The 107953-nt window shown below is 45.8% G+C and overlaps 6 protein-coding genes and 5 long non-coding RNA genes across 12 annotated transcripts; 5 read left to right on the top strand and 6 right to left on the bottom strand.

The window, feature by feature from the left end:
* Window positions 1-19193: 19193 nt before the first annotated feature.
* On the top strand, window positions 19194-19714 carry LOC115404599 (kinetochore protein Nuf2-like). Its single transcript, XM_030114008.1, has 3 exons — window positions 19194-19319; window positions 19396-19531; window positions 19607-19714. The coding sequence occupies exons 1-3, from the start codon at window positions 19255-19257 to the stop codon at window positions 19712-19714; spliced, it is 309 nt and encodes a 102-aa protein (XP_029969868.1). The 5' UTR covers window positions 19194-19254.
* Window positions 19715-26126: 6412 nt separating this feature from the next.
* On the bottom strand, window positions 26127-27205 carry LOC115404139 (lysozyme C-like). Its single transcript, XM_030113342.1, has 4 exons — window positions 27004-27205; window positions 26573-26728; window positions 26387-26465; window positions 26127-26298 (listed from the first exon to the last, which is right to left on the bottom strand). Exons 1-4 carry the CDS (start codon window positions 27134-27136, stop codon window positions 26232-26234), a joined length of 435 nt encoding a protein of 144 aa, XP_029969202.1. The 5' UTR covers window positions 27137-27205; the 3' UTR covers window positions 26127-26231.
* Window positions 27206-30469: 3264 nt separating this feature from the next.
* On the bottom strand, window positions 30470-30920 carry LOC115404600 (uncharacterized). The gene is made up of 3 exons (XR_003933369.1): window positions 30870-30920; window positions 30658-30793; window positions 30470-30582 (listed from the first exon to the last, which is right to left on the bottom strand). It is a non-coding gene; the product is annotated as an uncharacterized LOC115404600 (long non-coding RNA).
* Window positions 30921-46982: 16062 nt separating this feature from the next.
* Window positions 46983-48753, top strand: LOC115404731 (heparan sulfate 2-O-sulfotransferase 1-like; the record flags this gene model as incomplete). Its single annotated transcript, XM_030114121.1, has 3 exons — window positions 46983-47076; window positions 47484-47710; window positions 48664-48753. Coding segments are annotated over 3 exons (411 nt in total), but the record flags the coding sequence as incomplete, so codon positions are not given.
* Window positions 48754-51021: 2268 nt separating this feature from the next.
* Window positions 51022-51472, top strand: LOC115404717 (uncharacterized). Its single transcript, XR_003933370.1, has 3 exons — window positions 51022-51072; window positions 51149-51284; window positions 51360-51472. It is a non-coding gene; the product is annotated as an uncharacterized LOC115404717 (long non-coding RNA).
* A 17441-nt stretch (window positions 51473-68913) lies between these two features.
* LOC115404735 (uncharacterized) lies at window positions 68914-69364 on the top strand. Its single transcript, XR_003933373.1, has 3 exons — window positions 68914-68964; window positions 69041-69176; window positions 69252-69364. It is a non-coding gene; the product is annotated as an uncharacterized LOC115404735 (long non-coding RNA).
* A 2488-nt stretch (window positions 69365-71852) lies between these two features.
* Window positions 71853-72361, bottom strand: LOC115404584 (uncharacterized). Its single transcript, XR_003933363.1, has 3 exons — window positions 72241-72361; window positions 72100-72161; window positions 71853-71888 (listed from the first exon to the last, which is right to left on the bottom strand). It is a non-coding gene; the product is annotated as an uncharacterized LOC115404584 (long non-coding RNA).
* Window positions 72362-75796: 3435 nt separating this feature from the next.
* LOC115404377 (lysozyme C-like) lies at window positions 75797-87835 on the bottom strand. 2 transcript variants are annotated; one of them, XM_030113678.1, is made up of 5 exons: window positions 87793-87835; window positions 76654-76802; window positions 76223-76378; window positions 76037-76115; window positions 75797-75948 (listed from the first exon to the last, which is right to left on the bottom strand). In XM_030113678.1, exons 2-5 carry the CDS (start codon window positions 76784-76786, stop codon window positions 75882-75884), a joined length of 435 nt encoding a protein of 144 aa, XP_029969538.1. In that variant the 5' UTR covers window positions 76787-76802; window positions 87793-87835; the 3' UTR covers window positions 75797-75881. The 2 variants fall into 2 exon arrangements, with proteins under 2 accessions (XP_029969538.1, XP_029969536.1); XM_030113676.1 differs by lacking the exon at window positions 87793-87835 and having other exon boundaries at window positions 76654-76852.
* Window positions 87836-91299: 3464 nt separating this feature from the next.
* Window positions 91300-92327, top strand: LOC115404142 (lysozyme C-like). Its single transcript, XM_030113351.1, has 4 exons — window positions 91300-91450; window positions 91726-91881; window positions 91989-92067; window positions 92156-92327. The coding sequence occupies exons 1-4, from the start codon at window positions 91315-91317 to the stop codon at window positions 92220-92222; spliced, it is 438 nt and encodes a 145-aa protein (XP_029969211.1). The 5' UTR covers window positions 91300-91314; the 3' UTR covers window positions 92223-92327.
* A 6409-nt stretch (window positions 92328-98736) lies between these two features.
* On the bottom strand, window positions 98737-99101 carry LOC115404590 (uncharacterized). The gene is made up of 3 exons (XR_003933367.1): window positions 99051-99101; window positions 98839-98974; window positions 98737-98763 (listed from the first exon to the last, which is right to left on the bottom strand). It is a non-coding gene; the product is annotated as an uncharacterized LOC115404590 (long non-coding RNA).
* Window positions 99102-101412: 2311 nt separating this feature from the next.
* On the bottom strand, window positions 101413-104215 carry LOC115404730 (heparan sulfate 2-O-sulfotransferase 1-like). Its single transcript, XM_030114119.1, has 4 exons — window positions 104127-104215; window positions 103095-103177; window positions 102461-102687; window positions 101413-101502 (listed from the first exon to the last, which is right to left on the bottom strand). The coding sequence occupies exons 1-4, from the start codon at window positions 104213-104215 to the stop codon at window positions 101413-101415; spliced, it is 489 nt and encodes a 162-aa protein (XP_029969979.1).
* Between the last annotated feature and the right edge of the window lie 3738 nt (window positions 104216-107953).

Here is a 107953-nt window from a genome sequence, read left to right as displayed (position 1 = left end):
ATCCACTAACATGGAGTAGTTAGCATCTCCCATCCACTAACATGGAGCTGTTAGCATCTCCCATCCACTAACATGGAGCTGTTAGCATCTCCCATCCACTAACATGGAGTAGTTAGCATGTCCCATCCACTAACATGGAGCTGTAAGCATCTGTCATCCATTAACATGGAGCTGTTAGCATCTCCCATCCACGAACATTGAGTAGTTAGCATCTCCCATCCACTAACATTGAGTAGTTAGCATCTCCCATCCACTAACATGGAGTTGTTATCATCTCCCATCCACTAACATGGTGTAGTTAGCATCTCCCATCCACTAACATGGAGCTGTTAGCATCTCCCATCCACTAACATGAAGTAGTTAGCATCTCCCATCCACTAACATGTAGGTGTTAGCATCTCCCATCCACTAACATGGAGTAGTTAGCATCTCCCATCCACTAACATGGAGTAGTTAGCTTCTCCCATCCAATAACATGGAGTAGTTAGCATGTCCCATCCACTAACATGGAGTAGTTAGCATCTCCCATCCACTAACATGGAGTAGTTAGCATCTCCCATCCACTAACATGGAGCTGTTAGCATCTCCCATCCACTAACATGGAGTTCTTAGCATGTTCCTTCCATTAACATGGAGCTGGTGGCATCAGTCATCCACTAACATGGAGTTGTTAGCATGTTCCATCCACTAACATGGAGTTGTTAGCTTCTCCCATCTGGCAATCAGTGGCAGAGTTTGATTGACAGCTGCTGTCAGCTGTGTAACTGCAATGCATGCCCATATATGGTAATGTGAGTTAGAGTGGAGAGAGGAGAAAATAAAAGTCTTTTTTGGGGAAACAACTGCTCCTTGTTCCTTTGTTGTTTGGCAAAACTGAACAAAAAATATCACGTTTGATAGGAAAATTTGTTTTCTTTCAGTTGGTGAGGCTTTCAGAGCAGTCAGACGTTTAGTTTGGACCCCAGAGGCCTCAGCTTGTGAGAAGCGCGAGATTTTTCCCCATCCGGCTCCATTATAACTGAGAGCACAAAAAATGCAGAGCGCACACCTTTTCTTACCTGTGAAAACATACATATAACATGATAAATTTCCCCACTTATGTTACATCATCTTGTTCGGGAGAACCTGCTGGAACTTTACGTGTGCTTGGTTTGTTGATAGGAGTCACGGTTTAGCCACAGTCGCCACTTGTTCGAGGTGCTGAAAAAAGGCGACTTTTTTCCTTTTTTCCCCATTATAACGGATGAGGGCCGGAGAAAGGCAGGATTTCAGAATTCCAACTTTGTACGCTAATAAAATCCACACCGTTAGACTTTTGACAAAGTTGTTCACAACTTTTGTAGAGAAATTTGTCCTCTTTCACGTCGTGTGACTCTTATGTCTGTACGACAAACGGTCTCGGAGGAGATAATTTTTTCGTGAGGAGTGATTTTGAGCAAAATTTTACTTTGAAAGGGAAATAGCGGACTTCCTGTTGGATTTAGGTCAGGGGTGTCAGCGCGTGAAATGTAGATCTCGATGAGACGAACGCGTCAACGTTGGTTTGATCTCTCTGCGACATTCCTGCGGGCCGTGGCGCCTATTTTACTGTTTCTAGGTGGCGCTAGAGAGCAGATGGGGTCAATTTTTCCATTTTATAAAATTTTTTGCCGGTCATGACGTGCGTGCCAAATTTGGTGAGTTTTCGTGCATGTTTAGGGGGTCAAATTGGCGTTTATTTGGGCGTTAGTATAATAATAGAGAACGACGACGACAATAAACGAACGAATAACAATAGAGACCTTGCCCTACGGGCATGGTGGCCTGCGGCCACCATGCCCTCCGGGGCTCGGTCCCTAATTAAAGCCGCAAGCGGCATTGGACGGGACCTCGCCCTCTGGCAAGGTGGCCCGACTGAGGTCGTCCTTGTACCTTGATGACCGAAGTCCAACTCACTGGGAACCTTGCTCCTCCATAGACTTCCAGCACCCTCTCACCCACTAACATGGAGTTGTTAGCATCCCCCATCCACTGACGTGGAGCTGTTAGCATCTGTCATCCGCTAACATGTAGCTGTTAGCATCCCCCATCTGCTAACAGGTAGCTGTTAGCATCTCTCATCCGCTAGCAAGTAGCTGTTAGCATCTCTCATCCGCTAGCATGTAGCTGTTAGCATCTCCCATCCGCTAACATGTAGCTGTTAGCATCTCCCATCCGCTAACATGTAGCTGTTAGCATCTGTCATCCGCTAACATGTAGCTGTTAGCATCTCGTATCTCTCACCCGCTAGCATGTAGCTGTTAGCATCTCCCATCCGCTAACATGTAGCTGTTAGCATCTCTCACCCGCTAGCATGTAGCTGTTAGCATCTCTCACCCGCTAGCATGTAGCTGTTAGCATCTCTCACCCGCTAGCATGTAGCTGTTAGCATCTTCCATCCGCTAACATGTAGCTGTTAGCATCTCCCATCCGCTAGCATGTAGCTGTTAGCATCTTCCATCCGCTAACATGTAGCTGTTAGCATCTCTCACCCGCTAGCATGTAGCTGTTAGCATCTCCCATCCGCTAACATGTAGCTGTTAGCATCTTCCATCCGCTAGCATGTAGCTGTTAGCATCTCTCACCCGCTAGCATGTAGCTGTTAGCATCTTCCATCCGCTAACATGTAGCTGTTAGCATCTCCCATCCGCTAGCATGTAGCTGTTAGCATCTTCCATCCGCTAACATGTAGCTGTTAGCATCTCTCATCCGCTAGCATGTAGCTGTTAGCATCTCCCATCCGCTAGCATGTAGCTGTTAGCATCTTCCATCCGCTAACATGTAGCTGTTAGCATCTCCCATCCGCTAACATGTAGTTGTTAGCATCTCCCATCCGCTAGCATGTAGCTGTTAGCATCTTCCATCCGCTAACATGTAGTTGTTAGCATCTCCCATCCGCTAGCATGTAGCTGTTAGCATCTTCCATCCGCTAACATGTAGCTGTTAGCATCTCTCATCCGCTAGCATGTAGCTGTTAGCATCTCCCATCCACTAACATGTAGCTGTTAGCATCTATCATCTGATTCAGCAGGGGCCACGGCAATGGATTGCAGTGCGGGAAGCTCCATTGCCGTGGCCCCCACTGAATCGGTTGGATTTAAATAACTTCTGAAGGAATCCAAGCTGCACCATGTTTGTCTGAGTGAGTATATGAGCAGGCACACACCTATAAATAAGGCCCAGGTATCAAAAAAACCGGAGTTGCCCTTTAACACTGTTGAATTTGAAATTATCCCTGTGCTTTGTTAAAAATGTCATATTTTGCAAAAATATGGGGTGTGAGGCTCTTATTTTGATAGTCATGTCTGCTCCACTATGTCAAACACCAATATATCCATTTGAGTGTCAGAGTAGCGTTATTCCATACATCCCATTGTCTGTCTGTGCATCCACGTATCCAGCCATCCATCATTTATCCACCAACTTAAAGACTGATTTCAGGTGTATGGTGTGTGTCAGGTGATATTTCTGCAGGGTGACATCTGTTTAGATGATTCCAATGCGTTTCAAGTGTTGCTTCCTCAGTGGCTTGCTGCTGCAGGGGCACTGTTGCTTCAGTCATGTGTGATTTGTGGTCACGGTGCGCCATCTACTGTGGAAAGCAGGTACAACATGCAGAATGTTTTACAGCTGGTCCCAGATCAGTCGGGCCAGCTGCTATGCCCATATATGGCTTAAGTAGGTCACATGATGTTAGAGTGTGACTCGGCAGACACACAGTTTCTCTTTGGTAAAAACAGCTGGTTATAGGCATTCCCGTTGCCCAAAATGAAAAAAACACCCTCAAGTTTGATAGGCATTTTAGTTGTCTTTACAATTGTCAAGTTTTCAGAGCATTCAGACTTATAATTTTGACCATGGAAGCCTTAATTGGTGAAGAAGGCGAGAGTTTTTGAGCAAAAATGTACAATAAAAGTGTGAATGATGGACTTCCTGTTTGATTTAGGCCATAGGCACGAGTGAGAAAGTTGTAGATCTCGATGAGACGAACGCGTGCATATGTTTCTTTTCTCTGTACCACACTGTGACGGGTGAAACAGTCCATATTAGTGGTTTTTGAGTGAAAAGTGTTTTGAGGCACATTTGATTTGACAGGGAATAACGGACTTCCTGTTGGATTTAGGTATAGGTATGTCTCTTGGTAAATTGTAGAGCTCGATGAGACGAACTCATCCATGTTGATTTTATTTCTCTGCGACATTCGTGCGGGTCGCACTGTCCATTGTAGTGTTGCAAGTGCGTTTTCAGACTTCAAACTTTAAGGGTTAATAAAATCCACACCCTGAGACTTTTGAAAAAGTTTTGAACAACTTTGTGAGAGACACTTGTCCTCTTTTATTTGGCACCACCCTGACATCTCCACGACAAGCAGTCTCGGAGCAGATAATTTTTAAAGGAGGAGTCATTTTCGGCTGATTTTCATCAAAATTTGACATATAACTTGAAATAGCGGACTTCCTGTTGGATTTAGCATAAAAATATCAGATCCTTTTTTGTAGATCTCAAGGAGACGAACGCATGATAGTTGGTTTGATCTCTCTGCGACATTCCTGCGAGTTACGGTGGGCTTTTTTCACATTTCTAGGTGGCGCTAGAGAACGGATGGAGTTAAGGGGTTAATTTTTCAATTGGATAAAATTTTTTGCCAGTCTGCATGTGCCTGGCAATTTTGGTGAGTTTTTGAGCATGTTTAGGGGGTCAAATTTGCCGTCAAACATGCGGGATGTATAATAATAATAATAATAAGAAACGAACGAAGAACAATAGAGGCCTTGCCCTCAGGCAAGGTGGCCTCAGTTTTGAGGCCACCTCGCCCTCGGGCTCGGTCCCTAATTAAAGCCGCAAGCGGCATTGGTCGGGACCGAGCCTCCCTGCCGGCCAGCGATTGAGACGTCCACCCACTAACATGAAGCTTTTAGAATCTGTCTTCCATTAACACAGAGTTGTTAGCATGTCCCATCCACTAACATGGAGTAGTTAGCATCTCCCATCCACTAACATGGAGTAGTTAGCATCTCCCATCCACTAACATGGAGTAGTTAGCATCTCCCATCCACTAACATGGAGTAGTTAGCATCTCCCATCCACTAACATGGAGTAGTTAGCATCTCCCATCCACTAACATGGAGTAGTTAGCATTTCCCATCCACTAACATGGAGTAGTTAGCATCTCCCATCCACTAACATGTAGCTGTTAGCATCTACCACCCACTAACATGGAGCTGTTAGCATCTCCCATCCACTAACATGGAGTAGTTAGCATGTCCCATCCACTAACATGGAGTAGTTAGCATCTCCCATCCACTAACATGGAGTAGTTAGCATCTCCCATCTACGAACATGAAATTGTTAGCATCTCCCATCCACTCACATGGAGTAGTTAGCATCTCCCATCCACTAACATCAAGCTATTAGCATCTCCCATCCACTAACATGGAGTACTTAGCATCCCCCATCCACTAACATGGAGTAGTTAGCATCCCCCATCCACTAACATGGAGTAGTTAGCATCTCCCATCCACTAACATGGAGTAGTTAGCATCTTGCATCCAATAACATGGAGTAGTTAGCATCTCCCATCCACTAACATGGAGTAGTTAGCATCTCCCATCCACTAACATGGAGTAGTTAGCATCTTCCATCCACTAACATGGAGTAGCTCGCATCTTCCCTCCACTAACATGGAGTTCTTAGCATGTCCCATCCACTAACATGGAGTAGTTAGCTTCTCCAATCCACTAACATGGAGTAGTTAGCACCTCCCATCCACTAACAAGGAGTAGTTAGCTTTTGCCATCTGCTTTCCAGAGTCACTGAATGAAGTCATTGAGTGTCAGAGTTTGATTGACAGCTGGTGTCAGCTGTGTAACTGCTCTGCATGCCCATATATGGTAATGTGAGTTAGAGTGGAGAGAGGAGAAAATAAAAGTCTTTTTTGGGGAAACAACTGCTCCTTGTTCCTTTGCTGTTTGGCATAACTCAACAAAAAATATCATGTTTGATACGAAAATTTGCTGTCTTTCAGTTGGTGAGGCTTTCAGAGCAGTCAGACTTTTCGTTTGGACCTCAGAGGCTTCAGTTTGTGAGAAGCGCGAGATTTTTCCCCATCCGGCTCCATTATAACTGACAGGGAAAAAAATGCAGATCGCACACCAAATTATACCTGTGAAAACGTACATAAATCATGACATTTTCCCCACTTATGTTACATCATCTTGTTCGGGAGAATCTGGTGAGACTTTACGTGTGCTCGGTTTGTTGATAGGAGTCACGGTTTAGTCGCAGTCGCCACTTGTTCGAGGTGCTGAAAAAAGGCGACTTTTTTTCTTTTTTCCCCATTATAACGGATGAGGGCCGGAGCAAGGCAGGATTTCAGACTTCCAACTTTGAACGTTAATAAAATCCACACCGTTAGACTTTTGACAAAGTTGTTCACAACTTTTGTAGAGAAATTTCTCCTCTTTCACGTCGCGTGACTCTTATGTCTGTACGACAAACGGTCTCGGAGGAGATAATTTTTTCGTGAGGAGTGATTTTGATCAAAATTTTACTTTGAAAGGGAAATAGCGGACTTCCTGTTGGATTTAGGTCAGGGGTGTCAGCGCGTGAAATGTAGATCTCGATGAGACGAACGCGTCAACATAGGTTTGATCTCTCTGCGACATTCCTGCGGGCCGTGGCGCCTATTTTACTGTTTCTAGGTGGCGCTAGAGAGCAGATGGGGTCAATTTTTCCATTTTATAAAATTTTTCGCCGGTCATGATGTGCGTGCCAAATTTGGTGAGTTTTCGTGCATGTTTAGGGGGTCAAATTTGCGTTTACTTGGTAGGTCAGTATAATAATAATAATTAAAGCCGCAAGCGGCATTGGTCGGGACCGAGCCTCCCCGCCGGCCTGCGACTGAGACGTCCACCGAGGAACATGCAAGTTGTTAGCATCTCCCTTTGTCTAAGATGTAGCTGTTAGCGTCTGTCATCCACTAACATGTAGCTGTTAGTATCTCCCATCCACTAACATGTAGCTGTTAGCATCTACTATCCACTAACATGGAGCTGTTAGCATCTCCCATCCGCTAACATGGAGCTGTTAGCATCTCCCATCCACTAACATTGAGTTGTTAGCATCTCCCATCCACTAACATGGAGTCGTTAGCATCTCCCATCCACTAACATGGAGTAGTTAGCATCTCCCATCCACTAACATGGAGTAGCTAGCATCTCCCATCCACTAACATGGAGTAGTTAGCATCTCCCATCCACTAACATGGAGTAGCTAGCATCTCCCATCCACTAACATGGAGTAGTTAGCATCTCCCATCCACTAACATGGAGTAGCTCGCATCTCCCATCCACTAACATGGAGTAGTTAGCATCTCCCATCCACTAACATGGAGTAGCTAGCATCTCCCATCCACTAACATGGAGTAGCTCGCATCTCCCATCCACTAACATGGAGTAGTTAGCATCTCCCATCCACTAACATGGAGTAGCTAGCATCTGTCATCCACTAACAAGCAGGAGTTAGCATCTCCCATCCACTAACATGGAGTAGCTAGCATCTCCCATCCACTAACATGGAGTAGTTAGCATCTCCCATCCACTAACATGGAGTAGTTAGCATCTCCCATCCACTAACATGGAGTAGTTAGCATCTCCCATCCACTAACATGGAGTAGCTAGCATCTCCCATCCACTAACATGGAGTACTTAGCATCTCCCATCCACTAACATGGAGTAGTTAGCATCTCCCATCCACTAACATGGAGTAGTTAGCATCTCCCATCCACTAACATGGAGTAGTTAGCATCTCCCATCCACTAACATGGAGTAGCTCGCATCTCCCATCCACTAACATGGAGTAGCTCGCATCTCCCATCCACTAACATGGAGTAGTTAGCATCTCCCATCCACTAACATGGAGTTCTTAGCATGTTCCATCCATTAACATGGAGCTGGTGGCTTCAGTCATCCACTAACATGGAGTTGTTAGCATGTTCCATCCACTAACATGGAGTCGTTAGCATCTCCCATCCATTAACAAGGAGTAGTTAGCTTTTGCCATCTGCTTTCCTGAGTCACTGAATGAAGTCATTGAGTGTCAGAGTTTGATTGACAGCTGCTGTCAGCTGTGTAACTGCTCTGCATGTCCATATATGGTCATTTCAGTTAGAGTGGAGAGAGGAGAAAATTACAGTTTCCTTCTGCGAAACAACTGCTCCTTGTACCTTTCCTGTTTGGCAAAACTGAACAAAAAATATCACGTTTGATAGGAAAATTAGTTGTCTTTCAGTTGGTGAGGCTTTCAGAGCATTGAGACTTTTAGTTTGGACCCCAGAGGCCTCAGTTTGTGAGAAGCGCGAGATTTTTCCCCATCCGGCTCCATTATAACTGAGAGCAAAAGAAATGCAGAGCGCACCCCAATTCTTACCTGTGTCAACATGCATATATCATCATATTTCCCCACTTATGTTACATCATCTTGTTCAGGAGAACCTGCTGGAACTTTACGTGTGCTCGGTTTGTTGATAGCAGTCACGGTTTAGCCGCAGTCGCCACTTGTTTGAGGTGCTGAAAAAAGGCGACTTTTTTCCTTTTTTCCCCATTATAACGGATGAGGGCCGGAGCAAGGCAGGATTTCAGACTTCCAACTTTGAACGCTAATAAAATCCACACCGTTAGACTTTTGACAAAGTTGTTCACAACTTTTGTAGAGAAATTTGTCCTCTTTCACGTCGCGTGACTCTTATGTGTGTGCGACAAACGGTCTCGGAGGAGATAATTTTTTCGTGAGGAGTGATTTTGATCAAAATTTTACTTTGAAAGGGAAATAGCGGACTTCCTGTTGGATTTAGGTCAGGGGTGTGAGCGCGTGAAATGTAGATCTTGAAGAGACGAACGCATGAGTGTTGGTTTGATCTCTCTCCGACATTCCTGCGGGCCGTAGCGACTGTTTTAGACGTTTTTTGGGATCTAGGTGGCGCTAGAGAGCAGATGGGGCCAATTTTTCCATTTTATAAAATTTTTCGCCGGTCATGATTTGCGTGCCAAATTTGGTGAGTTTTCGTGCATGTTTAGGGGGTCAAATTCGCGTTTATTTGGGCGTTAGTATAATAATAGAGAACGAGGAGGAGGAGGAGGAGGAGGAGAACGACAAACGAACGAAGAACAATAGAGACCTTGCCCTCCGGGCATGGTGGCCTGCGGCCACCATGCCCTCCGGGCTCGGTCCCTAATAATAGTGAAGAAACGAACGAATAACAATAGAGACCTTGCCCTCCGGGCAAGGTGGCCTGCGGCCACCTTGCCCTCCGGGGCTCGGTCCCTAATAATATAGAACGACGACAATAAACGAACGAATAACAATAGAGACCTTGCCCTACGGGCAAGGTGGCCTGCGGCCACCTTGCCCTCCGGGGCTCGGTCCCTAATAACAACAACAATAACAACAACAACAATAAGTATGCTATGTGACAGTGGTTTGCTGTGGGTCATGACTGCAGAAAGTTCATGAATGTTTGCCAGATGGGGTTGTGGGGGATATCAGAGGAGTTTGTATTTTCTAGAGAGATGTAGTCAATGAGGAGGTTTTTCCAGTCTGTAATATGTATGGAGTTCCGTGATTTCCAGTTCATGAGGAGAGTTTTCTTGGCAACAGCTAGCGCCACGAGAAGTCAACGGTTTGGTGTATGATCAAGTTTTGATGTCGATAGGTCTCCTAATAAACAGAGGGTGGGGGAAAGTGGGATGTGGCAGCCCATGATTTGTGACAGGATGTCTGTAATGTTTCTCCAGAAGTGGTGGACAGGTGTGCAGTGCCAGGTTGCATGAATGTAGGTATCTGTGCAGTTTTCTGTGCAGTGTGAACAGTTATCGGATGATGAGAAGCCCATTTTTCGCATTTTTTGTCCAGTCAGATGTGTTCTATGAATGATTTTGTATTGGATGAGTTGTAAGTTGGCATTTGTTGCCATGAAGAAAATGTTCTTGCAGATCTGGGGCCAGAAGTCGGCATCGGGAGCAATTGTGAGACCTGTTTGCCATTTTTCTGAAGGTATGGATGATATTGTATCGGTCTGTGAAATTAACTTGGATATTTTAGATCAGAGTTTTTTTGAAGAGGAGATATTAATGAGGGTAGAAGCTGAAGGGGGGAGGTCCAGGTTTATGTTTCTGTTTTTCATTGCTGATTGGATGGATGATGAAACCTGTAGGTATTGTAAAAACTGTTGGCTCCTGATGCCGAACTTCTGGACCAGGAGCGGGAATGGGACCAGGGTGTTATTGTTGAAGATGTGTTTGAGGTGAGTGATCCCGTGAATAGTTCGTGAATAGTGGTGAAAATGTGGTGCATTGAGTCCGCCTAATGTTTTTGTTTTCTGAAGTGTGGTCAGTTTTATTCTTGGGGGTTTATTTTTCCAATACAATTTATTGATGGATGAATCAAGAGAGTGAAACCAGATGAGAGGTGGGTGAGTGGGGATCACTGAAAGGAGATAGTTACTTTTTGGGAGGATTGTCATCTTTATTGTTGCTATTCTGCCTAATAGTGATAGTGGTATGTTCATCCATCGTTGGAGATCATCGTTTATTGTTTTGAGTAATGGAGTGAAATTTCAAGTCATCAACTCTGACAGCCTGGGAGAAATATGGATTCCTAAGTAAGTGATGTGACTTACCAGCACCACGCCAGAAAAAGTGGCATGATCTTTATGTCAAGGTACGTTGGACATAATAACCAGCATTCAGTGTGCACTTATTAAGAATAAATTTAATTTAAAAAAGTGTGAGGCATTAAGATATATTCAGATTGTATTGTAGATTGAGAAATGCCCAATGCAGCGGAGGGGACAATCGTCTTTATTTGGCCAGACGCAAACTTGTAGCTGCGGTTTCCATGCAAATAAGGTATGTTGGTATCTCGAGAAATGAATGTGTGCAGGTGTTTTATTGTGTATGAATGAATTCCTTTTCCTTCCCGGTGCTCTTGCAGCCTTCCAGCAGTGTCCCGGTCACATCCCCCAGCGCTCCAGATCATCCAGGTCCATCAGCAGCAGCATCTGGACAGACTGCTCCCAGAGCCCCTTTGACTTTGGCATCGGTAAATATTAATGATGTTACAGGTGTTGGTAATTGCAAAAATATTTAGAGAAAACATGTTGAAGGAAACACTATCAAAACTTTTTCTGCAGTTTACAAAGTCAAGGTTTGCCACGTCTCATGGTGCTGCCTTTACACCAAACCTGAGTTTGGCGAGAAAACATGTCAGCGAGGTAATGTAGCAGCAGCACGGTGTTGTCCGGCTCATTTCAATGGATGATGTTTTTAGCTGTTCTCTCTCCCTCTCTCATCAGGCCTCCAGCTCTTCTGTGTCCTCCAGCACCCCTGCAAGTGCCACGACAAGCAGAGCACAGTCACCTGCCCGCAGTCCCAGGACATTTATTCAGACGGTCTCTCCTCTGTCTCTTCCTCCCTCACCTGTGGCAAAGCGGCCCTCTGCCACCTCCATCCCACCAGCGACTGAGAGAGCGCTGAGGAAGTTTTCGCTCCAGTTATTTTCTTTCCATTGATGTTTTACAAAAGTCCTGTCCTCACCTGATGTGTCCAGCCCCAAGAGAGAAGACACAGCACCCAGAGCTATTTACCACATCACCAAATACAAAAATGGTTCAACGCTAACAAACTATCTTTGAACATCAGTAAGACCAAATATATGATTTTCAGTTACAGAAGGACAGACGTTGACACAACACTGACAGTGGAAGGTATAGAGATCGAGAGAACAAACGAAATTAAGTTTTTAGGTGTACTGCTGGATGAACAACTAACATGGAAATCCCATATAGAGTACGTTAAAACTAAGATTTCTCAAACCATTGCTGTTCTGTACAAATTGAAAGAGTCACTTCACAATAATTCTTTGTTTCTGTTGTACAATTCATTGATTATACCATATCTGACCTACTGTGTTGAAGTCTGGGGAAATGCTTGTAAGACCTACATTGAACCACTCTTCCTCTTACAGAAACGAGCGATTCGTGTGGTGAATGGAAGTGGTTACAGAGACCACACTAACCCAATATTTATAAAATTGAAATCCTTAAAATGAAAGAATTGGTAGAACTCAACCTTCTTAAAACAATGTATAAAGCTCACCGGAAAAAATTACCATTTAATTTACAGAATAGATTTGCAAAGCGAGACAGTCAATATAGATTAAGAGGCACTGAAGTTTTCAAACGACCGGAATCAAGAACCAAATTGAAAGAAAGATGCATCACAACAAAAGGAATCAATTTATGGAATAAACTTGACAGTGAAATTAAGAGGTCTCAGTCCATTCACATCTTCAAGAAATGTTTAAAAGCACAGTTATTGGGAGGGTACGACTCTGTTTTAAAGAATGGTCAAACTTAGAATGATTGTTTCTTTTGAAAATATTTCATTAAGGTTTTTTTTTTTTTTCTTTTGTATTTACACTTGGGAAATGGTTGTATTTGATCTGCAATTATTTGTGAAATTTTTGTATTTATATTTTGATTAAGTGAAATGGTTGTATTGAATTTTGCTTTTTTTTTGTGATATGTTAACAAATCTTGACAAATTGTCATTTATTTTATGTTGATAGGGGCAGACATCATAAGTCTCACTTCTTTCTGTTCCTTTTCATTTCTTTCTTTTAAAAAAGAATGAAACAAATAAAATCAATCAATCAATCAAAAAATACATGGCATCATTTGACATGCTTTTTCTTTTTCCTGTCAATAATGATAACTTTTCATCAATAAGATTTGTGCGTATTCTTTTATTCAGACCACAATCCCCTGTTGTCTCGTCCGCAGCCCTGCCTTCCATCGCTGGATGGGAAGTTGATGAAGAGGAGGACCCAGAGCTGGAGTTTCTTCAATAGAAAAATCAATCACAATGCACACCAGCAACCAGGAACGTTTAAAAAGGAAACTCTGTAGCCGATGTATCCCCATGATGATCCACCATGGACATGTCACAAAATAAATACCGTGTTGGCCCAAATGTAGGCATTGTTTTTCTCCAAAAATTGAATTCTCCAAAATGGGGTCTCACTATCATCGAGGACCAGATTGTTGTTACACATCAGCGCCGCTAGATGGAGCCAAAGTACCAGTGAGCAGGAAGCAAATGGAGAGTTCTCCAGTGATCTGATGAAAAATGGAGGAAGGTGACCATCTGGAACGAAGGGGCTGGAACGCTGGACAAGTGAGCAAACAACAGAGAAGTTTAAACTGATGGTTCAACACAGCAGAGTCAACAAACAACTGCCAAGCAGCCAAGATATATTAGACTGAATTATTAATGCTCATGAAGTTGAATAGAACTTGAATTTGATGCTTATAAAGTTTTTTACATCATTAATGCAGTTGTTGAACCTTTGAGGAACTTATTTGTTGCTTATTCACTGAGTCACAGCCTCAGATTTTGAGAAAGGGAATGTAGTTTATTTAATACTGCAGAAATATTTCTTGATCTTTTGTTAAATTGATTGATAGACAGATGAAGGAAGGAGAGTCTGTGACTCTTGGCCAAGAACTTGAAATTGATGCAGGCGAACAAATGTTTGTTTTTCACCTCATTTATTGCAACACGTTCTCCATTGGTTGTCCACACACACACACACACACACACACACACACACACACACACACACACACACACACACACACACACACACACACACACACACACACAAAGCAGCACATTGTGCTTTCTTCTGACCAAATATGAGAAATGTAGAAATGCTTTCGGGTGACTGGGAGACTTCCCTCTTTCCATGTGGAGAATAAACACAGCTCTCCCCCGGTCTCAGATCAGCGTGACTTGTGGTCTGGTGGCGCCCCCTTGTGGGAAAAGGGAAGACGTGTCAATTGATTGAAACTCACACAGTCCAAACTGTACAAATGAGGATTGTTGTTAATGTAACAGATGATCAATGATCCACCTCAATATCTGAGGCCCTTACACCAACTTTGAAAACACCATGTTGTTTGTAGGTCACTTCAAATGCCATTTGAATTTCAGAGCAACATCAGAAAGTTAAAGTAATCATGGCATCCTCATTATTTTGTCTTTACATTGCTGTCTTGAAACAATGAGGAAGCATCAGCCTCATCCTCAGCTCCTCCAATCCCACTGTCCTCTGCTACGACCTCTGCGTGTGTCCCATCTGCTCCACCTCCGACTGCTCCACCTCCGACTGCTCCCTCTGAGCTCTCCACATCCGACCCTGTTCACGCTCCAGCAGGAGAAGCACAGACAGCTCCAGGTTCTGAGCTTTACTGGCTGCCAGCGGAGATGAAAAAAAAGATACCAGCTCAGGATCAGAGATGGATTTCAGCCGCCATCTGGAAAAACCAGCGACTGCGAGTAGACCTGGAGTTGTGGTCCGCACCACCAGAGCCTGCTCTTATTTACCATCAGGCTCCTACTCCAGAGCGGTTTTTCACCCACAAGCTCCTCCTGTGGATGCCGCATCACTTGTGGAAAGTGAGGCTGCACTGCCCTGTGTGCAGAAAGCAGCTCACAGGTGCTGGTGTCCACAAGAGAGCGCGCAAAGTCTTGGATATTGACAGTTATTACATTTTAATCACAGAGACTCTGAGATGCAAGTCAGTTGGGTGCAAAACAAATGACATCTCCTCCAGCAAGACCATCCTTGACCAGCTGGATATGGCTCACAGGCTGGAGTTCAGGCTGATCCTGACGCAGAAGTGAGTAAACCAGATTGATAAATGTTTGGAATCAAAGCAGATTGATCACTAGCTGTGTTTATTAATTCTGTGTGTCTCTTTTGTTTATCTTTCTCTTTCTTTTAACAGATTTGCATGTGACATCCGTGTCATTAGGTTTTTGAGGGAGAGGACGCTGGGAAACAGCCCCACACGTTTGGTTAAACAGCTGAAAGAAAACCACAGCGAGGAGTGGCTGAAGCGCCTCTGCCGATATCTTGGGGCATGCTCTGACTTTGCAGCTCGGCCCAGCTTGCTCCCCGTCACATTCCAGGAGCCGCTGAGCCAGTAGCAGTACCAAGTCACCGCTGGATGTTGGCTCTGTATGGGCCAGACATTTTGAGCAGGCTGGACCACATTAAAACCACAATAACGTCCACATTTGGCACCATCCTGAAAATGGACTCCACCAAAAAGGTAGATCACTTCGATGGACATCCTTCGATATGAAATTATTATTTTCAGTCATATATGACAACACTACATCACAACCTGAACTCTGAATGCTGTGGTTTTTATGAAGATGAAATGTGATACTAATGTGCTTCGTCCCATCTGAAATCACAACACTGTATGTGGGCTTTTGTGTCATTATAGATCACCACAAAACTGTCTGGCGTTGCCAGAGGGACTGGTCTGTGGCTCTCATCAGTGAGTAATGAGGTGGGCCAAATCCTCATCAGTGTCTTGACTGCTCAGGAGGGTCCTGGGCTCCACATGATGGCTGCTGGGCTCATCCGGCACTACAGTGATGCTGGAGTGGCTCCTCCTCACTCCTCTATGTTGACACTGACTGCTGCACACAGCAAGGAGAACAGACAAAGCTGAAAGAGAGGTTTGGTGGGTGGCCAGATGTGGTTGTAAAACTTGACATCTACCACTTCGTGCGGCGGCTGGCGTCTGGATGCACAAATGAGGCACATCCCCTGTACCCCACCTTCATGGCCAAGCTGTCCTGCTGCATCTTTGAGTGGGACAGCGGTGATGTTTCCTTGCTGCGGAGGGCCAAGAGGGAGCAGCTGAGGAGAGAAGGTGTTCCTCACTGATAAATTGGTGGACCAGCAGATCACCAAAGAGGACCTGGCCCTGCACTGCAGAAGACGGACAAGAGGAGAGCCACAGACCATCATCATGATTGAGGGGCTGCTTAACGAGCTGATGGGTGTGAAGGGCAGAGACCTTCTTGGTGTGCCTCTCTTAGACCAGGAGAGGATGCAGAACATTTGGAGAGTCCAGAAAAGGCACATAAAATGCATTCAGGACCAACCAGGTGTGCTCCTGTACACCCAGACTGGAAGTACCACCACCAAGGAGGGCATCATTCTCCCAAAATACCGATGTGCCAGGGGGTCGTCGTCACTGGAATCTTTCCACTGTCGTCTACAGAGGTTCATTCCAGGTTTGTATTAATCCCTTATTCATCAGCAAGGTAAATGTGATAAGCTTTACATTATTGCAATGGAGACACAGCGTCTGTATTGCAAACTCAAATAAATAAATAAATAAATAAAGAAATCAACTGCTTACAGTGTTTATTTGTTTTAATGTATTTTTAGGAACGAGTGCCAACAGTGTGAATTTCCAGCTGTACCTCCTGGATGGCCTCAACAGACGGAACCAGGACAGAGAAGCTGCCTCTCTGGCAGTCCAGACCTCGTCACTGCGAAGCTACTCAGGTGACCTTGTTCCCTGTGTCAACACCTACAGTACCAAGGTGCTTGGAAGGAAACTCGTCCCTTCTTTCCAACCTCCGTCTGTGTACACGGGTGAGTTCAGAATTTCCCCTCAAGTGCCCTTAAATACATAAAGAACAACATGATTAATTAGTTGCCATTGTTTTTTTTTTTTATCAATTTTCTTTTCTACTTTCTATCCCAGGAGAGCTGATAGGTATCGATTACCTGTTCAGGCAGACAGGAAGGGCCATGCAGAACACAGAGCCTGACACCGAGGAGACCGACCAGCTGCTGGAGGACATTGGCACAGAGGGGGAGTTTGAAGACGAAGGCTTTGAAGATGCAGACGTAGACCCCACCGTAGGATCCTTGGACACCACAAGCCCATCTTCTCAGCCACCACCAACCATCACCTCCCCAGTCTGTGTTGTGGAAAGCCCCACCTTTCCCCAACCTCCTGCATCTGATCCCATCTCGTCTGCCCCATGCCTCCCTGCTCCCACCCACCTTCCAGCTGCTCTGCTGACCTCTACAGTTGCTGTGAGTATTGGTGATAGTCTTATCTGGAACACCTGCTATTTATGATATTCTAAAATGACTTTTAACGTGTTTTATTTTTGCTTGAGTATAAAGTTTTATTTGTGTTACAATCTTTTTCAGACTGTGGATTTGAGTACCACCAGCTCAGACTCTGCTCCTCTCCCTCCCACTGTCACCACTGCTGTTGCCACTGCCACAGATCCACCTGCTGCTCTCTCTCTCTGCTCCACCTGCTGCTCTCTCTCTCTGCTCCACCTGCTGCTCTCTCTCTCTGCTCCACCTGCTGCTCTCTCTCTCTGCTCCACCTGCTGCTCTCTCTGCTCCATCTGCAAAGAGCCGGGCACACTCTCACAGACAGGTGGGATGTTCTTGTTAATCCTTGGATACCATATTTTTTTTATTACAACGGTCTATTACTAATGGTCATCTTATCTTCTGTAACAGTCCACTGGTGCATCATGTTCCACCTCCAGCAAAGCCTCTGCTGCTCCTCTTCCCACCACCATCACCACCTCTGTCTCCACTGCTTCAGCTGATGTTCCTTGCAGGCCACCAGCTATGAGCCCAGCAGCACCTGAACAGGAGGTAATATCAGGTTATATTGCACTTAAATGTTATGTTTTTGCTTGTAATAGGATTGTTTTTAATTGTTCATTTACTGTTACATTGTCAGGCTGAGGATGAGCATAATATTCCAGGGATGGACCGAGTGAACAGCCTGGCAGAGTACTTGGTGGCACTGCGGACTGAAAATGCACAGACCCTTTCTAATCAGCAGGCCAGCACCATCATTGCTCTGTGGCAAAATTTACTGCCACATGATCAGCAGCGTGTGGCCTACGCCGCTCGGCACCAAGTGCGCCTGACCACCGGGCGGTATAAACAACCCAGGTCCAAAGCAGAATTTACACCAGGGGTGGAGAGCAGGACCCGCTGTGTCCTCGGTTCCTCGGGATCTCCTGCCCAGTGGCCAGACTGTTGTCGCCTGGTGGAATCAGTCTTCATAAAGCTCTGCACCTAGAGAATTAAAGCCAAGGCACACAGATTCATAACCTTACTGAGAGGCGGAGACGAGTTGGTTAAGTTTGGACAGGTTTTATTTACAAAAAGAAATTGAATTAAAACAATTCTTTATTACCACAGTATTTTTAAAAATAAGGCCAAGAATTGCTAAAATAGTGAAGCAAGTTTTCTTATTTCTCTTGCTCTCACCCACACGCACATGCACACACACAAACACACTTACAGTGAAAAAGGGGACTAGGAGCTGGGGCTTAACCGTGACTGGGGAGGGGGAGAACCAGAGGGGGTAGAAACCTTAAACTCAGGGAAAACACAAAAACTCAACACAGCCAACCAAAAAAAGGAAGTGCACCACAAACTAAACGGAGACGACCACCACCAGGGGAATCCACCACCACCACCACTTGACTCCACCACCAGCTCCTAGAACAGAACAAAACAAATATTACAATTTATAAAAAAAATGAATTTCAGTTTTCCCACGCAAGCAAGCACTAAAATAAAATGTAAGATTTCCCAAAAGATTGGCCAAAAACAGATTTTAGGACCACAAAATTAACATTCCTGCAAAACATACATTTCTGCATGGTCTCAAGCATGTCTCCAAGTACATAAATAAATAAGTACATCAATTAATGAATAAATAAAGCAATGTTCAGACAAGCAACAGTTTAAAACAAAATGGTGAGATGAGTGTTGATACTCAACTGCCTCGGTGGACAACTGACTTCCCACAGTCCTCTCTTCAGGTTAGGAGGCCGGTGTGTCCTCTCCTCCAGGTATGGAGCTCTTCAACCTAGAGAGGCGAGTGTGACAGATGTGATACCACTTGGCTGCTTTCTCCTTCAGTCAGACAGCATGGGTCGTCCGGGCTGTCACTTGGAACGGTCCGTCCCAACATGCCTCTGTCCACCCCCTCTTGGGTCAGCGCAGGTCCACAAATCCTAGATTCACGTCCTACTCCAGGTGTTCATTGCCATCAGGACCAACCTCCTGGTCCTGGAAATGGTCTCCCGGTCTCTGGTTCCAACAGGGTTAGGAAGGATAGTTAAACTGAAACACACACGCAGGCGTGTGAGCGTGGCTCTTTTCTCAGCTTTCTTTGAAGGAAATGAGTTTCTTGTGTTTATCAGTTGTGTGTGTGTGCGTGCGTGCGTGCGTGCGTGCGTGCGTGCGAAGCTGCAGAAGGAGCTGAAGAACCTGTGTGTGGAGGAGGGCCAGCTGAAGCGAGCTCTGGACATGAAGCTGAACATCCGGCGGCAGAAGAAGGAGGTGAAGGAGCAGCACGTGAAGGAGGTGCTCGGTTACGGGCCTGCGCTCCTCTGCGCCGCACGCCGTCCACCGCGCTCACACCCCCGCTGACCCGAGCCGCTCTTTCAGCCAGTGCACCCACATCCACCAGAGGCGCGAGGAGATGGCCGACAAGATCCAGAAGATCTCCGGCCAGACGCAGCAGCTGAGGGCCGAGATCAAGAGCCTGAGGGACGTCTGCGGCGAGGAGACGGAGAAAGCCCAGGTACCGGCGGCCTCCCGCAGCAGCGGCAGGCCACTTCCTGTTCCCACGCTGACGCCTTCCTCCTGTCCCCTCCAGGCCATCTACAACACCCTGTCCGCCGCCGTGGACAAGCTCCACCAGCGCATCCAGGCTCACTCCAGAGACCTGAAGCTCGCCGCCGCCAAGATGTCTGCAAACATCTGAGCCTGTTTACTGTTCTCATATCTTCTCACTTTCAGAGCCTGATCAGACCAGGGGGGTTCCACAGTCTGACAGCTCATCTGTTTAATGCTGTTTTGTCTTCTGTTTAATGATTCATAAAGACAAACCAAGTCAACCATGTGTTTGGAAAAATTCTTTATCACTTGTCTTCATATTTTTCTCATGAAAAGTTTGACGACATGCCGACTCTTCTGTTTTCCTGATCAGCCCCGCCTCTTTGGACTTCAATCTAGAAACACATTTCCACTCTGATTTCACTGTAAAGCTGATGCTGCTGCATGACGACGAAGAGAAAAGAACTGAGGCTGGTTCTTCAGCCGATCCCCGAGCTGACGGGGTCAGAGGTCGTCCTCCTTCGGCCCTAGCCTCCTCTGTTATACAGGCGCTCAGCTCCACAGCTGCTCAGAGAATGCTAGGTAGCTATGCTAAGCAACCCCGATGGACAATAAATGCATGACTTGGACTACATCCGGCCAAATGTCCAGGTAAGAGGCGATTTTTTTTTATCACAGTTTGAAAAAGCGATCTTGCTGTTGGCTGTTCTGTGGCATTTTGTGGCGGATTCTGTGGTTTTAGAGGGCTTTGAGTGCTATGGTTGTAATCAGCGGAGTCTCAGCTCTCATATGAGAGGCTGTTTGTGTGAATTGTATCAGGTTAAATTGCGCTATTATCAATATTTCGGCGAGTGGGTTGACACGGTCACGAATATAGTTCATAATTCATTTAGTTCGTGTTTGAGCTGTGTTTGGGGTGTGTAATAATGGCTGAAATGTTCGGTTAGCCCAGGTTTTGCTGTTTAATTTGAGGATAAGCATCATGACATTCTGTCAGAAATAATGCATATTATTAGACAATCTCTGAAATGTTTGCTGTCAGGCCCCCAATTGGGGGGCGCTCGGGCTTAAGGGGTTTTAAAGGGGATATTTCTGTGTACATTTAGGTGAAAGCATTAGCAAGTGCAGTATTGAGCTTTTTGTGAGTTGGGACTGTCTGTTTTCTCCCTTGAATCCATGTTTGGAGCTGAGCAGAAGGCTGAAAAGACTGTAGAAGCAGTTTGAAAGTTCCTTCACTCGTCTGGACTTGATGTGAAAATATGAAGCAATGAATGATCTGTGCCTGTAGAGGGCAGCAGTACGCTTCGATGAGAAGAAGAAGAAGAAGAAGCGGACACAGGACAGAGCATCAGGGTGAAGCGACAATCGGCTGTGATGAGGTTTTTTTTTAATTGTCTTGGATGTAAGTTGTGTGAAAATGAGTGTAAAAGAGGTGAGGCTGTGATTTGTGAGAATGCAGCAGTTGTACATCAGTGTATAAAGAGCGTGAGTGAAGGTGGTTGAATGTGTTTAGTTTTGAAAAGTAAAAACCTAACTAAGCTATTGGGCGATCTGGCAAGTAACTAGCTAACTGATGGCCATCTGGCATCTGTCCCCCCCAGAAACAGACAGTGGGACGACCATCGTGCTTCAGGCACATATTGAGAAGCGGGTCCCTGTGGGACTCGAACCCTAGTTGCTCGCTGTTTCCAGCTCACAGGCGCGGTGACACTTTAACGTAGCCACGCGCACAGGGCGGTTATACAGGCGACGAATGTCCTGTTTAAAGCTGACGTCATCATCTGTGAGCGACGCAGCCAGCCTGCTGGGATGGACGCTGTTAAGTCTGGCCACTAGGGGGCGACGCGACTGTGTGTGCACAACCTCATCTCACCCTGCCCTTCACCTGAAAGGCAACTAACAAAAAATGTTTTGTTTTGTTTTGTTTTTTCATCACCTCTTCAGGTACACACGCTCCGCTCGCACCGCCAGCTCTGTGTTAGCTCGCAGCAAAATGTTGCACAAACATATTTCACCACTAAAAATTAAAACACCAAGTCAACCTTCATTTATTTGCCACAAAGCAAAAGCTACATCTGGATGTGTGGATGTCTCTTTGTCACGGCACATTTCCAAAAATATCATCAAGGAATTCAATAAAATACCATATGATTATATTTGGAGAAGAAAAAAATGTTCTTCTGAGTCAAGGAAACGTGAAAGAGTGATTTATACTGAATTCTGCCATATCTTTCATTTCTTACATTTTTTCTTTGTCAAACATTTGGAGTCCTTTCAATAAAGATATTTATCAAAGAACTAAGATAGCCTGAAGTTAAACTGCCCACGGTAAAAACACTGCTTTGGCAGCTCAAGCAAACATTAGAAAATGAGCTGAAAACATGTCAACAATTCAACTCCTCGTCGTCTGGTCTGAGATCAGATTTTCACTCCCCACCAGTCCTACCTGGACCCCTGCTGGGGATGATGATGGTTGATGGAGAAGAGCTTCCATGTGTGTTTCTGGCTCTGACCGTCACCATGTGCTCCTCCCCGGGGTTCAGGCTCAGAGTCACACTCTCACTGCTGTTTGCCACTTCGCTCCTGATCTGCCACTCTTCCTCTCTGCTTTTAGTCCAGGTCACTTCGTAGTCCAGGATTTCTCCTTGGCTCTGATTGGCCAGCAGCTTCTGCACACAAAACACACTTCACCACTCAGAACTCAGTCTGAGATTCAGATCTTGACACTAAAACTGTAATACTGCAGTAACAAGATAACTTTTTTCTATTTCTCCTGTTATGAATTGAAGTCTGTAAAGCCACACTTCTTTTCCAGACTATTATCATTGTATGAATCTGACCATTAAAAACATGAAGGTGTGTGAGTGTCATGTGACTCACTTTCCACATAACCAGTGTGTGGTTTTCCTTCATCTGCATCCACACATTGAGAGCCTCTGGAACTGTGGGACCAACAGATCATCACTTCCTGTTAAACTCTCGTTGACGTAAAGCACTCCTGTCTCTCTGTGCAGCACTCACCATCACCTCTGGTGTGAAAGACCAAGTCTCTGCTCCAGTCCCCCCACCTCCAGAAGTGCTGAGCTGTTCCACATCGTACCCTCACACTGTACCTCCAGTGAGGGATCAGCTCCTTTAAAACCGCAACCTTAAGGCCCATTCCAACGCTTTCAACCTTGAGACACAATGCAGAAAATCATAAAGATATTCAGGTTCAAACAGGAGCTTCACAGAGGAGCCTTCCATCATCCACTCACTGTTTCAGCGTGATTGATGAGTGTTTGGCATGTTATATTGAGGTCTTTGTACTGCTCCACAGTCCAGGTCCATGTCAAGCTGGCGTTCCTGGAGTTCACAGCTGAAGCTGTCAGAGCATCTGGAGCGAACATGTGGACTGAAGAACAGACCGAATCCGTCATACTCACAGCCGATATAAGTACAAGCTCCGTAGGAAGTGGTGTTTGTTTGGCACTTGACGTCGACGCAGACCTCTGACGGCTGCTTCAGCAGCAGAGTCAGGCCGTACGTCTGATCGCTGATCTCAGAGGAGTTCATCTCAGCTCCTCCGTAGCCGCTCAGATACATTTGGTCAAAACTCTGAGCCGCCGGCACCACGCAGCAAAATGTGGCCTTGCTTCCCGCCTGAAGCACTCGGTCCCGAGGGAAGACGCGCTTCCTCTTCAGGGCTCTAGTTCCTGCAGGGAAACAACATGATGACGTGAGATCAGCTGTTCTTCTGTGGTCTCAGCTCTGAAGCCCTCTCTCCTGAAACATCTGGACCTGAGTAACAACAAGCTGCAGGATTCAGGAGCTGAGCAGCTGTGTGGTTTTCTGGAGAGTCCACTCTGTAGTCTGCAGACTCTGAGGTGAGGGTGGGGTATTAGGGATGGCTTGATACCACCTTTTCATGTCTTCATGTCCCATGCCAGTAGCATGAAATTGAGTATTAGCCAATTCCAATACCAATCTGATACTGATACCAATCCAGTACTGATACCAGTCCAACCTCCTTTAGTGATCAATAATGGTAGCCTTCATCATAATTTTCTGAATACAGACATCTAAAAATCGCACATTCACCATGCAACAAATATTCTGCTCTCCTGAAGGACGAAATAAAATAACTGACAAAATAACTGAAGTAATGCAATACTGCCATGTTAGGGGTTTTTTTTAAATCAAGACTCCAGATTTAACGGCTTTTGATGTTGGTAAAAAAAAAGAATGCAACAATGGTTGTATTAATTCCGGATGACTGCCAAAAGGAGATGCTGAAAGCTCTGAATGTTCCCTTCACACATGTGAAGTTCTAGTATGTGTACCCACAACGTCACTGGTGACCTTGTGCATGACCCTAGAAAGGTTATAAGCTCCAGTGTCACCTCAGGTTCGGTTCCTACAGAATCACCTTGACTGATCATGAAGATTCTGAGTGACAGAGTGCTCTGGCGGTCATCCGGGATTCATAGAACCATAGTTACATTAGTAACTTTCATTCTATGTGACACGTTCTGAAAGCCAGAAGGCGGTGCTGAAATCCCTGAATGTCTACAGTACACTCCAGTAAACTAAATCTGAGCTGCAGTGAAGCTGTGAGTCTAAATTGAAAATGTAAAAAGTGACACATTCCGTAAGCTTCATGTATGACTCAATGAAAGTAGTTCAAAGCAGATTGTTTGGTGCTGAGTTCCTGTCATTATACACACCTGTTCTCACAACCAAATTCTGGAAAAATTACATTCACAGTGGTTCTTCCAACGTTTGCCCGCATCCTTCCATCAGCCTCGGCCATCATGAGGCCGTGATGCACAGCATGATCCACAAGTGGAGCCCTAATTTCACCAGGGATGTACTGACAATCTCCTTCCTCTGTTTGGTCCTCTTCCCCATCCTCAGCCCTTTTCCATGCGGCTGACCTTCCATTTCTGTGTTAGTGTTGGAGAAATGATCCACACTGTCCTGCTTGGGTCTGACACGCTTGTCAAGTGAAGGTTGATGGGATTCAGCTGAGTGACAATGGAAAAGTGACTTGTTACAACTGATAAGAAAATGCTTCTCACACCTGATCAATGAAGCTGAAGTTCACCTGAGAATAGCTTGATTTAAGAGACACTCAGGAAAAACATTCAAAATGTCAGATTTGCTTGACCGATTTTGACTAGTACATTTTCTAGCATCTAACAACTCAAGCAATGAAATGACTGTCAGTTTTATAGAGAATGACTCCAGCATTCCCAAGTATAGTTCATTTTGACTGACATGAGCAAATGACCACATTACATGCCAGAGTTGTATGAAAAGCATGTGATGCATGTCCAGAAGTATCTGATTTGTTAGAATGACAAACTGCGACCACGATGTGTGTAAATGGCTGAATGTTGTGGAGGTTGAACTGTTGTGCAAAAGTGAAATGCGATGTGACAAAGGCACCAGAGTGACTGAGAAAAACTAAACACAGGGCAAATTCTGAGACTCGAATCCCACCTGGCCCCCAGCAGCTCCGAGTGCATAGTCAAGGCTAACCATGAATGGGATGGTTCAAGTGTCAAGTAGTACCTAAACCATGGATCAATGAAGTACTTTCAAGGTCACAAACACATTTGACAGAAACCTCATTCTGAAGCCTCGGGTCCAACTGGCTTGATAAAGTTTGGATCCATTGGCCAAATCAGACAACAGCAGCTTTAACATGCATTTGGAGTTCTGCAGCTCAGTATTTTTTTTTTCACCCATTTAAGTCATTCATGTAACCAGTAAACTAAGGCCCAATCCCATTTCTCCTTCTAGCCCTACCCCTTTGAAACGGAGTGCGCAGGGGTGGGCCCAAAGTAAACCCCTCCGAAAATCGCGTACGTCATCAGTAGTCGCCGCTGCCGATAACGTAGGCAGGTGCGACAATTATTTGCCGAAGAAGAATGTTTTTACCTTTCAAAACTTTATCGACAAAACACTGACATTCATGAACTTCTTTCGTTGCGGACGCTGCCATCTTGCCAATCTTGGAAGGCTTTCTGTGAAATCTGTGGAGAGGGGCGCTTGTTTTGTCTGCCTATACCATCAGTGGCGGGTGTGGTTAGTTCACTTCCGCATTGGCGGGAGCGATGGTTTCCCACCCGCGCATTCCAGGCGGGCAGTGTTGAAGAAACCAGTTTATTGAAAATAATTGTCTGTTGCCTTTGGAATGCACGGGTGTGGAAATGATCACTCCTGCCAATGCGGAAGTGAACTAACCCCGCCCGCCACTGACAGTGCAGGCTGATGAAACAAGCGCCCCTCGCCACCAGATCATACCCCTCCGTTTGAAGTGTGCCTCTCGAGAACCTCCTTTTGGAGGGAGGACTGGCCCTCCTTCTTGGCCCTACCCCTACGTCATGACAATTGGGACACTCCTACCCCTCCCCGTGAACGCGCAAAATGAGGGGTAGGGCCAAGGGGTGAAATGGGATTCAGCGGAAATGATCTAAAATCAACACTCCAAGCTATTCTCTGGGTCACTTTTAAATGCAAGCAAGTGAAAGCTCAAATGAAAGAATTGATTGAATACTTCCTTTTCAGGCACTTTATTAGCTGCAGTACATCAGTGTGTTCAGCATTTGTCTGAAATATTGTTGAACCACAAAGAAGTTGTTCAACTGCAGCAGAGGATGCTGGACTCCAGGAGCTGATCACACACCACATCCCTGCACATAGGAGCTCAGGTCCTGGTTCTCACAGTGACGTTTCCAGGCCACCCTGAAACACAGCCGAGTCGTTTATTCCTCCACATGTGAAGGTTAAAGCAGTGAGTCCATCACAGTCTCATCACATGTTCAGGACTTACCAGGCTCTGACACCTTGAGGATCCTTCACCACACGCTTGGCACAGTTGATCGCTGCACCAACGTCGTCACTCAGAAGCTCTGAAATTGAATTTGGTGGATCATTATTAATTTACATCCATGTGCTGAAAGTCAAAGAACCAGGTATGTTTTAGTGGGAGGTGTAAATGCAGGGATTCTTCACTGACCGCTGCATTTGATGTTGCAGCCGTTGCTTGTAGGGGAGCCGTCCTCGCACCAATAGCGGCTGTTGATCTGGAAGATGCCGTAGTCTGTGGAGCCGGGTCCGTTGTAGTTGGTGGCTCTGGTGTCATAGCTGGACTCCCACTGAGACAGGCACACCCCTGCAGAATGAGAGTATCGCACTGGGCATCAAAGACTTGTTTGGCAAGTCTGGTGTTCATCATCATTTGAAGTCTCTCAGCCTCTGAGTCTGGTTCACTGCTGGAAAGTCCTCCTAAAGTTTTAATCTCTGAAATGAGTTAGTTGTGTCTCACACTGAATCGTGGCTTAAATTCAGCTGGTTGAGAGGAGTCATTAACACAAACGCCTCTCAGACAACATTAGGCCTACATGTGATATATCATTCTGTTGTTTGTTTAGAGCTATTTGTACTCACAGTCAGCCAGGGTGACGCCTCGGTACCCGTCCATCCCATATTTCTTCAACACTCGGGCCCATTCGCAGCGCTCAAACACTTTGGCACTGCTCACAGCCAGCAGCAGCAGGAACACCAGACTCCTCATGACCATCTCTGCAGAGCTTTCTCTAAAGAAACCAAAGTAAAGAAAACCTGTGATGAACAGTGTAAAGCTGCAGGACTAATGTCTCCTCCTCAGCTCTGCCTCCTTTAATACTGCAGGCTCCGCCCTTTGGTCACAGCTGAAACAGAACCTGCACTCAACTCCAAACAAGACGCAGCTGTGGAAAGGTTCAGTTCTCTCTCATAGACTGTTGAAGGATCATTCAAACCTGAAGAAAGAGTTCTGGACTCAAGACAATTCACAGAGTTTCACAGGGAAATGAAGGAAATACATTAAAACAAAGACAATAAAGATTCTTCATCTGATGTGGTTATGATGTTTAAATACAACAGGTTAATTGTTCAATGGACAGCCTGAGCAAATAATGCTGTTTCCATTTTTTGAAACATCTTAACCATTTTAGACACGGTGAATTAAAGTAGAGTACTCATTGTGTGTGTTAGTTTGGCCACATTTTGTATTGTTCATTGCTGTCTGTTTTTGTTTGTCTTGTTCTAAGTTGTGAAAAAAATAAAAACTTGAATTACAAAAAAATACAGTACAGAGCTGACCAATAACTGATGACCAAAATGGCAAAATATGTGTGTGTGTGTGTGTGTGTGTGTGTGTGTGTGTGTGTGTGAGTGCGCCTGTGCCCGTGTCCGTGCGTGCGCACCTGTCTGTCTGTCAATCTGTCATTTTCCAGCATCCTTGTATTCCCACAGCTGAGCAGCCACACTTAGAGGAGGAGGAGACTGGAGACTGACTGTGAAGCAGCTTTGTCTGGAACTCCAGCTACTAAGGTGTATGTCAGGTTCAGAGGTCATTCATGAACATGTTACTTGAAGTTGTTGTGTAACTCTCTCCTACTTGAGCTAATTTACTGTAAAAAAAAACAAAAAAAAAACATTTACAAATACACTGTCCTATTGTGTATGATATTTACATGTGAATACATAGAAAAGCCCAGACCTCAACATAGAAAATCTCAATTAAAAAAAATCAATGAAAATATGTGACACACTATGTTTTTCAGGAGCTTTTCATTGCCAGAGCCGTCCCGGTAAGCAGTGCAACAACTTTCATCAAGTTGGCGGATGACACCACGGTGGTGGGTCTCATCTCTGGAGGAGATGAGACTGCTTACAGGATGGAGGTGGAGCGACTGTCAGACTGGTGCACCATCAACAACCTCACCCTCAACACCTCCAAGACAAAGGAACTGCTCGTCGACTTCAGGAGGTGTAAACCAGACATACAGCCCATCACACTCAGCGGGGACAGGCTGGAGATAGTGAAAGACTTCAGGTTCCTGGGCACATACATCAGCCAAGACCTGACTTGGACTGCAAACTCCACATCCATTCTGAAGAAGGCACAGCAGAGACTCTACTTCCTGAGGATTGTCAGGAAGAATAACTTAAGAACTGAGCTCCTGGTGTCCTTCTACCGCTGCCTGGTGGAGTCGGTACTCAGCCATGGCGTCTGCTTGTGGTTCTCTAGCTGTACAGTGGTGGAGAGGAAGCAGCTCCAGAGGATTATTAGCACCGCCCAGAGGCTGACTGGCTGCCCTCTTCCATCTCTGGAGGAGATCTATCAGACCCGCTGCCTCAGGAGAGCCCGCAGCATCATCGGGGATTCCTCACACCCCAGCCACCACCTCTTCCAACTCCTACCCTCGGGGAGGCGTTTCAGGGCAATAAAGACAAAAACAAACAGACTCAAAAACAGCTTCTATCCTACAGCTGTCATTGCCCTGAATACTGCACCATAACCAGTCCCTGAACAAGAACAACATGTGACCACCAACTGCGTCATATATTTATATTTATATTGCAAGACACGCAAACTTTTAGTCTATTTATTTTATACCGTTTCTGCACTATTTTTGTCTTGCACTATTTTGTCCTTTTGTCTCTTTTGTTTGTCTGCACTGCCCACGACAGCTGCTGTTCTCAATTTCATTGCATTCTTCTGAACAATGACAATAAAGGAATTCTGATTCTCATTCTGAACATGATGTGAGCGAGCGACCTGGCTGTCTTCAGCATGTCCAAGCATCTTGTTGGGAGAGTTTCAGCACGGCTGACAATTTAGCTGAGGTGGATAAGTCTTGATTTCTACTTGAAGACTTTTAAGGATTCAGCACCTGTGGAAGCACCATTTATAGTTGTGTAAATGAAATGATTGAACAAGTTTGGAGCACTTCTAAAAGCAAAACTTGCACCTGTGTATTGTGAGTTGTGTACCTGCAGATGTTTTTTTCTCTTCAGAAATCTTTCAATTGCAGGTGTCCAAGTTCTCCAAGTGTCAGATTCAAAAAAGTTGCATGCAAAAGCTCCTCTCCTCTGATTGGCTTTTTCTCCACTGACTGAAGGTACAGATGGTTTTTCAACAAATACGTCAGTGTATCTCTGTGATGTGTGACTTGAAGATGAAGGAAGGAGAGTCTGTGACTCTTGGCCAAGAACTTGAAATTGATGCAGGCGAACAAATGTTTTTCACCTCATTTATTGCAACACGTTCTCCATTGGTTGTCCAAACACACACACACACACACACACACACACACACACACACACACACACACACACACACACACACACACACACACACACACACAGAGCAGCACATTGTGCTTTCTTCTGACCAAATATGAGAAATGTAGAAATGCTTTCGGGTGACTGGGAGACTTCCCTCTTTCCATGTGGAGAATAAACACAGCTCTCCCCCGGTCTCAGATCAGCGTGACTTGTGGTCTGGTGGCGCCCCCTTGTGGGAAAAGGGAAGACGCGTGAATTGACTGAAACTCACACAGTCCAAACTGTACAAATGAGGATTGTTGTTAATGTAACAGATGATCAATGATCCACCTCATTATCTGAGGCCCTTACACCAACTTTGAAAACACCATGTTGTTTGTCGGTCACTGCAAATGCCATTTGAATTTCAGAGCAACATCAGAAAGTTGGTCAAACAGTGCTGTGGAGAAGTGATTTTGGCATTGAAGGGGATGAAATGCTTGACAGACACAGACAAAAGAAGAGTGGAGGTGGTGTGGCGTTGTTCACTCACACCACTGTGGAGTTTCAGGTGCTGGAACACATGTGAAGCATAGATTACAATGGATTTCTGATGTACCCTCTTCTTAACCGTCCCTTTTTACCGTCTGGAGTAATAGTCTAGTGGTAGAGCGTACGCCTCTCATCTGAGAGCTCGTGGGTTCCCGTCCCGGCTCTGTCGTGTTGTTTTTTTTCACTCGTTGAAATTCTGGAATTAACTAAAACATTCTTCAAGTCAGCTTCATCAAGAAAGCACAACACTTATTTTAAGTCAATATTTCAGGCTCAGATGTTTGCAGACATCTTGGCGGCGGCGAGCTTCAGGTCTCTGGAGTGAGCCTGGATGCGCTGGTGGAGCTTGTCCACGGCGGCGGACAGGGTGTTGTAGATGGCCTGGAGGGGACAGGAGGAAGGCGTCAGCGTGGGAACAGGAAGTGGCCTGCCGCTGCTGCGGGAGGCCGCCGGTACCTGGGCTTTCTCCGTCTCCTCGCCGCAGACGTCCCTCAGGCTCTTGATCTCGGCCCTCAGCTGCTGCGTCTGGCCGGAGATCTTCTGGATCTTGTCGGCCATCTCCTCGCGCCTCTGGTGGATGTGGGTGCACTGGCTGAAAGAGCGGCTCGGGTCAGCGGGGGTGTGAGCGCGGTGGACGGCGTGCGGCGCGGAGGAGCGCAGGCCCGTACCCGAGCACCTCCTTCACGTGCTGCTCCTTCACCTCCTTCTTCTGCCGCCGGATGTTCAGCTTCATGTCCAGAGCTCGCTTCAGCTGGCCCTCCTCCACACACAGGTTCTTCAGCTCCTTCTGCAGCTTCACACGCACGCACGCACGCACACACACACACACATACACACAACTGATAAACACAAGAAACTCATTTCCTTCAAAGAAAGCTGAGAAAAGAGCCACGCTCACACGCCTGCGTGTGTGTTTCAGTTTAACTATCCTTCCTAACCCTGTTGGAACCAGAGACCGGGACACCATTTCCAGGACCAGGAGGTTGGTCCTGATCGCAATGACCACCTGGAGTAGGACGTGAATCTAGGATTTGTGGACCTGCGCTGACCCAAGAGGGGGTGGACAGAGGCATGTTGGGACGGACCGTTCCAAGTGACAGCCCGGACGACCCATGCTGTCTGACTGAAGGAGAAAGCAGCCAAGTGGTATCACATCTGTCACACTCGCCTCTCTAGGTTGAAGAGCTCCATACCTGGAGGAGAGGACACACCGGCCTCCTAACCTGAAGAGAGGACTGTGGGAAGTCAGTTGTCCACCGAGGCAGTTGAGTATCAACACTCATCTCACCTTTTTGTTTTAAACTGTTGCTTGTCTGAACATTGCTTATTTATTCATTAATTGATGTACTTATTTATTTATGTACTTGGAGACATGCTTGCAGACCATGCAGAAATGTAATTTTTGCAGGAATGTTAATTTTGTGGTCCTAAAATCTGTTTTTGGCCAAGAGGGGGATTTGTGGGAAATCTTACATTTTATTTGAGTGCTTGCTTGCTTACATATAGTCTAGTGGAAATGGACTATAATATGAATGCATATAATGTGGCTTGTAAAACTGCTTGTGTAGCTTTAACCATAACCGGACGAGCCCCCAGAAACTGGGGACTGACTGAGCCACGAGGCTGGGAGTGAGGATGGCAAGGTCTGATGATCAAGGTTTTGTCCACTGTAGGGACGTTACTGTTGTGTTTCTGTGTGTTTGTCTGCTGTGTTGTCCCATGTTTGAGGAGGATGGTAACGAGAACGATTTCACAAAACACTGTGTTGCTTCCATCATCTCCAGCTGCAATCTGATGTCAGCGTACATGCAGGCAGTATCAAAATAACATATTGTGTAGTGGAAGCCAAAATGACCTTTCACAGTAAATGTCTCTTCTTATATTAACTATGTTATGCATTGTATGACATATAACAATCATCGTGAATTTCTTCAAATGAAATGGGGGCTGAGTTGTTGTGACAGCGCACGCTGGCACCGAGGAGTCCGAGCGGTGACGGGCGGTGCGGTGCTCACATGGAGCTTCGGAGCGGAGCAGAGCGGTGCTCACTGGGAACACAGCGCGCCCTGGGTTTTCATAACCCACCAACCCTACGTAAATTACACCTGTGAACTACGCTAAATGATCTAACCAAGTAACTCTCATGCTAAAATGATGCTAATGCTAAAACAATGCTAATCTGATCATCGCTATGAAAAAGATGGCTCGCTCTGGTGGGTTCGCATCCCGGCTGTCCTCGTGACAGAAAAACAGACACCCAAATAACCAATTCCTATTGATTGTGCAGTGTTTTATTTCTTTTCTCTTCTGTTTTTAACAAATCAGCAAAACATTTGTGATTGTCTATCTAAACTCTCTGTGTTGTGCTGTGAGACTGAAGTGAAGTCAGCAGGCCAAGCAGCGAGCCTCAGCATATCCTGTCATGAACATTTAACAGTTCTCACTTTAAAGACACACATGAGACGGAAGGAAATTCAGAATCCACCAAACAGCAATGAGTTACGTTTTACATACTGCGCCTTTTGTTACTGAGTGAAAATGAAGCATTGGGACTCCTTAAACTGAAAAAAAGTCAAAGAAATGTGTAGTTTCTATGTCAGATGACTGGTTGTGGACTCCTGCTCCATCACACAGAAATCCTCTGACTGTGTCTACATTCAGTTTAAACAAATGAGTAATAACTGAAAAAGCCAATTTGTAAGTCTCTCAGGAAATGAAAATGCTGTGGAGAGACTGAAAGAAAACATTGAGAAAGCCAAAAATTGTTTTTATAATAACTACTACATCTAAGAAACTGTAAAAATGAATAAAAAATAATCTACAGTCAGGAAAATGGCTCCTGAAAAAGTTTTTTTGTTCTGTATTTTGTGCATTTTTTCCACGTTGTGTCATGAAAACTTAAGAAAAGAACTCCTCTTTGTCATGATGATATCTCTGTAATAAAAAGTTTTGTGTTCCGTTAAAAGTTTTGAAGAGTTGAAACGTTTGGTGAAAAGAAAAGGTAAAATCAAAGCTGTCGCTGCTTGCTGCTGTGCAGACCTGTCCTGTCGCGGCCTGTACTGCCTTCACCTCTCCCTGCGTTCAGTGTGGCCGCCATTAGGACGGCGCCTCGTCCAACCGCAGGGAGGGTTTGACTTCTGTTGGTCGCAGTCTCGTCGAAGGAGGGCTGCGCAGTTGGGACACTGTTTATCCCTCCCTCCATTGTGGGAAAACTGAAATTCATTTTTTTTTATAAATTGTAATATTTGTTTTGTTCTGTTCTAGGAGCTGGTGGTGGAGTCAAGTGGTGGTGGTGGTGGATTCCCCTGGTGGTGGTCGTCTCCGTTTAGTTTGTGGTGCACTTCCTTTTTTTGGTTTGCTGTGTTGAGTTTTTGTGTTTTCCCTTAGTTTAAGGTTTCTACCCCCTCTGGTTCTCCCCCTCCCCAGTCACAGTTAAGCCCCAGCTCCTAGTCCCCTTTTTCACTGTAAGTGTGTTTGTGTGTGTGCATGTGCGTGTGGGTGAGAGCAAGAGAAATAAGAAAACTTGCTTCACTATTTTAGCAATTCTTGGCCTTATTTTTAAAAATACTGTTGTAATAAAGAATTGTTTTAATTCAATTTCTTTTTGTAAATAAAACCTGTCCAAACTTAACCAACTCGTCTCCGCCTCTCAGTAAGGTTATGAATCTGTGTGCTTTGGCTTTAATTCTCTTGGTGCAGAGCTTTATGAAGACTGATTCCACCAGGCGACAACAGTCTGGCCACTGGGCAGGAGATCCCGAGGAACCGAGGACACAGCGGGTCCTGCTCTCCACCCCTGGTGTAAATTCTGCTTTGGACCTGGGTTGTTTATACCGCCCGGTGGTCAGGCGCACTTGGTGCCGAGCGGCGTAGGCCACACGCTGCTGATCATGTGGCAGTAAATTTTGCCACAGAGCAATGATGGTGCTGGCCTGCTGATTAGAAAGGGTCTGTGCATTTTCAGTCCGCAGTGCCACCAAGTACTCTGCCAGGCTGTTCACTCGGTCCATCCCTGGAATATTATGCTCATCCTCAGCCTGACAATGTAACAGTAAATGAACAATTAAAAACAATCCTACTACAAGCAAAAACATAACATTTAAGTGCAATATAACCTGATATTACCTCCTGTTCAGGTGCTGCTGGGCTCATAGCTGGTGGCCTGCAAGGAACATCAGCTGAAGCAGTGGAGACAGAGGTGGTGATGGTGGTGGGAAGAGGAGCAGCAGAGGCTTTGCTGGAGGTGGAACATGATGCACCAGTGGACTGTTACAGAAGATAAGATGACCATTAGTAATAGACCGTTGTAATAAAAAAATATGGTATCCAAGGATTAACAAGAACATCCCACCTGTCTGTGAGAGTGTGCCCGGCTCTTTGCAGATGGAGCAGAGAGAGAGAGCAGCAGGTGGAGCAGAGAGAGAGAGCAGCAGGTGGAGCAGAGAGAGCAGCAGGTGGAGCAGAGAGAGAGAGCAGCAGGTGGAGCAGAGAGAGAGAGCAGCAGGTGGATCTGTGGCAGTGGCAACAGCAGTGGTGACAGTGGGAGGGAGAGGAGCAGAGTCTGAGCTGGTGGTACTCAAATCCACAGTCTGAAAAAGATTGCAACACAAATAAAACTTTATACTCAAGCAAAAATAAAACACGTTAAAAGTCATTTTAGAATATCATAAATAGCAGGTGTTCCAGATAAGACTATCACCAATACTCACAGCAACTGTAGAGGTCAGCAGAGCAGCTGGAAGGTGGGTGGGAGCAGGGAGGCATGGGGCAGACGAGATGGGATCAGATGCAGGAGGTTGGGGAAAGGTGGGGCTTTCCACAACACAGACTGGGGAGGTGATGGTTGGTGGTGGCTGAGAAGATGGGCTTGTGGTGTCCAAGGATCCTACGGTGGGGTCTACGTCTGCATCTTCAAAGCCTTCGTCTTCAAACTCCCCCTCTGTGCCAATGTCCTCCAGCAGCTGGTCGGTCTCCTCGGTGTCAGGCTCTGTGTTCTGCATGGCCCTTCCTGTCTGCCTGAACAGGTAATCGATACCTATCAGCTCTCCTGGGATAGAAAGTAGAAAAGAAAATTGATAAAAAAAAAAAACAATGGCAACTAATTAATCATGTTGTTCTTTATGTATTTAAGGGCACTTGAGGGGAAATTCTGAACTCACCCGTGTACACAGACGGAGGTTGGAAAGAAGGGACGAGTTTCCTTCCAAGCACCTTGGTACTGTAGGTGTTGACACAGGGAACAAGGTCACCTGAGGAGCTTCGCAGTGACGAGGTCTGGACTGCCAGAGAGGCAGCTTCTCTGTCCTGGTTCCGTCTGTTGAGGCCATCCAGGAGGTACAGCTGGAAATTCACACTGTTGGCACTTGTTCCTAAAAATACATTAAAACAAATAAACACTGTAAGCAGTTGATTTATTTATTTATTTATTTATTTATTTGAGTTTGCAATACAGACGCTGTGTCTCCATTGCAATAATGTAAAGCTTATCACATTTACCTTGCTGATGAATAAGGGATTAATACAAACCTGGAATGAACCTCTGTAAACGACAGTGGAAAGATTCCAGTGACGACGACCCCCTGGCACATCGGTATTTTGGGAGAATGATGCCCTCCTTGGTGGTGGTACTTCCAGTCTGGGTGTACAGGAGCACACCTGGTTGGTCCTGAATGCATTTTATGTGCCTTTTCTGGACTCTCCAAATGTTCTGCATCCTCTCCTGGTCTAAGAGAGGCACACCAAGAAGGTCTCTGCCCTTCACACCCATCAGCTCGTTAAGCAGCCCCTCAATCATGATGATGGTCTGTGGCTCTCCTCTTGTCCGTCTTCTGCAGTGCAGGGCCAGGTCCTCTTTGGTGATCTGCTGGTCCACCAATTTATCAGTGAGGAACGCCTTCTCTCCTCAGCTGCTCCCTCTTGGCCCTCCGCAGCAAGGAAACATCACCGCTGTCCCACTCAAAGATGCAGCAGGACAGCTTGGCCATGAAGGTGGGGTACAGGGGATGTGCCTCATTTGTGCATCCAGATGCCAGCCGCCGCACGAAGTGGTAGATGTCAAGTTTTACAACCACATCTGGCCACCCACCAAAGCTCTCTTTCAGCTTTGTCTGTTCTCCTTGCTGCGTGCAGCAGTCAGTGTCAACATAGAGGAGTGAGGAGGAGCCACTCCAGCATCACTGTAGCGCCGGATGAGCCCAGCAGCCATCATGTGGAGCCCAGGACCCTCCTGAGCAGTCAAGACACTGATGAGGATTTGGCCCACCTCATTACTCACTGATGAGAGCCACAGACCAGTCCCTCTGGGAACGCCAGACAGATTTGTGGTGATCTATAATGACACAAAAGCCCACATACAGTGTTGTGATTTCAGATGGGACGAAGCACATTAGTATCACATTTCATCTTCATAAAAACCACAGCATTCAGAGTTCAGGTTGTGATGTAGTGTTGTCATATATGACTGAAAATAATAATTTCATATCGAAGGATGTTCATCGAAGTGATCTACCTTTTTGGTGGAGTCCATTTTCAGGATGGTGCCAAATGTGGACGTTATTGTGGTTTTAATGTGGTCCAGCCTGCTCAAAATGTCTGGCCCATACAGAGCCAACATCCAGCGGTGACTTGGTACTGCTACTGGCTCAGAGGCTCCTGGAATGTGACGGGGAGCAAGCTGGGCCGAGCTGCAAAGTCAGAGCATGCCCCAAGATATCGGCAGAGGCGCTTCAGCCACTCCTCGCTGTGGTTTTCTTTCAGCTGTTTAACCAAACGTGTGGGGCTGTTTCCCAGCGTCCTCTCCCTCAAAAACCTAATGACACGGATGTCACATGCAAATCTGTTAAAAGAAAGAGAAAGATAAACAAAAGAGGCACACAGAATTAATAAACACAGCTAGTGATCAATCTGCTTTGATTCCAAACATTTATCAATCTGGTTTACTCACTTCTGCGTCAGGATCAGCCTGAACTCCAGCCTGTGAGCCATATCCAGCTGGTCAAGGATGGTCTTGCTGGAGGAGATGTCATTTGTTTTGCACCCAACTGACTTGCATCTCAGAGTCTCTGTGATTAAATGTAATAACTGTCAATATCCAAGACTTTGCGCGCTCTCTTGTGGACACCAGCACCTGTGAGCTGCTTTCTGCACACAGGGCAGTGCAGCCTCACTTTCCACAAGTGATGCGGCATCCACAGGAGGAGCTTGTGGGTGAAAAACCACATTTGAAGTGACCTACAAACAACATGGTGTTTTCAAAGTTGGTGTAAGGGCCTCAGATATTGAGGTGGATCATTGATCATCTGTTACATTAACAACAATCCTCATTTGTACAGTTTGGACTGTGTGAGTTTCAGTCAATTCACACGTCTTCCCTTTTCCCACAAGGGGGCGCCACCAGACCACAAGTCACGCTGATCTGAGACCGGGGGAGAGCTGTGTTTATTCTCCACATGGAAAGAGGGAAGTCTCCCAGTCACCCGAAAGCATTTCTACATTTCTCATATTTGGTCAGAAGAAAGCACAATGTGCTGCTTTGTGTGTGTGTGTGTGTGTGTGTGTGTGTGTGTGTGTGTGTGTGTGTGTGTGTGTGTGTGTGTGTGTGTGTGTGTGTGTGTGGACAACCAATGGAGAACGTGTTGCAATAAATGAGGTGAAAAACATTTGTTCGCCTGCATCAATTTCAAGTTCTTGGCCAAGAGTCACAGACTCTCCTTCCTTCATCTGTCTATCAATCAATTTAACAAAAGATCAAGAAATATTCCTGCAGTATTAAATAAACTACATTCCCTTTCTCAAAATCTGAGGCTGTGACTCAGTGAATAAGCAACAAATAAGTTCCTCAAAGGTTCAACAACTGCATTAATGATGTAAAAAACTTTATAAGCATCAAATTCAAGTTCTATTCAACTTCATGAGCATTAATAATTCAGTCTAATATATCTTGGCTGCTTGGCAGTTGTTTGTTGACTCTGCTGTGTTGAACCATCAGTTTAAACTTCTCCTCTGTTGTTTGCTCACTTGTCCAGCGTTCCAGCCCCTTCGTTCCAGATGGTCACCTTCCTCCATTTTTCATCAGATCACTGGAGAACTCTCCATTTGCTTCCTGCTCACTGGTACTTTGGCTCCATCTAGCGGCGCTGATGTGTAACAACAATCTGGTCCTCGATGATAGTGAGACCCCATTTTGGAGAATTCAATTTTTGGAAAAAAACAATGCCTACATTTGGGCCAACACGGTATTTATTTTGTGACATGTCCATGGTGGATCATCATGGGGATACATCGGCTACAGAGTTTCCTTTTTAAACGTTCCTGGTTGCTGGTGTGCATTGTGATTGATTTTTCTATTGAAGAAACTCCAGCTCTGGGTCCTCCTCTTCATCAACTTCCCATCCAGCGATGGAAGGCAGGGCTGCGGACGAGACAACAGGGGATTGTGGTCTGAATAAAAGAATACGCACAAATCTTATTGATGAAAAGTTATCATTATTGACAGGAAAAAGAAAAAGCATGTCAAATGATGCCATGTATTTTTTGATTGATTGATTGATTTTATTTGTTTCATTCTTTTTTAAAAGAAAGAAATGAAAAGGAACAGAAAGAAGTGAGACTTATGATGTCTGCCCCTATCAACATAAAATAAATGACAATTTGTCAAGATTTGTTAACATATCACAAAAAAAAGCACAATTCAATACAACCATTTCACTTAATCAAAATATAAATACAAAAATTTCACAAATAATTGCAGATCAAATACAACCATTTCCCAAGTGTAAATACAAAAGAAAAAAAAAAAAAAAAACCTTAATGAAATATTTTCAAAAGAAACAATCATTCTAAGTTTGACCATTCTTTAAAACAGAGTCGTACCCTCCCAATAACTGTGCTTTTAAACATTTCTTGAAGATGTGAATGGACTGAGACCTCTTAATTTCACTGTCAAGTTTATTCCATAAATTGATTCCTTTTGTTGTGATGCATCTTTCTTTCAATTTGGTTCTTGATTCCGGTCGTTTGAAAACTTCAGTGCCTCTTAATCTATATTGACTGTCTCGCTTTGCAAATCTATTCTGTAAATTAAATGGTAATTTTTTCCGGTGAGCTTTATACATTGTTTTAAGAAGGTTGAGTTCTACCAATTCTTTCATTTTTAAGGATTTCAATTTTATAAATATTGGGTTAGTGTGGTCTCTGTAACCACTTCCATTCACCACACGAATCGCTCGTTTCTGTAAGAGGAAGAGTGGTTCAATGTAGGTCTTACAAGCATTTCCCCAGACTTCAACACAGTAGGTCAAATATGGTATAATCAATGAATTGTACAACAGAAACAAAGAATTATTGTGAAGTGACTCTTTCAATTTGTACAGAACAGCAATGGTTTGAGAAATCTTAGTTTTAACGTACTCTATATGGGATTTCCATGTTAGTTGTTCATCCAGCAGTACACCTAAAAACTTAATTTCGTTTGTTCTCTCGATCTCTATACCTTCCACTGTCAGTGTTGTGTCAACGTCTGTCCTTCTGTAACTGAAAATCATATATTTGGTCTTACTGATGTTCAAAGATAGTTTGTTAGCGTTGAACCATTTTTGTATTTGGTGATGTGGTAAATAGCTCTGGGTGCTGTGTCTTCTCTCTTGGGGCTGGACACATCAGGTGAGGACAGGACTTTTGTAAAACATCAATGGAAAGAAAATAACTGGAGTGAAAACTTCCTCAGCGCTCTCTCAGTCGCTGGTGGGATGGAGGTGGCAGAGGGCCGCTTTGCCACAGGTGAGGGAGGAAGAGACAGAGGAGAGACCGTCTGAATAAATGTCCTGGGACTGCGGGCAGGTGACTGTGCTCTGCTTGTCGTGGCACTTGCAGGGGTGCTGGAGGACACAGAAGAGCTGGAGGCCTGATGAGAGAGGGAGAGAGAACAGCTAAAAACATCATCCATTGAAATGAGCCGGACAACACCGTGCTGCTGCTACATTACCTCGCTGACATGTTTTCTCGCCAAACTCAGGTTTGGTGTAAAGGCAGCACCATGAGACGTGGCAAACCTTGACTTTGTAACTGCAGAAAAAGTTTTGATAGTGTTTCCTTCAACATGTTTTCTCTAAATATTTGTGCAATTACCAACACCTGTAACATCATTAATATTTACCGATGCCAAAGTCAAAGGGGCTCTGGGAGCAGTCTGTCCAGATGCTGCTGCTGATGGACCTGGATGATCTGGAGCGCTGGGGGATGTGACCGGGACACTGCTGGAAGGCTGCAAGAGCACCGGGAAGGAAAAGGAATTCATTCATACACAATAAAACACCTGCACACATTCATTTCTCGAGATACCAACATACCTTATTTGCATGGAAACTGCAGCTACAAGTTTGCGTCTGGCCAAATAAAGACGATTGTCCCCTCCGCTGCATTGGGCATTTCTCAATCTACAATACAATCTGAATATATCTTAATGCCTCACACTTTTTTAAATTAAATTTATTCTTAATAAGTGCACACTGAATGCTGGTTATTATGTCCAACGTACCTTGACATAAAGATCATGCCACTTTTTCTGGCGTGGTGCTGGTAAGTCACATCACTTACTTAGGAATCCATATTTCTCCCAGGCTGTCAGAGTTGATGACTTGAAATTTCACTCCATTACTCAAAACAATAAACGATGATCTCCAACGATGGATGAACATACCACTATCACTATTAGGCAGAATAGCAACAATAAAGATGACAATCCTCCCCAAAATTAACTATCTCCTTTCAATGATCCCCACTCACCCACCTCTCATCTGGTTTCACTCTCTTGATTCATCCATCAATAAATTGTATTGGAAAAATAAACCCCCAAGAATAAAACTGACCACACTTCAGAAAACAAAAACATTAGGCGGACTCAATGCACCACATTTTCACCACTATTCACGAACTATTCACGGGATCACTCACCTCAAACACATCTTCAACAATAACACCCTGGTCCCATTCCCGCTCCTGGTCCAGAAGTTCGGCATCAGGAGCCAACAGTTTTTACAATACCTACAGGTTTCATCATCCATCCAATCAGCAATGAAAAACAGAAACATAAACCTGGACCTCCCCCCTTCAGCTTCTACCCTCATTAATATCTCCTCTTCAAAAAAACTCTGATCTAAAATATCCAAGTTAATTTCACAGACCGATACAATATCATCCATACCTTCAGAAAAATGGCAAACAGGTCTCACAATTGCTCCCGATGCCGACTTCTGGCCCCAGATCTGCAAGAACATTTTCTTCATGGCAACAAATGCCAACTTACAACTCATCCAATACAAAATCATTCATAGAACACATCTGACTGGACAAAAAATGCGAAAAATGGGCTTCTCTTCATCCGATAACTGTTCACACTGCACAGAAAACTGCACAGATACCTACATTCATGCAACCTGGCACTGCACACCTGTCCACCACTTCTGGAGAAACATTACAGACATCCTGTCACAAATCATGGGCTGCCACATCCCACTTTCCCCCACCCTCTGTTTATTAGGAGACCTATCGACATCAAAACTTGATCATACACCAAACCGTTGACTTCTCGTGGCGCTAGCTGTTGCCAAGAAAACTCTCCTCATGAACTGGAAATCACGGAACTCCATACATATTACAGACTGGAAAAACCTCCTCATTGACTACATCTCTCTAGAAAATACAAACTCCTCTGATATCCCCCACAACCCCATCTGGCAAACATTCATGAACTTTCTGCAGTCATGACCCACAGCAAACCACTCTCACATAGCATACTTATTGTTGTTGTTGTTATTGTTATTGTTGTTGTTGTTGTTGTCATCATTATTACTGGGGGTGGCAGAGGGTGCAGTGGTGTCGGTGTTGTGGTAACAGTGATGGTGATTGATTGTTGTTGTCATTATTATTGTTATTGTTGTTATCATTGTTGTTGTTATTGTTGTGATTGTTGTTGTTATATTGTGGTTGTTCTTGGTGGCAGAGCTCTGTTGCTGTTATTATTGTTGTTTTGATTATTTGGGTGTTATTTTCCTTACAATTGTTTGTGTATGTATGTATTGTGCACATGTGTGAATGTATGTATGTATGCGGGTATGAATGTGTATGTATATCTTTATATATATTTATATGTGAAAAAAAGGGGTGGACCGTATATGTTTTTCTGTTATGCACACACACACACACACACACACACACACACACACACACACACACACACACACACACGCACGGTCTTGTATTTCTATCCTTGTGGGGACCGTCCATTGACTCCCATTCATGTCTAGCCCCTAACCCTGACCCTTACCCTAACCCTAACCCACACCACAACAAAGCCTAACCCTAAAGAAATGTTTTTGCACTTTTACTTTTTTCAGTAACAACAACATGGTCAAGAAAACACTGTTTCTCCTACTTAGGACCGGAAAAAGGTCCCCACAAGGCACGTCGTTTCACGTTTTGCTATCCTTGTGGGGACATTTGGCCCCAACAAGGATAGAAATACGAGAACACACACACACACACACACACACACACACACACACACACACACACACACACACACACACACACACACACACACATTTCATACACACCAAATAGCTTACTCATTAGTTGTTTAGTTTCTTTTTTTTTTTGTTTTGTTGTTGTTTTGTTTAGTTTTGCTTCCTCTCTGTTTTCTGTTGTGTGGCTTGTCGTGTTGCATGTCTCTGTCTATCTGTATTGTTTGTTCATAGAAAAAAAAAAAGTCTGCTATTAGGTAACTGGTCAGTGTAACCCAATACAGAGTCTAAATACTAGTTGGGAGTCATTAATATTTCTCTATGCAGGATCAGAAGTATTATTTATTGATGAATCGATATGTTAAAATGAACTGAAAATATCAATCGGGATATTATGTTCACAGCAACAAAGACAAAAAGGAATTTCGTGGATGAATTCACTTTTTTCTGAACTTGAATATTGTACAGTTCAACAACAAAAGATCAACTTTGGCTTCTTGTCGGTACACTGTTGATATGGAGGATGTATGTTTAGGTTTTTTCTTTCAGTCGAATCTACAATGTTAACAGTGGCATCTTGTGACACAAACAGTGTGAAAAACACACACAGGAATGACCAGAAACAGTAAGGAAAGATGGAAACACACAGAGAGACACATGCACACACCCACGCGCAAAAACAAACCCATTATTAAACGTTCAGCTGTGTTCCTGACTGAAAAAAAAAGAAGCCATGTGCTCTACGTAGGCCAGAAGATACATCGGTTGGCTGAAAAATTCTGGGGATGCAGATATGCGATTGGTTGCTGTGAGAAATTCTGGATAATCGAGATGTGGATTGGGTCAGCAATTCTGGGCAATTCTGGGCTGGAGAGAAGGAGATTGGCTTAAAAAGCTGGAGATGCGCAGACACGATCTACCGAGGAAAGCAGCCGGACAGCTCAACTCAGTGACGTCATGTAACTGAGCGCTATTTAAGTAGCGTATAATGGAGATGGCTGTGACTCCCGGTGGGACCACATGGGAAGTCAGCCCAAACCCGACCAACAGGACCCCCGACAGGCTGCTGAGGTGGTTCTGACATAGATCTCACAAAGGCTTCAGATCCACTCCGGTTCTGATCAGACCACGACCGATTATTTCCGACTTTTTCAAGTGCATGACGGGAAATATGCAAATCAACGTGACGTCAGAGAAAGCTGATTGGACGATTGAAAAAAACTCACTTCCTGCTCTTCACCCCGCATCGTCTATTGTTTTTTTTAATCATTATTATTTCAATTGGAGGCACAGGCCATAGATTCACATGTAGAAAGGCCAGATGGCTCATTGGAGTTTCGGCGGCGGCGTCAGCGGTCGGCCATCTTCCCGAGGGGGCTTCTCCGGAGCCTCTGCAGTGGTGGATGGAAGGTGAGCAGCCTGCACAGACAATAACACACTGAACTTGCTGAATTCTTGACGGATTTACAAACGGTTTGGTTTATTAAAAACCCTATTAACGTGGCTATGATTCAGACCACGCAGACCTGTTGAAATTGCAGTTTTTCTTTTCGAAAATCGCTGCATAGTTGTGTGTTTGCTACAGCCATTTGCAAGACTGGGAGTTTATTATTATTATTATGGGACTTTGTTATTATTATTATTATATAAGTTTCCGTGAGACCAATAATAATTTTGTGACAACAACATATTTGTGTAAAAGACAATTTATGTGGATGCAGTTGGGTATGAGCCAGCAAAAAAATAAGAGGTTGTGAATGAGATGTGAGCCACTAGGACTAACCTGGACTTCATTCTATAGAGATGTCAAAGGCAGGACCTGCTCCAGGACCTGCTCCAGGACCTGCACCGTTGTCATGTAAACAGGCCCCCAAAATGTTGTAATAGTCTCTGCGTCCATAGAGAAATGATGTCAACAACAGCTCTTGGTATCTTACATTCACATGGAACACATGAGCACTGGAGAGAATTTAAAGGAACTGCTGCCTTTTATGGGGAAGGTTTCCTCTGTGGCTTTAGAAGATGGCTAACATGAGGATGAAGATAGAACCTGTGCCCTCTCTCCTGTTAGGACACTCCATCTGTGACAGTGTGCTCCCTGAGGACCGTCCAAACCAGCCCAGCGACCGGCGGCTGACTCACAGCGATGCGGCGGTCACAGAGACAACGGGCTTGTCTACTTTTGCTTTACTCCAGCTTTGTTTTTCTAAATCAGATTTTTGGACATTGACTTCAGCTGCATAAGTGTTGAGCAGAATGCATGAGGGACCCTGTCAGGAAATAACAGATGACAGTACATCCACCCATAGAGGATGGAGATCCTGGTTCAGAGGCTCAACCCTCCTCAGCAGCCACGGAAAGACAGCCCTCTGATCAAGACATGGGGTTTAAGAGAGAGAGGAGCAAACAGTCCATGACATCCATGACCATGCCTTTTTTCAGCTGCCTGATTCTCTGACTTTGTAGTCTTGAAATCAATGTCCTCAAAAAAAAAAAAAAAAACCCCTCCTGACCCTCATTTCCAACCTGAACGATCCACTGGAGACACTTTGACTGTGTGAAATAACAGTTTGAAATCAGCACACTGGATGTCTGTGGACCCCTCACCAATCAACGCTGGTCCTGCGCCTCAGCCAGCCTCCAGCTCCACACGGTGGAGGCCTTGATGCAGACCTGATGCCGCTGATCCGGACCACAGTCACTAAGTGGCAATGATGGCGCCTGGACACCCGCATCCACGTCCTTTTCTGGATCCAGGAGAGTGAGGGACTCCTTTGTTTCAGACTGAAGCAGCTTGTGAAGGAACCACGCTGTATATCCATAAAGTACCGTTTATAAGAGCTGATTCCAAATGCTCATCTGGAAGAAAACTGATTCCAGCATGCATGCCTCTTCTTCAGGGTGAACGTTGAATTTGACAGCAGCTCATCTTGATATTGAGGTTTTCAGATGGACAACAGTTTTTAGAACTCTGACATGAAGTCCATTTCATTGGAAAAAACAGATTCCTCCTCCCTCCTGAGTGTAATCTCAGCCTTTGTAGAGGTGAGACTCTGTAATGAGGCTGGTGGGGGTGAATGCTGTTAGAATCATTTAGATGCTTTTTCCACTTCCACAACAGTTTGATCTCAGGCGGGCCAGACCAGTTACAGTTGCACCCACAATTACCAGCTTTGCATTGAAGCTTTTTTCTTTTTTGACAATTCCAAATGTTTTCCCCAAATATTTCTCAGCTGGTGGGCCACGGACCACGTGGGTGTTTGCCAGTGAAAATAGAGTCCAGGGGGAAAAAGCTGAACGTCTATTCACATAGCTGAACAGTAGATGGCGATAATTCCTTGTAAAACGGTTTGACACCCACCCTCAGGATTTCGTATTGGTTATTTTGACCCCATCTGTACAATTTAGTGCACTGCTTGACTTTTTCTGGACTTCACGGGAGCAGTGCATTCATGCCAAGAAAAATAAGGTATTTTAGGAGCTTCTATGTATTATTTGAATATGTATGATTTTCTCAGTTAGTGTTTGAATTTGTTTTTAAATACTGGATAACTTCATGAGGGCCCCGTCCTGCCCACCCGCCCCTCATCAGCAGGCTTGGCTCAGTGAAAACAGCTGACAACTAAAAAAAGTCAATGCCTCATTGTGGTTTGAATGTTCTGGCCTGCAGGTTGTGTGTTTGACAGCCCTGCTGTGGAGCAGTGGTTCCATCCGGAGGGACCAAACGATGGAAGCAGGTGTACAGTGTGTGTTGCTGCCCATTCTGACAGCAGCGGGTTTCAGCTCAGGCACCACAGGCCCTGTAGGGAAGAAGAGGGACGATGGAGCTGGGCAGGAGTGGAGGAGGCGCAGACACTGTGGGTCTCTGGCCCTGAACTTTGACCCCCATAAGCTCCCTGTGCTCCCTCACTGTGACCCCAGAATCCTGGATGGGTCAATGTGAAAAAAGCAATTTCCCAATGGGAATGAATCAAGTATGACTGGGTAGTTTTTGTTTTTCAGTTTGTGGCCTTTTCAGATGTCATTCCATCATGTGTTACCCTCATAAACTTGGTTCTATTTCACAAAGTTTGACCTTTCTACTGTACCAGTATTGATGGCCACAGGTTACTCAGAATTCTGACTTTATTCTCATAATAATAAATCTCCATGCAGGACTTCAGGGATTGATTGTCCGCGGGCGGACATGCAGACTGGGCCTCAGGTGCTCTTCCCATATGGACACAAACAGCGTTGGTGTAACATGCTGGTTGATGTTGTTTTGTTCTGCTCCTCCTGGCGGTCCTGGTGTTCGGGGTGTCCGTGATGCTGATCGAGAAGCAGATCCAGAAACTGGACGAGTGGAGAGCGAAGCTCGGTGAGACGCTCCCGGCCGTGGAGCAGTCGTTCTGAGAGGCGTCGCAGAAACACAGCGGCTGGTGTTCGGTCTGGAGAACTTCGGTCCTGCTTCACCACACCTGATCGCAGCGAGGAGTCTGATTCTGGGCCTCCCGGGAGCTTCTCAGTAGATCCAGGCAGACATCTCCCAGGGGGGTCCGCTTCTGCCATGTACCATGAGACAAACGTCAATTCAACTTTTTACTGACATGATTAACAGCTAACTGGCCAGCAGTGATATAGGGGGAGGCGGTTTATTAATAATAACCTTCCTGCTAAATTTGTTACCATTTCAAAACGCTAGTCACAACTTTCTTCAAGAATATAATGGTGTCTGCCATCAGTCTCTGAGGAGTCCTCACATGTCCTGCTCTCCGTCCCTCTCAGAGAGCGTCCTCCTCAAGCCAGAGGTGGCTGAGACTGAGCAGCGTGTCGGTGAGGACCAGCCGCCGCCGGCCAGAGGAGACAACACGGTCATCATTTACAACAGAGTGCCCCAGACGGCCAGCACGTCCTTCACCAACATCGCCTACGACCTCTGCAGGAAAAACCAGTTCCACGTCCTGCACGTCAACATCTCCCCAAACAACCCTGTCCTCTCTCTGCAGGACCAGGTGAGCGAGCAGGACAAGCAGGACTCCAGCTCCCACACCAGCTGGTTTCCATTCACCCTGGTGCTTCTGATGCAGCAGAGACAAAGGGTTCAATAACACATTCTCTGGCGTGGCTGCACGCTGCTGTGCTGCTTCAGAGAAGTTCTGCTTTCAGATGACAAAGCTTTAACCACGCCCTGAGCAGGGCTGGGTAATAAAACTATATAGATATTGATCACTAAATAACTTTTCCTCCGTAGACATATGAAACACGGCCAATAAGCTTTTGGATAGATTCCATATTTCAATGTTTTGACGGATAATGACAAAGAGCTGCTCCCTGCTGAACCGATCATGTGTCTGGAATAGAGCCATGCCGAGGAGCAGCCGGCCTGCTGCAGCCGTGGACCCCAGCAGTGGGGGGACGACCTGTCCTGCTCTCACTGTGCTCCAGTCTTCCCTCCACCGTCCAGGAAGCTGCGACCGCACTCCGCCCAGCGATGCCAACCAATCTCCCAAAACTCTCGAAACACAAACTGAAATTCAGCCGGCTTTTATCCCTTCTTGACCCTGAGAGAGAACTTTGAATTTTCATTTTTTTAATTTTATAATGACAATCAAATAACCACTCATTTGTTGTTTTTAGCTTGGACTGGTTTGTTGAGATGTGCGACTGTGAGCCAGTATTATTAGTCTTAATCTTGACTGCCTGGATACACAGCGCTCAACTCTCTGTTTTTGAACATCACTAATCTGGAAAACTTTAATTTGTCTACAGAAGTCCTCCTCAGTCACTGTTGGGCCCACATTGCTTTCTGTTTCCTTTGGGGAAAGACAGCTGAGCTGACTCGGTCTCACTGAAATGTCAATCTGGTAGAAGCTTTCAGTGACTTCAGAACTTTTACATTCATCTCAAGCACCAAACTGCAGCTACTCTTTTCCACATTAAGCTTGTTTTAATCTGTCATCTCCAGATTCGTGTTGTGAAAAACATCACCTCATGGAAAGAGAAGAAGCCCGGCTTCTACCACGGCCACATGGCTTATCTGGACTTCGCAAAGTAAGATCTTTCACTTCCGCTGGTAGTGATAGTATTCACAGTACTTAGAAATGGTCAGTTTGTATTTGTCTGGAGGATACACTTCATATATTATCAGCTCTGATCAGAGAGAGTAGTCCAGCTCTGCTCCACTGTCACTCCTCCTTAATAACGCCCTACTAGAAATAAGCTAAATATTCTTAAATCTGGGCAAATTTTCTTGTTTTGAGCAAAAAAATCTGCTGATGGGGTAAGCACAATTTACTTGGCTAGAATTCTTTAAACTAGACTATAAATCTAGCCACTTTAAGACCATAATGTGTCTTAAAACTAGAAAAAAGAGTCCAAAATGTAAGAAAATTTGCTTCTAACAAGCAAAGAAACTTTGTCGTGTAAGAAATATTTACTTAAAATCACTTTTTTTTTTGCTGATAAACTGTATAAATGCATGTTTTATATTGATGTCTACTCGTTTCTGACATTACTTTTACAATTTAGTGCAAACTTGTTTAAAATCCTATTTTTGTGACAAAAACCGAAGTGGTTGAACAGCTTTACTACATTTGAATTTCGTGATTGGCTGGATGATGGCATCCAACGCATTTCATGTATACCATTGTTGTAGCTTATTACTAGTAATTCTAGCTCAATATTAGCTGTAGTGTCTTATTGAGAAAATGTTAGATATACTTTCTTAAAACAAGAATAATTTTCTAGAACAAAACTTGCTTGTCAAGATTATTTGACTTTTTAGACAAAAAAATAAGAACAATATCCCTGAAATAAGATTATTTTTACTTTCTTAGAAATCCTTTTTTGCAGTGTGAGTGTGTGTCTTCAGGAGGGCCTGACTGTAAACCTGAGAAGCTCTGGATGCAGATCCCTTTTTTCTGCGGACATGTTTCAGAGTGCTGGTGAGAGAGCGGGACTGACTGCTCATGGCTGCTTCCTGATTGCTTTGTGAAGGTTCACTGAACACTGAATGACACTCGTAACCACAATCTTAAACACCCTCTGATCTTATTGTTTCTGTCCATTTTCTGTGGTAAAATATGCTTAATTTCATTTGAAGAAATTCACGATGATTGTTATATGTCATACAATGCATAACATAGTTAATATAAGAAGAGACATTTACTGTGAAAGGTCATTTTGGCTTCCACTACACAGTATGTTATTTTGATACTGCCTGCATGTACGCTGACATCAGATTGCAGCTGGAGATGATGGAAGCAACACAGTGTTTTGTGAAATCGTTCTAGTTACCATCCTCCTCAAACATGGGACAACACAGCAGACAAACACACAGAAACACAACAGTAACGTCCCTACAGTGGACAAAACCTTGATCATCAGACCTTGCCATCCTCACTCCCAGCCTCGTGGCTCAGTCAGTCCCCAGTTTCTGGGGGCTCGTCCGGTTATGATTAAAGCTACACAAGCAGTTTTACAAGCCACATTATATGCATTCATATTATAGTCCATTTCCACTAGACTATATGTAAGCAAGCAAGCACTCAAATAAAATGTAAGATTTCCCACAAATCCCCCTCTTGGCCAAAAACAGATTTTAGGACCACAAAATTAACATTCCTGCAAAACATACATTTCTGCATGGTCTGCAAGCATGTCTCCAAGTACATAAATAAATAAGTACATCAATTAATGAATAAATAAAGCAATGTTCAGACAAGCAACAGTTTAAAACAAAATGGTGTGATGAGTGTTGATACTCAACTGCCTCGGTGGACAACTGACTTCCCACAGTCCTCTCTTCAGGTTAGGAGGCCGGTGTGTCCTCTCCTCCAGGTATGGAGCTCTTCAACCTAGAGAGGCGAGTGTGACAGATGTGATACCACTTGGCTGCTTTCTCCTTCAGTCAGACAGCATGGGTCGTCCGGGCTGTCACTTGGAACGGTCCGTCCCAACATGCCTCTGTCCACCCCTTCTTGGGTCAGTGCAGGTCCACAAATCCTAGATTCACGTCCTACTCCAGGTGTTCATTGCCATCAGGACCAACCTCCTGGTCCTGGAAATGGTCTCCCGGTCTCTGGTTCCAACAGGGTTAGGAAGGATAGTTAAACTGAAACACACACGCAGGCGTGTGAGCGTGGCTCTTTTCTCAGCTTTCTTTGAAGGAAATTAGTTTCTTGTGTTTATCAGTTGTGTGTGTGTGTGTGTGTGTGTGTGTGTGCGTGCGTGCGTGCGTGCGTGTGAAGCTGCAGAAGGAGCTGAAGAACCTGTGTGTGGAGGAGGGCCAGCTGAAGCGAGCTCTGGACATGAAGCTGAACATCCGGCGGCAGAAGAAGGAGGTGAAGGAGCAGCACGTGAAGGAGGTGCTCGGGTACGGGCCTGCGCTCCTCCGCGCCGCACGCCGTCCACCGCGCTCACACCCCCGCTGACCCGAGCCGCTCTTTCAGCCAGTGCACCCACATCCACCAGAGGCGCGAGGAGATGGCCGACAAGATCCAGAAGATCTCCGGCCAGACGCAGCAGCTGAGGGCCGAGATCAAGAGCCTGAGGGACGTCTGCGGCGAGGAGACGGAGAAAGCCCAGGTACCGGCGGCCTCCCGCAGCAGCGGCAGGCCACTTCCTGTTCCCACGCTGACGCCTTCCTCCTGTCCCCTCCAGGCCATCTACAACACCCTGTCCGCCGCCGTGGACAAGCTCCACCAGCGCATCCAGGCTCACTCCAGAGACCTGAAGCTCGCCGCCGCCAAGATGTCTGCAAACATCTGAGCCTGTTTACTGTTCTCATATCTTCTCACTTTCAGAGCCTGATCAGACCAGGGGGGTTCCACAGTCTGACAGCTCATCTGTTTCATGCTGTTTTGTCTTCTGTTTAATGATTCATAAAGACAAACCAAGTCAACCATGTGTTTGGAAAAATTCTTTATCACTTGTCTTCATATTTTTCTCATGAAAACTTTGACGACATGCCGACTCTTCTGTTTTCCTGATCAGCCCCGCCTCTTTGGACTTCAATCTAGAAACACATTTCCACTCTGATTTCACTGTAAAGCTGATGCTGCTGCATGACGACGAAGAGAAAAGAACTGAGGCTGGTTCTTCAGCCGATCCCCGAGCTGACGGGGTCAGAGGTCGTCCTCCTTCGGCCCCCCCCCCCGCTGCTCCTTGATCCGAGGCGGGCCGGAGCCTGCTGGACCTTCTGAACGTGGAGACCTGAGTCTTGTAGTCCTTGATCTGGGTCCTGGCCAGACGCAGCTGGTTGATTTCGCCGATCAGAGTCATGTTCTGCTGGACAGACGGCCGTCACATGTCAGGAGATGAAACTCCAGCGTTTAAAGGTGCAGTACGTCACATTTTCAGTCAAAAAAAGAAACAACGTAAAACTATGTAAATGCATAGTTTGTCTTTTTTGTCTATTTACAGATGTGATGTAAATACATCAGCTTAACTCCTGGGACAATACACAGGTTCACGTTCTGCTTTCATAAGTGCTCAAAACTTGTTCAATAATTTAATTGACACAACTACAAATGGTGCTTCCACAGGTGCTCAAACCTTAAAAGTGTTCAAGTAGAAATGAACACTTATCCACCTCAGCTACAGTGTCAGCCGCGCTGAAACTCTCCCAAGAAGAGGCTTGGACATGCTGAGGACACCCAGGCCGCTCGCTCACATGCTGCACTGCTCACTGGGAAGGCTCTGGCTATCTTGCACAGACGGAAAAGCTCCTGGAAAACATATTGTTTCACATATTTGAAACTGATTTTGTATTGAGATTTTCTGTGTTTAGGTCTGGGGTTTTCTATATATTCTCATATAAATATCATACACAATAGGACAATGTTTTTTTACATTGTTTTTTTTACAGCAAATTAACTCAAGTAGGAGAGAGTTACACAACAACTTCAAGTAACATGTTCATGAATGACCTCTGAACCTGACATACACCTTAGTAGCTGGGGTTCCAGACAAAGCTGCTTCACAGTCAGTCTCCAGTCTCCTCCTCCTCTAAGTGTGGCTGCTCAGCTGTGGGAATACAAGGATGCTGGGAAATGACAGATTGACAGACAGACAGGTGCGCGCGCACGGACACGGGCACAGGCGCACACACACATACACACACACACACACACACACACACACACACACACAAAGCAGCACATTGTGCTTTCTTCTGACCAAATATGAGAAATGTAGAAATGCTTTCGGGTGACTGGGAGACTTCCCTCTTTCCATGTGGAGAATAAACACAGCTCTCCCCCGGTCTCAGATCAGCGTGACTTGTGGTCTGGTGGCGCCCCCTTGTGGGAAAAGGGAAGACGTGTGAATTGACTGAAACTCACACAGTCCAAACTGTACAAATGAGGATTGTTGTTCATGTAACAGATGATCAGTGATCCACCTCAATATCTGAGGCCCTTACACCAACTTTGAAAACACCATGTTGTTTGTAGGTCACTTCAAATGCCATTTGAATTTCAGAGCAACATCAGAAAGTTGGTCAAACAGTGCTGTGGAGAAGTGATTTTGGCATTGAAGGGGATGAAATGCTTGACAGACACAGACAAAAGAAGAGTGGAGGTGGTGTGGCGTTGTTCACTCACACCATTGTGGAGTTGCAGGTGCTGGAACACATGTGAAGCATAGATTACAATGGATTTCTGATGTACCCTCTTCTTAACCGTCCCTTTTTACCGTCTGGAGTAATAGTCTAGTGGTAGAGCGTACGCCTCTCACCCGAGAGCTCGTGGGTTCGCGTCCCGGCTCTGTCGTGTTGTTTTTTTCACTCATTGAAATTCTGGAATTAACTAAAACATTCTTCAAGTCAGCTTCATCAAGAAAGCACAACACTTATTTTAAGTCAATATTTCTTACACCACAACGTTTCTTTGCTTGTTACAAGCAAATGTTCCCACATTTTGGACTATTTTTTTTCGAGCTTTAAATGGGGCTGTATCATGCAAAATTCACTTTTTCTATGTTTTAACCTTGTTATATAGTTATGTACTCACCAAAAACACCCCCAAAGCGTTTTTTCTTTTTCCTTCATGCCTGCCTGTTTGAGCTTTGCTCGTTGCTGTGCTGCTCAGAGAGGCAGCCCCTCCCCTACCCGTGAAAACGCTCTGTTTCCCATGTTGACGTGGCACGGAGAAGATGGCTCCCCTGAGCCCCCCTCCCGCAGGCCCTCGGTCATCATTTGTAACTGGGATTACGGATGAAAGCAACAATGAAGCAAGAGCAAGAGTCTGAAGGGTCTGCGCTTGGTGAGTTTCTAACAGGAAAAGACGTTTTTGTGTGTCTTTGGGTGAAGAGAAGCTCGAGCAAAAGAGCTAAAGCTCGCCAGCGTTTTTGTTTTGAACGAGCAAAGCTCAAACAGGCAGGCATGAAGGAAAGAGAAAAAACGCTTTGGGGGTGTTTTTGGTGAGTTTTAGTTAATTAATTTTAGTTAATTCCAGAATTTCAATGAGTGAAAAAAACAACACAACAGAGTCGGGACGCGAACCCACGAGCTCTCGGGTGAGAGGCGTACGCTCTACCACTAGACTATCACTCCAGACGGTAAAAAGGGATGGTTAAGAAGAGGGTACATCAGAAATCCATTGTAATCTATGCTTCACATGTGTTCCAGCACCTGAAACTCCACAGTGGTGTGAGTGAACAACGCCACACCACCTCCACTCTTCTTTTGTCTGTGTCTGTCAAGCATTTCATCCCCTTCAATGCCAAAATCACTTCTCCACAGCACTGTTTGACCAACTTTCTGATGTTGCTCTGAAATTCAAATGGCATTTGAAGTGACCTCAAAACAACATGGTGTTTTCAAAGTTGGTGTAAGGGCCTCAGATATTGAGTTGGATCATTGATCATCTGTTACATTAACAACAATCCTCATTTGTACAGTTTGGACTGTGTGAGTTTCAATCAATTCACACGTCTTCCCTTTTCCCACAAGGGGGCGCCACCAGACCACAAGTCATGCTGATCTGAGACCGGGGGAGAGCTGTGTTTATTCTCCACATGGAAAGAGGGAAGTCTCCCAGTCACCCGAAAGCATTTCTCCATTTCTCATATTTGGTCAGAAGAAAGCACAATGTGCTGCTTTGTGTGTGTGTGTGTGTGTGTGTGTGTGTGTGTGTGTGTGTGTGTGTGTGTGTGTGTGTGTGTGTGTGTGTGTGTGTGTGTGTGTGTGTGTGTGTGTGTGTGTGGACAACCAATGGAGAACGTGTTGCAATAAATGAGGTGAAAAACATTTGTTCGCCTGCATCAATTTCAAGTTCTTGGCCAAGAGTCACAGACTCTCCTTCCTTCATCTGTCTATCAATCAATTTAACAAAAGATCAAGAAATATTCCTGCAGTATTAAATAAACTACATTCCCTTTCTCAAAATCTGAGGCTGTGATTCAGTGAATAAGCAACAAAAAAGTTCCTCAAAGGTTCAACAACTGCATTAATGATGTAAAAAACTTTATAAGCATCAAATTCAAGTTCTATTCAACTTCATGAGCATTAATAATTCAGTCTAATATATCTTGGCTGCTTGGCAGTTGTTTGTTGACTCTGCTGTGTTGAACCATCAGTTTAAACTCCTCCTCTGTTGTTTGCTCACTTGTCCAGCGTTCCAGCCCCTTCGTTCCAGATGGTCACCTTCCTCCATTTTTCATCAGATCACTGCAGAACTCTCCATTTGCTTCCTGCTCACTGGTACTTTGGCTCCATCTAGCGGCGCTGATGTGTAACAACAATCTGGTCCTCGATGATAGTGAGACCCCATTTGGAGAATTCAATTTTTGGAAAAAAACAATGCCTACATCCTTCTGCTCCACAGTTTAGTAGGTGGAAAGAAAATATGCAGAAAATTGTAACATATGAAAAATTATTGGCGAGAGTGAATAATGACATGGATAAGTTTGTTGAATCCTGGGCTCAGATTTTTGAAACATCTTAACCATTTTAGATACGGTGAATTAAAGTAAAGTACTCATTTTATATGTTAGTTTGGCCACATTTTGTATTGTTCATTGCTGTCTGTTTTTGTTTGTCTTGTTGTAAGTTGTGAAAAAAATAAAAACTTGAATTACAAAAAAATACAGTCCAGAGCTGACCAATAACTGATGACCAAAATGGCAAAATATGTGGGCAGGCCCAAAAACAATGGAAGAAGATACCAACATCAGAATGACATTTGTTACACATTTCAGAAAGTGAAGAATACATTTTGTGCCTCCTCTCAGGAGAAATAAAAAGCCAATGCAGAATTTTGAATTGTCTTTCCCAGATGGAATTAGAAACAAGAGCTTTGAAAGGCCGGTCACATAATTCGTCTCAGGATTCATATATTTCTTGCTCTTAAATCACATGAAATGTTATGTCTGTTGTGAGTTTTCCTACAATAATTGTACAATAAAACAATAAAAAAACATTTTATGAGTAACCTTATTGTCTTCAACATATTTTTATTTTCACAAAATGACATTTGAAAAATCGGGGTCGTCTTATAATCAGCATCGTACTATACGGTGCTCTCACTCAAGACTTTGGAACTTGTGAAACATATTTGGAAGGCAAAATGGAAGAAGTGTGTGTGTGCCTGTGTGTGCGTGTGCGTGTGTGTGTGCGTGTGTGTGTGTAACCTTCAGTGACTCTAAATTGTCTCTGTCAATCACCAATATATTTTATGTGAAAGGCTTTAAGTCTCACAAATCTCATTGTGTAAAAACAGGTGGAGACACATTTGTGGATATGAGTTGCTTTTGTTTGACGCTCATTTCCAAATAAAATGTCACTACACCATCACTCAAGGCAACTTGTTAGAAACTGTTTCTTCCAGCTGCGCAATATCGCTAAGCTCAGACCCATGGTGTCAAAGAACGAGCTTGAAATGATCCTTCATGCGTTCATATCCTCGCGGCTGGACGACTGCAGCAGCCTGTTCACTGCCTCAACCAGAAAGAGCTGCTCGTCTTCAGTACGTCCAAAACTCAGCTGCCAGGCTGCTGACCAGCGCCAACAGGAGGTCCCACATCACGCCTGTTTGAAAATCTCTCCACTGGCTCCCTGTTATTCCACAATGCATTAACAGACACATCTTCATCGCTTCATCTGCTTTCATCCCTGTAGAAAAAGACAAATGTGTTGTGAGCAACTGAGCTTCACAATTCCACAGCCACACAATGAAAGACCAACAATGCCAGTGTAGGGGCATTCCATCAAGAATGAACCAAAACTACATCAAGAGATCGACACACATCTGTCCAAAATTGTTCCCAACAAACTGATACTGAACTACAAAATGACATGAACATTGGACTGATTGCAGGACTGCTGTAATATCCTATAGTTTCAGCTCATCAACTATGACATACAATCTAAAACACACAACGACAGAAACGTTTGAGTAACTTACTACAACAATGTTGACTCGGTCAACGTGGCAGCATCTGCAGAGTCAGAGGTAGAGTCCAGATGTTTGGAAGCTGCTGCTGAAGAGCTGTCCTCTAATGGATCATCGCCCTGCTCCAGATCCTCCTCCAGGTCCACAACACATCTCTCTGAAGGTCTCTTTACTGCTGTTGCTGAGGAACACAAAAGCTCTGCAGCGGATGGCCCAACACTAAATCCTTGCAGGACGCCGTGGCCTGGACACCTGTAAGCAGATAGAATCTTCACTACAGAAAGTCCACCCATGTGACACACAAAGACAGCCATAAATTACACTGCAAGTGAAAAGTATTACAACACAAAAATGATTCCAAATGATTCCACTTCATCACAAAGAACTGTAGTCAGGGTGGCTCCAGACCTGCTCCTCTCAAATGAGGCTGAAGAATCCTCAAGGATAGCTGTGTGCTCACAGAGGGGGGCTGCAGGGGGCCGGTCTGCCGTGAAACATCCCTGGATGCTGGAAACTGTGTGGATGCACCGCTTCGGCTGGCCTACAAAGAGAGGACAGAGCTGACACCAACATCTTCTCAAATATGGACTCACAACAGCTACCAGCAGGGCAACAATGAGGAAAACAAACAGACACAATTGTAAAAAGTGAAGGGTTACAAAGACTGTTTCACTCCCAGTGTAAATCATATTGTAACATAGCCAAAGCTTGTTCGTCCAATAAACGTCACCAGTGCAAAATGTGTACTGTATCAACCTTCCACTTATTTGCTGCTGTGACCTATAAGTGAGACTCCAAAGCCCTATTCACATGGCAGGATGAAGACCTCAGGACCAATGATGATTTGTAAGCATTGAGAAAGATGTTTGTGATCTTGAGCCCAATGCGCAAAGTGTGTCATTTGTAAAGTCAGAACACCGTAAATGACCTGTCATATTTCACCAAACACCAACGTGAGAATGTGCGTATCAGTGACTGGGGCTGGTCGTTGCCACCATAGACATAATAAAGAGTAGACCCCGCTTGGGGCGCTGCGCAACGAGAAATACGGCCGCCATCTTGGTCCGGTCCAGAGGCGCATACGCTCCAGTCATTTGTGTGGAGATTCAGCCGGAGCTCTGCTGTGACACCTGTGTGTGGGACGGTAGCGAGCAGGGCTCAAGGAATAACTTTTCACAGACAGGATTTAACGTTTTTTCAACATCACACCTGACTGTAGAGTCATTTGCAAACAGCTGGCTCATTAACAATTATAGCAACTTTTAGGAACAGATTTGCATTAACTTGAAAAATGAGAATGAGAGGTTCTAAGAAACTTGAAGGAATAAAATAGAATGAAAAAGAAGAAAGTGAACTCTTAGATGATTTTGTGTTGATCTCCTGTTTCATTTTGCATATTTTCTAAAGACAGAAATGTGAGGAAGAAGTGAGAGATCGCTCTAAGGAGGGAGAATTTCCCAGCAAGAGACTCGTCTGTGCTGTATAGTGAGACTTCAGAGAGCAGGATTTCCACAGGACAGGACAAGGTTGTCCGCCTTAGAGATGGCGTTATTCCATCCATCTTTTTTTTGTTTTTCTTTTTGTACATATAGTCAAAACAATATGACTATGTGCATAGGAATGAAAAAAAAGCCAAAAGGCTTGTACAAATGCTGCTCCTGCACAAATTCAAAGTGAAAAGAAAAGAGAAATGACCATGTAAAAGCCGTACATAAGAAGATGACTTAAAATCCAGCACAAAAACAGAAAAAGAAAAAGAAAGAGAAAAAAAAAGAAAAAAGAGAAATCTTACAAAAATATAAACAAAGAATAAAAGAAAACAGACAATCTAAAGCAATTCCCATGTATCTCATGTATTGTGTTTGGATTAGGTCAGATATTGCGATATTAAATTGTTCTTTAAGTTGCTTTTGTAGTTGAACATAGACGAAGCAGGGACAGGCACATTAATATAGATTGTCTCCCATTGGTGACAGAGAAATAACTGATTCCAGCGTTCACAATGATCACGATAGAGAGAATCTGTCCAAACAGATGATCCCCCCTACCCCCACCCCCCAAAAAACAAAAACAAAAAGACACAAAATGAGTAGGAAAAAAGCCAAAACAACAACAAAAGAAAAGGGAAAAACAAGCAAAAAGACAACACGGAAAACATGCTTTAAGTGTGTTCCAAGTCTTTAAGTTTCCAGATCTCCTCCAAAGAGTAGGAGCATCACAATAAGGCTGTTAGCGTTGTTGAAGGGAAATATTCTATTGATTACATGGCATACATTACTTACTTATGACTTTATATTATATTATTATATTATTATATTATATTGACATGTGTATATAAATAGATAAAGATATATAAAATTAAACAAAATAATTACAAATATTAAATTAGTCTATTAAAACCGCCAGTTATTAATAATTATTGAGACAAAGCAGGAACCTGGCTCTAAACCTAGATATATCCCTGATTAATTATTAGACTATGGCATACAGCTCTGCCAGCATCTTCTAAAATATTATTTTATTCATTATAAACATTTGAAAACGCCAAAAATTGTGGCCTCTATCATGCCTCTTTGAATGACGTTTGCAGATGAAAAAAATGCGCAGTATTGAGCGAACTATGATTGATTTAATGTGCAAATAAAGTTGTGTTGAAGTCCCCCAGATATTATTTCGTGTTGAGTATTCGAGTTTTTCTCCAGTGGTTTTTCGCTCATTTGTTGAAAGAGAAATGAGTTTGTGAAAATAAAATGGAGAAATGTCCAAAGTAACAGAGTATAATGAAGCGATGCTAGCAAGAGTAGCTAACATTAGCTGGCATGCTAAAAGCACATTGAAGAGGTTACGGTGGAGGAAAGCTGGCAAACAGGATGGTGTAAAGAATGTGGGCAAAAGTAGCCCCCGCAGAGTAGCTCTGCGGTTCTAAGGTGGTTCATGTGTGTCTCGATCGTGTTGCAGTGGATCAGTATGTATGCTAATGCGGGAACCGAACTCGCTACCCTGCAGTCCCAGGCCTGTGTTGCTAACCGCAAGGCTACACTACGGGGGCCCAGTAGAACAAAGACAGAGGGCGTATTTAAACCTACTGACGTCACGAGGATGCGTTGGCCTCCAGTGCGCATGCGCCAAATCTCACTTCATTTCAACACACTGCTGCATCAAACCCCACGTTCAGCTTCATATGAAAACACACCGAAAACCAACTAACAAATGTCACCTACACTTTCACAGCACAAACAAGTCAAACACACCTGAAAAAGGGCCCAATCCTTTGCTCTCTGTGCCACCGACTCACCGGGATCAGCTCCTCTTCTCTGCAGACCCAAGGGCGGACTGGCCATCGGGAGCACCGGGAGGTTTCCCGGTGGGCCGCTGCCTCAGTGGGCCGGTCAGACCACGAGAAAAAAAAAAAGTCTGACGCGACACCGCCAACAGCGCTATGGTCCGCTCCACAAGGAGGCTGGACTGTCAGCTGGACAGCTCCTGATGCCATAGGCTGGTTTACCTGTGATTGCTGCTGATAGCCAATCACATTTCATCCCTGCGGTGGTTACGTCCCACCCACTCCCTCACTCTGCAGCTGCTGTCAACTGTCAATCACACACAGCCGAGACTGACATCTGACGGCAACTTTGGATGGATGCAAGAATGCACAAAATATGGAGAAAAACAAAACAAAACAAAACAAAAGGAAAAGGTGGCGCTGAGAAGCTCAGGGACAAAAAGAGAAAATCCCTTCATGACCGGCAAGTAAGTTATGTTTGGTACTTGTTGATGCTTTGATGAAAATGTATTTGGTTAAAGTGAGATAATTCAGCACAGCGAAATTTCCTGTAGATGTGAACCTGGCTGTGCTGTTGCTAATTATGATGGGATGGGGTCTTTCACCTTTGTAGCCACGTTGTCATCTGGTTGAAATTAACCTGTTCTTATCAATTAATTGACTGTAATACTAAATGACCATAAATTAATGAATTGTTTACTTGTCTGTACAAGTTCGCTATCAGAATAATTCAGTGATACATCCCAGAATTTATTATTTTTTTCTTTTTTATGTAAAATACCTACTGATGATGATGCGTGTCAAACTGTACAAATGAGGATTGTTGTTCATGTAACAGATGATCAATGATCCACCTCAATATCTGAGGCCCTTACACCAACTTTGAAAACACCATGTTGTTTGTAGGTCACTTCAAATGCCATTTGAATTTCAGAGCAACATCAGAAAGTTGGTCAAACAGTGCTGTGGAGAAGTGATTTTGGCACTGAAGGGGATGAAATGCTTGACAGACACAGACAAAAGAAGAGTGAAGGTGGTGTGGCGTTGTTCACTCACACCACTGTGGAGTTTCAGGTGCTGGAACACATGTGAAGCGTCGATTACAATGGATTTCTGATGTACCCTCTTCTTAACCGTCCCATTTTACCGTCTGGAGTAATAGTCTAGTGGTAGAGCGTACGCCTCTCACCCGAGAGCTCGTGGGTTCGCGTCCCAGCTCTGTCGTGTTGTTTTTTTCACTCATTGAAATTCTGGAATTAACTAAAACATTCTTCAAGTCAGCTTCATCAAGAAAGCACAACACTTATTTTAAGTCCATATTTCTTACACCACAACGTTTCTTTGCTTGTTGCAAGCAAATGTTCCCACATTTTGGACTATTTTTTTTCGAGCTTTAAATGGGGCTGTATCATGCAAAATTCACTTTTTCTATGTTTTAACCTTGTTATATAGTTATGTACTCACCAAAAACACCCCCAAAGCGTTTTTTCTTTTTCCTTCATGCCTGCCTGTTTGAGCTTTGCTCGTTGCTGTGCTGCTCAGAGAGGCAGCCCCTCCCCTACCCGTGAAAACGCTCTGTTTCCCATGTTGAAGTGGCACGGAGAAGATGGCTCCCCTGAGCCCCCCTCCCGCAGGCCCTCGGTCATCATTTGTAACTGGGATTACGGATGAAAGCAACAATGAAGCAAGAGCAAGAGTCTGAAGGGTCTGCGCTTGGTGAGTTTCTAACAGGAAAATACGTTTTCGTGTGTCTTTGGGTGAAGAGAAGCTCGAGCAAAAGAGCTAAAGCTAGCCAGCGTTTTGTTTTGAAGCGCTGATTGGTTGAAGTATTGTAGCCAAGTAAATTTAGCTTGCAGGCAAAAAGTGCAATTTGTGTTCTGTTTTTTCAATGTTTCTGTTTTTCATTGCTGATTGGATGGATGATGAAACCTGTAGGTATTGTAAAAACTGTTGGCTCCTGATGCCGAACTTCTGGACCAGAAGCGGGAATGGGACCAGGGTGTTATTGTTGAAGATGTGTTTGAGGTGAGTGATCCCTTTATCTGCCCAGGAGCTTCAGTGTAATGGTTGTTTTTTGCTGGTGAAGTCCGGGTTGTGCCAGATGGGGGTGAAGAGTGAGGGTGCCAGAGTGGAGTCAGTGATGCTGTGTAATTTCCACCAGGCTGTCAGAGCCGATGATATTGTGGGGTTTTTGAAACAGGGGTGTTTTTTGATAGACTGAGTGAGAAATGGTAAATCTGCTCAATGTATTTCATTACTAACTGTCTGTTCTATGTCTAACCAAGTGTTGTCTGACTGAGTGGGGTGGGTCCATTTGTAGATATACTGAAGCTGATTTGCTCGTGAATAGTGGTGAAAATGTGGTGCATTGAGTCCGCCTAATGTTTTTGTTTTCTGAAGTGTGGTCAGTTTTATTCTTGGGGGTTTATTTTTCCAATACAATTTATTGATGGATGAATCAAGAGAGTGAAACCAGATGAGAGGTGGGTGAGTGGGGATCACTGAAAGGAGATAGTTAATTTTGGGGAGGATTGTCATCTTTATTGTTGCTATTCTGCCTAATAGTGATAGTGGTATGTTCATCCATCGTTGGAGATCATCGTTTATTGTTTTGAGTAATGGAGTGAAATTTCAAGTCATCAACTCTGACAGCCTGGGAGAAATAGGGATTCCTAAGTAAGTGATGTGACTTACCAGCACCACGCCAGAAAAAGTGGCATGATCTTTTATGTCAAGGTACGTTGGACATAATAACCAGCATTCAGTGTGCACTTATTAAGAATAAATTTAATTTAAAAAAGTGTGAGGCATTAAGATATATTCAGATTGTATTGTAGATTGAGAAATGCCCAATGCAGCGGAGGGGACAATCGTCTTTATTTGGCCAGACGCAAACTTGTAGCTGCAGTTTCCATGCAAATAAGGTATGTTGGTATCTCGAGAAATGAATGTGTGCAGGTGTTTTATTGTGTATGAATGAATTCCTTTTCCTTCCCGGTGCTCTTGCAGCCTTCCAGCAGTGTCCCGGTCACATCCCCCAGCGCTCCAGATCATCCAGGTCCATCAGCAGCAGCATCTGGACAGACTGCTCCCAGAGCCCCTTTGACTTTGGCATCGGTAAATATTAATGATGTTACAGGTGTTGGTAATTGCAAAAATATTTAGAGAAAACATGTTGAAGGAAACACTATCAAAACTTTTTCTGCAGTTTACAAAGTCAAGGTTTGCCACGTCTCATGGTGCTGCCTTTACACCAAACCTGAGTTTGGCGAGAAAACATGTCAGCGAGGTAATGTAGCAGCAGCACGGTGTTGTCCGGCTCATTTCAATGGATGATGTTTTTAGCTGTTCTCTCTCCCTCTCTCATCAGGCCTCCAGCTCTTCTGTGTCCTCCAGCACCCCTGCAAGTGCCACGACAAGCAGAGCACAGTCACCTGCCCGCAGTCCCAGGACATTTATTCAGACGGTCTCTCCTCTGTCTCTTCCTCCCTCACCTGTGGCAAAGCGGCCCTCTGCCACCTCCATCCCACCAGCGACTGAGAGAGCGCTGAGGAAGTTTTCACTCCAGTTATTTTCTTTGCATTGATGTTTTACAAAACTTCAAGTAATAATGGCATCCTCATTATTTTGTCTTTACATTGCTGTCTTGAAACAATGAGGAAGCATCAGCCTCATCCTCAGCTCCTCCAATCCCACTGTCCTCTGCTACGACCTCTGCGTGTGTCCCATCTGCTCCACCTCCGACTGCTCCACCTCCGACTGCTCCCTCTGAGCTCTCCACATCCGACCCTGTTCACGCTCCAGCAGGAGAAGCACAGACAGCTCCAGGTTCTGAGCTTTACTGGCTGCCAGCGGAGATGAAAAAAAAGATACCAGCTCAGGATCAGAGATGGATTTCAGCCGCCATCTGGAAAAACCAGCGACTGCGAGTAGACCTGGAGTTGTGGTCCGCACCACCAGAGCCTGCTCTTATTTACCATCAGGCTCCTACTCCAGAGCGGTTTTTCACCCACAAGCTCCTCCTGTGGATGCCGCATCACTTGTGGAAAGTGAGGCTGCACTGCCCTGTGTGCAGAAAGCAGCTCACAGGTGCTGGTGTCCACAAGAGAGCGCGCAAAGTCTTGGATATTGACAGTTATTACATTTTAATCACAGAGACTCTGAGATGCAAGTCAGCTGGGTGCAAAACAAATGACATCTCCTCCAGCAAGACCATCCTTGACCAGCTGGATATGGCTCACAGGCTGGAGTTCAGGCTGATCCTGACGCAGAAGTGAGTAAACCAGATTGATAAATGTTTGGAATCAAAGCAGATTGATCACTAGCTGTGTTTATTAATTCTGTGTGTCTCTTTTGTTTATCTTTCTCTTTCTTTTAACAGATTTGCATGTGACATCCGTGTCATTAGGTTTTTGAGGGAGAGGACGCTGGGAAACAGCCCCACACGTTTGGTTAAACAGCTGAAAGAAAACCACAGCGAGGAGTGGCTGAAGCGCCTCTGCCGATATCTTGGGGCATGCTCTGACTTTGCAGCTCGGCCCAGCTTGCTCCCCGTCACATTCCAGGAGCCTCTGAGCCAGTAGCAGTACCAAGTCACCGCTGGATGTTGGCTCTGTATGGGCCAGACATTTTGAGCAGGCTGGACCACATTAAAACCACAATAACGTCCACATTTGGCACCATCCTGAAAATGGACTCCACCAAAAAGGTAGATCACTTCGATGGACATCCTTCGCTATGAAATTATTATTTTCAGTCATATATGACAACACTACATCACAACCTGAACTCTGAATGCTGTGGTTTTTATGAAGATGAAATGTGATGCTAATGTGCTTCGTCCCATCTGAAATCACAACACTGTATGTGGGCTTTTGTGTCATTATAGATCACCACAAAACTGTCTGGCGTTGCCAGAGGGACTGGTCTGTGGCTCTCATCAGTGAGTAATGAGGTGGGCCAAATCCTCATCAGTGTCTTGACTGCTCAGGAGGGTCCTGGGCTCCACATGATGGCTGCTGGGCTCATCCGGCGCTACAGTGATGCTGGAGTGGCTCCTCCTCACTCCTCTATGTTGACACTGACTGCTGCACGCAGCAAGGAGAACAGACAAAGCTGAAAGAGAGCTTTGGTGGGTGGCCAGATGTGGTTGTAAAACTTGACATCTACCACTTCGTGCGGCGGCTGGCGTCTGGATGCACAAATGAGGCACATCCCCTGTACCCCACCTTCATGGCCAAGCTGTCCTGCTGCATCTTTGAGTGGGACAGCGGTGATGTTTCCTTGCTGCGGAGGGCCAAGAGGGAGCAGCTGAGGAGAGAAGGTGTTCCTCACTGATAAATTGGTGGACCAGCAGATCACCAAAGAGGACCTGGCCCTGCACTGCAGAAGACGGACAAGAGGAGAGCCACAGACCATCATCATGATTGAGGGGCTGCTTAACGAGCTGATGGGTGTGAAGGGCAGAGACCTTCTTGGTGTGCCTCTCTTAGACCAGGAGAGGATGCAGAACATTTGGAGAGTCCAGGAAAGGCACATAAAATGCATTCAGGACCAACCAGGTGTGCTCCTGTACACCCAGACTGGAAGTACCACCACCAAGGAGGGCATCATTCTCCCAAAATACCGATGTGCCAGGGGGTCGTCGTCACTGGAATCTTTCCACTGTCGTCTGCAGAGGTTCATTCCAGGTTTGTATTAATCCCTTATTCATCAGCAAGGTAAATGTGATAAGCTTTACATTATTGCAATGGAGACACAGCGTCTGTATTGCAAACTCAAATAAATAAATAAATAAATAAACAAATCAACTGCTTACAGTGTTTATTTGTTTTAATGTATTTTTAGGAACAAGTGCCAACAGTCTGAATTTCCAGCTGTACCTCCTGGATGGCCTCAACAGACGGAACCAGGACAGAGAAGCTGCCTCTCTGGCAGTCCAGACCTCGTCACTGCGAAGCTACTCAGGTGACCTTGTTCCCTGTGTCAACACCTACAGTACCAAGGTGCTTGGAAGGAAACTCGTCCCTTCTTTCCAACCTCCGTCTGTGTACACGGGTGAGTTCAGAATTTCCCCTCAAGTGCCCTTAAATACATAAAGAACAACATGATTAATTAGTTGCCATTGTTTTTTTTATCAATTTTCTTTTCTATTTTCTATCCCAGGAGAGCTGATAGGTATCGATTACCTGTTCAGGCAGACAGGAAGGGCCATGCAGAACACAGAGCCTGACACCGAGGAGACCGACCAGCTGCTGGAGGACATTGGCACAGAGGGGGAGTTTGAAGACGAAGGCTTTGAAGATGCAGACGTAGACCCCACCGTAGGATCCTTGGACACCACAAGCCCATCTTCTCAGCCACCACCAACCATCACCTCCCCAGTCTGTGTTGTGGAAAGCCCCACCTTTCCCCAACCTCCTGCATCTGATCCCATCTCGTCTGCCCCATGCCTCCCTGCTCCCACCCACCTTCCAGCTGCTCTGCTGACCTCTACAGTTGCTGTGAGTATTGGTGATAGTCTTATCTGGAACACCTGCTATTTATGATATTCTAAAATGACTTTTAACGTGTTTTATTTTTGCTTGAGTATAAAGTTTTATTTGTGTTGCAATCTTTTTCAGACTGTGGATTTGAGTACCACCAGCTCAGACTCTGCTCCTCTCCCTCCCACTGTCACCACTGCTGTTGCCACTGCCACAGATCCACCTGCTGCTCTCTCTCTCTGCTCCACCTGCTGCTCTCTCTCTCTGCTCCACCTGCTGCTCTCTCTCTCTCTGCTCCACCTGCTGCTCTCTCTGCTCCACCTGCTGCTCTCTCTCTCTGCTCCACCTGCTGCTCTCTCTCTCTGCTCCACCTGCTGCTCTCTCTCTCTGCTCCACCTGCTGCTCTCTCTGCTCCATCTGCAAAGAGCCGGGCACACTCTCACAGACAGGTGGGATGTTCTTGTTAATCCTTGGATACCATATTTTTTTATTACAACGGTCTAACGGGATCCGCAGATCCTGCCGCAGCCACTGCAGATGAACTCTTCGCGGTGTGGTTGAGATGTCAATGGTTTCCGCTGTCTGCGGTGTCTCTTCTCTCCCCAGCGGGTGTCTCTTCTCTCCTCTGCTTTTCTGATGACATCCTTGCTGGTGGTCCGCCAATCAGAGTGTTCGGACGTGGCTGACTCCAGGTCAGAAGGGTTGAAGCCTCCAGCTTTAAGGTCACGCTTGCAGACATCCTTGAACCTGAGAGCTGGTCGTCCCTTTGACCTGTTTCCAAAAACAGAAACCCAAATAACCAATTCCTATTGATTGTGCAGTGTTTTGTTTCTTTTCTCTTCTGTTATTGTTATATGTCATACAATGCATAACATAGTTAATATAAGAAGAGACATTTACTGTGAAAGGTCATTTTGGCTTCCACTACACAATATGTTATTTTGATACTGCCTGCATGTACGCTGACATCAGATTGCAGCTGGAGATGATGGAAGCAACACAGTGTTTTGTGAAATCGTTCTCGTTACCATCCTCCTCAAACATGGGACAACACAGCAGACAAACACACAGAAACACAACAGTAACGTCCCGACAGTGGACAAAACCTTGATCATCAGACCTTGCCATCCTCACTCCCAGCCTCGTGGCTCAGTCAGTCCCCAGTTTCTGGGGGCTCGTCCGGTTATGATTAAAGCTACACAAGCAGTTTTACAAGCCACATTATATGCATTCATATTATAGTCCATTTCCACTAGACTATATGTAAGCAAGCAAGCACTCAAATAAAATGTAAGATTTCCCACAAATCCCCCTCTTGGCCAAAAACAGATTTCAGGACCACAAAATTAACATTCCTGCAAAACATACATTTCTGCATGGTCTCAAGCATGTCTCCAAGTACATAAATAAATAAGTACATCAATTAATGAATAAATAAAGCAATGTTCAGACAAGCAACAGTTTAAAACAAAATGGTGAGATGAGTGTTGATACTCAACTGCCTCGGTGGACAACTGACTTCCCACAGTCCTCTCTTCAGGTTAGGAGGCCGGTGTGTCCTCTCCTCCAGGTATGGAGCTCTTCAACCTAGAGAGGCGAGTGTGACAGATGTGATACCACTTGGCTGCTTTCTCCTTCAGTCAGACAGCATGGGTCGTCCGGGCTGTCACTTGGAACGGTCCGTCCCAACATGCCTCTGTCCACCCCCTCTTGGGTCAGCGCAGGTCCACAAATCCTAGATTCACGTCCTACTCCAGGTGGTCATTGCGATCAGGACCAACCTCCTGGTCCTGGAAATGGTGTCCCGGTCTCTGGTTCCAACAGGGTTAGGAAGGATAGTTAAACTGAAACACACACGCAGGCGTGTGAGCGTGGCTCTTTTCTCAGCTTTCTTTGAAGGAAATTAGTTTCTTGTGTTTATCAGTTGTGTGTGTGTGTGTGTGTGTGTGTGTGTGTGCGCGTGCATGCGTGCGTGCGAAGCTGCAGAAGGAGCTGAAGAACCTGTGTGTGGAGGAGGGCCAGCTGAAGCGAGCTCTGGACATGAAGCTGAACATCCGGCGGCAGAAGAAGGAGGTGAAGGAGCAGCACGTGAAGGAGGTGCTCGGGTACGGGCCTGCGCTCCTCCGCGCCGCACGCCGTCCACCGCGCTCACACCCCCGCTGACCCGAGCCGCTCTTTCAGCCAGTGCACCCACATCCACCAGAGGCGCGAGGAGATGGCCGACAAGATCCAGAAGATCTCCGGCCAGACGCAGCAGCTGAGGGCCGAGATCAAGAGCCTGAGGGACGTCTGCGGCGAGGAGACGGAGAAAGCCCAGGTACCGGCGGCCTCCCGCAGCAGTGGCAGGCCACTTCCTGTTCCCACGCTGACGCCTTCCTCCTGTCCCCTCCAGGCCATCTACAACACCCTGTCCGCCGCCGTGGACAAGCTCCACCAGCGCATCCAGGCTCACTCCAGAGACCTGAAGCTCGCCGCCGCCAAGATGTCTGCAAACATCTGAGCCTGTTTACTGTTCTCATATCTTCTCACTTTCAGAGCCTGATCAGACCAGGGGGGTTCCACAGTCTGACAGCTCATCTGTTTCATGCTGTTTTGTCTTCTGTTTAATGATTCATAAAGACAAACCAAGTCAACCATGTGTTTGGAAAAATTCTTTATCACTTGTCTTCATATTTTTCTCATGAAAAGTTTGACGACATGCCGACTCTTCTGTTTTCCTGATCAGCCCAGCCTCTTTGGACTTCAATCTAGAAACACATTTCCACTCTGATTTCACTGTAAAGCTGATGCTGCTGCATGACGACGAAGAGAAAAGAACTGAGGCTGGTTCTTCAGCCGATCCCCGAGCTGACGGGGTCAGAGGTCGTCCTCCTTCGGCCCTAGCCTCCTCTGTTATACAGGCGCTCAGCTCCACAGCTGCTCAGAGAATGCTAGGTAGCTATGCTAAGTGACCCCCGATGGACAATAAATGCATGACTTGGACGACATCCGGCCAAATGTCCAGGTAAGAGGCGATTGTTTTTTACCGCAGTTTGAAAAAGCGATCTTGCTGTTGGCTGTTCTGTGGCATTTTGTGGCGGATTCTGTGGTTTTAGAGGGCTTTGAGTGCTATGGTTGTCATCAGCAGAGTCTCAGCTCTCATATGAGAGGCTGTTTGTGTGAATTGTATCAGGTTAAATTGCGCTATTATCAATATTTCGGCGAGTGGGTTGACACGGTCACGAATATAGTTCATAATTCATTTAGTTCGTGTTTGAGCTGTGTTTGGGGTGTGTAATAATGGCTGAAATGTTCGGTTAGCCCAGGTTTTGCTGTTAAATTTGAGGATAAGCATCATGACATTCTGTCAGAAATAATGCATATTATTAGACAATCTCTGAAATGTTTGCTGTCAGGCCCCCAATTGGGGGGCGCTCGGGCTTAAGGGGTTTTAAAGGGGATATTTCTGTGTACATTTAGGTTGAAGCATTAGCAAGTGCAGTATTGAGCTTTTTGTGAGTTGGGACTGTCTGTTTTCTCCCTTGAATCCATGTTTGGAGCTGAGCAGAAGGCTGAAAAGACTGTAGAAGCAGTTTGAAAGTTCCTTCACTCGTCTGGACTTGATGTGAAAATATGAAGCAATGAATGATCTGTGGCTGTAGAGGGCAGCAGTACGCTTCGATGAGAAGAAGAAGAAGAAGAAGAAGAAGCGGACACAGGACAGAGCATCAGGGTGAAGCAACAATCGGCTGTGATGAGGTTTTTTTTTTAATTGTCTTGGATGTAAATTGTGTGAAAATGAGTGTAAAAGAGGTGAGGCTGTGATTTGTGAGAATGCAGCAGTTGTACATAAGTGTATAAAGAGCGTGAGTGAAGGTGGTTGAATGTGTTTAGTTTTGAAAAGTAAAAACCTAACTAAGCTATTGGGCGATCTGGCAAGTAACTAGCTAACTGATGGCCATCTGGCATCTGTCCCCCCCAGAAACAGACACTGGGACGACCATCGTGCTTCAGGCACATATTGAGAAGCGGGTCCCTGTGGGACTCGAACCCTGGTTGCTCGCTGTTTCCAGCTCACAGGCGCGGTGACACTTTAACGTAGCCACGCGCACAGGGCGGTTATACAGGCGACGAATGTCCTGTTTAAAGCTGACGTCATCATCTGTGAGCGACGCAGCCAGCCTGCTGGGATGGACGCTGTTAAGTCTGGCCACTAGGGGGCGACGCGACTGTGTGTGCACAACCTCATCTCACCCTGCCCTTCACCTGAAAGGCAACTAACAAAAAATGTTTTGTTTTCTTTTGTTTTTTCATCACCTCTTCAGGTACACACGCTCCGCTCGCACCGCCAGCTCTGTGTTAGCTCGCAGCAAAATGTTGCACAAACATATTTCACCACTAACAATTAAAACACCAAGTCAACCTTCATTTATTTGCCACAAAGCAAAAGCTATATCTGGATGTGTGGATGTCTCTTTGTCACGCCACATTTCCAAAAATATCATCAAGGAATTCAGTAAAATACCATATGATTATATTTGGAGAAGAAAAAAATATTCTTCTGAGTCAAGGAAACGTGAAAGAGTGATTTATACTGAATTCTGCCATATCTTTCATTTCTTACATTTTTTCTTTGTCAAACATTTGGAGTCCTTTCAATAAAGATATTTATCAAAGAACTAAGATAGCCTGAAGTTAAACTGCCCACGGTAAAAACACTGCTTTGGCAGCTCAAGCAAACATTAGAAAATGAGCTGAAAACATGTCAACAATTCAACTCCTCGTCGTCTGATCTGAGATCAGATTTTCACTCCCCACCAGTCCTACCTGGACCCCTGCTGGGGATGATGATGGTTGATGGAGAAGAGCTTCCATGTGTGTTTCTGGCTCTGACCGTCACCATGTGCTCCTCCCCGGGGTTCAGGCTCAGAGTCACACTCTCACTGCTGTTTGCCACTTCGCTCCTGATCTGCCACTCTTCCTCTCTGCTTTTAGTCCAGGTCACTTCGTAGTTCAGGATCTCTCCGTGGCTCTGATTGGCCAGCAGCTTCTGCACACAAAACACACTTCACCATTCAGAACTCAGTCTGAGATTCAGATCTTGACACTAAAACTGTAATACTGCAGTAACAAGATAACTTTTTTCTATTTCTCCTGTTATGAATTGAAGTCTGTAAAGCCACACTTCTTTTCCAGACTATTATCATTGTATGAATCTGACCATTAAAAACATGAAGGTGTGTGAGTGTCATGTGACTCACTTTCCACATAACCAGTGTGTGGTTTTCCTTCATCTGCATCCACACATTCAGAGCCTCTGGAACTGTGGGACCAACAGATCATCACTTCCTGTTAAACTCTCGTTGACATAAAGCACTCCTGTCTCTCTGTGCAGCACTCACCATCACCTCTGGTGTGAAAGACCAAGTCTCTGCTCCAGTCCCCCCACCTCCAGAAGTGCTGAGCTGTTCCACATCGTACCCTCACACTGTACCTCCAGTGAGGGATCAGCTCCTTTAAAACCGCAACCTTAAGGCCCATTCCAACGCTTTCAACCTTGAGACACAATGCAGAAAATCATAAAGATATTCAGGTTCAAACAGGAGCTTCACAGAGGAGCCTTCCATCATCCACTCACTGTTTCAGCGTGATTGATGAGTGTTTGGCATGTTATATTGAGGTCTTTGTACTGCTCCACAGTCCAGGTCCATGTCAAGCTGGCGTTCCTGGAGTTCACAGCTGAAGCTGTCAGAGCGTCTGGAGCGAACATGTGGACTGAAGAACAGACCGAATCCGTCATACTCACAGCCGATATAAGTACAAGCTCCGTAGGAAGTGGTGTTTGTTTGGCACTTGACGTCGACGCAGACCTCTGACGGCTGCTTCAGCAGCAGAGTCAGGCCGTACGTCTGATCGCTGATCTCAGAGGAGTTCATCTCAGCTCCTCCGTAGCCGCTCAGATACATTTGGTCAAAACTCTGAGCCGCCGGCACCACGCAGCAAAATGTGGCCTTGCTTCCCGCCTGAAGCACTCGGTCCCGAGGGAAGATGCGCTTCCTCTTCAGGGCTCTAGTTCCTGCAGGGAAACAACATGATGACGTGAGATCAGCTGTTCTTCTGTGGTCTCAGCTCTGAAGCCCTCTCTCCTGAAACATCTGGACCTGAGTAACAACAAGCTGCAGGATTCAGGAGCTGAGCAGCTGTGTGGTTTTCTGGAGAGTCCACTCTGTAGTCTGCAGACTCTGAGGTGAGGGTGGGGTATTAGGGATGGCTTGATACCACCTTTTCATGTCTTCATGTCCCATGCCGGTAGCATGAAATTGAGTATTAGCCAATTCCAATACCAATCTGATACTGATACCAATCCAGTACTGATACCAGTCCAACCTCCTTTAGTGATCAATAATGGTAGCCTTCATCATAATTTTCTGAATACAGACATCTAAAAATCGCACATTCACCATGCAACAAATATTCTGCTCTCCTGAAGGACGAAATAAAATAGCTGACAAAATAACTGAAGTAATGCAAAACTGCCATGTTAGGGGTTTTTTTTAAATCAAGACTCCAGATTTAACGGCTTTTGATGTTGGTAAAAAAAAAGAATGCAACAATGGTTGTATTAATTCCGGATGACTGCCAAAAGGAGATGCTGAAAGCTCTGAATGTTCCCTTCACACATGTGAAGTTCTAGTATGTGTACCCACAACGTCACTGGTGACCTTGTGCATGACCCTAGAAAGGTTATAAGCTCCAGTGTCACCTCAGGTTCGGTTCCTACAGAATCACCTTGACTGATCATGAAGATTCTGAGTGACAGAGTGCTCTGGCGGTCATCCGGGATTCATAGAACCATAGTTACATTAGTAACTTTCATTCTATGTGACACGTTCTGAAAGCCAGAAGGCGGTGCTGAAATCCCTGAATGTCTACAGTACACTCCAGTAAACTAAATCTGAGCTGCAGTGAAGCTGTGAGTCTAAATTGAAAATGTAAAAAGTGACACATTCCGTAAGCTTCATGTATGACTCAATGAAAGTAGTTCAAAGCAGATTGTTTGGTGCTGAGTTCCTGTCATTATACACACCTGTTCTCACAACCAAATTCTGGAAAAATTACATTCACAGTGGTTCTTCCAACGTTTGCCCGCATCCTTCCATCAGCCTCGGCCATCATGAGGCCGTGATGCACAGCATGATCCACAAGTGGAGCCCTAATTTCACCAGGGATGTACTGACAATCTCCTTCCTCTGTTTGGTCCTCTTTCCCATCCTCAGCCCTTTTCCATGCGGCTGACCTTCCATTTCTGTGTTAGTGTTGGAGAAATGATCCACACTGTCCTGCTTGGGTCTGACACGCTTGTCAAGTGAAGGTTGATGGGATTCAGCTGAGTGACAATGGAAAAGTGACTTGTTACAACTGATAAGAAAATGCTTCTCACACCTGATCAATGAAGCTGAAGTTCACCTGAGAATAGCTTGATTTAAGAGACACTCAGGAAAAACATTCAAAATGTCAGATTTGCTTGACCGATTTTGACTAGTACATTTTCTAGCATCTAACAACTCAAGCAATGAAATGACTGTTAGTTTTATAGAGAATGACTCCAGCATTCCCAAGTATAGTTCATTTTGACTGACATGAGCAAATGACCACATTACATGCCAGAGTTGTATGAAAAGCATGTGATGCATGTCCAGAAGTATCTGATTTGTTAGAATGACAAACTGCGACCACGATGTGTGTAAATGGCTGAATGTTGTGGAGGTTGAACTGTTGTGCAAAAGTGAAATGCGATGTGACAAAGGCACCAGAGTGACTGAGAAAAACTAAACACAGGGCAAATTCTGAGACTCGAATCCCACCTGGCCCCCAGCAGCTCCGAGTGCATAGTCAAGGTTAACCATGAATGGGATGGTTCAAGTGTCAAGTAGTACCTAAACCATGGATCAATGAAGTACTTTCAAGGTCACAAACACATTTGACAGAAACCTCATTCTGAAGCCTCGGGTCCAACTGGCTTGATAAAGTTTGGATCCATTGGCCAAATCAGACAACAGCAGCTTTAACATGCATTTGGAGTTCTGCAGCTCAGTATTTTTTTTTTTCACCCATTTAAGTCATTCATGTAACCAGTAAACTAAGGCCCAATCCCATTTCTCCTTCTAGCCCTACCCCTTTGAAACGGAGTGCGCAGGGGTAGGGCCCAAAGTAAACCCCTCCGAAAATCGCGTACATCATCAGTAGTCGCCGCTGCCGATAACGTAGGCAGGTGCGACAATTATTTGCCGAAGAATGTTTTTACCTTTTAAAACTTTAGACAAAACACTGACATTCATGAACTTCTTTCGTTGCGGACGCTGCCATCTTGCCAATCTTGGAAGGCTTTCTGTGAAATCTGTGGAGAGGGGCGCTTGTTTTGTCTGCCTATACCGTCAGTGGCGGGTGTGGTTAGTTCACTTCCGCATTGGCGGGAGCGATGGTTTCCCACCCGCGCATTCCAGGCGGGCAGTGTTGAAGAAACCAGTTTATTGAAAATAATTGTCTGTTGCCTTTGGAATGCGCGGGTGTGGAAATGATCACTCCTGCCAATGCGGAAGTGAACTAACCCCGCCCGCCACTGACAGTGCAGGCTGATGAAACAAGCGCCCCTCGCCACCAGATCATACCCCTCCGTTTGAAGTGTGCCTCTCGAGAACCTCCTTTTGGAGGGAGGACTGGCCCTCCTTCTTGGCCCTACCCCTACGTCATGACAATTGGGACACTCCTACCCCTCCCCGTGAACGCGCAAAATGAGGGGTAGGGCCAAGGGGTGAAATGGGATTCAGCGGAAATGATCTAAAATCAACACTCCAAGCTATTCTCTGGGTCACTTTTAAATGCAAGCAAGTGAAAGCTCAAATGAAAGAATTGATTGAATACTTCCTTTTCAGGCACTTTATTCGCTGCAGTACATCAGTGTGTTCAGCATTTGTCTGAAATATTGTTGAACCACAAAGAAGTTGTTCAACTGCAGCAGAGGATGCTGGACTCCAGGAGCTGATCACACACCACATCCCTGCACATAGGAGCTCAGGTCCTGGTTCTCACAGTGACGTTTCCAGGCCACCCTGAAACACAGCCGAGTCGTTTATTCCTCCACATGTGAAGGTTAAAGCAGTGAGTCCATCACAGTCTCATCACATGTTCAGGACTTACCAGGCTCTGACGCCTTGAGGATCCTTCACCACACGCTTGGCACAGTTGATCGCTGCACCAACGTCGTCACTCAGAAGCTCTGAAATTGAATTTGGTGGATCATTATTAATTTACATCCATGTGCTGAAAGTCAAAGAACCAGGTATGTTTTAGTGGGAGGTGTAAATGCAGGGATTCTTCACTGACCGCTGCATTTGATGTTGCAGCCGTTGCTTGTAGGGGAGCCGTCCTCGCACCAATAGCGGCTGTTGATCTGGAAGATGCCGTAGTCTGTGGAGCCGGGTCCGTTGTAGTTGGTGGCTCCGGTGTCATAGCTGGACTCCCACTGAGACAGGCACACCCCTGCAGAATGAGAGTATCGCACTGGGCATCAAAGACTTGTTTGGCAAGTCTGGTGTTCATCATCATTTGAAGTCTCTCAGCCTCTGAGTCTGGTTCACTGCTGGAAAGTCCTCCTAAAGTTTTAATCTCTGAAATGAGTTAGTTGTGTCTCACACTGAATCGTGGCTTAAATTCAGCTGGTTGAGAGGAGTCATTAACACAAACGCCTCTCAGACAACATGAGGCCTACATGTGATATATCATTCTGTTGTTTGTTTAGAGCTATTTGTACTCACAGTCAGCCAGGGTGACGCCTCGGTACCCGTCCATCCCATATTTCTTCAACACTCGGGCCCATTCGCAGCGCTCAAACACTTTGGCACTGCTCACAGCCAGCAGCAGCAGGAACACCAGACTCCTCATGACCATCTCTGCAGAGCTTTCTCTAAAGAAACCAAAGTAAAGAAAACCTGTGATGAACAGTGTAAAGCTGCAGGACTAATGTCTCCTCCTCAGCTCTGCCTCCTTTAATACTGCAGGCTCCGCCCTTTGGTCACAGCTGAAACAGAACCTGCACTCAACTCCAAACAAGACGCAGCCGTGGAAAGGTTCAGTTCTCTCTCATAGACTGTTGAAGGATCATTCAAACCTGAAGAAAGAGTTCTGGACTCAAGACAATTCACAGAGTTTCACAGGGAAATGAAGGAAATACATTAAAACAAAGACAATAAAGATTCTTCATCTGATGTGGTTATGATGTTTAAATACAACAGGTTAATTGTTCAATGGACAGCCTGAGCAAATAATGCTGTTTCCATTTTTTGAAACATCTTAACCATTTTAGACACGGTGAATTAAAGTAGAGTACTCATTGTGTGTGTTAGTTTGGCCACATTTTGTATTGTTCATTGCTGTCTGTTTTTGTTTGTCTTGTTCTAAGTTGTGAAAAAAATAAAAACTTGAATTACAAAAAAATACAGTACAGAGCTGACCAATAACTGATGACCAAAATGGCAAAATATGTGTGTGTGTGTGTGTGTGTGTGTGTGTGTGTGTGTGTGTGTGTGTGTGTGTGTGAGTGCGCCTGTGCCCGTGTCCGTGCGTGCGCACCTGTCTGTCTGTCAATCTGTCATTTCCCAGCATCCTTGTATTCCCACAGCTGAGCAGCCACACTTAGAGGAGGAGGAGACTGGAGACTGACTGTGAAGCAGCTTTGTCTGGAACTCCAGCTACTAAGGTGTATGTCAGGTTCAGAGGTCATTCATGAACATGTTACTTGAAGTTGTTGTGTAACTCTCTCCTACTTGAGTTAATTTACTGTAAAAAAAACAATGTAAAAAAACATTGTCCTATTGTGTATGATATTTATATGAGAATATATAGAAAACCCCAGACCTAAACACAGAAAATCTCAATACAAAATCAGTTTCAAATATGTGAAACAATATGTTTTCCAGGAGCTTTTCCGTCTGTGCAAGATAGCCAGAGCCTTCCCAGTGAGCAGTACAGCATGTGAGCGAGCGACCTGGGTGTCCTCAGCATGTCCAAGCCTCTTCTTGGGAGAGTTTCAGCGCGGCTGACACTGTAGCTGAGGTGGATAAGTGTTCATTTCTACTTGAACACTTTTAAGGTTTGAGCACCTGTGGAAGCACCATTTGTAGTTGTGTCAATTAAATTATTGAACAAGTTTTGAGCACTTATGAAAGCAGAACGTGAACCTGTGTATTGTCCCAGGAGTTAAGCTGATGTATTTACATCACATCTGTAAATAGACAAAAAAGACAAACTATGCATTTACATAGTTTTACGTTGTTTCTTTTTTTGACTGAAAATGTGACGTACTGCACCTTTAAACGCTGGAGTTTCATCTCCTGACATGTGACGGCCGTCTGTCCAGCAGAACATGACTCTGATCGGCGAAATCAACCAGCTGCGTCTGGCCAGGACCCAGATCAAGGACTACAAGACTCAGGTCTCCACGTTCAGAAGGTCCAGCAGGCTCCGGCCCGCCTCGGATCAAGGAGCAGCGGGGGGGGCCGAAGGAGGACGACCTCTGACCCCGTCAGCTCGGGGATCGGCTGAAGAACCAGCCTCAGTTCTTTTCTCTTCGTCGTCATGCAGCAGCATCAGCTTTACAGTGAAATCAGAGTGGAAATGTGTTTCTAGATTGAAGTCCAAAGAGGCTGGGCTGATCAGGAAAACAGAAGAGTCGGCATGTCGTCAAACTTTTCATGAGAAAAATATGAAGACAAGTGATAAAGAATTTTTCCAAACACATGGTTGACTTGGTTTGTCTTTATGAATCATTAAACAGAAGACAAAACAGCATTAAACAGATGAGCTGTCAGACTGTGGAACCCCCCTGGTCTGATCAGGCTCTGAAAGCGAGAAGATATGAGAACAGTAAACAGGCTCAGATGTTTGCAGACATCTTGGCGGCGGCGAGCTTCAGGTCTCTGGAGTGAGCCTGGATGCGCTGGTGGAGCTTGTCCACGGCGGCGGACAGGGTGTTGTAGATGGCCTGGAGGGGACAGGAGGAAGGCGTCAGCGTGGGAACAGGAAGTGGCCTGCCACTGCTGCGGGAGGCCGCCGGTACCTGGGCTTTCTCCGTCTCCTCGCCGCAGACGTCCCTCAGGCTCTTGATCTCGGCCCTCAGCTGCTGCGTCTGGCCGGAGATCTTCTGGATCTTGTCGGCCATCTCCTCGCGCCTCTGGTGGATGTGGGTGCACTGGCTGAAAGAGCGGCTCGGGTCAGCGGGGGTGTGAGCGCGGTGGACGGCGTGCGGCGCGGAGGAGCGCAGGCCCGTACCCGAGCACCTCCTTCACGTGCTGCTCCTTCACCTCCTTCTTCTGCCGCCGGATGTTCAGCTTCATGTCCAGAGCTCGCTTCAGCTGGCCCTCCTCCACACACAGGTTCTTCAGCTCCTTCTGCAGCTTCACACGCACGCACGCATGCACGCACACACACACACACACACACACAACTGATAAACACAAGAAACTCATTTCCTTCAAAGAAAGCTGAGAAAAGAGCCACGCTCACACGCCTGCGTGTGTGTTTCAGTTTAACTATCCTTCCTAACCCTGTTGGAACCAGAGACCGGGAGACCATTTCCAGGACCAGGAGGTTGGTCCTGATCGCAATGACCACCTGGAGTAGGACGTGAATCTAGGATTTGTGGACCTGCGCTGACCCAAGAGGGGGTGGACAGAGGCATGTTGGGACGGACCGTTCCAAGTGACAGCCCGGACGACCCATGCTGTCTGACTGAAGGAGAAAGCAGCCAAGTGGTATCACATCTGTCACACTCGCCTCTCTAGGTTGAAGAGCTCCATACCTGGAGGAGAGGACACACCGGCCTCCTAACCTGAAGAGAGGACTGTGGGAAGTCAGTTGTCCACCGAGGCAGTTGAGTATCAACACTCATCACACCATTTTGTTTTAAACTGTTGCTTGTCTGAACATTGCTTATTTATTCATTAATTGATGTACTTATTTATTTATGTACTTGGAGACATGCTTGCAGACCATGCAGAAATGTAATTTTTGCAGGAATGTTAATTTTGTGGTCCTAAAATCTGTTTTTGGCCAAGAGGGGGATTTGTGGGAAATCTTACATTTTATTTGAGTGCTTGCTTGCTTACATATAGTCTAGTGGAAATGGACTATAATATGAATGCATATAATGTGGCTTGTAAAACTGCTTGTGTAGCTTTAATCATAACCGGACGAGCCCCCAGAAACTGGGGACTGACTGAGCCACGAGGCTGGGAGTGAGGATGGCAAGGTCTGATGATCAAGGTTTTGTCCACTGTCGGGACGTTACTGTTGTGTTTCTGTGTGTTTGTCTGCTGTGTTGTCCCATGTTTGAGGAGGATGGTAACGAGAACGATTTCACAAAACACTGTGTTGCTTCCATCATCTCCAGCTGCAATCTGATGTCAGCGTACATGCAGGCAGTATCAAAATAACATACTGTGTAGTGGAAGCCAAAATGACCTTTCACAGTAAATGTCTCTTCTTATATTAACTATGTTATGCATTGTATGACATACAACAATCATCGTGAGTTTCTTAAAATGAAATGGGGGCTGAGTTGTTGTGACAGCGCACGCTGGCACCGAGGAGTCCGAGCGGTGACGGGCGGTGCGGTGCTCACATGGAGCTTCGGAGCGGAGCAGAGCGGTGCTCACTGGGAACACAGCGCGCCCTGGGTTTTCATAACCCACCAACCCTACGTAAATTACACCTGTGAACTACGCTAAATGATCTAACCAAGTAACACTAATGCTAAAATGATGCTAATGCTAAAACAATGCTAATCTGATCATCGCTATGAAAAAGATGGCTCGCTCTGGTGGGTTCGCATCCCGGCTGTCCTCGTGACAGAAAAACAGAAACCCAAATAACCAATTCCTATTGATTGTGCAGTGTTTTGTTTCTTTTCTCTTCTGTTTTTTACAAATCAGCAAAACATTTGTGATTGTCTATCTAAACTCTCTGTGTTGTGCTGTGAGACTGAAGTGAAGTCAGCAGGCCAAGCAGCGAGCCTCAGCATATCCTGTCATGAACATTTAACAGTTTGTCAGGATTCTGCTCTGGCAGGCTAGGGGGCGGTCCCAGTCTCCCTGGGTCCTGCTGATTACTCATTACAGTCAGCTGGGGACCGCCACCCTGCCTGCCTATTTAAGCCTCTCCCAGCCACCTGGTCCGTGCTGGATCGTTATCTTCTCTGGTCTGCCGTGCTGCTGCGGAAGCGCTCTCCTGCCCAGCACGTCTCAGTGAGGGATTTTGCCTCGATCTTGCCTCGCCACGCCTCGACCTCGCCACGCCACACATCGACCTCGCCACGCCACGTCTCGACCTCGCCACACCACGCCACCCCACGACCTTGCCACAACCTCGCCTTAAGCCAACCTGCGGCACTGCAGCCAGGCTGCAGTCCTAGTGACTCTTTGCTCTGAATAAACCTTTGCACACCTCATCTTGCCTCTGTCTCTGCGCCTGGGTCGAACGGCACTCCCACCATGACAGAACGATCCGGCCAGACCCCCGACCCAGCAGAGAGTCGCCCCGCCACACCCAAGGAACGCTTGGATGCAGTCGAGGGCTACCTGCATCATCTGGGACAACAGATGAGTGAGTGTATGTCCATGGTGAATCAGTTGGCAAAAGCGGAATCAGCCCCGGGTGCATCTACTCCGCCATCGGGCCCCCCACCCTCGGTGACCAGTGGAGCGGCCTACGGCCAGCGTCGCATCATCTCTATTTCCTCTCCGTCAAGGTATGGGGGAGAGGTTGGAGGAGCCAGTGGTTTTCTGCTTCAATGTAAATTAGTTTTTGAACGGGCTCCGGAGGAGTTCCCCACTGATGCTTCCAAGATCTATTACTTGACAAACCTTCTTGACTCGCGGGCGCTAGCTTGGGCCCGAGCCATCATCGAGAGTGCTGCATTTGCTAACTACTCCTTCTCTCGTTTTTCATCTGAGTTTAAGAAGGCCTTCGACCACACTGAGGAAGAGGGATTTCTCCCGGCGGCTGCTGACGATGAGAACAGGAGGTCGTTCCATCGCGGATTACTCGGTGGACTTCCGGGTGGTGGCAGCCGCAAGTGGTTGGAATGACATAGCCCTGCGTGGGGTGTTCCTGTTTGGGCTACGTCCGGAGCTCCAGGCTGAACTGGCGCGCCGAGAGGATATAAGGACGCTGGATGACCTGATATCCCAAGCGGTTCGGCTGGACAACCGCACCCGGGAGGTCTGCCCTGGTAAGACGGTCTCAGCCCGCCCCAGAGCTCCGTCACTCACGGGTGAGCAGGATCCAGATGCCATGGAGGTCGGTCGTATCCAGCTAACCGGGTCGGAACGCCAGCGGAGGGTGAGTCTGGGACTGTGTTTCTACTGTGGGGAGTCCAGCCATGTCCGGAACAGGTGTCCCAATCGGCCAAAAGACATGGCCCGCCAGTGAAAGTAGGGGGCCTGGCGGGTCAGGAGGATCAAAGTCCCCTTAAGAAGCTTCTGTTGCCTGTCACTTTGTCATGGGGGTCAGTGGAGGTGCAATCCAAGGCTCTGGTGGACTCTGGAGCTGAAGGGAATTTTATCTCGGAGGGGCTGGCGCGGGGGCTGGGGGTCGACGTCAACGGGCATGCTCCAGCCAAACGGGTCCTCGGTGCTTCTGGAACCCAGGTTGCCATCGTTGAGTCCTGCACAGTTCCTGTTGCTCTGCTTTCCTCCGGTAACCACAGGGAGGAGATCAGTTTTTTTTTATTCTACCCCAGTCCATGGATGAGGTGATCCTTGGGTACCCCTGGCTGCAGCTCCACGACCCTCTCATCTCCTGGACCGGGGGAAGGGTGATCTCGTGGAGTACTCGCTGCCTGGCCAACTGCCTCCGGTCGGCGGCCTGTTCTCCATCTCTGCCCACCCGTCAGCCCACCATGGAGGCTGCTGATCTCTCCTTGGTGCCTCCGGTTTTCCATGACCTGGCTCCTGTGTTCAGTAAAACCAAGGCCTTGTCTTTACCCCCTCACAGGCCCTACGACTGTGCCATCGAACTGGTGAAGGGGGCGACCTTGCCGTCGGGGAGACTTTACAGCCTGTCGGGTCCCGAGAGGGAGGCCATGGAGGCCTACATCAAGGATGCCCTGAAGGCCGGGATCATCCGACCCTCCTCGTCACCCCTCGGGGCAGGCTTCTTCTTCGTCAGTAAGAAGGATGGCTCTCTTCGCCCGTGCATCGATTTCAGGCAGCTCGACAACATCACAGTCAAAGACAAATACTCGCTGCCCCTCATGGACTCAGCTTTCGAGCTGTTACAGGGAGCCATCATCTTTACCAAGCTGGACTTGCGCAATGCGTACCACCTGGTCCGCATTTGTGAGGAGGACGAGTGGCTGACGAGGTTCAAGACTCCGGTGGGGCATTTCGAGTACCTGGTCATGCCCTTCGGCCTCACCAATGCCCCAGCAGTGTTCCAACGTCTGATTAATGATGTGTTGAGAGACTTCCTGAACACTTTTGTTTTTGTGTACATTGACGACATCCTGATGTTCTCCAGATCTAAGGAGGAGCATGTCAACCACGTCCGGCAGGTGCTGCAGAGGCTCCTGGAGAACCAGCTGTATGTCAAGGCAGAGAAATGTGAATTCTTCTGTCTCCACTTCATTCCTGGGGTTCACCATCGCAGAGGGCTCGATCCAGGCGGATCCAGCTAAGGTCAAGGCGGTGGTGGACTGGCCTGAACCGCAAGCAACTGCAACGCTTCCTGGGCTTTGCGAACTTTTATAGGTGCTTCAGAGGCTACAGCCAGGTAGCACGCCCCCTCACCCAGCTCACATCCACTAAGTCCCGCTTCGCCTGGTCTGAGGAGGCTGGGAAGGCCTTCGCCAGACTCAAGGAGTGCTTCGGCAGTGCCCCCATCCTGAGACAGGTGGACCCAGCCCAGCAACTCATTGTGGAGGTGGATGCTCTGACGCTGGAGTCGGCGCTGTCCTTTCGCAAAGGTCACTGGACGATGGTAAGGTCCACCCCTGTGCTTTCTTTTCGAAGCGCCTGTCTCCCGCGGAGAGGAACTACAGCGTGGGGGACCGGGAGCTGCTGGCAGTCAAGTTGGCCTGGAGGAATGGCGGCACTGGCTGGAGGGGGCGAGGCAGCCGTTTGTGGTTTGGACTGACCACAAGAACCTGGAATACCTTCGATCTGCTAGGCGGTTGAACTCTCGGCAGGCCAGGTGGGCGTTGTTTTTTGACCGCTTCTCGTTCTCCATCACTTATCGCCCAGGCTCCCGGAACGTCAAGCCCGATGCCCTCTCTCGTCAATTCGCTGGTGAGGGAGAGAGGAGTAAGGAGACTACCATTATCCCGGTGGATTGTGTGGTGGGGGCATTGACCTGGCCCGTTATGGAACGGGTGCAGGAGGCATTGGTGGGTGAGCCGGATCCTGGGGGAGGTCCAGTCAACAGGACGTACGTTCCATCCAAGGTCCACGGTGAGGTGTTACACTGACTTCACTCATCCAAACTCGCCTGTCATCCTGGGGTCAGGAGAATGTTGTTCCACCTGCGCCGCGGATTTTGGTGGCCTGGTATGTGGAGGGACGTCAAGGATTGTCTGTTTTACTTTACTAAACAGATATTTATGTGAATAACAAACCAAAAGCACTGCTGCAAAAATAAAGGCCAGATTTATTGAAAAATACAAACATATTATTTGAGTATGACACAAAGAGCTAACTATGCACACCAAAGCATTTCCACACAATTATATACAACACTATAAAAAAATGATTAATAATAACTGAATAGCCGTGCTAAGAACATATAAAACTATTTACAACATTCAGAGTCCCAGACTCCATCACTCCTTGGTCCTCTTCTGCCGCATCTCTTGCATCCACTGGTCAAGTGGCACACCAGCATTCTGTGGGCAGGACACATGACCATAGTACTGGCTGTGCCCACTTTCCTTGGTGCGGGGCTGGTGACACTGGCCACATTTGTTTTCTTCAACCGTCCGTTTGTAAGCCCTGCGAGTGGGGGGAGGAGGAGGAAGAGGGCCAGCAGGTGCAATTGGTCCCGACGACCCCCTGGCAAATCGGTATTTTGGGAGAATGATGCCCTCCTTGGTGGTGGTACTTCCAGTCTGGGTGTACAGGAGCACACCTGGTTGGTCCTGAATGCATTTTATGTGCCTTTTCTGGACTCTCCAAATGTTCTGCATCCTCTCCTGGTCTAAGAGAGGCACACCAAGAAGGTCTCTGCCCTTCACACCCATCAGCTCGTTAAGCAGCCCCTCAATCATGATGATGGTCTGTGGCTCTCCTCTTGTCCGTCTTCTGCAGTGCAGGGCCAGGTCCTCTTTGGTGATCTGCTGGTCCACCAATTTATCAGTGAGGAACACCTTCTCTCCTCAGCTGCTCCCTCTTGGCCCTCCGCAGCAAGGAAACATCACCGCTGTCCCACTCAACGATGCAGCAGGACAGCTTGGCCATGAAGGTGGGGTACAGGGGATGTGCCTCATTTGTGCATCCAGACGCCAGCCGCCGCACGAAGTGGTAGATGTCAAGTTTTACAACCACATCTGGCCACCCACCAAACCTCTCTTTCAGCTTTGTCTGTTCTCCTTGCTGCGTGCAGCAGTCAGTGTCAACATAGAGGAGTGAGGAGGAGCCACTCCAGCATCACTGTAGCGCCGGATGAGCCCAGCAGCCATCATGTGGAGCCCAGGACCCTCCTGAGCAGTCAAGACACTGATGAGGATTTGGCCCACCTCATTACTCACTGATGAGAGCCACAGACCAGTCCCTCTGGCAATGCCAGACAGTTTTGTGGTGATCTATAATGACACAAAAGCCCATATACAGTGTTGTGATTTCAGATGGGACGAAGCACATTAGTATCACATTTCATCTTCATAAAAACCACAGCATTCAGAGTTCAGGTTGTGATGTAGTGTTGTCATATATGACTGAAAATAATAATTTCATATCGAAGGATGTCCATCGAAGTGATCTACCTTTTTGGTGGAGTCCATTTTCAGGATGGTGCCAAATGTGGACGTTATTGTGGTTTTAATGTGGTCCAGCCTGCTCAAAATGTCTGGCCCATACAGAGCCAACATCCAGCGGTGACTTGGTACTGCTACTGGCTCAGAGGCTCCTGGAATGTGACGGGGAGCAAGCTGGGCCGAGCTGCAAAGTCAGAGCATGCCCCAAGATATCGGCAGAGGCGCTTCAGCCACTCCTCGCTGTGGTTTTCTTTCAGCTGTTTAACCAAACGTGTGGGGCTGTTTCCCAGCGTCCTCTCCCTCAAAAACCTAATGACACGGATGTCACATGCAAATCTGTTAAAAGAAAGAGAAAGATAAACAAAAGAGACACACAGAATTAATAAACACAGCTAGTGATCAATCTGCTTTGATTCCAAACATTTATCAATCTGGTTTACTCACTTCTGCGTCAGGATCAGCCTGAACTCCAGCCTGTGAGCCATATCCAGATGGTCAAGGATGGTCTTGCTGGAGGAGATGTCATTTGTTTTGCACCCAACTGACTTGCATCTCAGAGTCTCTGTGATTAAAATGTAATAACTGTCAATATCCAAGACTTTGCGCGCTCTCTTGTGGACACCAGCACCTGTGAGCTGCTTTCTGCACACAGGGCAGTGCAGCCTCACTTTCCACAAGTGATGCGGCATCCACAGGAGGAGCTTGTGGGTGAAAAACCGCTCTGGAGTAGGAGCCTGATGGTAAATAAGAGCAGGCTCTGGTGGTGCGGACCACAACTCCAGGTCTACTCGCAGTCGCTGGTTTTTCCAGATGGCGGCTGAAATCCATCTCTGATCCTGAGCTGGTATCTTTTTTTTCATCTCCGCTGGCAGCCAGTAAAGCTCAGAACCTGGAGCTGTCTGTGCTTCTCCTGCTGGAGCGTGAACAGGGTCGGATGTGGAGAGCTCAGAGGGAGCAGTCGGAGGTGGAGCAGTCGGAGGTGGAGCAGATGGGACACACGCAGAGGTCGTAGCAGAGGATAGTGGGATTGGAGGAGCTGAGGATGAGGCTGATGCTTCCTCATTGTTTCAAGACAGCAATGTAAAGACAAAATAATGAGGATGCCATTATTACTTGAAGTTTTGTAAAACATCAATGGAAAGAAAATAACTGGAGCGAAAACTTCCTCAGCGCTCTCTCAGTCGCTGGTGGGATGGAGGTGGCAGAGGGCCGCTTTGCCACAGGTGAGGGAGGAAGAGACAGAGGAGAGACCGTCTGAATAAATGTCCTGGGACTGCGGGCAGGTGACTGTGCTCTGCTTGTCGTGGCACTTGCAGGGGTGCTGGAGGACACAGAAGAGCTGGAGGCCTGATGAGAGAGGGAGAGAGAACAGCTAAAAACATCATCCATTGAAATGAGCCGGACAACACCGTGCTGCTGCTACATTACCTCGCTGACATGTTTTCTCGCCAAACTCAGGTTTGGTGTAAAGGCAGCACCATGAGACGTGGCAAACCTTGACTTTGTAAACTGCAGAAAAAGTTTTGATAGTGTTTCCTTCAACATGTTTTCTCTAAATATTTTTGCAATTACCAACACCTGTAACATCATTAATATTTACCGATGCCAAAGTCAAAGGGGCTCTGGGAGCAGTCTGTCCAGATGCTGCTGCTGATGGACCTGGATGATCTGGAGCGCTGGGGGATGTGACCGGGACACTGCTGGAAGGCTGCAAGAGCACCGGGAAGGAAAAGGAATTCATTCATACACAATAAAACACCTGCACACATTCATTTCTCGAGATACCAACATACCTTATTTGCATGGAAACTGCAGCTACAAGTTTGCGTCTGGCCAAATAAAGACGATTGTCCCCTCCGCTGCATAGCTCTTTCGCTCCAGCTTCTCTTCACCCAAAGACACATGAAAACGTCTTTTCCTGTTCGAAACTCACCAAGCGCAGACCCTTCAGACTCTTGCTCTTGCTTCATTGTTGCTTTCATCCGTAATCCCAGTTACAAATGATGACCGAGGGCCTGCGGGAGGGGGGCTCAGGGGAGCCATCTTCTCCGTGCCACGTCAACATGGGAAACAGAGCGTTTTCACGGGTAGGGGAGGGGCTGCCTCTCTGAGCAGCACAGCAACGAGCAAAGCTCAAACAGGCAGGCATGAAGGAAAAAGAAAAAACGCTTTGGGGGTGTTTTTGGTGAGTACATAACTATATAACAAGGTTAAAACATAGAAAAAGTGAATTTTGCGTGATACAGCCCCATTTAAAGGTAGAAAAAAATAGTCCAAAATGTGGGAACATTTGCTTGTAACAAGCAAAGAAACGTTGTGGTGTAAGAAATGTTGACTTAATTAAGTGTTGTGCTTTCTTGATGAAGCTGACTTGAAGAATGTTTTAGTTAATTCCAGAATTTCAATGAGTGAAAAAAACAACACGACAGAGCTGGGACGCGAACCCACGAGCTCTCGGGTGAGAGGCGTACGCTCTACCACTAGACTATTACTCCAGACGGTAAAAAGGGACGGTTAAGAAGAGGGTACATCAGAAATCCATTGTAATCTATGCTTCACATGTGTTCCAGCACCTGAAACTCCACAGTGGTGTGAGTGAACAACGCCACACCACCTCCACTCTTCTTTTGTCTGTGTCTGTCAAGCATTTCATCCCCTTCAATGCCAAAATCACTTCTCCACAGCACTGTTTAACCAACTTTCTGATGTTGCTCTGAAATTCAAATGGCATTTGAAGTGACCTACAAACAACATGGTGTTTTCAAAGTTGGTGTAAGGGCCTCAGATATTGAGGTGGATCATTGATCATCTGTTACATGAACAACAATCCTCATTTGTACAGTTTGGACTGTGTGAGTTTCAATCAATTCACACGTCTTCCCTTTTCCCACAAGGGGGCGCCACCAGACCACAAGTCACGCTGATCTGAGACCGGGGGAGAGCTGTGTTTATTCTCCACATGGAAAGAGGGAAGTCTCCCAGTCACCCGAAAGCATTTCTACATTTCTCATATTTGGTCAGAAGAAAGCAGCTGCTTTCTGTGTGTGTGTGTGTGTGTGTGTGTGTGTGTGTGTGTGTGTGTGTGTGTGTGTGTGTGTGTGTGTGTGTGTGTGTGTGTGTGTGTGTGTGTGTGTGTGTGTGTGTGTGTGTGTGTGTGTGTGGACAACCAATGGAGAACATTTTGCAATAAATGAGGTGAAAAACATTTGTTCGGCTGCATCAATTTCAAGTTCTTGGCCAAGAGTCACAGACTCTCCTTCCTTCATCTTCAAGTCACACATCACAGAGCTGCACTGACGTATTTGTTGAAAAACCATCTGTACCTTCAGTCAGTGGAGAAAAAGCCAATCAGAGGAGAGGAGCTTTTGCATGCAACTTTTTTGAATCTGACACTTGGAGAACTTGGACACCTGCAATTGAATGATTTCTGAAGAGAATAAAACATCTGCAGGTACACAACTCACAATACACAGGTGCAAGTTTTGCTTTTAGAAGTGCTCCAAACTTGTTCAATCATTTCATTTACACAACTACAAATGGTGCTTCCACAGGTGCTGAATCCTTAAAAGTCTTCAAGTAGAAATCAAGACTTATCCACCTCAGCTAAATTGTCAGCCGTGCTGAAACTCTCCCAACAAGATGCTTGGACATGCTGAAGACAGCCAGGTCGCTCGCTCACATCATGTTCAGAATGAGAATCAGAATTCCTTTATTGTCATTGTTCAGAAGAATGCAATGAACTTGAGAACAGCAGCTGTCGTGGGCAGTGCAGACAAACAAAAGAGACAAAAGGACAAAATAGTGCAAGACAAAAATAGTGCAGAAACGGTATAAAATAAATAGACTAAAAGTTTGCGTGTCTTGCAATATAAATATAAATATATGACGCAGTTGGTGGTCACATGTTGTTCTTGTTCAGGGACTGGTTATGGTGCAGTATTCAGGGCAATGACAGCTGTAGGATAGAAGCTGTTTTTGAGTCTGTTTGTTTTTGTCTTTATTGCCCTGAAACGCCTCCCCGAGGGTAGGAGTTGGAAGAGGTGGTGGCTGGGGTGTGAGGAATCCCCGATGATGCTGCGGGCTCTCCTGAGGCAGCGGGTCTGATAGATCTCCTCCAGAGATGGAAGAGGGCAGCCAGTCAGCCTCTGGGCGGTGCTAATAATCCTCTGGAGCTGCTTCCTCTCCGCCACTGTACAGCGAGAGAACCACAAGCAGACGCCATGGCTGAGTACCGACTCCACCAGGCAGCGGTAGAAGGACACCAGGAGCTCAGTTCTTCAGTTATTCTTCCTGACAATCCTCAGGAAGTAGAGTCTCTGCTGTGCCTTCTTCAGAATGGATGTGGAGTTTGCAGTCCAAGTCAGGTCTTGGCTGATGTATGTGCCCAGGAACCTGAAGTCTTTCACTATCTCCAGCCTGTCCCCGCTGAGTGTGATGGGCTGTATGTCTGGTTTACACCTCCTGAAGTCGACGAGCAGTTCCTTTGTCTTGGAGGTGTTGAGGGTGAGGTTGTTGATGGTGCACCAGTCTGACAGTCGCTCCACCTCCATCCTGTAAGCAGTCTCATCTCCTCCAGAGATGAGACCCACCACCGTGGTGTCATCCGCCAACTTGATGAAAGTTGTTGCACTGCTTACCGGGACGGCTCTGGCAATGAAAAGCTCCTGAAAAACATAGTGTGTCACATATTTTCATTGATTTTTTTTTATGGAGATTTTCTATGTTTAGGTCTGGGCTTTTCTATGTATTCACATGTAAATATCATACACAATAGGACAGTCTATTTGTAAATGTTTTTTTTTTGTTTTTTTTTTACAGTAAATTAGCTCAAGTAGGAGAGAGTTACACAACAACTTCAAGTAACATGTTCATGAATGACCTCTGAACCTGACATACACCTTAGTAGCTGGAGTTCCAGACAAAGCTGCTTCACAGTCAGTCTCCAGTCTCCTCCTCCTCTAAGTGTGGCTGCTCAGCTGTGGGAATACAAGGATGCTGGAAAATGACAGATTGACAGACAGACAGGTGCGCACGCACGGACACGGGCACAGGCGCACTCACACACACACACACACACACACACACACACACACACACACACACACACACACACACACACACACACACACACACACACACATATTTTGCCATTTTGGTCATCAGTTATTGGTCAGCTCTGTACTGTATTTTTTTGAAACTCTGTGAATTGTCTTGAGTCCAGAACTCTTTCTTCAGGTTTGAATGATCCTTCAACAGTCTATGAGAGAGAACTGAACCTTTCCACAGCTGCGTCTTGTTTGGAGTTGAGTGCAGGTTCTGTTTCAGCTGTGACCAAAGGGCGGAGCCTGCAGTATTAAAGGAGGCAGAGCTGAGGAGGAGACATTAGTCCTGCAGCTTTACACTGTTCATCACAGGTTTTCTTTACTTTGGTTTCTTTAGAGAAAGCTCTGCAGAGATGGTCATGAGGAGTCTGGTGTTCCTGCTGCTGCTGCTGGCTGTGAGCAGTGCCAAAGTGTTTGAGCGCTGCGAATGGGCCCGAGTGTTGAAGAAATATGGGATGGACGGGTACCGAGGCGTCACCCTGGCTGACTGTGAGTACAAACAGCTCTAAACAAACAACAGAATGATATATCACATGTAGGCCTCATGTTGTCTGAGAGGCGTTTGTGTTAATGACTCCTCTCAACCAGCTGAATTTAAGCCACGATTCAGTGTGAGACACAACTAACTCATTTCAGAGATTAAAACTTTAGGAGGACTTTCCAGCAGTGAACCAGACTCAGAGGCTGAGAGACTTCAAATGATGATGAACACCAGACTTGCCAAACAAGTCTTTGATGCCCAGTGCGATACTTTCATTCTGCAGGGGTGTGCCTGTCTCAGTGGGAGTCCAGCTATGACACCAGAGCCACCAACTACAACGGACCCGGCTCCACAGACTACGGCATCTTCCAGATCAACAGCCGCTATTGGTGCGAGGACGGCTCCCCTACAAGCAACGGCTGCAACATCAAATGCAGCGGTCAGTGAAGAATCCCTGCATTTACACCTCCCACTAAAACATACCTGGTTCTTTGACTTTCAGCACATGGATGTAAATTAATAATGATCCACCAAATTCAATTTCAGAGCTTCTGAGTGACGACGTTGGTGCAGCGATCAACTGTGCCAAGCGTGTGGTGAAGGATCCTCAAGGCGTCAGAGCCTGGTAAGTCCTGAACATGTGATGAGACTGTGATGGACTCACTGCTTTAACCTTCACATGTGGAGGAATAAACGACTCGGCTGTGTTTCAGGGTGGCCTGGAAACGTCACTGTGAGAACCAGGACCTGAGCTCCTATGTGCAGGGATGTGGTGTGTGATCAGCTCCTGGAGTCCAGCATCCTCTGCTGCAGTTGAACAACTTCTTTGTGGTTCAACAATATTTCAGACAAATGCTGAACACACTGATGTACTGCAGCTAATAAAGTGCCTGAAAAGGAAGTATTCAATCAATTCTTTCATTTGAGCTTTCACTTGCTTGCATTTAAAAGTGACCCAGAGAATAGCTTGGAGTGTTGATTTTAGATCATTTCCGCTGAATCCCATTTCACCCCTTGGCCCTACCCCTCATTTTGCGCGTTCACGGGGAGGGGTAGGAGTGTCCCAATTGTCATGACGTAGGGGTAGGGCCAAGAAGGAGGGCCAGTCCTCCCTCCAAAAGGAGGTTCTCGAGAGGCACACTTCAAACGGAGGGGTATGATCTGGTGGCGAGGGGCGCTTGTTTCATCAGCCTGCACTGTCAGTGGCGGGCGGGGTTAGTTCACTTCCGCATTGGCAGGAGTGATCATTTCCACACCCGTGCATTCCAAAGGCAACAGACAATTATTTTCAATAAACTGGTTTCTTCAACACTGCCCGCCTGGAATGCGCGGGTGGGAAACCATCGCTCCCGCCAATGCGGAAGTGAACTAACCACACCCGCCACTGACGGTATAGGCAGACAAAACAAGCGCCCCTCTCCACAGATTTCACAGAAAGCCTTCCAAGATCGGCAAGATGGCAGCGTCCGCAACGAAAGAAGTTCATGAATGTCAGTGTTTTGTCTAAAGTTTTAAAAGGTAAAAACATTCTTCTTCGGCAAATAATTGTCGCACCTGCCTACGTTATCGGCAGCGGCGACTACTGATGACGTACGCGATTTTCGGAGGGGTTTACTTTGGGCACTCCGTTTCAAAGGGGTAGGGCTAGAAGGAGAAATGGGATTGGGCCTTAGTTTACTGGTTACATGAATGACTTAAATGGGTGAAAAAAAAAATACTGAGCTGCAGAACTCCAAATGCATGTTAAAGCTGCTGTTGTCTGATTTGGCCAATGGATCCAAACTTTATCAAGCCAGTTGGACCCGAGGCTTCAGAATGAGGTTTCTGTCAAATGTGTTTGTGACCTTGAAAGTACTTCATTGATCCATGGTTTAGGTACTACTTGACACTTGAACCATCCCATTCATGGTTAGCCTTGACTATGCACTCGGAGCTGCTGGGGGCCAGGTGGGATTCGAGTCTCAGAATTTGCCCTGTGTTTAGTTTTTCTCAGTCACTCTGGTGCCTTTGTCACATCGCATTTCACTTTTGCACAACAGTTCAACCTCCACAACATTCAGCCATTTACACACATCGTGGTCGCAGTTTGTCATTCTCACAAATCAGATACTTCTGGACATGCATCACATGCTTTTCATACAACTCTGGCATGTAATGTGGTCATTTGCTCATGTCAGTCAAAATGAACTATACTTGGGAATGCTGGAGTCATTCTCTATAAAACTAACAGTCATTTCATTGCTTGAGTTGTTAGATGCTAGAAAATGTACTAGTCAAAATCGGTCAAGCAAATCTGACATTTTGAATGTTTTTCCTGAGTGTCTCTTAAATCAAGCTATTCTCAGGTGAACTTCAGCTTCATTGATCAGGTGTGAGAAGCATTTTCTTATCAGTTGTAACAAGTCACTTTTCCATTGTCACTCAGCTGAATCCCATCAACCTTCACTTGACAAGCGTGTCAGACCCAAGCAGGACAGTGTGGATCATTTCTCCAACACTAACACAGAAATGGAAGGTCAGCCGCATGGAAAAGGGCTGAGGATGGGGAAGAGGACCAAACAGAGGAAGGAGATTGTCAGTACATCCCTGGTGAAATTAGGGCTCCACTTGTGGATCATGCTGTGCATCACGGCCTCATGATGGCCGAGGCTGATGGAAGGATGCGGGCAAACGTTGGAAGAACCACTGTGAATGTAATTTTTCCAGAATTTGGTTGTGAGAACAGGTGTGTATAATGACAGGAACTCAGCACCAAACAATCTGCTTTGAACTACTTTCATTGAGTCATACATGAAGCTTACGGAATGTGTCACTTTTTACATTTTCAATTTAGACTCACAGCTTCACTGCAGCTCAGATTTAGTTTACTGGAGTGTACTGTAGACATTCAGGGATTTCAGCACCGCCTTCTGGCTTTCAGAACGTGTCACATAGAATGAAAGTTACTAATGTAACTATGGTTCTATGAATCCCGGATGACCGCCAGAGCACTCTGTCACTCAGAATCTTCATGATCAGTCAAGGTGATTCTGTAGGAACCGAACCTGAGGTGACACTGGAGCTTATAACCTTTCTAGGGTCATGCACAAGGTCACCAGTGACGTTGTGGGTACACATACTAGAACTTCACATGTGTGAAGGGAACATTCAGAGCTTTCAGCATCTCCTTTTGGCAGTCATCCGGAATTAATACAACCATTGTTGCATTCTTTTTTTTACCAACATCAAAAGCCGTTACATCTGGAGTCTTGATTTAAAAAAAACCCCTAACATGGCAGTATTGCATTACTTCAGTTATTTTGTCAGCTATTTTATTTCGTCCTTCAGGAGAGCAGAATATTTGTTGCATGGTGAATGTGCGATTTTTAGATGTCTGTATTCAGAAAATTATGATGAAGGCTACCATTATTGATCACTAAAGGAGGTTGGACTGGTATCAGTACTGGATTGGTATCAGTATCAGATTGGTATTGGAATTGGCTAATACTCAATTTCATGCTACCGGCATGGGACATGAAGACATGAAAAGGTGGTATCAAGCCATCCCTAATACCCCACCCTCACCTCAGAGTCTGCAGACTACAGAGTGGACTCTCCAGAAAACCACACAGCTGCTCAGCTCCTGAATCCTGCAGCTTGTTGTTACTCAGGTCCAGATGTTTCAGGAGGGAGGGCTTCAGAGCTGAGACCACAGAAGAACAGCTGATCTCACGTCATCATGTTGTTTCCCTGCAGGAACTAGAGCCCTGAAGAGGAAGCGCGTCTTCCCTCGGGACCGAGTGCTTCAGGCGGGAGGCAAGGCCACATTTTGCTGCGTGGTGCCGGCGGCTCAGAGTTTTGACCAAATGTATCTGAGCGGCTACGGAGGAGCTGAGATGAACACCTCTGAGATCAGCGATCAGACGTACGGCCTGACTCTGCTGCTGAAGCAGCCGTCAGAGGTCTGCGTCGACGTCAAGTGCCAAACAAACACCACTTCCTACGGAGCTTGTACTTATATCGGCTGTGAGTATGACGGATTCGGTCTGTTCTTCAGTCCACATGTTCGCTCCAGACGCTCTGACAGCTTCAGCTGTGAACTCCAGGAACGCCAGCTTGACATGGACCTGGACTGTGGAGCAGTACAAAGACCTCAATATAACATGCCAAACACTCATCAATCACGCTGAAACAGTGAGTGGATGATGGAAGGCTCCTCTGTGAAGCTCCTGTTTGAACCTGAATATCTTTATGATTTTCTGCATTGTGTCTCAAGGTTGAAAGCGTTGGAATGGGCCTTAAGGTTGCGGTTTTAAAGGAGCTGATCCCTCACTGGAGGTACAGTGTGAGGGTACGATGTGGAACAGCTCAGCACTTCTGGAGGTGGGGGGACTGGAGCAGAGACTTGGTCTTTCACACCAGAGGTGATGGTGAGTGCTGCACAGAGAGACAGGAGTGCTTTACGTCAACGAGAGTTTAACAGGAAGTGATGATCTGTTGGTCCCACAGTTCCAGAGGCTCTGAATGTGTGGATGCAGATGAAGGAAAACCACACACTGGTTATGTGGAAAGTGAGTCACATGACACTCACACACCTTCATGTTTTTAATGGTCAGATTCATACAATGATAATAGTCTGGAAAAGAAGTGTGGCTTTACAGACTTCAATTCATAACAGGAGAAATAGAAAAAAGTTATCTTGTTACTGCAGTATTACAGTTTTAGTGTCAAGATCTGAATCTCAGACTGAGTTCTGAATGGTGAAGTGTGTTTTGTGTGCAGAAGCTGCTGGCCAATCAGAGCCAAGGAGAGATCCTGGACTACGAAGTGACCTGGACTAAAAGCAGAGAGGAAGAGTGGCAGATCAGGAGCGAAGTGGCAAACAGCAGTGAGAGTGTGACTCTGAGCCTGAACCCCGGGGAGGAGCACATGGTGACGGTCAGAGCCAGAAACACACATGGAAGCTCTTCTCCATCAACCATCATCATCCCCAGCAGGGGTCCAGGTAGGACTGGTGGGGAGTGAAAATCTGATCTCAGACCAGACGACGAGGAGTTGAATTGTTGACATGTTTTCAGCTCATTTTCTAATGTTTGCTTGAGCTGCCAAAGCAGTGTTTTTACCGTGGGCAGTTTAACTTCAGGCTATCTTAGTTCTTTGATAAATATCTTTATTGAAAGGACTCCAAATGTTTGACAAAGAAAAAATGTAAGAAATGAAAGATATGGCAGAATTCAGTATAAATCACTCTTTCACGTTTCCTTGACTCAGAAGAATATTTTTTTTCTTCTCCAAATATAATCATATGGTATTTTATTGAATTCCTTGATGATATTTTTGGAAATGTGGCGTGACAAAGAGACATCCACACATCCAGATGTAGCTTTTGCTTTGTGGCAAATAAATGAAGGTGAGCGGAGCGTGTGTACCTGAAGAGGTGATGAAAAAACAAAACAAAACAAAACATTTTTTGTTAGTTGCCTTTCAGGTGAAGGGCAGGGTGAAATGAGGTTGTGCACACACAGTCGCGTCGCCCCCTAGTGGCCAGACTTAACAGCGTCCATCCCAGCAGGCTGGCTGCGTCGCTCACAGATGATGACGTCAGCTTTAAACAGGACATTCGTCGCCTGTATAACCGCCCTGTGCGCGTGGCTACGTTAAAGTGTCACCGCGCCTGTGAGCTGGAAACAGCGAGCAACCAGGGTTCGAGTCCTACAGGGACCCGCTTCTCAATATGTGCCTGAAGCACGATGGTCGTCCCAGTGTCTGTTTCTGGGGGGGACAGATGCCAGATGGCCATCAGTTAGCGAGCAAGTTACTTGCCAGATCGCCCAATAGCTTAGTTAGGTTTTTACTTTTCAAAACTAAACACATTCAACCACCTTCACTCACGCTCTTTATACACTTATGTACAACTGCTGCATTCTCACAAATCACAGCCTCACCTCTTTTAGTCATTTTCACACAATTTACATCCAAGACAATTAAAAAAAAACCTCATCACAGCCGATTGTCGCTTCACCCTGATGCTCTGTCCTGTGTCCGCTTCTTCTTCTTCTTCTTCTTCTTCTCATCGAAGCGTACTGCTGCCCTCTACAGGCACAGATCATTCATTGCTTCATATTTTCACATCAAGTCCAGACGAGTGAAGGAACTTTCAAACTGCTTCTACAGTCTTTTCAGCCTTCTGCTCAGCTCCAAACATGGATTCAAGGGAGAAAACAGACAGTCCCAACTCACAAAAAGCTCAATACTGCACTTGCTAATGCTTTCACCTAAATGTACACAGAAATATCCCCTTTAAAACCCCTTAAGCCCGAGCGCCCCCCAATTGGGGGCCTGACAGCAAACATTTCAGAGATTGTCTAATAATATGCATTATTTCTGACAGAATGTCATGATGCTTATCCTCAAATTAAACAGCAAAACCTGGGCTAACCCAACATTTCAGCCATTATTACACACCCCAAACACAGCTCAAACACGAACTAAATGAATTATGAACTATATTCGTGACCGTGTCAACCCACTCGCCGAAATATTGATAATAGCGCAATTTAACCTGATACAATTCACACAAACAGCCTCTCATATGAGAGCTGAGACTCCGCTGATTACAACCATAGCACTCAAAGCCCTCTAAAACCACAGAATCCGCCACAAAATGCCACAGAACAGCCAACAGCAAGATCGCTTTTTCAAACTGTGATAAAAAAAAAATCGCCTCTTACCTGGACATTTGGCCGGATGTAGTCCAAGTCATGCATTTATTGTCCATCGGGGTTGCTTAGCATAGCTACCTAGCATTCTCTGAGCAGCTGTGGAGCTGAGCGCCTGTATAACAGAGGAGGCTAGGGCCGAAGGAGGACGACCTCTGACCCCGTCAGCTCGGGGATCGGCTGAAGAACCAGCCTCAGTTCTTTTCTCTTCGTCGTCATGCAGCAGCATCAGCTTTACAGTGAAATCAGAGTGGAAATGTGTTTCTAGATTGAAGTCCAAAGAGGCGGGGCTGATCAGGAAAACAGAAGAGTCGGCATGTCGTCAAACTTTTCATGAGAAAAATATGAAGACAAGTGATAAAGAATTTTTCCAAACACATGGTTGACTTGGTTTGTCTTTATGAATCATTAAACAGAAGACAAAACAGCATGAAACAGATGAGCTGTCAGACTGTGGAACCCCCCTGGTCTGATCAGGCTCTGAAAGTGAGAAGATATGAGAACAGTAAACAGGCTCAGATGTTTGCAGACATCTTGGCGGCGGCGAGCTTCAGGTCTCTGGAGTGAGCCTGGATGCGCTGGTGGAGCTTGTCCACGGCAGCGGACAGGGTGTTGTAGATGGCCTGGAGGGGACAGGAGGAAGGCGTCAGCGTGGGAACAGGAAGTGGCCTGCCGCTGCTGCGGGAGGCCGCCGGTACCTGGGCTTTCTCCGTCTCCTCGCCGCAGACGTCCCTCAGGCTCTTGATCTCGGCCCTCAGCTGCTGCGTCTGGCCGGAGATCTTCTGGATCTTGTCGGCCATCTCCTCGCGCCTCTGGTGGATGTGGGTGCACTGGCTGAAAGAGCGGCTCGGGTCAGCGGGGGTGTGAGCGCGGTGGACGGCGTGCGGCGCGGAGGAGCGCAGGCCCGTACCCGAGCACCTCCTTCACGTGCTGCTCCTTCACCTCCTTCTTCTGCCGCCGGATGTTCAGCTTCATGTCCAGAGCTCGCTTCAGCTGGCCCTCCTCCACACACAGGTTCTTCAGCTCCTTCTGCAGCTTCACACACGCACACGCACGCACAAACACACACACACACACACACACACACACACACACACACACACACACACACACACACACACACACACACACACAACTGATAAACACAAGAAACTAATTTCCTTCAAAGAAAGCTGAGAAAAGAGCCACGCTCACACGCCTGCGTGTGTGTTTCAGTTTAACTATCCTTCCTAACCCTGCTGGAACCAGAGACCGGGAGACCATTTCCAGGACCAGGAGGTTGGTCCTGATGGCAATGACCACCTGGAGTAGGACGTGAATCTAGGATTTGTGGACCTGCGCTGACCCAAGAGGGGGTGGACAGAGGCATGTTGGGACGGACCGTTCCAAGTGACAGCCCGGACGACCCATGCTGTCTGACTGAAGGAGAAAGCAGCCAAGTGGTATCACATCTGTCACACTCGCCTCTCTAGGTTGAAGAGCTCCATACCTGGAGGAGAGGACACACCGGCCTCCTAACCTGAAGAGAGGACTGTGGGAAGTCAGTTGTCCACCGAGGCAGTTGAGTATCAACACTCATCTCACCATTTTGTTTTAAACTGTTGCTTGTCTGAACATTGCTTTATTTATTCATTAATTGATGTACTTATTTATTTATGTACTTGGAGACATGCTTGCAGACCATGCAGAAATGTATGTTTTGCAGGAATGTTAATTTTGTGGTCCTAAAATCTGTTTTTGGCCAAGAGGGGGATTTGTGGGAAATCTTACATTTTATTTGAGTGCTTGCTTGCTTACATATAGTCTAGTGGAAATGGACTATAATATGAATGCATATAATGTGGCTTGTAAAACTGCTTGTGTAGCTTTAATCATAACCGGACGAGCCCCCAGAAACTGGGGACTGACTGAGCCACGAGGCTGGGAGTGAGGATGGCAAGGTCTGATGATCAAGGTTTTGTCCACTGTAGGGACGTTACTGTTGTGTTTCTGTGTGTTTGTCTGCTGTGTTGTCCCATGTTTGAGGAGGATGGTAACTAGAACAATTTCACAAAACACTGTGTTGCTTCCATCATCTCCAGCTGCAATCTGATGTCAGCGTACATGCAGGCAGTATCAAAATAACATACTGTGTAGTGGAAGCCAAAATGACCTTTCACAGTAAATGTCTCTTCTTATATTAACTATGTTATGCATTGTATGACATATAACAATCATCGTGAATTTCTTCAAATGAAATTAAGCATATTTTACCACAGAAAATGGACAGAAACAATAAGATCAGAGGGTGTTTAAGATTGTGGTTACGAGTGTCATTCAGTGTTCAGTGAACCTTCACAAAGCAATCAGGAAGCAGCCATGAGCAGTCAGTCCCGCTCTCTCACCAGCACTCTGAAACATGTCCGCAGAAAAAAGGGATCTGCATCCAGAGCTTCTCAGGTTTACAGTCAGGCCCTCCTGAAGACACACACTCACACTGCAAAAAGGATTTCTAAGAAAGTAAAAATAATCTTATTTCAGGGATATTGTTCTTATTTTTTTGTCTAAAAAGTCAAATAATCTTGACAAGCAAGTTTTGTTCTAGAAAATTATTCTTGTTTTAAGAAAGTATATCTAACATTTTCTCAATAAGACACTACAGCTAATATTGAGCTAGAATTACTAGTAATAAGCTACAACAATGGTATACATGAAATGCGTTGGATGCCATCATCCAGCCAATCACGAAATTCAAATGTAGTAAAGCTGTTCAACCACTTCGGTTTTTGTCACAAAAATAGGATTTTAAACAAGTTTGCACTAAATTGTAAAAGTAATGTCAGAAACGAGTAGACATCAATATAAAACATGCATTTATACAGTTTACCAGCAAAAAAAAAAAGTGATTTTAAGTAAATATTTCTTACACGACAAAGTTTCTTTGCTTGTTAGAAGCAAATTTTCTTACATTTTAGACTCTTTTTCTAGTTTTAAGACACATTATGGTCTTAAAGTGGCTAGATTTATAGTCGAGTTTAAAGAATTCTAGCCAAGTAAATTGTGCTTACCCCATCAGCAGATATTTTTGCTCAAAACAAGAAAATTGGCCCAGATTTAAGAATATTTAGCTTGTTTCTAGGAGGGCGTTATTAAGGAGGAGTGACAGTGGAGCAGAGCTGGACTACTCTCTCTGATCAGAGCTGATAATATATGAAGTGTATCCTCCAGACAAATACAAACTGACCATTTCTAAGTACTGTGAATACTATCACTACCAGCGGAAGTGAAAGATCTTACTTTGCGAAGTCCAGATAAGCCATGTGGCCGTGGTAGAAGCCGGGCTTCTTCTCTTTCCATGAGGTGATGTTTTTCACAACACGAATCTGGAGATGACAGATTAAAACAAGCTTAATGTGGAAAAGAGTAGCTGCAGTTTGGTGCTTGAGATGAATGTAAAAGTTCTGAAGTCACTGAAAGCTTCTACCAGATTGACATTTCAGTGAGACCGAGTCAGCTCAGCTGTCTTTCCCCAAAGGAAACAGAAAGCAATGTGGGCCCAACAGTGACTGAGGAGGACTTCTGTAGACAAATTAAAGTTTTCCAGATCAGTGATGTTCAAAAACAGAGAGTTGAGCGCTGTGTATCCAGGCAGTCAAGTTTAAGACTAATAATACTGGCTCACAGTCGCACATCTCAACAAACCAGTCCAAGCTATAAACAACAAATGAGAGGTTATTTGATTGTCATTATAAAATTAAAAAAATGAAAATTCAAAGTTCTCTCTCAGGGTCAAGAAGGGATAAAAGCCGGCTGAATTTCAGTTTGTGTTTCTAGAGTTTTGGGAGATTGGTTGGCATCGCTGGGCGGAGTGCGGTCGCAGCTTCCTGGACGGTGGAGGGAAGACTGGAGCACAGTGAGAGCAGGACAGGTCGTCCCCCCACTGCTGGGGTCCACGGCTGCAGCAGGCCGGCTGCTCCTCGGCATGGCTCTATTCCAGACACATGATCGGTTCAGCAGGGAGCAGCTCTTTGTCATTATCCGTCAAAACATTGAAATATGGAATCTATCCAAAAGCTTATTGGCCGTGTTTCATATGTCTATGGAGGAAAAGTTATTTAGTGATCAGTATCTACGGTATATAGTTTTATTACCCAGCCCTACTCAGGGCGTGGTTAAAGCTTTGTCATCTGAAAGCAGAACTTTTCTGAAGCAGCACAGCAGCGTGCAGCCACGCCAGAGAATGTGTTATTGAACCCTTTGTCTCTGCTGCATCAGAAGCACCAGGGTGAATGGAAACCAGCTGGTGTGGGAGCTGGAGTCCTGCTTGTCCTGCTCGCTCACCTGGTCCTGCAGAGAGAGGACAGGGTTGTTTGGGGAGATGTTGACGTGCAGGACGTGGAACTGGTTTTTCCTGCAGAGGTCGTAGGCGATGTTGGTGAAGGACGTGCTGGCCGTCTGGGGCACTCTGTTGTAAATGATGACCGTGTTGTCTCCTCTGGCCGGCGGCGGCTGGTCCTCACCGACACGCCGCTCAGTCTCAGCCACCTCTGGCTTGAGGAGGACGCTCTCTGAGAGGGACGGAGAGCAGGACATGTGAGGACTCCTCAGAGACTGATGGCAGACACCATTATATTCTTGAAGAAAGTTGTGACTAGCGTTTTGAAATGGTAACAAATTTAGCAGGAAGGTTATTATTAATAAACCGCCTCCCCCTATATCACTGCTGGCCAGTTAGCTGTTAATCATGTCAGTAAAAAGTTGAATTGACGTTTGTCTCATGGTACATGGCAGAAGCGGACCCCCCTGGGAGATGTCTGCCTGGATCTACTGAGAAGCTCCCGGGAGGCCCAGAATCAGACTCCTCGCTGCGATCAGGTGTGGTGAAGCAGGACCGAAGTTCTCCAGACCGAACACCAGCCGCTGTGTTTCTGCGACGCCTCTCAGAACGACTGCTCCACGGCCGGGAGCGTCTCACCGAGCTTCGCTCTCCACTCGTCCAGTTTCTGGATCTGCTTCTCGATCAGCATCACGGACACCCCGAACACCAGGACCGCCAGGAGGAGCAGAACAAAACAACATCAACCAGCATGTTACACCAACGCTGTTTGTGTCCATATGGGAAGAGCATCTGTTATTTCCTGACAGGGTCCCTCATGCATTCTGCTCAACACTTATGCAGCTGAAGTCAATGTCCAAAAATCTGATTTAGAAAAACAAAGCTGGAGTAAAGCAAAAGTAATCCGTCCGCCAAGCAGACGAGCCCGTTGTCTCTGTGACCGCCGCATCGCTGTGAGTCAGCCGCCGGTCGCTGGGCTGGTTTGGACGGTCCTCAGGGAGCACACTGTCACAGATGGAGTGTCCTAACAGGAGAGAGGGCACAGGTTCTATCTTCATCCTCATGTTAGCCATCTTCTAAAGCCACAGAGGAAACCTTCCCCATAAAAGGCAGCAGTTCCTTTAAATTCTCTCCAGTGCTCATGTGTTCCATGTGAATGTAAGATACCAAGAGCTGTTGTTGACATCATTTCTCTATGGACGCAGAGACTATTACAACATTTTGGGGGCCTGTTTACATGACAACGGTGCAGGTCCTGGAGCAGGTCCTGCTTTTGACACCTCTATAGAATGAAGTCCAGGTTAGTCCTAGTGGCTCACATCTCATTCACAACCTCTTATTTTTTTGCTGGCTCATACCCAACTGCATCCACATAAATTGTGTTTTAGAAAAAATATGTTGTCACAAAATTATTATTGGTCTCACGGAAACTTATATAATAATAATAATAACAAAGTCCCATAATAATAATAATAAACTCCCAGTCTTGCAAATGGCTGTAGCAAACACACAACTATGCAGCGATTTTCAAAAAGAAAAACTGCAATTTCAACAGGTCTGCGTGGTCTGAATCATAGCCACGTTAATAGGGTTTTTAATAAACCAAACCGTTTGTAAATCCGTCAAGAATTCAGCAAGTTCAGTGTGTTATTGTCTGTGCAGGCTGCTCACCTTCCATCCACCACTGCAGAGGCTCCGGAGAAGCCCCCTCGGGAAGATGGCCGACCGCTGACGCTGCCGCCGAAACTCCAATGAGCCATCTGGCCTTTCTACATGTAAATCTATGGCCTGTGCCTCCAATTGAAATAATAATGATTAAAAAAAACAATAGACGATGCGGGGTGAAGAGCAGGAAGTGAGTTTTTTTCAATCGTCCAATCAGCTTTCTCTGACGCCACGTTGATTTGCATATTTCCCGTCATGCACTTGAAAAAGTCGGAAATAATCGGTCGTGGTCTGATCAGGACCGGAGTGGATCTGAATCCTTTGTGAGATCTATGTCAGAACCACCTCAGCAGCCTGTCGGGGGTCCTGTTGGTCGGGTTTGGGCTGACTTCCCATGTGGTCCCACCGGGAGTCACAGCCATCTCCATTATACGCTACTTAAATAGCGCTCAGTTACGTGACGTCACTGGGTTGAGCTGTCTGCTTGCTTTTCCTCGGTAGATCAGGTCTCCGCAGCACCAGCTTTTTCAGCCAATCTCCTTCTCTCCAGCCCAGAATTGCCCAGAATCGCCGACCCAATCCAGAGCAAGATTGTCCAGAATTTCTCACAGCAACCAATCGCGTATCTCCAGCCCCAGAATTTTTCAGGCAACCGACGTCTCTTCTGCCCACAATTGCCCAGAATCACCCACCCAATCCAGATCTGAGCACGTGGCTTCTCTCGACCAATCGATGTCCGGCTTATTACTAGCTCGCTAAATAACCAATGACAGGACTCGTATCAAGTCACGATGGACCCGCTGCCGGTGCGCTTCCTCCTCCTCAAACTCTGTGGACAAACACCGTGGCTTTGCACATCAAGGTAAGTTGATATCAACTTTCTTTTAGTCTTTTTCAATAAGCTACACATATTACACCGCTATGATCACAAGAAAGAAACGACCGTGGCATCGTGATGACTCTGGAGTTATTTCATTCGTTCATTCGTGTTATCCGTGCTTGTTGTTTTGATTGTGTTATTTAGTTGCTTGTTTTTTTCACTTCAGAATACGTATAGTTTTTTTCAGCTATTTTAGAACTATTTAAAGGGTTTTTTTTTGTTTTGTCACCATAGCCAGGTGAGTATTGTTTAATTATGCAATGTGCTAATTAACTTATATGAGTTTCTATATTTGACATTTTCTGAGAGTTTCTCTGAGCTCCAGAGACACATGTTTACCCTGACTTGACTGGAACTGCAATGACTGAAGTCCTTTTTTACTGCAGCTTCACTGTGCTGTCTTATTGGCAAAAATATCAGCTGAGAAATTTAACTGAAAAGCTTTTATTAATTTGCAGTGTCACCACAGCAAAGTCCCCCCCCCCACACACACAAAAAAAGAAATGAGAAAAAACACTGAGCACTACACATTAAAGACATAATATACATACAATATGATAGAATTTGTGCTTTTTAAACTTATGTACCTACAAATAATAATGACAGTAATATAACACATAACAGTAAGAGCTATTTCTCAGGCATAAACTCTCTGGACTTATTGGTGTGAAGTGTGCATCTATTCCTTCTTCCAAACAGAAGAAGCACAGAGCCATGGGGGATGAGGGGTGGATTTCCACCCTGCAAAGGTTTGCTGCTTCCAGCTTTTGGCTCTGAGGCAGGAAACAGAGCAGCACCACCAGAAGAAGTGGCCTGATCTTTATCTGAAGGTAAAGTTGGAAATAATCAGCTTAAGTGTGCACTTAAGAATAACCTTAATTTAAGAAAGTGTGAAGCATTATAAGATATCTTCAAATTGTATTGTAGACTGAGAATTGCCCTATGCAGGTGAGGAGACAATCATCTTTGTTTGGCCAGACGCAAACATGTAGCTGTGGTTTCCATGCACAGAAGGTGTTGTTAGTATCTCATGAAATGAATGCATGCAGGTGTTTTATTAATTTTCCTTCCCGGTGCTCTTGCAGCCTTCCAGCAGTGTCCCGGTCACTTCCCCCAGCGCTCCAGATCATCCAGGTCCGTCAACAGCAGCATCTGGACAGACTGCTCCCAGGCCCTCTTTGACTTTGGCATCAGTGAATATGAATGATGTTACAGGTGTTGGTCATGTCAAAAATATTTAGAGAAAACATGTTGACTATGCTGCACTGAACCCAAACCTGAGTTTGGCCAGAAAACATGTCTTCAAGGTAACGTAGCAGCAGCACGAACAGCCTCTCAGTCCAACATTTCAATGGGATTGTTGAAATGCTTCATAGTCACTGACAGTCTCACCATCCACTGTCATTCATTATGTTTTGAGCTGTTCTCTCTTCCTCTCTCATCAGGCCTGCAGCTCCTCTGTGTCCTCTGTCACATTCAGAACCACGACAAGCAGAGCACCGTCACCTGTCTGCAGTCCAGGACCTCATCAGCCTCATCCTCAGCTCCTCAAACCCCCCTGTCCTCTACAACCACCTCTGTGTCCATCTGCTCCACCTCCACTGCTCCCTCTGAGCTCTCCTCATCCGACCCTCTTCACGCTCCAGCAGCAGAAGCACAGCCTGCTCCAGGTTCTGAGCCTCACTGTTTCCCAGCAGAGATGAAAAAAATATACCAGCTCAGGACCAGAGATGGATTTCAGCCTCCATCTGGAAAAACCATCAACTGCAGTTAGACCTGTAGTTGTGGTCCACACCACCAGAGTCTGCTCTCATTTCTCACCAGTTTCCTGCTCCAGAGTGGTTTTTTTCACCCACAGGCTCCTCCCTTGGATGCTGGATCACTGTGGAAAGTGATTCTGCACTGGCCTGTATGCAGAAAGCAGCTCACAGGTGCCGGTGTCCACAAGAGAGCTCGGACAGTCCTGGATGTGTTCAGTGATTTTTTTTTTCATTTTCTTAATGGTGTTGTATGTAATTGTGTTGAAATACTTTGCTGTACATAGTTAGCTCATATATCTCTTTGTGTCATATACAAATGATATGTTTGTATTTTTCAATAAATCTGGCCTTTCTTTATGCAGCAGTGCTTTTGGTTTGTTATTCACATAAATATCTGTTTAGAAAGGGAAAACAGACAGACCTTTTTGTATTGTCAAGATAAAATGACATGTCAAGATCATGTATTTAAAATAGTAACTGATCAAATTTACCTTATTAAATAAAAGGGTATCATTACAACTAGAAAAGCTTTTTAAAGAAAGCCAATCTTCTTATATAGCTTTGTTAAGATCAGAGTTATAAAAGCTCTTTTAATGCAGGTCTGACCAGACAGCAACACATTTACAAAAGGTGAATAATATTTTCATGGCAAACTTAGTTTTATGTCAAAGTTTAACAATATCCTCTTCAAAGTAGTTCACATATTTGGGTCGTCAGCGGGGCTCAAACCAGCGACTTTTGGAGCCACATCTTCCCCATCAAACACACAGTCCCTGACAGATTTTCCCCATATATTTGAAATTTCAGGAAGAAATTGGATCTAAGTAGATCATAAAGGCAGTAAAAAGGCAAGCAAAAGTGAAAGAAGCTGTCAATTCTCCTTTATTCTCCTTTTTTTCCTTCTTCTTCTCCTTTTTCCTTCTCCCCCTTCTTCCCCCTCTTCTTCCCCTTCTTTTCCCTTCTTCCCCCTGGAGACAGACTATTGTTCCCCAGCTTCACAGCAACCAATCGCGTATCTGCATCCCCAGAATTTTTCAGCCAACCGACGTCTCTTCTGGCCTACATAGAGCACATGGCTTCTTTTTTTTTTTTTAAGTCAGGAACACAGCTGAAGGTTTAATAATGGGTTTGTTTTTGCGCGTGGGTGTGTGCATGTGTCTCTCTGTGTGTTTCCATCTTTCCTTACTGTTTCT

This window comes from Salarias fasciatus, chromosome 17, assembly GCF_902148845.1.
Source record: "Salarias fasciatus chromosome 17, fSalaFa1.1, whole genome shotgun sequence".
Lineage (NCBI taxonomy): Eukaryota > Metazoa > Chordata > Actinopteri > Blenniiformes > Blenniidae > Salarias > Salarias fasciatus.
Note: the sequence above shows the minus strand (reverse complement) of the source record. Positions and strands in the feature narration are given on the sequence as shown.

Bases quoted from the DNA above. Each gene is read 5' to 3' on its own strand.
- LOC115404139 (XM_030113342.1), bottom strand. From the start codon at position 27,136: ATGGTCATGAGGAGTCTGGTGTTCCTGCTGCTGCTGGCTGTGAGCAGT. The intron at 26,466-26,572 runs GTCAGTGAAGAA...ATTCAATTTCAG, and splicing joins CTGCAACATCAAATGCAGCG to AGCTTCTGAGTGACGACGTT. The intron at 26,299-26,386 runs GTAAGTCCTGAA...GCTGTGTTTCAG, and splicing joins CCTCAAGGTGTCAGAGCCTG to GGTGGCCTGGAAACGTCACT.
- LOC115404142 (XM_030113351.1), top strand. From the start codon at position 91,315: ATGGTCATGAGGAGTCTGGTGTTCCTGCTGCTGCTGCTGGCTGTGAGC. The intron at 91,451-91,725 runs GTGAGTACAAAC...TTCATTCTGCAG, and splicing joins AGGCGTCACCCTGGCTGACT to GGGTGTGCCTGTCTCAGTGG. The intron at 92,068-92,155 runs GTAAGTCCTGAA...GCTGTGTTTCAG, and splicing joins CCTCAAGGCGTCAGAGCCTG to GGTGGCCTGGAAACGTCACT.
- LOC115404599 (XM_030114008.1), top strand. From the start codon at position 19,255: ATGAAGCTGAACATCCGGCGGCAGAAGAAGGAGGTGAAGGAGCAGCAC. The intron at 19,320-19,395 runs TTACGGGCCTGC...CCGCTCTTTCAG, and splicing joins CACGTGAAGGAGGTGCTCGG to CCAGTGCACCCACATCCACC. The intron at 19,532-19,606 runs GTACCGGCGGCC...TGTCCCCTCCAG, and splicing joins AGGAGACGGAGAAAGCCCAG to GCCATCTACAACACCCTGTC.
- LOC115404730 (XM_030114119.1), bottom strand. From the start codon at position 104,215: ATGGCTCATTGGAGTTTCGGCGGCAGCGTCAGCGGTCGGCCATCTTCC. The intron at 103,178-104,126 runs GTGAGCAGCCTG...TGTTCTGCTCCT, and splicing joins TCTGCAGTGGTGGATGGAAG to CCTGGCGGTCCTGGTGTTCG. The intron at 102,688-103,094 runs GTGAGACGCTCC...CGTCCCTCTCAG, and splicing joins CGAGTGGAGAGCGAAGCTCG to AGAGCGTCCTCCTCAAGCCA.
- LOC115404377 (XM_030113678.1), bottom strand. From the start codon at position 76,786: ATGGTCATGAGGAGTCTGGTGTTCCTGCTGCTGCTGGCTGTGAGCAGT. The intron at 76,116-76,222 runs GTCAGTGAAGAA...ATTCAATTTCAG, and splicing joins CTGCAACATCAAATGCAGCG to AGCTTCTGAGTGACGACGTT. The intron at 75,949-76,036 runs GTAAGTCCTGAA...GCTGTGTTTCAG, and splicing joins CCTCAAGGCGTCAGAGCCTG to GGTGGCCTGGAAACGTCACT.